Consider the following 144179-nt stretch of genomic DNA (forward strand, 5'->3'; position numbering starts at 1 on the left):
GGATAAGGTCATGTAAGCCTGGAGATAAGGTGTTGGTTCCTTTCCCAGTGCAAACGAACCCATTACAAGCTAAATTTCATGGTCCTTATGAGATTAAATCTAAGGCAAATGATGTAGATTACATGCTAAAAACCCGAGATCGGAGAAAGACAACACAGTTGTGTCATATAAATATGATAAAACCGTATTATGAGAGAGAAGCTGCTACTATGACTGTTGTGATCAATAATGAGTCTGATCTTGATAAAAACTTAATGGAGGATTCATCTGAAACTCATTTTAAACCCACCATTATTTCAGCCAGGTTACCAAATTTAAAAATTCTGGAAAATATTGATGAAAAATTAGCTCATTTACAGGCAGAGCAGAGAGAGCAGATGAAACAGTTAATTTTTAAATATAGAGATTTATTTCCAGAAGTCCCTAGAAGAACCACCGTAGCTACACATGATGTAGATGTTGCAGATGCAAAACCCATAAAACAGCATCCGTATCGAATGAACAGGGAATAATGTGAACTTGCTGAACAAGAAATTAAGTGTATGTTAGAGAATGATATTATTAGACATTCTAATTCGAATTGGAGTTCACTGTGTGTTATGGTGCCTAAGCCAGACCATAGTATTAGGTTTTGTACGGAATTCAGAAAGGTGAATGCTGTGACAAAAACTGATGCATATCCAATCCCTAGGGTAGATGATTGTGTGGATAAAGTTGGACAGGCCAAATTCCTTACAAAAATTAATTTGTTAAAAAGTTATTGGTGTGTTCCATTGACGGATAGAGGTAGAGAGATTTCAGCATTTGTACCCCCATCTGGGTTATATGAATATAATGTTCTTCCATTTGGGATGAAGAATGCACCAGGTACTTTTCAGGGGATGATTAATAGCGTGATTCAGGGATTAAAAGATACAGATGCCTATACTGATGATTTAGTTACAGGAAATAATACGTGGAAAGCACATATTACTGCGGTGGAGAAATTATTTGAGAAATTTTCAAAAGCTAACTTAACTATTAACTTAGCTAACGGTGAATTTGGTCATGCCACTGTGACCGTTAAGGAAAAGGGTTAAGGAAATTAAACTCCTATTTAATAACACAGTTTAATGTTACAGGAGTACAATATTTTGATCGCTCATATTAAGGGTAAAGATAATGTGATTGCTGATTAACGCAGCAGGCCAGGCAGCATCTCTAGGAAGAGGTGCAGTCGACGTTTCAGGCCGAGACGTCGACTGCACCTCTTCCTAGAGATGCTGCCTGGCCTGCTGCGTTCACCAGCAACTTTTATGTGTGTTGCTTGAATTTCCAGCATCTGCAGAATTCCTGTTGTTTGTGATTGCTGATTGTTTATCTAGATGTTAAGTGTACAATGAAAATTTGTTTTTTTTATGGAGTGGTATTTTAACATTTGTAACACTCCTACTGTATATTAGTTTGTAAAGTGCTGAAAGATAAGACTGTATATATTGTATATGTTGTAAATTTTATACCTTTGTATTTTTTTTGTATAACTTGTTAATTGTTAAAATTTTGTTCTTTAAGAGAGCAAAATTTTTTTGGAGGGAGGTGTTACATGCCACAAGGAGATCTGTGATTTTTTTTTGTGAGAATGATGTAATGGTCTTTTGTAGGTCACCTGATGTAATTTTCCCACCGATGTGAGGTCACGTGATGACATGTGCACCATGGGTATATAAAGGAAGACTCCAGATGACGCAGTTAGTTTTTAGTTTTTAGATTTCCAGCTAGAATGTACTGTGTCTCCATTTCTGTTGCGTATTTGTTTTTATGATGCAGTTTCATTTTTAAAACGGTTGTTACGTTCTGTCGCAAGGTACAATATTACTGGACTGGAAATTTTTGGCTAGATGTGCTGATGTACCTTATTCCAGCAGTAGAAGGGAGAGTGAAGACTTTATCGAAGTACAGGACCCGAAGGATTGAGAGTAGTTGGTATCGTTCGGCAGTTTAACAAAGGATCAACCTTATTGAGTCTTGGTTGGAGGAATAGTGACCTGCATCGTAGATAACTCTTGCCAAAAGAGCAAAGGGTTCATGCAAGGTTTGCTCTCTAAAAGAAATTAAGGTCAGTTGTTTTAAACTGTTTATTTACTGCATCGTGAATCCTTTGGACAGAACCAGCAGGAAAGTCGTGTCTATGAAGAAATCCTTCTCCAAAGAAGTCTCTCCGAATTGAACATATAAATCTGTTGGACTTTCGAATTTACCATTTTAAGAACTATATCTGACTTGACCACTTTAATAACTGTTTTCGCATTTAACGCTTTAAGAGCCAGTGCCGAGTTGAGTTGTTGAACGGCTGCATAGCGGTTAACTTCCGGTTAAGGTTCTCGTTTTTTTATCGTTTATCCGTGTTTAATAAATGTTTGGTTGTTTTTATATAACCTGTCTTGATTGATATTCATTGTTGCCGGTTACGTAACACTACAAATTTGCTGATAATACAACCATTTTTGGTAGAGTCTCAGGTGGTGACGGGAGGGTGTACAGGAGTGGGATATGCCAACTAGTGGAATGGTGCCGCACCAACAACCTGGCACTCAACGTCAGTAAGATGAAAGAGCTGATTGTGGACTTCAGGAAGAGCAAGATGAAGGAATACATACCAATCCTCATGGGGGGATCAGAAATGGAGAGAGTGAGCAGTTTCAAACTCTGAAGTAAGTTTCAGAGTTTTACCCTTAATATGAGCGATCAGAGTTTCTGCTGAACTTTACCCTTAATATGAGCGATCAGAGTTTCTGCTGAACTTTCTTCATAATTGCACTAATGTGCTGGGCCCAGGTCAGTTCCTCCAAAATGAAAACACCGAGGAACTGAACGTTGTTGACCGTCTCCGCCTCTGATGCTCTGATGAGGAATGGCTCATGGGCCTCTGGCTTCCTCCTTCTGAAGTCAATAATCATCTCCTTGGTCTTGCTGATATTGAGTAAAAGGTTTTTGTTATGGCACCACTCAGTCAGATTTGCAGTCTCCCTCCTATATGCTGATTCATCACCACCTTTGATTCAGTCTATGATAGTGGTGATGTCAGCAAACTTGAATATGGTATTGGAGCTGTGCTTAGCCACACAGTCATAAGTGTAAAGCAATTAGAACAGGGTCTAAGCACACAGCCTTGTGGTGCACCTGTGCTAATGGAGATGTAGTTGCCAATCCGAACTAATGTAGTTCATAGGCTTAGTAATAGAAACAGGAAGTTTGGTGGAGTTTAATGGACTTTTAAATAGACACATAATTATGAAGATAATGGGGGGATATGGAAGATACACAAGAAGAGGATATTTAGTATAAGCTGGAATCAAGGTCAGCACAACACACACACATGTTCCCGCGCAGGTCCAGCAAAGAACTTTAAGAACCCAGTCTCTATAAAAGAGAGGCGCCTGGCGGAGCAGTCATCATCAGAGTAGTGTGAGGCAGAGTAGTAAGGCTTTGGCTCAACAGGGCTTCGGCGAGAACAGGTGGAGGCAAGGTAGGTAGGTAGGTAGGTTCATTCCTGATTTCTTATTCTGAATTAACTCTGGAGAGAATCAGGGGCTATGTCTACAGAGCCAGTGTTCTGTTCTGGGTGTCAGATGTGGGATTTCTGGGGGGGGGGGGTAGGGTTGCCAACGGACAAGAGTAGCAGTCAAATACGTTATGTTTACCCCAGGAAAGACTACAACGACCATGAAGCCTTGCGCACGCATGCGTGACTTGCGCATGCATGTACGTGCCGATTTTTTCTACAAACCGTTTTTGGCGATTCTGTTCCGGGGAGGCGGGGAGCCGGGGAGGCGTTAATCACTACCGGAATACGGGTATCGGTGATAAGTGGCTAATACACTCAATTTCGTTTCTAAAAGGGTTTATCTAATGAACTTAATATTAAACACACAGTGCATAATTTCCTCGTACCAATACAGTGATAAGTCAATTATCAGGGGAGGACAGGGGAGCTTGAAGTAAGTATTGAATGAACTTCCAGTAGAAGTGGTAGAGGCAGGTTCGATATTATCATTTAAAGAAAAATTGGATAGGTATATGGGCAGGAAAGGAATGGAGGGTTATGGGCTGAGTGCAGGTCGGTGGGACTAGGTGAGAGCAGCGTCCGGCAAGGACTAGAAGGGCAGAGATCGCCTGTTTCCATGCTGTAATTGTTATATGGCTATATAAGTCACTTATAAGTCAATAGCATCAAACATTTTAAGTAACTTTTGGATATTAAACGCACAGCACATATTTTCCCCGTATGAACATATAAAATCATTGCAACGCACCAATATCGCTGAATCAGTGGGAGCCCTGGGCTTGTTTTCCTACAACAAGATGGTCCTATCGAGGGGTGATTGGAGACAGCAATACTCAAAGGGAGTTTTTTATGTCCAGTCTATTCCGCAATTTAGTTTTCATTGCATTCATTGCAGAGATATGTTGGAAATGGAAGCAACGTTTTCAGTGCTTTCGTGGCTATCTCAGGATATATTAGCCTTGACTTTGATCCAGAATGCCAGCAGAGATGTTACATCAAACATACTTTTCAGCCCGTCGTCATTTGCAAGCTCCAGGAGTTGATCTCCTTCCCGCGCTGACATGGATGACGCTCGGGTAATGACCTCGCATGCGTTCAAGCTCAACTGTGCGCATGACAGGGAATGAGGAAAGGTGCAGCTGACTCATATCGCCAAATCATATCGTTTCATCGCGGCCCGGTGGTTGGGGACCGCTGCCTCAGAGACTGTGTTAGGGAACTGGAGCTGCAGCTCGATGACCTTTGGCTTGTTAGGGAAAGTGAGGAGGTGATAGACAGGAGCTACAGGAAGGTAATCACCCCAAGGCTACAGGAGACAGATAAATGGGTGACTGTCAGGAGAAAGAAGGGAGAACGTCAGATAGTGGAGAGCACCCCTGTGGCCATCCCTCTCAACAATAAGTACTCCATTTTGAGTGTCGTTGGGGGAGGGGTTACCTACCGGGGGAAGCAATAGCGTCTGTGCCTCTGGCATTGAGTCTGGCCTTGTAGCTGGAAAATGAAGAGGATGGCAGCAGTCATAGAGGACTCTATAGTTAGGGGGACAGATAGGTGATAGACTCAACACGGAAACATGGATGGTAGTTTGCCTCCCAGGTGCCAGGGTCTGTGATGTTTCTGAACGCATCCACAACATCCTGAAAAGGGAAAGTGAGCATCCAGAAGTTGTAGTACATATTGGTACCAACAACATTGGTAGAAAGAGGAAGGAGGTCCTGAAAAAAGAATACAGGGGCTTAGGAAGGAAGCTGAGAAGCAGGACCTCAAGGGTAGTAATCATGGGATTCAGATTCTAGGTAATTGGGACCTCTTCTGGGGCAGGTGGGACCAGTACAAATGGGACGGGTTGCACTTGAATCCGAGGGGGTCCAATATTCTTGTGGGCAGGTTTACTAGAGCGATTGGGCATGGTTTAACCTAATATGGTAGGAGGATGGGAACCAGTATGATAGAGCTAAGGGTGAGTCAGCAGGTTTACAAGTAGATGATGGGTGTAATATGAATGTAATAAGACAAGCCAATGATTGGATACAAATGTAGACAGAGCAGAGAGTTGAATTGTACCCCAGAGGCAAAATTCAAAAGGGCAAAGAATGCAGGACCAAATATGCCGTATTTAAATATGCATAGCATTCAGAATAAGATGGATGAACTCATGGCGCAGTTAAAAATTGGTCGATATGACATTGTGGGCTTCATTGAGTCGTGGCTGAAAGAAGGTCATAGGTGGGAAAGGATATACAGTGGCATGCAAAAGTTTGGGCACCCCTGGTCAAAATTTCTGTTACTGTGAATAGCTAAGCGAGTAAAAGATGAACTGATTTCCAAAAGGCATAAAGTTAAAGATGACACATTCCTTTAATATTTTAAGCAAGATTACTTTTTTATTTCCATCTTTTACAGTTTCAAAATAACAAAAAAGGAAAAGGGCCCGAAGCAAAAGTTTGGCACCCTGCATGGTCGGTACTTAGTAACACCCCCTTTGGCAAGTATCACAGCTTGTAAACACTTTCTGTAGCCAGCTAAGAGTCTTTCAATTCTTGTTTGTGGGATTTTCACCCATTCTTCCTTGCAAAAGGCTTCTAGTTCTGTGAGATTCTTGGGTCGTCTTTCATGCACTGCTCTTTTGAGGTCTATCCACAGATTTTCGATGATGTTTCGGTTGGGGGACTGTGAGGGCCACGGCAAAACCTTCAGTTTGCGCCTCTTGAGGTAGTCCATTGTGGATTTTGAGGTGTGTTTAGGATCATTATCCTGTTGTAGAAGCCATCCTCTTTTCATCTTTGGCTTTTTTACAGTCGGTGTGATGTTTGCTTCCAGAATTCGTTAGTATTTAATTGAATTCATTCTTCCCTGTACCAGTGAAATGTTCCCCGTGCCACAGGCTGCAACACAAGCCCCAAAGCATGATCGATCCACCCCCATGCTTAATAGTTGGAGAGGTGTTCTTTTCATGAAATTCTGCATCCTTTTTTTCTCTAAACATACCTTTGCTCATTGCGGACAATAAGTTCTATTTTAACTTCATCAGTCCACAGGACTTGTTTCCAAAATGCATCAGGCTTGTTTAGATGTTCCTTTGCAAACTTCTGATGCTGAATTCTGTGGTAAGGATGCAGGAAAGGTTTTCTTCTGATGACTCTTCCATGAAGGTCATATTTGTGCAGGTGTCGCTGCACAGTAGAACAGTGCACCACCACTCCAGAGTCTGCTAAATCTTCCTGAAGGTCTTTTGCAGTCAAACGAGGTTTTGATTTGCCTTTCTAGCAATCCTATGAGCAGTTCTCTCAGAACGTTTTCTTGGTCTTCCAGACCTCAACTTGACCTCCAACGCTCCTGTTAACTGCCATATCTTAATGACATTACGAACTGAGGAAACGGCTACCTGAAAACGCTTTACTATCTCCTTACAGCCTCTCCTGCTTTGTGGGCATCATTTATTTTAATTTTCAGAGTGCTATACAGCTGCTTAGAGGAGCCCATGGCTGCTGATTGTTGGGACAAGGTTTGAGAAGTCAGGGTATTCATAAGGCTTTGAAATTTGCATCACCTGGGCTTTCCTAACGATGATTGTGAACATGCCATAGCCCTAGCAAGCTAATTAAAATCTGAGATCTTGGTAAAAGTTATCTGAGAGCTCAAATTTCTTGGGGTGTCCAAACTTTTGTATGGTACTCCTTTCTTTTTTTCACTCTAAAATTGTACAGAACAAAAATAATACACTAATCTTGCTTGAAATGTTGAAAAGAATGTTTCATCTTTAACTTTATGACTTTTGGAGATCAGTTCATCTTCTACTCACTTAACTATTCACAGTAACAAAAATTTTTACCAGGGTGCCCAAATTTTTGCTTGCCACTGTACTTTGGCTCAAAAGGACAGGCAGGAAGGCATAGGTAATGGTGTGGTTCTGTTGGTAAGAGATGGAATTAGATCTTTAGAAAGAGGTAACATAGAGTCAGAGAATGTTAAATCTTAAAAAACTGCAAGAGTAAAAAAACATCATGGGTATCATACATAGGTCTCCAATTAATGGTCAAGATGATGGGGTTGAGATTGCAAAGGGAGCTGGAAAAGGCGTGTAATGAGGGTAATGACAGAATTGTAATGAAGAACTTCAATAAGCAAGTGGATTGGGAAAATCAGGTTGGTTTTGGATCGCAAGAGAGGGAATTCATTGAATGCCTATGAGATGGCTTTTCAGAGCAACTTGTGCTTGAGCCTACGCAGGGAAAGGCTATCCTAGATTGGGTGTTGCGTAATAACTCAAATCTTATTAGGGAGCTTAATACAAAGGAACCCTCAGGAGGCAGTGATCATAATATAATTGAATTCATACTGCAATTTGAGAGGGAGAAGCATAAGTCACATGCATCAGTATCATAATGGAATAAAAGGACTTACAGAGGCATGAGGGAGGAGCTTGCCCATCTGGGATTGGAGGAGGATACTGGCAGGGAGACAGCAGAGCAGAGATGGTTGAAGTTTCAGGGAATAGTTCACAAAGTGTAGGAGGGATTTTTCCCGCAGAGGAAGATGTTCTCAAATGGCAGTGGTGGGCAACTGTGGCTGACAAGGGAAGTTAAAGACTGCATAAAAGCCAAGGAAAGGGCATATAAGGTAGCAAAAGTGAGTGGGAAGTTGGATAATTGGGAAGCTTTTAAAATCCAAAAGGCAACCAAAAAGCCATAAGAAGGGAAAAGATGAAATATGAGGGCAAACTAGCCGATAATATAAAGCAGGATACTAAATGTTTTTTTTTCAGTTATATAAAGAGTAAAAGAGAGTTGATATTGGACCACTGGAAAATAAAACTGATGAAGTAGTAATGGGGGACAAAGAAATGGCAGATGAACTTAATGTGTACTTTGCGTCTTTCTTCACTGTGGAAGACACTAGCAGTGTGCAAGAGGTCCATGAGCATCAGGGAGCAGGAGTGAGTGTCATTGCTATTTCAAAGGGAAAAGTGCCAGGCAAACTGAAAGGTCTTAGGGTGGATAAGTCACCTGGACCAGATGGACTACATCCCAGAGTCCTGAGAGAGGTTGCTGAAGAGATAACAGATGCATTAGTCACGATCTTTCAAGAATCACTGGATTCTGGCATGGTCCCAGAGGACTGGAAGATTAGAAATTTCATTCCACTCTTTAAGAAGGGAGGAAGGCAAAAGAAAGGAAATTATAGGCCAGTTAGCCTAATTTCAGTGGTTGGGAAAGTGTTGGAGTCTATTACTAAGGATGAGGTTTCAGGGTACTTGGAGACTAATGATAAAATAAGTCAAAATCAGCATGGTTTCTGTAGAGGGGAATCTTGCCTGACAAATCTGTTAGAATTTTTTGAGAAAATAACAAGCAGAGTGGACAAAGGAGAGGCAGTGGATGTCATTTACTTGGATTTTCAGAAGGCATTTGATAAGGTGCCACACATAAGGCTGTTTAACAAGATAAAATCCCATGGCATTACAGGAAAGATACTGGCGTGAATAGAGGAATGGCTCACAGGCAGGAGACAGTGAGTGGGAATAAAGGGGTCCTTTTCTAGTTGGCTGCCAGCAACCTGTAGTGTTCCTTGGGGGGGGGTCAGTATTGGGGCTGCTACTTTTCACATTGTTTGTCAATGATTTGGATAATGGAATTGATGGCTTTGTGGCAAAGTTTTCAGATGATACAAAGATAGGTGGAGGGGTAGATAGTGCTGAGGAAGCAATGCGATTGCAGCAGGACCTAGGCAAGTTGGACGAATGGGCAAAAAGTGGCCGTTGGAATACAGTGTTGGGAAATGTATGATAATGTATTTTGGTAAAAGGAACAATAGTGCAGACTATTATCTAACTGGAGAGAAGGTTCAAACGTCAGAGGTACAGAGGGACTTGGGAGTCCCTGTGCAAGATCCCAGAAGGTTAATTTACAGGTTGAGTCTGTGGTAAAGAAGGCAATTGCAATGCTGGCATTTATTTCAAGGGGAATAAAATATAAAAGCAAGGAGATAATGCTGAGCCTTTATAAGACACTAATCAGGCTGCACTTGGAGTATTGTCGGCAGATGTTTCAGAAAGGATGTGTTGTAATTGGAAAGAGACACGAGGAGGTTCATGAGGATGATTCCAGGAATGAAGGAGTTAACATATGAGGAGCATTTGGCAGCTTTGGGCCTGTACCCACTGAACTGTAGAAGAATGCATGGGGATCGCATTGAAACCCACTGAATGTTGAAAGAACTAGATAAGGTGGATATGAAAGGATATTTCCTATGGTATCCAGAACTAGAGGGCACAACCCCAACATTGAGGGGAGACCTTTTAGAACAGAGTTAAGGAGGAATTTTTATAGATAGAGAGTCGTGAATCTGTGGAATGCTCTGCCACAGACTGCGGTGGAGGCCAAGTCTGTGGGCATATTTTAGGCGGAAATTGATAGTTTCTGAACTGGTCAGGGCATCAAAGGATATGGTGAAAGGGCAGGTGTATGGGGTTGAGTGGGATCCGGGACCAGCCATGATGGAATGGTGGAGCAGACTTGATGGGCTGAATGGTCTAATTCTGCTCCTAACTCTTATGGTCTAAAATGCTGGAGCAACTCAACAAGTCGGGCAGCTTCTTTGGGGAGGAATAAATAGTCGACTGCATCAGGACTGCAAAGGAAGGGGGAAGAAGGCAGAATGCTGATCTGCGGAGATCTTCCAGCAGATTGGTTGTTGGTTTGGGTTCCAGCGTCTGCTGTCCTGGGTGTCTCTTTCTCCAATTTCCCCCTGTGATAGACTTTCTGAGACCTACATTGGCCTCATTGACCACCTTAAGATCTCACAGAACTGGAATGGAAGCAAGAAGGAAGCAGGTGCTGTATAAAGAACAATAACGAAGACTGTAGGGCTGGGTGGAAACTTCTTGCCCCAGGCCGTGAGACTTCTGATCACCCTGTTACTACCCAGTACACAGTATTTATGACAGCGCCAGCCGCATTATACAGTTGTATATGTCATATAGGCAATTTATGTCAACTTCTACATATACAAAATGTTTTAATTATCTCTTAATATTATTGTATTAATATTATTTTCTGTGCTGTTTGTGACATATGTACTGTGTTTTGCACCTTAGTCCCAGCGGCATGTTGTTTCATTTAGCTGTGTACATGTGTGCAGGTGAGTGACAATACATGGCTGGTGGTGTAGTGGCATCAGCACTGGACTTCAAGGCCGACGGTCCTGAGTTCAAACCCAGCCGGGTCCCAGCCTGGGCAGCAGCAGTATCTCTGCGGAATAAAGGCATGAAAACCCTATGGACCCTATGGTCCCTGAGGACACGAAGAGTCGGACTCGACTGAACGACTGAACAACAACAACGAACTTGAAAGTAGTTTGAAGGGAAACTGAGGGGGAGAACTGATAGTTGATTGAAAAACGATGAGAAATGTGGGTGTGGTGTGCCAAAATATTTTCTCCCTGGGTAGATATGCTTACGTGAGATTAAAGCCTCACTACGTATCTACGAATCATATGCTATGCACCTAGTTAGAAGAGACATGATGAACTTGGGCGCTACACTGTGTGCCCGGACCTGCCCAAGGCCTCCGCCTCCGCCTAGGGAAGGGCTGAGCTCAAAGAAGCGGCCGTGGCTGGAGGCCGACACAGCCTCGGGCTCGAGTTCGGTGGTGGGCAATGCCAAGGCGGCCAGTGAGAACAAACTGGAGGAGAGGCTGTACTCGGTGCTGCCGCAAGATCGAAGAAGATGGAGGTGCATAGCCGCCAACCCTGGATTCGGGACGGCACCCACGAGAAGAAGAAGAGATGTGCTTAATACTAAAGGGGCATGTATTTAAGGTGAGAGGGGAGTACTGTGTGCACCTCCACACCTGGAGTACTGTGTGCAGTTTTGGTCTCCAAATTTGAGGACGGACATTCTTGCTATTGAGGGAGTGCAGTGTAGGTTCACAAGGTTAATTCCCGGGATGGCGGGACTGTCATATGTCGAAAGATTGGAGCGACTAGGCTTGTATACTCTGGAATTTAGAAGGCTGAGAGGGGATCTTATTGAAACATATAAGATTATTAAGGGATTGGACATGCTGCAGGCGGAAGCATGTTCCCGCTGATGGGTGAGTCCAGAACCAGAGGCCACAGTTTAAGAATTAAGGGTAGGCCATTTAGAACGGAGTTGAGGAAAAGCTTTTTCACCCAGAGAGTGGTGGATATACGGAATGCTCTGCCCCAGAAGGCTGTGGAGGCCAAGTCTCTGGATGCTTTCAAAAAAGAGATGATTAGAGCTCTTAAAGATAGCGGAAACAAAGGTTATGGGGATAAGGCAGGAACTGGATACTGATTGTGGATGATCAGCCATGATCACAGTGAATGGTGGTGCTGGCTCAAAGGGCCGAATGGCCTACTCCTGCACCTATTGTCTATTGTTTACAGGGCATGTAATTTTCCACACAAAAAATGGTAGGAGCTTGGAACAGGCTGCCAGGGGTAGTGGTGGGAGCACATATGATGTTCTAGAGGCTGCTGGGTGGGTAGACACGTGAACATGCGGGGAATGGAGAGATGGGGATCACGTGCAGGCGGAAGAGATTTAGTTTACTGCGGCATCTTGTTCAGCACAGTCATCGTGGGCTGAAGGGCCTGTTCGTGTGCTCTACTATTCTATGTCAGAGAGTGGCAGAGTCGTACAGCAGGACACCTGCCCTTCAGCCCTTCAGGTTCATGCTGATCAAGATTCCTATCTGAGCCGGTCTGTGAATAGTCAGTATCTCTCCAGAACTTTCTTATACATATACCTGTCCAACAATCTTCTACAACTTGTTCATAAAACTCTTTTATACAGAGAGGTGGGTGCCTGGGGTGGTGGAGGAGGCACATAACACAGCCATGTATAAGAGGCCCTTAGGCACATGAATGTAAGACCATAAACTATCGGAGCCCAGTTAGGTCATTTTGCCCATTGGGTCTGCCCTGCCTTTCAATCATAGCTGACCCCATTTGCCTGCCTTCTCCCAGAACCCTGCGCCCCCTTACCAATCACGAGCCTCTGCTTTAAATGTACTCAATGACCCGGCCTCCACAACCATCTGCAGCAATGAATTCCACAGATTTCACTACCCTCTGGGTGAGGAAATTCTTTCTTATCTCTCTTTTAAAGGGGTGTTTCTTTATTCTGAGCCAGTGCCCTTGCATCCTAAACTCTCCTAGCAACTCTCTACCCTGGTCTATCAGTTTTTGGTAGGTTTCAATAAGCAGAGAATGCAGGATTACTTGCAGAACAGCCAGGATTAGGTGTCATTAGATTAATTAATTCTGCAAAAACATTGTGGGCCAAAAGGCTCCCATCTGTTTTCTACGTTCTAGGTACAAAGCGAGCAGCTATTGTTGGTTGGATTTAGCACATGAACACCACCTCGCTATTTCTTCCTCCTCCCCTCCAGTCTTAATGAAGGGTCTCGGCTCTTTATTCCATTCCATAGATGTTGCCCGATCTGCTGAATTCCTCAAGCATTTTCTGTGTTACCAGCATCTGTGTTCATGAGTCGCTGTTCCACATTAGCAAAATTTATTTGTAACTTATTTTAATGTTTACTCCTTGCGCAGTACTGCTGCCACAAAGCAACACATTTCACGGAAGAGTCTCGGCCCGAAACCTCGACTGTACTCTTTTCCCTAGACGCTGCCTGGCCTGCTGAGTTCCTCCGAGCATTTTCTGCGTGTTGCATGGAGTTCCAGCGTCTGCAGATTTTCCCTTGTTTGAAATTTCACGACATGTATCGTGATAATAAAACTGGGCAAATGTGGATCAAATCTGTAACATTTAAGAACGTTGAAAGTGCTTAGCATCTGTGTATATGCAACTGACTTCATCTGTACACACGTTTGCATTTCTTATTTATTACAGAGCTTCGCAAATGAAGATAGTTGCGGTTTTTTTGGGTCCTGTAATAATTGCAGGAGTCCGGGCGCTCACGCCTGGCTCTGGGAGAAGTGGGCGTGTCGGTGCCCGCGGCGGAGCAGGAAGAGGAGACGCCCCGCGCATGCTCAGTGCGGGCGCAGCGGCCGGGCGCTTCCTGCTCTCCGCTGTGAGGGCGTCTCTGTGCCAGAGGGCACCGCCAAGTCACTCGCAGGGCAGGAGGGGGAGGAGAGAGAGGGAGGGGGCAAACAACAGCCCGGAGTCCGGCCGTGTGAGGCGCAGCAAGTGAGAACCGACCGGACTTGCCGTCGGGCACCGCCTGCCCTTTAAGCGACTCAGTGTCCCCCCCCCCTTTTATGTACAGCAGTGGCATTTCTGCAGATCGGGCAGCGGGAACATGTCGAGTGGCCCCGAGGCTTCGGAGCAAAAGTAAACGAGGGCAGTTGTTCTCCTGGGTGTCGTTGCCACGCCCGCGGGGTTCAGGCAAGTTTTCCGCGCGTACGTGCCGTGACTGTGTGTATGTGGGTGCACTGATCCCGTTGAGTGTGTCGGGGGCCGGTGGAACCGTTCTGAAAAGCCTGTCTGCGTGTTGTACTGTTCTATTGTGGAGTCACTCGGGACCCAAAGGCTTTCCTCCAAAGATAACCATGGAGAGCAAGCGCTACAGAAAGAAACATAGAAAACCTACAGCCCAATACAGGCCCTTCAGCCCTCAAAGCTGTGCCGAACATGTACTTACTTTAAAATTACCTAGGGATACCCATAGCCCTCTATTTTTCTGAGCTCCATGTACCTGTCCAGGAGTCTCTTAAAAAACCCTATCGTATCCGCCTCCACCACTGTCACCAGCAGCCCATTCCACACACTCACCACTCTCTGCGTAAAAAAACTTACCCCTGACATCTCCTCTGTGCCTACTTCCAAACACCTTAAAACTGTGCCCTCTCGTGATAGCCATTTCAGCCCTAGGAAAAAGTCTCTGACTATCCACACGATCAATGCCTCTCATCATCTTATACACCTCTAGCAGGTCACCTCTCATCCTCCGTCGCTCCAAGGAGAAAAGGCTGAGTTCACGCGACCTATTCTCATAAGGCATGCTCCCCAATCCAGGCAACATCCTCTGCACCCTTTCTATAGTTTGCACGTGTTTCCTGTAATGAGGTGACCAGAACTGAGCACAGTACTCCAAGTGGGGTCTGACCAGGGTCCTGTATAGATGAGCTGGGTTCCTGTGCCCCATTGCTGGCCTGAGACCTATGTTTGGTAAGTGGGCATGGGTGGACGGGTAGAGAGAAGGTGACTCTGAATTTCTTGCATGCAACTGCGAACAATGTAGACAAATCACCGGGGAATCTGGTCTCTGGGGAGTAGATAACACGAGAAATTCTGCTGATGCTGGAAATCCAGAGCAGCGCACAGGAAATGCTGGAGGAACTCGGAAGGCCGGGCAGCGTCAGGAGAAAGGAATAAACAAACAGTCGAAGTTTCGGGCCGAGACACTTCATCAGAACTGCTTAGGGAAACCGAGCTGGCTTAGCAGGTGACTGAGCTCTATTTGGCAGCGCAGTTCTCCCCAGGTGCTGAGCAGCAGAACGCTTTCATCAGTTCTTCATCGCTGTGCATGGTCATCCTATTGAGTGGCAGAGTGACATTATTTAGGTGGTGACTCGAGCGTGGTAGATCAACATAATCGAGGAAAATGTTGCTTCACAGCTGTGAAAACATTATGTTTGGCATTCGATGTTGTTGGCTCTTCTCATTGATGACCTGAAGGAGTGAGTAGAGAGTAAAGTATCCAAGTTTGGCACTGACACTGCAACAGGTGCAAGAGCCCAGTTTTTGACAAGAATGTGGGGCTCTGCAACGGAGTGGGCAAACGCCTCTGTGTTTCAGAATTAAATTTATTATTGTTGACTTGTATGACATGAAATTTATTGTTTTGCAGAAGCAGTACTGTAAAAAAAATCATAAAATTAATACAAATTACTATAACAGTGCAACAAAAAAAGGAACAGTGAGGTAGTGTTCATGAACCATTCACAAATTTGATGGCAGAGGTTAGGGTGTGGCATGGGGAAAAACTTGTTTCTTGATGTGAGTGTGGGTCTTCGGGCTCCTGTTTCTAGGAGTAACAGATGAAGTAGTTTTGTCAAAAACCATTGAGTTGGCTGGTGATGTAGATTTTTGAAGTTGAAATATGGACAAAATATTTACTTATTGAAAGGCATCATAATGAATCTTTTGTAACAGTGTACAAATTGCCAAATGCTATTTGGTTAACTTTTCCCAAGCAGTAAGGCTGATCAACACCTCCAGCCACTAACCCACCCCTCCATGCGCCCAACCAGCAGTACTTTATCATTTCCTGTAAGAGATCCCTTATGTACAGACACAACTGTACTTAGCATCACTTTATGGACATACAATAAACCTATGTATAAAACCATATGTATTAATATATATTGTTTGCGGGGTTTTTTTTCATGCTTCATCAGATCCAGAGTAACAATTATTTTGTTCTCTTTTACACTGGTGTACTGGAAATGACATTAAGTAATGTTGAACCTTTAAGCAAATCTTAAATTGGATTTTGATTCATTGCTGAACTTAAGTAAGAATGAAAGCAAATGATTTTTATAAAGGCTGGTGGTGTACTGTGTAGTCCAGCCGATCCATTGAAGATATCGGTACATTTACCTTCCAGCCTAGGGAAACTTGTCAAGGCCAGTTGAGTTACAGTGCTCATGAAATAGGACATCTGCTTTAGCCCTTGATATTTCCATATGTTTAATTCCCTGTATGTTGTACAGAGTTTTGAAATGCTTGGCATTTTCAAAAGTGCAACAAATGAGTCTAACATCCTCTTAATACTTCCTCCAGTACATTCTGTGATTTTTGATAACTTTCTTGCAGAAGATAAAATCTTAGTAACTTATTGTTTTGTCATTACTGGGAGTTCCAGACTTCTGAGTTGATCCCATTTTGATCTGAATCTTAACCCAGAATCATCATCATCTTCATGTGCATTGCGTGTTACACGCTTGGGTGATCATGGCTGTCCACATTGAACGATCCCTCGCAGTGTCAATGATATTTCGCACACTTAGATCTGTTAGTTCTTTCACAGTGTCCATATATTTTCTTCTTTGCCTTCCTCTTCCGTGTTTCCCAGGCATACGGCCTTGTAAGGCATTCTATTTCTCCCTTTCTGATGACATGGCCCAGGAATTTAAGTTTCCTTTCATTTAATATTATCATTTAAAGATCTTTTTGTATGGGTTGGAGTACTGTCTCATTAGTTACCTTATCTCGATATGATACTTTCAGCATTCTTCAAAGAAACCACATTTCTGTTGCTTCTAAGTTTCTTTGGAGTTCTGGTGTTATAGTCCATGTTTCGGAAGCATACAACAAGACTGACAAGATGTAACATTTTACTGTAGTAGCCTAAGAGAAACCTCAACGAAAATGAAACAACACCTATTTGGGACAGACAACCCAGAATATCTCTAAAATATACATGTTACGTTGTGCATTTTGTTTTTATATGATTCAGAAGAGCATAAAACATTACAATCCTTCGGCCCACAATGTTGTGCTGACCCTTAACCTACTCTGAGATCAGTCTAACCTTTCCTTCCCACATAGCCGTTCATTTTTCTTCAATCCATGTGTCCATCTACAAAATGCTCCAAATGTATTTGCCTGTACACCACCCCTGGCAGGTCATTCCCTGCACCAGCCTCATTCTGCATAGTAAAAAGAAACTACCTCTGAAATCCCCCCTGTACTTGCCTCCAATAACCTTAACATTATGCCCCTGGTATTAGCCATTTCTGCTCTGGAGTGAAAGGTTGGTTACAATGTACAGATTTTGGGATAATCTAGGGATAGGGATGTGGGGGAATTTAGAATTCAGTCTAAGTCTCTGCTCCGTGTTCAGAGACGAGCTATTTGGACGTGAGGCACCTGTGGCCAGATGTCAGACAGGCAAGGCCGCCCCTCCCAGGCCAGTGAGATGTTGGTGGGTGCCAGAGCCGGTGATATGCGTGGGCAGGAGGAGCGAGTCCCAGTGACCTCCTGGGCTCGCAAAATGGTGGAGGCCTGGTGTTTGGTGATTGATTACAGGACACACCAATGTTGAGGGTCAAACTGGAGGTCTGGAAGTCGAGGCCTGTGGGTTGGAGCCGAGTCTGCAAATTTTTGCGAGTCCCCGGGGGAGGAAGAAGCTCGTTGTCTGCGGGCCCAAGTCTGTTGGAGGCTTAGCCTATGCTTGGGTTAAAGGACTGCGTAGTATTTGGGTGGGAGGAAGAAAGGGGATTGTTTTTGTTGCTTGGGTTCTGTGTTGTTCTACGGAACATTTTAGGCATGCTATGTTGGCGTGGAATGCATGATGCCACTTGCGAGCTGCCCCCAGCGCATCCTCCAGATGTATTTCACTGTTTGTTTTGAAGAACAAATGACAAATAAACTTGATTATAATGCATCTGTTGAATTCACTGAATTCACTATCTGCTGATAGGCCTTGGACTTTAGAAAATTAGCTGAAGTTTTACTACTGAATAGTTTTCCTTGGACAGAGAACCTGGACTCAAAAGGATATGTGTTTTGCATTGAGCTGTACAGTACTGTGTAAAAGTCTTGGGCATATACATTTAGCTTGGCTGCCTAAGACTTTTGCACAGGACTGCATTTGCCAACGTGGAGTGAAGAGCAAGTTTGTAAATCTGGCGGGAGCAATGTTGGGAATGGCGAGGTTGGAACACCGTGGGAGGGGTGCGGGACAGTTGGCAGAGGAGTGTTGGGTTGGGAGTGGAGTGGATGCAGCCATACCTAGTCCTGAGACACCAGGTAAGGTCACTTGAGTCCAATCAATTGGTTTATTGATCATTACAGAATGTCTCTCTGGTGTTTACTGTTCCCTTCCCTTTTTCCGAACCATGATTCCCCCTCCTATTCCACTCTCAGTCCACAATAGAGAACTATATCAGAATCAGGTTTATCATCACTCGCATGTCATAAAATTTGTTTATTCCTTTGTGGTAGCAGTACAGTGCCAAACGTTAAATTACTACAGCATGGTGCATGGGTCTCGGGCATATATATATATATAATATGTGTGTGTGTGTGTGTGTGTGTGTGTGTGTGTGTGTGTGTGTGTATGTGTTGTTACGTACCCCGTAACTGGGTTGCCAAACCAGCAGAAGAAAGTTTTATTAAAGAAACAAGCAACACAGTACTCTAATCAAAAGGATAATGAATGCAACAGTTCAGCAATGATAAACATACATGTACACAGAATTAAGATAACAGGATCAATCAAGCTCTATCGTTGTCTAGGGGTAAATGACCAGTTTCAAAGTGACGCAAAGTTCAGTTCAATTTAGTTCAGTTCAGTTCGCAGTAATCGCTGCCGTGGCGATGGACAATGTGGGGGAAGGAGAGAGCAAAACGAATGAATATTCAAAACGGCTTCCACACAGACCTTCGCAGTCAGCTTTCGGGCAAGTCCTTTGTGATGTCATCTGAGGTCACCGACCGTGACCCCTCCGTTTCCCGATACGATCATTTCTCTGCGGTGAACCTGGCACCCAGGCAAGGGTGGACACACACCAGGTTCCCGCTGATCGTGCCTTTCCACCCTGTGCGTCTATGGCTTGATCCCATGACCAGCCGTCCAAAACTTCCCACCGACTTGTGAGAGACGCACCGCTTCCAGGGTCTCGTTACCTCCGGGTGTCGTGTGTGTCCTGCCTTAGCGAACCTGTCCCTTTTTATCCCCCTGCTGGGGTATCACCTGTCCATCACTTCAAACAGTTCAGGGTTCAAAGGGTGTATATGTATATATGTGTGTGTGTGTATATATATATATATATATATATATATATATGTGTGTGTGTATACACACACACACACCTACCTAAAACTCCACCTGAATTTGCACAGTACCGTACTTGAAATTAAATGTAAAATGTTCAACACATGGTAATACTTTATTCAAGATAAGCATTTGGGATGGATGAGGGAAAGGGACAGTGTGAAGAAGGCAGAACAATGTGATAATGTGTACAGTTTGGCTGCCCTGTTGTAGGGAAAACATTGTCAAGCTGGAGAAGGTGCAGAAAACCAGAGGACCTGATTTAGGGAGAGGTTGGCCACACGGGGTCTTTATTCCTTCGAGCGTAAGAGAATGAGAGGTGACCTCAGGTGTTAATAAAATCATGAGGGGTGTGGATAAGGTGGGCAGTTATAGTCTTTTCTCCAGAGTTGGGGAGTCCAAATCTAGAGGGCACCGATACAAGGAAATAGGAGAGGGATCTGAACGAGAGATGAGAGGTAACTTTACCTGGAATGAGTTGTCAGAGGAAGAGGTCAAGGCGGATACAATTGCCACATTTTAGAGGCATTTGGACAGATACATGAAGGGGAAGTGTTTGGAGGGTTTATGGGCCCGACGTGGACAGTTGGGACTAGCAGGGAGGATGCTGTGGTCAGCATGGACTGGTTGGGCCAAATAGCCTGTTTCTGTGCTCTATTATTCAATATGACTCTATGATTAGGTTTTGATTACTGTATCAGTGAACCATCAAGGACAAAGTCCAAAGTAGAGAGAATCTAGAATTTCAGGAGAACTGGAAATGTGAGTAGGCAGTTAGCACAGAGCACCCCATGGCCTTTCGCTCAATAATAAGTAGACTGTTTTGGATATTGTTGTGGGGGCTGACCTCCTAGGAAAATGCCATGGAGACCAGGTTCTGGGCACTGAGCATGGGTCCATGGTGCAGAAGGGAAAGAAGGTAGTGATATGGGACTCAGTAGTCAGAGGAACAGACGAGATTCTGTAGACGTGAACGGGACACCCGGATGGCATGATGCCTCCCAGGTGCCAGGGTCAGGGACATCTTGGATTGCATCCAGAGCATTTTGGAGAGGGAGGGAGAGCAGCCAGATGTCTTGGTACATATTAGTACCATGGCATAGGAAGGAAAAGCAAAGAGGTCCTAAAGACAGAATTCAGAGAGCTAGGCAGAAATCTGAAAAGCAGGACCTCTAGAGGAGTAATTTCTGGATTGCTACTGTGCCGCGTGCCAGTGAGGGTAGAAACAGGAAGGTTTCGCGGATAAATGCATGGCTGAGGTGCAGGGGCAGGGCTCAGGTTCTTGGATCATTGGGATCTCTTCTGGGGGAGGTATGACCTGTTCAAAAATGACGGTTACCCCTGAACCCGAGAGGGACCAATATTCTCCCGGGCAGGTGTGTTACAGATGTTGGGGAGGGTTTAAACTAATTTGGCATCGGGTGGGACCGGAATGAAGGGACTCAGGATAGGACAGATGGTGAAAAAGCAAAGATAGCATGCAGTCAGACTGTCAGGAATGGCAGGCAGATGATAGGACAAAATTGCAGCCAGCAGGGTGGGTATCAGTGCATTAGGGATGCAGAATCAAAAAGGATAGCAAATACCGTACTTAAGGTGTTACATCACAATGCACAGAGTATAAGAAATAAGGTGGATGATCTTGTTGCACTTTTACAGGTTGTTGGGTATGATGTTGTGGCCATCACTGAATTATGGCTGAAGGATGGTTGTAGTTGGGAGCTGAATGTCCAAGGTTACGTGTGCTTTTGAAGGAAAACAAAGGTAGGCAGAGGGGTTGGCATGGCTCTGCTGGTAAAGGTTGGCATCGAATCATTAGAAAGATATGACATAGGATTGGAAGATGTTGAATCCTCGTGGGTTGAGTTAAGAAACTGCAAGGGTAAAAGGACCCTGATGGCAGTTATATACAGGCTCCCAACAATAGCTGGGATGTGAACCACAGATTACAATAGGAAATAGAAACGGTGTGTCAAAAGGGCAATGTTATGACAGCCATGGTACATTTTAACATGAAGTTTGATCGGGAAAATCAGGTTGGTAATAGATCCAAAGAGAGTGGGTTTGTTGAATGCCTACGACAGGGGTCCCCAACCTTTTTTGCACCGCGGACCGGTTTAATATTGACAATATTCTTGCGGACAGGTCGACCAGTGGGGGGGGGGGTGTCCAGGTGGGGTTAAACTCACCTCAACATGTCTTTTACAGTTAGGGTTGCCAACTTTCTCACTCCCAAATAAGGGACAAAAGTAGCAGTCAAAACGGGACACTTGTGTTTATCCTGAGAAAGACTACCATGACCATGAAGCCTTGCACGGGCACCTGTGTGTGCATGTGCGTACGTGCCGATTTTCTCGACAAGTCGGTTTTGGCTTAATCTTCCCGACTACACTGTACATACATTATTTTTACTTTATATAGGCTGTGTATTTATCATATCATTCCTGCTTTTACTATATGTTAGTGTTATTTTAGGTTTTATGTGTTATTTGGTATGATTTGGTAGGTTATTTTTTTGGGTCTGGGAACGCTCAAAAATTTTTCCCATATAAATTAATGGTAATTGCTTCTTCTCTTTACGCCATTTCGGCACGAAAGGTTTCATAGGAACGCTGTACCTTAGCGGGGGAAATGCGGGACAAGTGCAGTCCTGTATGGGACAAACCAATTTAGCCCAATATACGGGACAGTTGGCAACCCTATGTTCAAGTTCAACAGTGCGTGACAGGGAATGAGGAAAGGTGCAGTTGACTCATATCGTTTTCTCGCGGCCCCGTAGCACATGCTTTGTAGCCCATTACTGGTCCACGGTCTGGTGGTTGGGGACCACTGGCCTACGAGATGGCTTTTTAGAACAGTTTGGCTTTGAGCCTACTAGGGGATCAGTTATACTGGATTGGTTGTTGTGTAATGAACATGAGACCATTAGGGAGCTTAAGGTAAAAGAACCCATATTGATTGCAATATGATTGAGTTCAACCTGAAATTTGATGGGGGAGAAAGTAAAGTCTGACGTAGTAGTATTTCAGTGGAGTAAAGGAAATTAGTGGTATGAGAGAGGAGTTGGCCAAAGTAAATTGGAAGGAGATGTTGACAGGCATGAAAGCAGAGAGGCAATGTGTGAGTTTCTGGGAGAAGTGAGGAAGGTGCAGGATAGACACATTCCCCAAAAAACAAAGAGATACTCAGTGGTAAAATAGTACAAACAATGGCTGACAAGGGAAGTCAAGCTAATGTGAAAGCAAAAGAGAGGGCCTACAATAAAACAAAAATTAGTGGGAAGATAGAGGATTAAGAACCTTTTAAAAACCTACAGAGAGCAACTAAAAGAATCATTAGGAGGAAAAATATGAAATATGAAAGCAAGCTAGCAAACAATATCAAAATAGATAGTAAAAGCTTTTTCAAGTATGTAAAAAAAGAGCTGTGAGTGGATATAGGACCACTAGGAAATGAGGCAGGAGAAATAATAACAGGGAACAAGGAGATGGCAGATGAATTAAATGAGTATTTTGCATCAGTCTTCACTGTGGAAGACTCTAGCAGTGTGCCAGATGTTGAAGGGTGAGAGAGAAGTGAGTGTGGTTAGTATTACAAGGGAGAAGATGCTCAAAAAGCTGAAAGACCTAAGGGTACATAAGTTACCTGGCCCAGATGAACTGCACCCTAGGGTTCTGAAAGAGGTAGTGTTAGATATTGTGGAGGCACTAGAAATGATTTTTCAAAAATCATTGGAACTGGCATGTTGCTGGAGGACTGGAACATTGCAAATGTCACTTTAAGAAAGGAGGAAGGCAGCAGAAAAGAACTTGTAGACCAGTTAGCCTGACCTCAATGGTTGGGAAGATGTTGGAGTCAGTTGTTAAGGATGAGGTTATGGAGTACTTGGTGACACAGGACAAGATAAGACAAAGTCAGCATGGTTTCCTTAAGGGAAAATTTTGCCTGACGAACCTGTTGGAATTCTTTGAGGAGATTACAAGTAGGATAGATGAGGGGGATGCAGTAGATGTTGTATATTTGGACTTCCAGAAGGTCTTTGACAAGGTGCCACACATGAGGCTACTTACCAAACTGAGAGCCCATGGTATTACAGGAAAGTTACTGGCATGGTTATAGCATTGGCTGATTGGTAGGAGGCAGTGAGTGGGAATAAAAGGATCCTTTTCTTGTTGGCTGTCAGTGACTAGTGGTGTTCTGCAGATGTCGGTGTTGGGACAGCTTTTTATGCTGTATATCAATGATTTAGATGGAATAGATAACTTTGTTTCCAGGTTTACAGATGATATGAAGATAGGTGGAGAGGCAGGTAGTGCTGAGGAAACAGGTAGGATGCAGAAGGACTTAGATTACGAGAATGGGCAAGAAAGTGGCAAATGAAATACAATGTTGGAAAATGTATGGTCATGTTGTTTGATAGAAGAAATAAATGTGCAGACTATTTTCTAAACAGGGAGAAAATCCAAAAGTCTGAGATGCAGAACACCATAAAGATTAACTTGCAGGTTGAGTCAGTGATGAGGAAGGCAAATGCAATGTTAGCATTAATTTCAAGAGGACTTGAATACAAGAGCAGGGATGTGATGCTGTGTCCAATCAAGAACCTACTGATCTCTGCCTTAAATGGTGAGGCCTCACTAGGGTTGCCAAATTTCTCACTCCCAAATAAGGGACAAAAGTAGCAGTCAAATACCGGATACTTGTGTTTACCCCAAGAAGGACTACCATGATCATGAAGCCTTGCGCAGACATCTGTGTGCACGTGCGTGATGTGCGCATGTGCGATGTGCACGCGTGTACGTGCCGATTCTTTTTCTACAAATCGGTTTTGGCTTAATCTTCCCGATTCTGTTAAGTGAAACTACACTGTACATACATTATTTCTACTTTATATGGGCTGTGTATTTATCATATCATTCCTGCTTTTGCTATATGTTAGGGTTATTTTCGGTTTTATGTGCTATTTGGTATGATTTGGTAGGTTATTTTTTGGGTCTGGGAATGCTCAAAAATTTTTCCCATGTAAATTAATGGTAATTGCTTCTTCGCTTTACACTATTTCGGCACGAAAGGTTTCATAGGAACGCTCTACCTTAGCGGGGGAAATACGGGACAAGGGCGGTCCCGTATGGGACAAACTAGTTTAGCCCAATATACGGGATGTCCCGGCAAATACGGGACAGTTGGCAACCCTAGGCCTCACCTTGAGTATTGTGAATAGTTTTGGGCTCCTCATCTAAGAAAAGGTGTGCTGGCATTGGAGAGCGTTCAGAGGAGGTTCACGAGGATGATTGCGGGAATAGAAGGGTTGTCACATGAGGAATGTTCGATGGCTCTGGGTTCGTACTCACTGGAATTTAGAAGAGTGAGGGGGAATCTCACTGAAACCTTAAGAATGTTGAAAGGCCTAGAAAGAGTGGATGTTTCCCACGGCGGGTGTACCTAGGAGAAGAGGTCATAGCCTCAGGATAGAGGGGCATCCATTTAAAACAGAGATGCAGAGAAATTTCTTTATCCAAAGAGTGGTAGATTTGTGGAATTTTTTGCTATAGGCAGTTGTGGAGGCCAGGTCGTTGGGTGTATTTAAGGCAGAGATCAGTAGGTTCTTGATTGGACACAGCATCAAAAGTTACGGGGAGAAGGTCAGGGAGTGGGGCTGAGGAGGGGAGAAAAGGATCAGCCATGATTGAATGGAGCAGACTCGATGGGCCAAATGGTCTAATTTTGCTCCTATGTCTTATGGGCTAATAACCTATCCCTGTGCTGTGTTGCCCACAAATCTGTTTTTGTTAGAATAATTTGTGAGGGGACAATCATCAAACCAGATTCAAGAAGGAAGGGATAACTGGGATCAAGAGCAAGAGGGTAACTAGGCAGAGGGTGGGACCACTCCAGGATAAAAGGGGAAAACATTTGCTTGGATGTGGAGAATGCAAGTGAGGTACTTAATTAGTACTTTGCCCCAGGTTATTGAAGGAGGCAAGAGACAAGGCTGCTGGGGCTTTGACCAGGCTACTTCTGCTTTGATGGATGCTGTGATACTATTTTGGGAGTTCTACCAATCCAGAAGCTTGTCCCTCGTCACTGCAGATGCACTCAGTGTTTTACCATTGGAACTGAAACTAATTTCCAGGTTGGGCATTTTTCAAGCAAGAAAAAATGCAAAATGCATAAAGGTAACAAGTATCAAGGAGGGTTTATGAAAATGGTTCGGGGATTGAAAGGCTTGTCATGTGAGGAGCAATTGATGTTGGGCTTCTATTCACTGGAATTTGGAGAAATGAGGGGTGACCTCATTGAAACCTATTGAATGTTGGAAGGCCTCAACAGAGTGGATGTGGAGAGGATGTTTCCTATGGTGAAGGAGTCTAAAACCAGAGGACAAAGCCTCAGATTAGAGGGACGTCCTTTTAGAATGGAGATGAGGAATTTCTTTAGCCAGAGAGTTGTGAATCTGTGTAATTCGTTGCCACAGGCGACTGTGGAGGCCCAGTCTTTGGGTATATTTAAGACAGAGATTGATAGAATCTTGATTAGTCAGGGAATGAAGGGGTCTTATGGTCTAATATGAGGAGAAGGTGGGAGATTGGGGCTGAGGGGGAAAATGAATCTGCCGTGATGAAATGCGGAGCAGGTTTGAAGGGCCAAATGGCCAAATTCTGTTCTTGTATCTCATGAACAAGGTCTTGTGGGCTAAGGGAACTATGAACATGCCCAAGTTTGAGGTGTTGCACTTTGGCACAACAGACCAGGGTAGGACTTGCACAGTGAGTGGTAAGACACTGAGCAGTGCAGTAGAACAGAGGGATCTGGGAATACTATCCATAATTCATTGAGAAATGGCATCACAAGTAGATGTGGTTGTAAAGAGAGCTTTTGGGATATTGGCCTTCAAAAATGAAAGTATTGAGTACAGAGGTTGGGGTTCAATGTTGAAGTTGTATGACATGTTGGAGAGGTCTAATTTGGAGTAATGTATGCAGTTCTGGGCACCTACCTCCAGGAAAGATATCAAGAAGTTTGAAAAAATGCAGAGAAATTTTAATGGATATCACTGGGAATTGAGGACCTGAGTGATCGGGAAAAGTTGAATTTTTCCCTGGATTATAAGAAAATGAGAGATTTGATAAAGATGTGCAAAATTATGAGGGTTATAGATAGGGTAAATGCAAGCTGTTTTTTTTTGTCCACAACTGCAAGAGATTCTGCAGATGCTGGAAATCCGGAGGAACAGACGCGCAATGCTGGAGGAATTCAAGCAGGTCAGGCAGCATCTATGGAAATGAATAAATGGTCGACGTTTTGGGCCAAGACCCTTCCTTAGGATTGGAAAGGAAGTGGGAAGAAGCCAGAATAAGAAGGTAGAGGGAGGGGAAAGAGAATAGCTAAAAGGTGATGGGTGAAGCCAGGTGGGTGGGAAAGATTAAGTGCTGGAGAAGAAGGAATCTGATAGAAGAGAAGAATGGACCATAGGAGAAAGGGAAGGAGGAGGTGCACCAGGACAGACGAGGAGAAGAGTTAAGAGGCCAGAATGGGGAATAGAAAGGGCGGGGGGGGGGTGGAATTACCAGAAGGAGTAATTGATATTCATGCCATCAGGTTGGAGGTCGCCCAGATGGAACATAATTCCATCATCCAAATCGTTGACATACAAGGTAAAAAGAAGCAGTCCCAATATTGACCCCTGCAGATCACCACTGGTGACCAGCAGCCACCCAGAATAAGCCCCCCTTTACTCTGATCATTTGCCTCCTGCCAATCACCATTTAACCATGCTATTATCTTTCCTGTAATATTATGGGCTTTTACCTTGTTAGGACTCTGATCATTTGCCTCCTGCCAATCACCATTTAACCATGCTATTATCTTTCCTGTAATATTATGGGCTTTTACCTTGTTAGGCAGCACCTTGTCAAAGGCCTACTGAGAATCCAGCAAACAACATCCACTCACTCTCCTTTGTCCATCCTGCTTGTCATATCCTCAAAGAATTCTAACCGATTTATCAGGCGAGATTTCCCCTTCAGGAAACCATGCCGACTTTGGCCTACTTTATCACGTGCCTCCAAGTACCCTCAAACCTCATCCTTAATAATGGACGCCAGCATCTTCCCAATCACTGAAGTCAGGCTAACTGGCCTATAGCTTCCTTTCTTCTGCCTTCCTCCCTTCTTGAACAGTGAAATGACATTTGCAATTTTCCAGTTCTTTGGAACCATTCCAGAACCTAGTGATTTTTGATAGATTGTTAGTAATGCCTGCACTATCTCTTCAGCTAACTGTTTCAGAACTCTGGGGTGTAGTCCGTCTAGTCCAGGTGACTTATCTACCTTCAGACTTTTCAGCTTCCCAAGCACCTTCTCCTCAGCAATAGCAGCTACACTCACTTCTGCCTCCTGACACTGTCAAATTTCTGACATATTGCTAGTCTCTTCCACAGTGAAGACTGACACAAAATACTTAAGTTTGTCTGCCATTTCTTTGTCCCCATTATTTCCTCTCCAGTCATTTTCCAGTGGTTCAATATATCCACTATATATAGATATATATATGTGTGTGTGTGTGTGTGTATATGTGTGTGTGTGTATGTATATATATATATATTATAGACACACACACACCCACACACACCCACCCATATATATATATATATATATATATATATTATAAATTTTTGGTATCCTGTTTGATATTTTTGGCTAGCTTACCTTCATATTTAATGTTTTCTCTCCTTTATGGTTCTTTTTTAGTTGCTTCTGTTGGCTTTTAAAAGCAACCCTGTCACCAGGGCTCATACACCAACTTAGCTTGTTAGCTGTCTCTGTTAACAGCCATGTGACTCATTGGTGAGGAGGCCACCTTTCATAAACAATATTCGTCTAGGGTCAGTATGATTTGGAGTTCAACCAAACAGAAATGTCGTGATGATTCAATTAAAAGAAACCTCAATTTTGGGCAAATGCTGTGTAAATACTGCCCATACACAGTTACCGGTAGCCCAGAAATGACATCGTACAACAGCATAAAATAATAAAGTAGGTTTACCAATTTTCAACTTTATCAAACAGTTAAGAGAAAGAAGAAGAAAGATAACAGGAGCTAATTTCTGTAGCAGCTGTGAGTAGCTTTACTTAATTTACTTAATTTTCCCCAGCAGCCACAAGTAGAACTTTCCTTCTTGGGATCCTCCAGGCATCTTCCCCGGTGCTCTTCATTCTGCACCTCCTGCCGAAAAACTCCAAACCAGACTACTGTCCTTCAGAAGGCTCTTTCCGCCCAGCTCTCGAGAATGTTCCATGTCATCCCATTCCCGACTGGCTGACACAACATTCCTAAGTTGGACAATGTGGCTCCTCATCTTTAGCCGAGGCCAAAACACTCTTAGCCGGGGGACACCCTACTTTACAGAAAACTGCTAAAATAAAATACCTCCCAGCGTGGCAGTAGAAATCTTAACCAGGGCATTCCATAAAAGCTTCCCAATCCTCTATCTTGCTATATTCTATGCCCTCTCTTTACTGAAATCCGACATCTCACCGGATGGGAGAGTCACCAGCGCCAGCGTAGCCTGCCCACAACTTACTAACCTTAACTCGTATGTCTTTGTACGTGGGAGAAAACTGGAGTATGTGGAGGAAATGCATGTGGCCACAGGGAGAATGTACAAACTCCTTACAGACAGTGGAGGGGACTGAACCTGGGTCGCTGCCACTGTAATAGAGTTACTCTAACCGCTGGGCTGCCTTTTCATTCCTTCACTGCTTTGAACATGGGGAAAAGTACCGTTCTGGGCAAATTTCCAATTCCAAAGTTCAAACTAAATTTATTGTCAAAGTGCATACCGTACTGTGCCACAGTCTTAGGCATGCATACAGTAGCTAGGGTGCCTAAAACTTTTTCACAGTACTGTAGTAACTTTATGTATTACACTGTACTGCTGCCGCAAAAAGACAAATTTCATGACATGAGTGATGATAAACCTGATTCTGATATGGGTCTCTATTGTGGACTGAGAGTGGGAAGGGGACAGGGAGAGGGGAATCATGGTTGGGGAGAGGGGAGGGAGTGGGAAGCACCAGAGAGACATTCTGTAATGAGCAATAAACCAATTGTTTGGGATCAAATGACCTGGCCTGGTGTCTCAGGGCTGGATATGTCTGCATCCGTGCCACCCTCCCCCCGCCTCTGTCACTCCTCTGCCACCTGTCCTACACCCCTCCTGTGGTGGCCCACCATTGCTATTCCCAACATTCTTTGCTCTCACCAAACTTACAAACTCACTCTCAGCTCCACATTGACAAATACAGTACTGTGCTAAAGTCCAAGGCACCCTGGTTATATATACGTAGATAGAAACATAGAAAACCTACAGCACAATACAGGCCCTTCGGCCCACAAAGTAGTGCTGAACATGTCCTTACCTGAGAAATTACCTAGGCTTACCCATAGCCCTCTATTTTTCTGAGCTCCATGTACCTGTCCAGGAGTCTCTTGAAAGACCCTATTGTATCCACCTCCACCACCGTCGCCGGCAGCCCATTCCACACACTCACCACTCTCTGAGTAAAAAACTTACCCCTGACATCTCCCCTGTACCTACTTCCAAGCACCTTAAAACTGTGGATGTCCAAGACTTTTGCACGGTACTGTATATGTCACCATGTTCTACCCTGAGATTCACATTTTTGCAGGCATTCACTGTAGAATAAATAAATGCAAAAGAAACCAAGAAATACAATAGAAATGTGTCCCTGAGAGTTAAGATTTTATTTCTAACACTTTTCTTCCCACCCAGAGCTCGGGTTGCCATGGCTGTCATGAGGCTCTTTGACACATCTGATGCGGTGGAGCTGTTTGCTCCGCAGAGTCTCTACCTGAAGCCGATCGCGAGGCTGACCATCAGTGTGATGCTGCCCAAGTCCAAGGTCTCCCCCAGGCTCATTTCAAGCTGGGAGCTCATGGAGACTCTGAAGAAGATGGTATACCCGGAGCAGCTCACGTCGCTCAGAGTCTCGCGCAGCACAATGGAATTTATTCGCTTTGAGGCAGAGCTTGAGAACAAGAAGCTCGTGCAGACCGTGTGGGAGAAGGTTAACAACAAAAGCATCAGGGTGAATGGAATCAATGAGACGGTGCGGGTTATGGCAGTTGTGAGCCAAGTCAACTTTCCCAGCCCATCTGACTGGGAGTCCTTTTTCAAGACGGCCAAGACCATGAACGAGGCTGTACCTGGGGAGAGGCCAGACACCATTCACATGGAAGGGCTGCCTTGCAAGTGGCTGTCTTCAAAGCAGCTGAACAAGGAGAAGCCCGTGGAGGAGATCCTCCAGAGGGTGTTTGGAAGATTCGGAGAGATTCGAAACATAGACATTCCCATGTTGGATCCCTATAGGGAGGAGATGACAGGGAAGAAGTTCAATACCTTTAGCACTGGTGGCCTCCCTACCTTCGAGGCTTATATCCAGTACCAGGAGTGTGCCGGCTTTGAGCGGGCGATGGCGTCGCTGCGGGGAATGAAGCTGGTGTACAAAGGCGAAGACGGAAAAGCTCTGGCGTGCAACATAAAGGTATGTTAACACGCTCGCGTCTGCTGCGTAGGGATAGGCTGCCTGCTCCATCAGGCATTCTTTTCCTCACCTGCCTATCAGCTGCCCCTGTTTCCCCTTCTCCTGTGGTCCACTCTGCTATCACCTCCCAGCTTCTCACTTCATCTCCTCCTTCCCCATCCACATACCTCCCCCTCCCCTCCCACCTGGCTTCACTTATCACCTCCCAGCCGGTACCCCTTCCTCATCCTCCCCTCACCTTCTTATTCTGACCACTTTCCCCTTTCCTTTCCAGTCCAGATGAAGAGCCTTGCTCCAAAACTCCAAATGGTTGCATTCCTTTCCACAGATGCTGCCTGAATTGCTAAGTTCCTGCAGCATTTTGTGTGTGGTACTGAGGTCCTGCCCCCGGTCTCATCAGGATGCGAAGCATCCCATAACACTGCTTTGAAGAAGAATAAGGGAACTGTGTCAGTCTCCTGGCCTGTCACCCAACAGTTTGCAAATAGATTACTTGAACATAGAACACACAACAGTACAATACCGAACAGGCTCTTCGACCCGCAACGTTGTGCTAGCCTTTTACCCTACTCTTAAGATCAATCCCTCCTGTGTAGCCCTCCAATTTTCTATTATCCATGTGCCTATATAAGAATTTCTCAAATGTCCCTAATGTATCTGCCTCTACCACCAACCCTGGCAGGGCGTTCCATGTGCCCACCACTCTTATTTATATATTTTTTTAAAAACCCACCTCTGATATCCCCTCCCCCACCCCCATACCTTCCTCCAACCACTTTAAGACTGTGACCCCTGAGATTAGCCATTTCCACCCTGGGAAAAGGTCTGTGGCTATCCACTCTATCTACAGTGGTGTTAGAAAATTTGTGAACCCTGTAGAATTTTCTCTATTTCTACATCAATATGACCTTAAATGTGATCAGATCTTCATGTAAATCTTTAAACTAGTTAGAGAACCTAGTTCATTAAATAACACAAAAACCATTGTATTTGTGCATTTATTTATTGAGAAAAATGATCCAATATTATATGTATTTGTTGGAAAGAAGTATGTGAACCTCTGGGGTAACGCTTTCTAAAAAAGCTATTTGGAGTCAGGTCTTCCAGTCAATGAGATCAGATTGGAGGTGTGGGTTGGAGAGGATATATATGCAGAAATAGAGAAAATTCTACAGGGTTCACAAACTTTCTAACACCACTGTATGCCTCTTATCAACTTGTTCACCTCTATCAAGTCACCTCTCATCCTCCGCTCCAAAGAGAAAAGCCTCAGCTCACACAACCTATTCACATTAATTTGCTTATTAACATTAATGCTTGTGGAGCTCACTCTGTGTAAATTGGCTGCCATTTCCCTATGTTGCACACTGACCAAACTTTGAAATGCCTCAGTAAATTCAATAATCTTAACAGCCCGTATTTTTGAAACCCCAAAGCCTTGAGATCTGGGCTACCAGTTTCTCTTTTCCTCCTCACTTCCTTTAAAACTCAAGGGAGCTCTGTTTCCTGCACTCCCTATAAATTCCCCAGGAGCCTCTCCCTCACTGCTGTGGAGTTTGCCATGGCCTCATTTCTGTGAGAAGCCTCGACCTCTGTCTGTTTCTTTGCTGCAGTGCTCTGTGACTCTGGGTCAATGGGACCAGGCAGAATAATGGTTCGGCATGGACCACAGTAGATGGGCTGAAGGGTCTGTTCCTGTGCTGTAGTAATCTGACTCTATTGGTTGAAGGAATAGGCAGAAAAATAGTTTGGCATGGGTTACAGTAGATGGGCTGAAGGGCCTTTTTCTGTGCCGTAACGCTCTGTGACTCAAGCCTGCACCCCTTTTAAACTTCTGGGGTTCTCAATCCAAACTCCCCTCACACTCAGAGCAGATCGCTTTGAACTCACTGAGACCTCGTTTCCTGCATCTCATCTAGGTTCACCAAAGTCCTGTCTCACTCTCTTTGAATCCTCACCAGATCTCTGCCTCCCATGCAGAGGAAAAAAAAATCCTCGATCCTTTCCTTCAGCTGTAAGATTGGGGTTCAGCTCTTGCTGTCTGTGAGGGGTTTGTACAGTCTCCCCATGAACATGTGGGTTTCCTCCAGGTGTGCGGTTTCCTCCCACGTTCCAAAGATGGATATTTAGGGTTAGTGATTTGTGGACAAGCTAGGTTGTCGCCAAAACCTTTGCTGACTTGATTTGATTTGACACAAATGAAACATTTCACTGTAAGTTTCCATGTACATGTGATAAATGAAGCTCATGTTTTTTCTTTCTCCAGGCACCTTTTAAACTGCCTGGGTTATGTTTCCCGAGCTCCCTTTTTAAACTTGCCTGGTTTACTGGAAAGTCTATTGTGCTGCCGTGTAACGACCCTGGGAAAAACATGTTGTGATCGTAACGTCCAAAACATCAGAGAATCTGCCAGTCCAGCACCAGCAAGGGTGTCAGATTATTGGAGGTGCACTGTGTCTCACTGACTGCAGAGTACTTTGGGGTAAATCAGCGTATTATTCGCACCTGTACCGAGGTACAGTACCAAAACTTGTCGTGTACATCAGCAATACGGAGCAATCATTACAATGGTACATTGAGTGAAACAATAGAGAGCAGGACCAAGTGCAGCGCAGGTAGGCAGTGATGTAAAAGTAAAGTATTCTGGATTTCCAGCATCTGCAGAATCTCTTGTGTTCACAATAAAGTACAAGGTTACAATGATGTAGACTGTGCAGTCACGAGTCTAACTTCTCGTACTAGGGAACTATTCAATTGTCTGAGAACAATGGGCCAGAAGCTGTCTTTGAGCCTGGTGGTACATGCTTTCAGGCTTCTGTACCTTCTGCCCGATGGGAGAGGGGAGAAGAGAGAATGTCTGGGGTGGGTGGGGTCCCTGACAATGCTGGCTGCTTTACAGAGGCAGTGAGAAGTATAGACAGAGTCCAAGGACAGGAGGCTGGTCTCTGTGTGCTGAACCGTATCTCCAACTCACTGCAGTTTCTTGCGGTCACATGTAGAGCAGGGTCCAGGGTCCGTAACAAGCAGTACGCAGGAAGGCTCGTGAAAGGCTCTACAGCAAGGCAAGTAGATAATAAACTGTTGCAGATAGTCAATGTCTTTCCTCCTCCTGTGTCACAAACTTTTTCTTGAGTAAATAGCCAGCGTCAGTACACAACAACCCTCCCAAGCATAAGACTGTAGATGTGGGAACCTACAAGAACGACAAAATGATGAAAGAACTCAGCAGGTTGAGCAGCGCAGTGTGCCGCCAGCCCTCTCTTCCCGTCCATGGCGCACCACCGGTCCTCCCCTTCCCCCCTCCTGTCTCCACCCCGTCACCGGTCCTCCCCTTCCCTCCTCCTGTCTCCACTCCGTCACCGGTCCTCCCCTTCCCTCCTGTCTTTCTTTATGACCCTATATACCTGTGACACCACTTTCAATGAATGATGGACATGTATTCCCAGGTCCCTTTGTTCTACCACACTCCTCAGTGCCCTACTGCTCACCTTGCAAGACCTACCCTGGTTGGTCCTACCAAAACACCGTGCACTTGCCTGTATTAAATTCCGTCTGCCATTTTTCAGCCCATTTTTCCTGCCTGTCCAGATCCTGCTGCAAGCTCTGATAGTCTTCCTCGCTGTCCACTGCACCCTCAATCTTGGTTTCATCCGCAAAAATGATCCAGTTAACCACATTTGAGGAAGGACATTCTTGCTATTGAGGGAGTGCAGTGTAGGTTCACAAGGTTAATTCCTGGGATGGTGGAACTATCATATGTCGAAAGATTGGAGCGACTGGGCTTGTATACTCTGGAATTTGGAAGGCTGAGAGGCGATCTTATTGAAACATATAAGATTATTTAGGGATTGGACATGCTGCAGGCAGGAAGCGTGTTCCCGCTGATGGGTGAGTCCAGAACCAGAGGCCACAGTTTAAAAATAAGGGGTAGGCCATTTGGAATGGAGTTGAGGAAAAACTTTTTCACCGAGAGAATGGTGGATATATGGAATGCTCTGCCCCAGAAGGCTGTGGAGGCCAAGTCTCTGGATGCTTTCAAAAAAGAGATGCATAGAGCTCTTAAAGGTAGCGGAATCAAAGGTTATGAGGATAAGGCAGGAACTGGATACTGATAGTGGATCAGCCATGATCACGGTGAATGGCGGTGCTGGCTCGAAGGGCTGAATGGCCTACTCCTATTGTCTATTTTCTATTATCATCCAGGTTGTTGATGTAGATGACAAATCAATGGACCCAGCACTGATCCCTGTGGCACTCCACTAGTCACAGGCCTCCAGTCAGAGAAGCAACCATCTACTCCCGCTCTCCGGTTTCTCCCACAAAGCCAATGTCTAATCCAATTTACTACCTCATCTTGAATGTCCAGCAACTGAACCTTGACCAACCTCCCATGTGGGACTTTATCAATTGCTTTGCTAAAGTCCATGTAGGCAACATCCATTGCCTTGCCTTCATCGACTTTCCTGGTAACATCCTCGGAAAAACGTTATAAGATTGCTTAGATGTGATCTATCACGCACAAAGCCATGCTGTCTATCCCTAATCAGTCCATGTCTGTCCAAATACTCATATATATGGTCCCTTAGAATACCTTCCGTTAACTGTCCCACCACTGGTGTTATGTTCGCTGGCCTGTAATTTCCTGGTTTATTTTTAGAGCCTTTCTTAAACGGTGGAAAAGCATTAGCTATCCTCCAATCCTTTGGTACCTCAGTTGTCGCCAAGGATGAGTTAAATTTCTCTGCTAGGACCCCGGCTTTTTTCTGCACTTGCCTCCCACGGGGCCCGAGGGAACACCTTGTCAGGCAGTGGGGATTTATCCACCTCAAATTGGATGCTGCTTGACCTGCTGAGTTCTTCCAGCAATTGTGTTTTTTTTCCCCTAAAATTCTCACATTGGCAGGGTGCAAGCTGATTAATATTTTGCTAAAGGAAAGGATCGTAAGCTTCACACTGCCCACAAAGGGCTACAGATTTCCTTTACTCACAGTACTGTGCAAAGGTCTTAGGCACTCTAGCAGTGTATATGTGCCTAAGACTTTTGCACAGTACAATAATTTGCCCAATTATTTTATGTATTGCATAGTACTGCTGCCAAACAAAAAAACCCACGAATTTCATAACACGTGAGTGATGATAGATCTGATTCTGATATGGGTCTCTTAGACGGAGTGGGAAGGGGGCAGGGAGAGGGGAATCCTGATTGGGAAAAGTGGGAAGGAGCGGGAAGCACCAGAGACACATTTTGTAATGATCAATAAGCCAATTGTTTGGAATCAAACGACCTTGCCTGGTGTCTCAGGGCTGGGTATGTCTGTATCCGTGCCATTCCCCACCCCTGGCACTCCTCTGCCACCTGTCCCACACCCCTCCCGCGGTGTTCCACCCTCACCATTCCCAACATCCTTTGCTCCCATTGAATTTACAAACTCGCTGTCCGCTCCACATTGACAACTGTGTGGAAAACGTTAGCACAGTCGTGTACGTGGACCTGTTTCTCTCCGTGCACCGGATATGAAGGGACACTGTCAAGTTGAGTCCATGTTAATTGACAGATATATTTTTTGAAATTTGTTTAGAGATACAGCACAGTAAGCCTGTGTCGCCCAATAACACCCATTATCAGTTATCCTGTGAGTCTGTGCATCTTTGGAATGTGAGAGGGAACTGCAGGAACCCCTCGCGGTCACACAGGGAGATCGGACAAACTCCTTACAGACAGTGGTGGAATTGAACCCAGGTCACTGGCACTGTAATAACATTACTCGTGCTGCCAGTCTGGGGCGCAGGCAGGAGAGCTAATATTAACAAGGGCATTTTCGTGCTAGCTAATGAGGGGAAGGAAATGCAGCTGAGTGTGGAGACACAGCAGAGATTTCAGAGTGTTTTCCGGTGAAGCTGCCCATTCCCTGAAAACAAACCGGACTCTAATGTGGTGTTTCTGCTGAGCCTCTGCCGCAGCTCTTGCATGTAGTCTTCCTTTCTGTCCTTGACTTCCAGGTGACTTTCGACACAACCAAGCACCTGAGCGACTCCGCGATTGAAAAGCGGCACCTGGAACGGCTGAAGCTGCAGGAGCTGGAGAGGCAGCGAGAGGAGCAGAAACGGAGGGACAAAGAGGAGGAGGCCGAACGGTAATACTGAGCCTGGCGGTGATTCCGGCCGTCGTCCACTCTGGTGAAGGTACCCCCACGGTGCTGCCGGGGATACCAGTTAAACACAAAATGCTCGAGGGTCTCTGCAGGTCGGGAGAGGAATGAACTGTTGATGTTTGGACTGGAAAGGAAGGGGGCAGAAGTCAGAATAAAAAGGTGAGGGGAAGGGATGCAGTACAAGATGGCAGGTGATAGGTGCCCCTCCTCCTTCCCTTTCTCCCATGGTCCACTCTCCTGTCCTGTCAGATTCTTTCTTCTTCTTCAGCCCTTATCACCTCCCAGCTTCTCACTTCATCCCTCCCACCCACCCACCTTTCTTACCTGGCTTCACCTCTCGCCTTCCAGCTTGTACTCCCTTCCCTCCCCCACCTTCTTATTTTGGCCTCATCCCCCCCGCTTCCAGTCTTGATGAAGGGTGTCAGCCCGAAACGTTGACTGTTTATTCATTTCCTTAGATGCTGCCTGATCTGCTGTGTTCCTCCAGCATTTTGTGTGTGTTGCTCTGGATTTCCAGCATCTGCAGAATCTCTTGTTTATGATCTGTAGATCCAGTAATGAAGGACTGCTTGATTTCTCCAAGCCTGTAAGGCCATTAGACAAAGGAGCAGATGGGCCATTCAGCCCATCAAGTCTGCTCTGCCTCTCTTTCATGGCTGATTTATTTTCCCCTTAATCCCAGTCTCCTGCCTTCTCCTCGCTATCTTTGCCACCTTCAATCAACCTCCGCTTTAAATACACCCAATTTGCTGGTGGAGTTCAGGCAGCCAATGGAGATTCACAATGAATCCCTCTTAGTTTCATATGTCAGAGATAAAAAAAAGAAGAATTTTAAAAGATAACATGAAAAGTAAGTGACAAAGAACCATAGTGTCTGTGTGATTCAAAGTAGAAGATTAAAATCAATTTCTATTTCCTCAACTGCAGGAATCTAACTCAACAGTAATAGATTCTAGTGCAGAGTGATCTTGCTTGCTGTATGGTGCTTAGAGTTTAAGTCCTGTCGCATTTGAACTTCAGGGAAATATGAGGTGCTGTACAATGTCAGACTTGACCCCTAGTGTTGTCCATCTCTGGTGCGCTGATGTATAGCTTCCTAATTACAGTTCAAAGGGTATCTATTATCAATCTTTGTATGTTACCATACCTTGATATTTATTTTCTTGAAGGCATTAATAGGAGGGAGTCAAGGGAAATACAATAGAATTTATGAAAAACTACAAAGACTGACAAACCACCAATTTGCAAAAGGAGACAAACTCTGCAAATTAAAATAAAATACTGAGAACCAGAGTTTTTAGACCGTCCTTGAAAGTGAGTCTGTTGGTCAAAGAACCAGTTCAGAGTTGTGAATGAAGTTATTCGCACCTTATCAGGAGTCTGATGGTCGTAGGGTAATAACTGTTCCTGAGCAACATGCACAAAATGATGGAGGAACTCAGCAGGTCTATGAAAAAGAGTGAATAGTCCGAAGAAGGATCTTGGCCAGAAATGTTGACTGTTTACTCATTTCCACCGATGCTTCCTGACCTGCTGAGTTCCTTCAGCGTTTTGTGTGTGTTGGTCTGGATTTCCAGCGACTGCTGATTTTCTCGTGTTTGTGAATAACTGTTGCTGAACCTGGTGGTGTGGGAACTAAGATTTCTGTACTAGTTGTAGCAGTGAAGAGAGGGCATGGCCTGAGTACTGGCCTTTGATGCTGGATGCTGCTCTTTGTGGTAACACTCCATGTAAACGTGCCCAGTAGTTGGCAGGACTTTGCCTGTGAGGGACTGGGTCATGTCCACCACTCCCTGTAGTTTCTGAGTTGGTGTTTCTATGCTGTGATGCATCCAGTTAGGATACTCAGAGGAGGTTCAATGCACTTGCTTGCCTTTAAAAGGGCAGGAGCAGATTGGTTGGGGTACATCACTTGGAGTGAACTCATTTGGTTGAAGATTGGCTCCTGTAACGGTGGGGCTGTCATGGGGAAGCTGAGGTAGAACAGCTGCTGAAAACTGCGGGTGAAGGTGGTTCTACCTGGTGCTTGGCACTTGCTTTAGTGTTTGTTATCGTTAAGGATGTGCGTGTTTGTCACCAGTTCATTGATTGATTATCAATCTTGTTCTAGGATTCCAGAGTGCTTTACCAAACTTGTGGTTGGAGTAAGGGGGAGGGGGGGGTGTCATTGAAAGCATACTGTCTAAAGCATACTGGTCACTTGTGTAGACCCAGGACCCAAAAACTTCTCTGCTTACTTGAACGTAGAGGAGCCGCGCAAGGAGAGGAGAGGCCACGGGGACAAATTAAATTAATTAAGCTGCTAAATATTTTTAAATTGTTTAAAAGTATTCTGAAGTGTTTTAAAAACTTTTAAAGATTTATTTTAATGTACTGTGTGGAAATCTCAGGCACATGTATACAGCTAGGCTGCCTCTGACTTCTCTGCAGTAATTTATGTATTGCCACAAAAAAATTTCATGACGTACGTGAGTGATGATAAACCTGATTCTGATATGGGTCTCTATTGTGGAGTGAGATTGGGAGGGGGACAGCGGGAGGGGAGTCATGGTTGGGAAAAGCGGAAGGGAGAGGGGAGGGAGCAGGAAGCTCCAGGGAGACATTCTGTAATGATCAATAAACCAATTGTTTGGAATCAAATGACATTGCCTGTTGTCTCAGGGCTGGGTGTGTCTACATTTGTGCCATCCCCCTTCCCCCCCCACCACTCCTTCTCTGTCACCTGTCCCACACTCCTCCCGCAGCACTCCATCCTTGCCACTTCCAACATCCTTTGCTTCTGTCAGATTTACAAACTTGCTTTCCGCTCCATGTCGACAGATACAGTAGTTTTTGCATGTTATCGAGTCTATCCAGAAACATTGAATGTTTTTTGCAATGGACATGAGTTAGCTGTCAAAACGCTGGTCCTGATGTGCTCATCTCTCCATGTTAGTGGGATCACTGGGGACTGTGCTGTCTTGAGAATGCAGGTTAATAAAGGTGATCCAGCAAAGGGCGGTGAACCTATGGCACGGGTGCCCAAGATGGCACATGCAAAGAATTTTTCTGGCACACAGCATGTAGTGCCACCCCTCAATTCAGTAAACTCGATCCATAGTGTATAAAATATAATGATTATCTTTACTGCCAAGTGAAACAGTAATTTTATTTTGAAGGTTAGAGCAGTGAGATGTTTTCATAGGAATCGCCTCAGCTTGGCACCAGCTAGACCAGGGGTGGCCAACATTTTACATTCCATGTGTCAATTTTTTCACGCATGAGTTCAGATGTGATTTTTTTTCATGCACAAGTTCTATATTAACATTTTTACAAGAATTGTGGGGTACAAGAGTTATATGGCACATCTGAACTCGTGCGTGAAAAAATTGACGCATGGAATGTAAAAAGTTGGCCAACCCTGAGCTAGATGGTTGCGAAAACATGTGAGATTGGATGATACCTTTTGAAATCCTCACAGACCTGGTTGCACATCAGTATTTGGATTGTAAATGATTACAGTTACAAACACAAAACTGTATTGAAGTAATGTCACTTTTCAGTTGCCTTTGTAAAAGATTGATTTTTGAACAAATAGTCTATGAACATTCTCAGTCATCCAGATCATTGTATCTCAAGCAGTAGTAAATCAAGGCAACTGGACTTAACTTATGTTGTCTAGAAGTTGTTTCGCCATTCATCCAAGAGGCTTTATCAGTTCTAATCCATTTGGGTGGTTTTCAAGTTTATAAACTCTGAGTTGTTTAAGGTATTGCAATCACATGAGGGTTGTTTAGAATTGTAGAGGTAATGAGAGGGTTATTAGTCTTATCTTTGCATGTATGGAGGTGTGAAATGTTGTGGAGATGCTGTGGTAGAGTTGGTAGGACTGTATTGTAAGTAGGTGATGCCTAAAATGGAAACTACCCACTGTGGATTAGAATTGAAGAAGCCTTTTGGATGAGTGGTGAAACGTCTTCTACACAACACAGCAAGTCCAGTAGTAGGGTGAGATCTTTGGACAAGTTTTCGAAAGTGATTCATTTATTTCTATTAAATTTTTATTAACAGTGAAACAATGAATAGATGTAGGTAAGCAGCATGAATTATCCTTTTTTCTTAAAGTCCATAATTATCGTTACTAATTCGTGATAATCATGACCCAAAATTATCATGGCACATGAGAACATTTTATTGCCAGCTTGAGCACGCCGTCTGAAAAAGATTCACCACCCTCTGTCCTCAAATATGCAAGTTCAGCAAGCAGGAAGATAAACAGTTTGTTGTCTTTTATTGCAAAGGGATTGAAGTACATGATTAGATCATTGTTGCTGTAATTATGTAGAGTCCTGGGGAATTTTCATTTGGAACATTGCGTACCGATCTCACTTCCCTACCTAATGAGGGATGTACTGTACACACAACAGAGGGAATGCTGCGAAGGTGTATCAGATTGATTCCGTGTGAGAAGTATTTAAGTAGACTAATGAGACATATCTCAGTGAAGTGGATGCGGCTTGATGTGGGGTTGATGCCTCTTCCAGCTGGGTTAGATATTCAGGACAGAAAGGATAAGAGATTTCTACACTCTTAGGGTTTGGAGGTTTTGAAATTCATTACTGTAAAGGAGCCTCAGTCATATTCAGGAGAAAAATTTTACCTGTAAGGGAACCAAAGGATGTGGGATTATGATTGGTGAAATATTTAAGTGGAACATGAGGGGTCGATCTTCACTCAGGGTGGTGAGAGTGTGGAATGAACTGCCAGTGGAAGTGGTGGATGCAGGTTCAATTGCAACCTTTAAAGAGAAGTTTGGATAAGTACATGGGTGGGAAGGATATGGGGGGCTATGGTCCAGGTGCAGTTTGATGGGATGAGGCAGAATAACAGTTTGGCATGGACTAGATGGGCTGAAGGGCCTGTTTCTGGACTGTGGTGCTGTAAAATGAACATTTCCATGTGTCCTTGTGCAAGTTTTCCCTTGCTAGGTAGAACAGGCAGTTGTTTCCAACAGGAAATTCTGAGCTTTGTTAGAGCGATTTATTTATTTATTTATTCGGGGGGGAGGCTGCGGTTAGCACAGGTAGCAAAAGGTAACTGAACCGATTTTAGCCACTAGCCATCAGATTCAAATATGCATTGAAGATTAAATTTAAAATGCAAACCAGACAGACCAGGAAACAGGCACTTTATTGATTGTCTACATATGCATGAATCCAGTCGACATCCCATTGCATGGATACGACAGGAAGTAACACTTGTTTTGGGTCTGCTGCTGGGAAGATTCAGGCATTTGAAACTGTTGCATATAATTCAAAGGAAGCATTGTAAATATGGATTTGTTTGAACAGTCCTGAATTTTTTGATCTTTAGCACATAAAATGTATGTAGTACTGGGCCCAGGCAGATGTTTCCACTGAGAAAGTCTCAGTATGATGCCTGCTGTATCTTGTTTTGTCAAATAACGAGGCTGCCTCGTTTTTACCAGTACTTTTCTCCATTGCGTGACTTCATTCACGCAACTATAGCCATTAAAATTCTGAATCAAGATTAGTACCTTAGAAATTATTAAAAAGGGAATTCCATGTGCAACCTTTTCTGCCAAGTTTTGACAGAAGAATATCTGTTAACTGAAAATGGCATATCATTTGAGTGCTTGACTAGAGGTCATAATATTCATTCACCTTCTCATCTCATCTGCTGTCTGTGGAATCCTTGTGGTTTTTGTGTTCCCTGACATAATGAGATGTTCTCTTCACAGTGAGATGTGAAGAATGCCACAGAAATTCTCTGTACAGAAACGGTTCCCACCGCATCCAGTGGAGGAGTGCAGCAATACGTAGAACGAGTCTCACGTCGCAAGTGTTTAGGATAACTCATTGTTTTCATAACCCCGTCCAAAAGTAATAAACAGAACAGCCTCAGCATCTCTGATAGTAGAAAGCCTCATCTCCATGGCATATTGTGTTCCAGTATTGCTGAGGTGCCTGGGATGGAGTGGGGTGGATAACTTAAATCTGATTTAGCCAGTTATGCTGACTCGCCCAATATCTTTCCCAGTTAAAATGTCACAGACAGAAGCAGCATTATTGCTAACTCCATCATTTTCCCAACCGATGTGCTAGTTTTAAATTCCTTTTGACCAGGAACTTAATTGTGAGTTATACATATCGACATGAAACAGTCTCTACGGCCCAACTCACCCATGCCAACCAAGGTGCCCTCTTTGCCTGTGTTTGCCCCATATCCCTCTAACCTTCCCTATCGGTGAACCTATCTGACTGTCTTTTAAATGCCATTAGTGTACCTGTGGCTGGGGTCACCCGTCTTGTAAAGACACTGCCCAGAAGAAGGTAACGGCAAACCACTTCTATAGACAAACTGGCCAAGAACAATCATAGTCACGGGCCCACGATCCCCCACGCTGTACAACACGGCACATAATGGTGATGGTGACGTACCTGCCTCAACCAGTAGGGGGAGCCTCTTCCGTGAAGGTGGTGAGTGTGTGGAGCGAGCTGCCAGCAGAAGTGGTGGATGTGCGTGCAAGTTCAAAATTTAAGAGAAATTTGGACATGTACATGGATGAGAGGGGTATGGGGGCTATGGTCCGGGTGCAGGTCAATGAGAGTAGGGTAATTAATAGTTCAGCACAGGCTGAACAGGCTGAAAGGCCTATTTCTGAGCTGTACTGTTCTGTGACTCTGAGTTCCTCTGGCAGATGTTCCGTGAACACATAACTATCTATCTGAAGTGGTTCCTCAGGCCCCTCTTTAAATCTTTCTCCTCTCGCCTGAAACCTGTGCCCTCTACTTAGCTTCCCTTTCCTCTGGGGAGAAGTTTCTGGACACCGTCATGCACATTGACAAAATGTACTCGATGCTGTTTGCACAAACATGTGTTTGAGATTTCACAAAATCAGACAAAATGTTGTCCGAGTTAAAAGAGGTACAGAGAGGGGTTACTGATAACTAGTTCAAAGCAATGTGTTATAAGGAGGATCATGGTCAAGAAAGGGCAACGTAACTTTTCCTGAATCTGAAATTTCTTCTCTAGTTTATGAGGAAGAGGCTTTTTCATTGGAAAGAGACAGCAAATCAAGTATCTCACGTGATTACTGTATTGACCTTGTAAACTCACTCTCAAGGACTCTAACTCATGATCTCAATATTATATATTCATTAATTATTTTTTACTTGCACAGCTTGTCTTTTTACCTTGATTATTTCTCCGTCTTTGTAGTTTTCAATTGACTGTTCTATTTCTTTGTACCTTCTGTGAATGCCTGAAAGAAAATGTATCTCAGGGTAGTCCAAGTCCTGAAGAAGGGCCTCGGCCCGAAACGTCGACTGTTTATTCATTTCCACAGATGCTGCCTGACCTGCTGAGTTCCTCCAGCATTTTGTGTGTTTTTCCCAGGGTAGTAGGTGGTGACGTGTACTTTACCTTGGTAGTACACTCACTTTGAACTTTTCTCTAAATTTACTGAGTACTCCAGCAAAGATTTCCTGAGCTTGCCATGTTCTTAGAGTCAGCGCTGCTAATTAAATCACAAATGTAATTGCTGTGTTATCTCGTATGCGTTTGGCAGCAAATTAAAAGAGCTGTGTATAATTGTGATTCCACTTTCACTGAGAGGGAGCCATATGAACTTCAGCTCGGTAATTGAATGTGCTTTAGATAAAATCAGAACGGCCAGAAGCATTGCAATTTCATGTCCATCTCCCCGAACTGTTGTCTTTAGAAAACGCAGGGAAGAAGAGCGGGTCAGGGAGAGGAGGCGGAAGGAGAAGCTGAGGAGGAGGGAGCATAGGCAGAAAGAGAGTGAAGAGAGACGTCGCCAGCGTGAGCTGTGGAAGACAGAGACGGAGAGCGAGGCCAGTGCTTGGGAGGAGAGGAAACTGGTGCTGGCCCAGAGGAAGCTGGATTCCTACAGGCTCCTCACCGCCCTTTTAAATGGTGTAAGAGTAAGTATTCCTTCCTCCCGCATTAATTTTCCTTCCCTTTCGTTCTCCTGTAGGTACAGACCCAAGGCGGCCTGCTGCTGCCTTCTCCTACCACTCCCCGCCCTGAGGTGCCTATGATGGATCCTGTCACGTGACTGGTTTAAGGCTGAGGGCAACTTGGTAACAGTAGGGTGAACTTCCCAGAGTCACAACTTCTCCTCAGGCATTCTGGTGTCCAGGGTGACTCTCTTCCTTCCTGGTTCTGTGGGCTCAGAGGTGGTCAGTGTGGGAATGAGAGCCGCATTCATGGTCAGGGCAGGATGAGGGTAACGGGACAGATTTTTGGAGTGTTCATGAGGTGCTCTACACCTGCCACTGCTTCCTAACAGCTTCCATGTGCTCCTGATACAAGGACATGTGGTCCCCAATATCATCCCAATTTGTTTCTTCCCGACTTTTAGTGGTCGTGAGCCGGACGTTCCCAACTGACGGCTGGGAAGCTCCGATTTGGAATCGGATTCGTTCATTTTCCTCTGACCACCTGGTTATCTCCTTCCATGAGAGAGCTCTTGCAGTAAAATCCTCTCCCACCTATCGCCTCCCAGATTCCCACCTCCCCCCGCCTTCCCAGCACCAACCTACCTACTCACTTGAATTCACCTATCACCCCCTCCCCTTGCCCTTTTCATTCTGGCTTCTGCCCTCTTTCCAGTCCCGCTGAAACCTTTCCCTCCGTGGATGCTGCCTGATCAGCGGGGGCCCTCCAGCGCGTTGTGTGTGTTCAGAATACGGTGTGAGCTTCAGGAGCCTGGTGTGGGGCACGTAATGAATGCAACCTGTCCAACGTAGCTCTCAGTGTGAAGTAACGGAGAGCAGATTTGTCAATTGTCATGTATACCAGGGTGTAAAAATCAAACGAGGCTCACAGTGAACAACATACACCATAATAATACATCAGTGTGCATAAAAACAGAACGATTGTAGTGCAATATAGATTGAACCTCGCGGCATTACCATTAATTTCTCTAACGTCCAGTAATGACCCCCCCCCCCCTTTGCCTCCTCTTCTATTCTCCATTCTGGCTCCCCTCTTAACTCTTCTCTTCTCCTCACCTGCCCATCACCTCCTCATGATGCTCCTCCTCTTCCTCCGCTCTCTCCCATGTTCCACTGCCCCCTCCTATCAGATTACTTCTTCTTCAGCCCTTTACCTTCCCCACCTATCACCTCCCAGCTTCTTACTTCATCCCTGCCCCTCCGCCCACCTATCACCTCCCAGCTTGTACTCCCCACCTGCCCCCAACCACCTCCTGGCTTCTTCCCCTTTCCGTTCCGCTCCTGATGAACGGTCTCGGCCCCAATCGTCGCCTGTCTACGTCCCTCCGTAGATGCTGCCTGACCTGCTGAGTTCTTCCAGCACTTTGTGCGAGTTCTCCTGGATTTCCAGCATCGGCAGAATCTGTTGTGTTCCACGTGCACGGGCGGGAGCGACAGTGGAGTAACGTGCTGAAACGTTTTTACTGAGTCACGTTAGTAAGGTGCGTGCTGGGCAGCTCGCAGTTCAGCCCGCCGAGACAAACAACGCGCACACGTGGCAGCTGGCGCCCGAAAGGGAGTGCAGGGGATGCACAGGCGGCCGTTCAGTCGCGAGTAGATGTGCCCCGTGCGGCTCGCCGCATTCTCACAGTCGATCTGACCCGGTGCCATAAGGTAGTGCCAAAGGGAACGCCTGAGGCAAAGTCTGAGATCGTGGGCCGGGTGCGAGGAGGTGCCTGGTTCAGAAGACTAATCGCACTGGAGGAAGAACCTTCCCGTAAGTCTGCACGTCTGGGTTTCTGAGTTCGTGCACCTCCTCCCAGAAGGCAGAAGAGAGAATGGGCAGGGTGGCAGGTATCCATGATGGTTCTGGTAACCTCCTGGAGGGAATGCATCTGTCACTGCTCCAGTGGAGTGAGCGGGAGAGGGCCAGAGTAGCAGAATCAAGTATTCTGTGGCCTTGCCTCTGGTGGGACAGTCAGATTCACTCTCACTTCCCAATGGGTGTGGTGGGTTCGACGCTGAGATGCATCCTAGGATGCGCTGGGATACATCATCAGTGATGTAGCCTGGGCTCATCTGGTGTTTCAGGTCTTTCAGCGTCAGACACTCTCACACTCTCACACACTGCTCTACCAGCTCCTGGTACTTGGTTTTCCTATGCTCAAACGTCTTCTCAATCCAAAATTCCCTAGGCGCTGCCAGTTCAACCACGGCCACCTGCTTCAGGGTCCTGGAGCACAAAAATCCAAGCTGCAGGCCCAGAGGCCTGTCCTGGGGTGTGTGAGAGAGAGGAAAGGTGTTGTCTGGCCGAGCACTGTGGACAAGCTATGTTGCGCCAGAGTGTGTGGTGCCACTTACGGGCTAACCTGAGCATATCCTTGGTTTGTGTTGGTTGTTGACGCAGGTGACACATTCCACATCGATGTACGTGTGGTAAACAAATGAATCTGAAACCGAATAATTGAAATATTAGGACCATAAGACATTGGGATCATGGCCGATTTATTTTCTCTCTCAACTCTGTTCTCCTGCCTTCTCCCAATAACTTTTGACACCCTTACTAATCAAGAACCTCGGTTTTAAATACATCCAATGACTTGGTCTTCTCAGCCGTCTGTGGCAATGAATTCCTCATATTTACCATCCTCTGGCTAAAGAAATTCACTTGAACTTCTCTGTTCTAAAGGAACCTCCTTGTATTCTGAGGCTGTGCCCTCTGGTCTGAGACTCCCCCACTACAGGAAGCATCCTCTCCATGTCGATTCTATCTAGGCCTTTCAATGTTCAATAGGTTTCAGTGAGATCCCCCCTCATTCTTCTATTGACGGCGTGTTGTAATATTTTAAAAATGAAACATTAAGCACCCTTGGTCAGAGCTATAATAAAAGATAACAGTGAAGTCATGACTAATATTCCCTGCCATTATTTACCCTGTAATTATCATTAATGACGTTAACTGGTCGCTATCACATTTTGCTGTTTGCAACAGCTTCCTATGTTCAAATCAGGTGATTGTTTCTTGCATTACAACACCTTCAGAAATAATGCCTTTTTGACTCCAAAGTGGCCTGTTTAGTCCTGAAAAGGTAGGGAAAGGTGCTACATAAATGCAAGTCTGCCCTTTACCCCTCTAAACTTGAAAACTTGTTGCTGCAGTTCTCTGCTAGGCCAGATGGGGGAGCAATTCAGCCGCAGTTGATAACCTTTGGTGCTCAGAATCAAAATCAGGTTTATCACCAGCCTGTGTCATGAAATATGTTAACTTAGCAGCAGCAGTTCAATGCAATACATAATATAGAAGGACAAAATAAAATAAGATAATAGTTTTGGGCTCCACATCTAACAGTGGATGTTCTGGCATTGGAGAGGACCCAGCGGAGATTCACGAGAATGATCCCAGGAATGAAAGGGTTAATATATGAGGAGAATTTGATGGCTCGGGGGCTGTACTCACTAGAGTTTAGAAGAGTGGGGGGGGAGGAGGAGTAGAGTTTCATTGCATCCCTACTAACCTTTGAAAGGCTGGATGGAGTGGATGTAGAGAGGATGTTTCCTACGGGGGGGTGTGGGGGGAGTCAAGGACCAGAGGGCACAGCCTCAGAATACAAGGACATCCCTTTAGAACAGAGATGAAGAAGAATTCCTTTAGCCAGAGGCTGGTGAATCTGTGGAATTCATTGCCACACAGGGCTGTGGAGGTCAAGTCATTGGGTATATTTAAAGAAGGAGTTTCATATATAAAGACACCCAGACCCCCTGTAGCATTCTGTAGTCTCCACTATTTCCTAAGTTAGATCAAGATTGTTTAATGTCATTTCCAGTACCCAAGCATAAAGGAGAACAAAATAATTGTTATTCCAGATCTGATGTAGCACAAAAAACACAATTAGATAAAGAACATAATAATAAAAAGCAACAAATATAAATATATAGATTAGGTTGAATAGGTACATAAATTAGATACAGGAGTGTCTGTAAATAAAGTAGCTGACAGGAAATGATAAAGCAGTGGTGGACAGGTGTGATAGTGAGTGGAGGTGTTGATCAGCCTTGCTGCTTTGGAAAAAGTAACTGCTTTCGAGTCTGGTGGTCCTGGTGTGGATGCTGTGTCGCCTCCTCCCCGATGGGAGTGGGACAAACAGTCCGTGAGCAGGTGGGTGGGATCCTTCAGGATATTGCTGAACTTTATCTGGCACCTTTCTGTATGTATGCCCGTGATGGTGGGTAGGCTGCTGCCAGTGATGATTTGGACAACTTTGACTTACTGAACACTTGGCACGTACCTACAATATATTCCAAGTTCTTGCCCATTCGCTTCAGAATCGGAATCACTTTATTGCCAGTATGTGAAATGTGCCAGAATTGATTGTAATTCAGTGCCAAGCATAAAACACGGGATAATACCATAACAGGCAACACAACAGCAACCAACAATTTACAGAACAATAGTGCAAACAGCCATGGACAATCAAATTTAAATAAATAAGATCATATGAACATATGAAAGTAGGCCCTTCAGCCCGCGGAGTGTGTGTTTGCTCACCATTAGGGAACTCTAAGAGAATCATCCATCTTTCACTGGGTGGGTGACTCCCTCAGATCATGCTTAGACCAATGCTGGAGAACCACTGATCTAGCCAGGCAAGATCAGTAGCCCCAGCTTTCCTGTGTTAGGAGCTTGGTGACGAGAGATGTTGGACGGCAGTGCTAAAGGGACATGAGAGGCGAAGTGTGCCCCTACACTGGTGGTAGGCAGATCCAGTTGTTGCAAGAGGTTCTTGATGCTGACTTCAGCAAATGCCCAGTGAGTGCAGTGAGCCGAGTGTTGTGAACGTGGTGGTGCTGAAGTTGTTTAAGATGTTGTTAAGGCTAACTTTGGAGTGTTGTGTGCAGTTACGGTCACCAATCTACAGGAAAGATATCAGTAAGCATGAATGAGTGCAGGGAAAATTTACAAGGATGTTGCCAGGGCTTGAGGACCTGAGTTGTAGGGAGAGGTTGCAGAGAGACTTGGATAGATTGGAAGAATGGGCAGAGAAGTGGCAAATGAAGTACAATGTTGGAAAGTGTATGGTTATGCACTTTGGCAGAAGTAATAAACAGACAGACTATTATTTAAATGGGGAAAGAATTCAAAGTTCTGAGATGCAACGGGACTTGAGAGTCCTCGTACAGGATTCCCTTAAGGTTGACCTCCAGGTTGAGTCACTGGTGAAGAAGGCGAATGCAATGTTGGCATTCATTTCTAGAGAAATAGAGTATAGGAGCAGGGATGTGATGTTGAGACTCTATAAGGCGCTGGTGAGACCTCACTTGGAGTACTGTGGGTAGTTTTGGTCTCCTTATTTAAGAAAGGATGTGCTGACATTGGAGAAGCTACAGAGAAGATTCACTAGAATGATTCCAGGAATGAGAGGGTTAACATATGAGGAACGTTTGTCTGCTCTTGGACTGTATTCCTTGGAGTTTCGAAGAATGAGGGGAGACCTTATAGAAACATTTCAAATGTTGAAAGGCATGGACAGAGTGGATGTGGCAAAGTTGTTTCCCATGATGGGGGAGTCTAGTACGAGAGGGCATGACTTAAGGATTGAAGGGCACCCATTCAGAACAGAAATGCGAAGAAATTTTTTTAGCCAGAGGGTGGTGAATCTATGGAACTTGTTGCCACGGGCAGCAGTGGAGGCCAAGTCATTGGGGGTACTTAAGGCAGAGATTGATAGGTATCTGAGTAGCCAGGGCATCAAAGGTTATGGTGAGAAGGCGGGGGAGTAGGACTAAATGGGAGAATGGATCAGCTCATGATAAAATGGCAGAGCAGACTGGATGGGCTGAATGGCCGACTTCTGCTCCTTTGTCTTATGTAAGAACTTTATTTCCTGGAGCGCAGGAGAATGAGGGGAGGTATATAAAATTATGAGGGGTATTGATAGAGTGAATTTTCCACTCTGGTTGGGTGAGGCTGGAACTAGAGGTCACAGATTTAGGGCGAAAGGTGAAATATTTAAGTGGAACCTGAGGGGGACTTCTTCGCTCGGGGTGCTGAGAATGTGGGTCCACGTCCATAGATTCTTGAAAGTTGTCATGGCGGTAAAGAAGGTGTATGGTGTTTTGGCCTTCATTAGTCAGGGGATTGAGTTGAAGAGCCATGAGGTAATGTTGCAGCTCTATAAAATCCCGAAAATTGCGTTCAGTTCTGGTTGCCTTGTTATTGAATGTGGAAGCTTTAGAGAATGCAGAGGAGATTTCCTAGGATTTTCATTGAATTCTTCAACTTCCAGTAATTCCCTCCCCCTCCCTTCCCCCATCCCAGTTTCACTCTGCCCCCCTCCTCCAGCTGCCTATCACCTCCCTCATGGTTCCGCCTCCTTCTACTACCCATTGTGTTTTCCCCTATTCCTTCTTCACCTTTCCTGCCTATCCCCTCCCTGCCTCCCCTCCCCCACCCCTTTATCTTTCCCCTTACTGGTTTTTCACCTGGAACCTACCAGCCTTCTCCTTCCCACCCTCCCCCCACCTTCTTTATAGGGCCTCTGCCCCTTCCCCCTACAGTCCTGACGAAGGGTTCCGGCCCGAAATGTCGACTGATCGTTCCCACGGATGCTGCCCGACCTGCTGAGTTCCTCCAGCGTGTTGTGAGTGTTGCTTTGACCCCAGCATCTGCAGAGTATTTTGTGTCCAGGTTTCCTAAGATGCTGTCTGGCCAAAAGGGCATATTTTATGAAGATAGGTTGACGAAGCTAGGGGTTTCTCTTTGGATTGACGAGAGGAGAGGTGATAGAGGCACTGATAGAATGGACAGTCAGACATTTTTGCCCAGGGAGAAGTGGCTAATAGGAGGGAGCTTACTTTTTTAGGTGATGTATAGGTGGATGATGTGAGAGGTTTATATGAAGAGTGGTGGATGTGTGGAATGCACTGCCGGGGTGGTGGTAAATGCAGGTTCATAACGGACGTTTAAGAGACTTTTAGATAGGCATGTTGGTGAAAGAAAAATGGAGGGCTGTGTGGGAGGGGAGGGTTAGACTGATCCTGGAGTAGGTTAAAAGGCTGGCACAACACTGTGGGCCTCTATTGTTCTACGTTCTGAAGAGAGAAATTCAAAACTATAGTACAACTGGGGGAGAGGGAAACCTTCTGGGCTTTTCCCCAGAAAAGGTGAAATGTTCCTACTAAAGCAGGGAAGCCTCGGGTAGAGAGCGAGTGTCGTGTGAGTACAAGGCACCCTGGGGTGCTGTGTAATGGAACATCAGCACTCTGCAACTTGGCCCGTAATCATGGCGCCTCCCTCTCTGTCCACCCCTCCCCCACGACCAGTTTCAACTCTCCCTCACTGGTACTGACTAGTGTTGTGCAAGTTTGGGGAGGAGCGTATGACCAGGAATGTGCCCTTTCACCTGCCCTGAGCCAGGTTTCTCTAGTTGGGAATTAATTTGAAGTTGACAGGGCAGCATACCTCGTTCACGCATTGCCCTTGGGCTCTGGAATTAGCATCAAAGATTCTTCCCGTCGGTCACGTTCGAGAAATAACCTTGCAATATTTTAACTCGGAGTCGCAGCTAATATTTAACCATGTTAACATGATTTGCGTGTTTGACACTACTGTTTGACTGGTCTCGTGTTATCGCCAGAAATTGCAAACAACAGACTGCCGGAGAAAGTCAGAGAGCCAAGCAGCATCTGTGAAGGCAGAGGGATGGTCGATGTCTCAGGTTGTGACTTTGGACCAGATTCAGGGTCTCGATCTGAAACACTGTGCATAAACACACGAGGTGCTGCTGACGCTGGAAATGTGTGTGTTGCTCTGAAGCGCTGACTGCTTCGTTTTCTTCCGCAGATGCTGCCTGACTCCCGGAGTTCCTCTGGCAGTTTGTTGTTGCAGCATCTGCGGTCTCTTGTGTCTCTGACTGTCTGATTGGCCTTGCAAATATGGTCGCTGATAGCTTGAAGTTTGTTAAAATTCTCGGTGAACCTTGTTAAGTAAGCATAAATGGAATAAAACAAGTTAGATAGCCATCCAGTATCACGGAAGAATCTGTGATGAGTATTTTTGCTTTATTCAGAGTTCAAAGAGAACTCTAGTTTCTCTCTTACCATCTTCTCCTCACATGTCTGTCATCTCCTTCTGGCGCCCCTCCTCCTTTTCTTTCTCCCATGGCCCACTCTCCTCTCCTATCAGGTTCCTCCTCCTTCAGCCCTTTACCTTTTCCACCTATCACCTCCCAGCTTCCCACTTCACCCCCTGTTCCCCAGATCACCCACCTGGCTTCACCTGTACACCTTCCCTTCCCCCTCACATTCTCATTCTGGCATCTTCCCCCTCTCTCTCTCCAGTCCTGATAGAGGGTCTCAGCTCAAAACATTGACTGTTCATTCTCCTCCATAAAAGCTGCCTGACTGGCAGAGTTCCTGCAGCATTTTGTGTGTGTGTTGCTCTGGATTTCCAGCACCTGCAGAATCTCTTGTGTTTCTGATCTGCTGCTCCCCCGCGGAATGTCTTTGAGGTACAGTCTGTCTGCCATGAAGAAGTTCTAATCTCTCTGGTGGAAGTTCAGTGAGAGCCTCTCTCTCTCGCTGTTCCCCCTCTGCGATCTCTGCTGCTGTCTACCTCACCTTCCAGCTTTGTCCTCCTTCCCCTCCCCTCACCTTCTTCGCCCTTCCTTTCTTATTCCTGATGACGGGTCTCGGCCCAAATGTGGACCATTTCTCCATCTCCATGGATGCTGCCAGACCTGAGTTCCTTCAGCGTTTAGGGTATTGTGTGTAAATGTATTAATCTGCAGAATCTCTTGTGTTTTTCAATTATTACTAGAGTCTCCCTTTCCTTTATTCAGTTCTCGTGCAGATCCACTTTGAGAGAGGGAAATGTTTGTCCTGTTACCATGAGAGCACATATCATATGATTCATCTATAGGGAATGTTGAATTGTACCCATGTACAACTAGACACACAAAGGCCTTCCAGTCCAGAGCTTTGCCTCATACATTACATTCCGTTTCAGACAATGCCACTAAGAATATTCTGGCTCCTCATACTGCCAGCCTGACCTGCTAAAGTACATTGTTTTTTTTATATAAATCATTGTTCTTAATAAAAAACTCTCAACAATATTCAGTTCTGTTTGCAACTCCTCTGTAAAGGGTGCAGATAAAAGAGTGTCTAGTCACCTATCATCTGTCACCCTGTACTTCCTTTTCTCCCATGGTCGCCATTCGGGTGCCGCACTCAGGTAGCGTTAGGGGAACGCCTTTATAGCTCGGTGTCAGAGTTCACGTTCAGTGTACTCTGGGTGGGAAAAAATGTACATCCTTTCTGCGAACACATGGGTTTCCTCCGGGTGCTCCTGTTTCCTCCCACAGTCCAAAGGCACTCTGGTAGGTTATTTGGCCATTTTAAATTGTCCTATGATTAGGCTCGGCTTAAAGAGGTGGGTTGGTAGGTGGTGCAGCTCGTTGGGCTGGAAGGGCCTGTTTCGTGCTGTGTATCTAAATTTAAAAAAAATTAAATGATCCACTCTCCTCTCCTATCAGATTCCTCCTCCTTCAACTCTTTACTCCTTCCACCTATCACCTCCCATCTCCTCACCTCACCCACCCCACCATGGTCCACTCTCCTATCAGATTCCTCCTTCTTCAACTCTTTACTCCTTCCACCTATCACCTCCCATCTCCTCACCTCACCCACCCCACCATGGTCCACTCTCCTATCAGATTCCTCCTTCTTCAACTCTTTACTCCTTCCACCTATCACCTCCCATCTCCTCACCTCACCCACCCCACCATGGTCCACTCTCCTATCAGATTCCTCCTTCTTCAACTCTTTACTCCTTCCACCTATCACCTCCCATCTCCTTGCCTCACCCACCCTACCACTCTCCTATCAGATTCCTCCTTCTTCAACTCTTTACTCCTTCCACTTATCACCTCCCAGCTTCTCACTTTATCTCCCCATCCCCACCCACCCTACCATGATGTTCTGTGGCACTACCATTGCTGATTCCTGCACCAATAATGTCCTGGGATGTCACCATGGCAACTTGAACAAGAAAACAAAGCTACTTAAATCTAAAAGCAGAATGTCACAGATTCTGGAAGTCTGAAATGAAAATAGAAAATGCTGGAGGAACTTGGCACGTTAGGCTGCATCTGTGGGGAGAGAGTGGTTCACTCTGATGGCCTCTGTGGTTCTAAAGGTCACCTGATGTACGAAGTATTTCTAGCATTTTGATAGGAAGATATATAGAAAGTAGGAGTAAGTCAAAAACAGGAGTTATAAACACAATATTTCTGGTAGTTTTCCCCCTTCTCTCTTCTTCAGTTCTTCATTCTGGCTTCCCTCTCACCTCACTCTGGTGTTCCTCCTCTCTTCCTTTCTCTCATGGGCCACTCTCCTATCAGATTCCCTCCTCCTTTTCCACCTTCCCCCTCATCTGGATTCACCAATCACCTGTCAGCTTGTGCTCTTCCCCTCCCCCTCACCAACTTGTTCTGGCTTCTTTCCCCTTCCTTTCCAGTCCTGAATAGGGTCTCTCTCTGAAACGTCAGCTATTTGGTCCCCTCGATAGATGCTGCCTGGTCTGCTGAGTTCCTCCAGCATGTTGTGTTTCTGCTGTCTGGTTAAGCTATTTCACCCCTCGAGATTGCCCTGCCTTTCAGTATGTCCGTGCTGAATCCCCTGTCTCTGTTCCCATTCCACTTGATGCCTTTCAGGCCTGCTGCCTCCCGAAACACACTCAGGAGTTTGGCCTTCAAGGTTGAAGGTGATTTGTTGTCATTCGTCACTAAAGGAGAACAGAATGATTGTTACCCTGGACCCAAAAAAGCACAAAAAACATAATAAGCATGAAGAACACAGTTTAAAAAAAAACATAAATATAAAAACATAAGATTAGCTTCTGATTGTATGTACATGTCACTCTAGGTACGGGAGTGTCAGTACATAAGGAGACTGATGGAAATGATAAAACAACACACACAAAATGCTGGAGGAGCCCAGCAGCTCACACAACAGCTATGGAAGGGATTAAAGATCTGTGGCTTCAGCTGAGATCCGTCGTTAGGACTCAGTGATAAAGTAGTGGTGATGGGGAGGGTTAATGGATTCAGTAAATACTGGCCTTCAAAATCCAGATCCCCCCAAAATAACTTGAAACGGTTTATTTTGCACAGCATAAACACTAAGGAGTATGCAGATATTGGAAAGTCCTGAGCACCACACACAAAATCCTAGAAGTACTCAGCAAGTCAGGCAGCAATAATGGAGAAGAATAAACGTTTTGGGTTGAGATCCTACATCAGGAGTAGGTCTCATCCTGAAATGCTGACCGTTTCCTCCTCTTCAGAGATGCTGCCTGACTTGCTGAGTTCCACCAGTACTTTGTATGTGTTGTGTTCACCACTGCCAACTCACCTAGCTATCAACTTCCGAAAAGTGACTGGACAAGCCCAAGCATGTAATGGCATGACTGCCGAAGCAGGTTGTTCACTGTTAAGGTGGTTTATTTAATAATAACAACAACAATAACTTCATTGTCATAGTATCTTTCATTCACCAAGATGTAGGCTCAAAGTGCTTTACATGGATTGTAAAGATAAATCAATGTAATCACAAATATACAAGACAAAATTAAAAATCATATGTAAAGACAATCGTGGAATAAAATATAGAAACATAGAAAGCCTACAGCACAATACAGGCCCTTCGGCCCACAAAGCTGTGCTAAACATGTCCTTATCTTAGAAATTACCTAGGGTTACCCATAGCCCTTTATTTTTCTGAGATCCATGTACCTGTCCAAGAGCCTCTTAAAAGACCCTATCGTATCCACCTCCACCACCGTTGCCGGCAGCCCATTCCATGCACTCACCACTCTCTGCGTAAAAAAAACTTACCCCTGACATCCCCTCTGTACCTACTTCTAAGTACCTTAAAACTGTGCCCTTGTGCTAGCTATTTCAGCCTTGGGGGAAAAAGCCTCTGACTATCCACACGATCAATGCCTCTCATTATCTTGTACACCTCTATCAGGTCACCTCTCATCCTCTGTCGCTCCAAGGAGAAAAGGCATGTTCACTCAACCTATTCTCATAAGGCATGCTCCCCAATCCAGACAACATCCTTGTAAATCTCCTCTGCACCCTTTCTATGGTTTCCACATCCTTAATATAGTGAGGCGGCCAGAACTGAGCACAGTACTCCAAGTGGGGTCTGACCAGGGTCCTATACAGCTACAACATTACCTCTCAGCTTCTAAACTCAATCCCACGATTGATGAAGGCCAATGCACCGTATGCTTTCTTAACCACAGAGTCAACCTGCTCAGCAGCTTTGAGTGTCCTATGGACTTGGACCCCAAGATCCTTCTGATCCTCCACACTGCCAAGAGTCTTACTGTTAATACTATATTCTGCCATCATATTTGACCTACCAAAATGAACCACCTCACACTTACCTGGGTTGAACTCCATCTGCCACTTCTCAGCCCAGTTTTGCATCCTGTCAGTGTCCCACTGTAACATCTAACAGCCCTCCACACTATCCACAACACCTTCAACCTTTGTGTCATCAGCAAATTTACTAACCCATCCCTCCACTTCCTCATCCAGGTCATTTATAAAAATCACGAAGAGAAGGGGTCCCAGAACAGATCCCTGAGGCACACCACTGGTCACCGGCCTCCATGCAGAATGTGACCCATCTACAACCACTCTTTGCCTTCTGTGGGCAAGCCAGTTCTGGATCCACAAAGCAGTGGCCCCTTGGATCCTATGCCTCCTTACTTTCTCAGTAAGCCTTGCATGGGGTACCTTGTCAAATGCCTTGCTGAAATCCATACACACTACATCTACTGCTCTACCTTCATCAATGTGTTTAGTCACATCCTCAAAAAATTCAATCAGGCTTGTAAGGCATGACCTGCCTTTGACAAAACCATGCTGACTATTCCTAATCATATTATGCCTCTCCAAATGTTCATAAATCCTGCCTCTCAGGATCTTCTTCATCAACTTACCAATGACTGAAGTAATACTCATTGGTCTATAAATTCCTGGGCTATCTCTACCCGCTTCTTGAATAATGGAACAACATCCACAACCCTCCAATCCTCCGGAACCTCTCCTGTCTCCATTGATGATGCAAAGATCATTGCCAGAGGCTCAGCAGTCTCCTCCCTCGCCTCCCACAGTAGCTTGGGGTATGTCTCGTCCAGTCCCGGTGACTTATCCAACTTGATACTTTCCAAAAGCTCTAGCACATCCTCTTTCTTAATATCTACATGCTCAAGCTTTTCAGTCTGCTGTAAGTCATCCCTACAATTGCCAAGATCCTTTTCCGTAGTGAATACTGAAGCAAAGTACCCATTAAGTGCCTCTGCTATCTCCTCCAGTTCCATACACACTTTTCCACGGTCACACTTGATTGGTCCGATTCTGTCACGTCTTATCCTCTTGCTCTTCACATATTTGTAGAATGCCTTGGGGCTTTGCTCAATCCTGTCCACCAAGGCCTTCTCATGGCCCCCTCTGGCTCTCCTAATTTCTTTCTTAAGCTCCTTCCTGCGAGCCTTATAATCTTCTAGATCTCTGTCATTACCTAGTTTTTTTGAACCTTTCATAAGCTCTTGTTTTCTCCTAACCTAGATTTTCAATAGCCCTTGTACACCACGGTTCCTGTACCCTACCATTCTTTCCCTGTCTCATTGGAACGTACCTATGCAGAACTCCAAGCAAATATCCCCTGAACATTTTCCACATTTCTTCCATACATTTCCCTGAGAACATCTGTTCCCAATTTATGCCTCCAAGTTCTTGCCTGATAGCCTCATATTTCCCCTTACTCCATTTAATAGGTTTCCTAACTTATCTGTTCCTATCCCTCTCCAATGCTACGGTAAAGGAAATAGAATTGTGATCACTATCTCCAAAATGCTCTCCCAGTGTGAGAGACACCTGACCAGGTTCATTTCCCAATACCAGATCAAGTACAGCCTCTCCTCTTGTAGGCTTATCTACATATTGTGTCAAGAAACCTTCCTGAACACACCTAACAAACTCCACCCCATCTAAACCCCTTGCTCTAGAGACATGCAAATCGATATTTGGGAAATTAAAATCTCCAACCACGACAACCCTGTTATTATTACACCTTTGCAGAATCTGTCTCCCTATCTGCTCTTTGATGTCCCTGTTACTAATGGGTGGTCTATATAAAAAAAAAACACCCAGTAGTATTATTGACCCCTTCCTGTTCCTAACTTCCACCCACAGAGACTCCGTAGACAATCCCTCCATGTCTTCCCTTTTCTGCACCCTGTCTCTGATCAACAGTGCCGCGCCCCCACCTCTTTTACCTCCCCCCCTGTCCTTTCTAAAACATCTAAAGCCTGGCACTTGTGTAATGGCCACAACATCATAGATCCAAGTACTGATCCACGCTCGAAGCTCATCCGCTTTGTTCATAATACTCCTGGCATTAAATTAGGCACATCTCAAACCATCAGTTTGAGCATATCCCTTCTCTATCACCTGCCTATCCTCCCTCTCGCACTGTCTCCAAGCTTTCTCTATTTGTGAGCCAACCGCCTCTTCCTCCGTCTCTTCAGTTCGCTTCCCACCCACCAGCAATCCTAGTTTAAACTCTCCCCAATAGCCTTAGCAAACCTCCCAGCCAGGATATTGGTCCCCCTGGGATTCAAGTGCAACCTGTCCTTTTTGTACAGGTCACTCCTGCCCCAAAAGGGATCCTAATGATCCAGAAATTTGAATCCCTGCCCCCTGTTCCTATCCCTCAGCCACACATTTATCCTTCACCTCACTCTATTCCTATACTCACTGTCGCGTGGCACAGGCAGTAATCCCGAGATGACTACCTTTGAGGTCCTGCTTCTCAACTTCTTTCCTAACTCCCTGTAGTCTGCTTTCAGGACCTCCTCCCTTTTCCTGTCTATGTCGTTGGTACCACAACCTCTGGCTGTTCTCCTTCCCACTTCAGGATATCATGGACGCAATCAGAAACATCCCGGACCCTGGCACCTGGGAGGCAAACTACCATCTGAGTTTCTTTCCCTCGTCCACAGAGTCGCCTCTCTTGACTCCCTAACTATAGAGTCCCCTATCACTGCTGCCATCCTCTTCCTTTCCATACCCTTCTGAGCCACAGGGCCAGACTCTGTGCCAGAGGTACGGCCACTGTTGCTTCTCCCAGGTAGGCTGTCCCCCTCAACAGTACTCAAGCCAGAGTAGTTATTGTCAAGGGGTACAGCCACAGGGGTGCTCTCTAGCCTCTGACTCTTCCCCTTCCCTCTCCTGATTGTTACCCACTTAACTGTCTCCTGAGGCCCTGGTGTGAGTATCTGCCTATAGCTCCTCTCTATCACCTCCTCACTTTCCCTGACCAGATGAAGGTCATCGAGCTGCGTCTCCAGTTCCCTAACACGGTCCCTAAGGAGCTGCAGCTTGACGCACCTGGTGCAGATATGGTTGTCCGGGAGGCCGGGAGTCTCCTGGACTTCCCACATCTAACACCGACCACAGAACACCAGCCTCACACACATACCTCCAGTCTGTATTCTACACAGACAGTCTACCTCACCTCGACCCGTTATCGCCTAAGCCCCATTGAGCCAAAGCCTTCCTACTCTGTCTCCCTCTACTGTGTCGCCCACTCTATAAAGCTGTCTCCTTTTAAACTCTTCTCGCTGTTCTCACTGGCTGACGTCCACGCGCTTGCGCAGTCGTGCCCCGATCAAACCGCTGAAGAAATAAGGTCATTGGCTGAAGAAATAGTTGAATATACCAAATTATACAAATATAAATGTAACAATAATAAAGTAATCCTAGAATTTGGCCAAATTTAAAAAAGTGGGTTTTTAGAAGTTTTTGAAACATTCCACAGCACGAGCCTGGTGTATCTCAGTTGGTAGAGTATTCCAGATTTTTCATGCGTAAGAGCCAAAAGGCTATATCACCAGTTCTTATATGCTTGGCTCTAGGAACACCAAGCAAACCAGTATTCGCAGATCTAAGATTACAATTAGGAATGTAAGGGGATAACCCCTCCAAAATATACAGAGGAGCTAGATTATTCAGAGCCTCAAATACAATTTAGAGTCTTTTCAAATTGATCCTAAAGGACAGAGGCAGACAGTGTAATGATACCAAATCTGGTGAAATGTGCTCAGATTGTTTTTTTGGTTGAGATTCTTGCTGCTGCATTTTGAACAAGCTGCAGTTAATTTGTGATGTTGTAAGTCCTGGAATATGAATGGATTCTGACACTTGCTGTGTTGGGTCCAACTCCAAGAACATTGAAGAAAGCTGCACCCAGCTGTAACCAGTTCTGGATGGATGTCACCAGAGAGGGTGCAGAGGCATTTCAAATGGAAGTTACCAGAATTATGAGGTAAACATGAAATTCTGCCGATGTTGGAAATCTTGAGCAACACACACAAATATTGGAGGAACTCAGCAGGTCAGGCAGCATCTGTGGAGGGGAATAAACAGTTGACATTTCAGGCCAGGGCCCTTTGTCAGAACTGAAACGGAAGGGGACAGAGGCCAGAAGAAGGTCATTGTTGGAAGAGGTAAAGTGCTGAAGAAGAAGGAATTTAATAGGAAGGGACAGAGGAGGGAAACTGGGGGGAGGTGATCGTCAGGTCATGAGGGCAAAGGAGGAAAAGAAAAGAGGTGAGGTGACCATGAGAGTGGGGAAAAACAAAAGGGGTGGTTGGGTTTTCATTGGAACATAGAAGATTTAATTGAGATGTACAAATTTATAATAGGTTCAAAGTAAACAGATAAGATCGGTTTCCCTTAGCCAAGAGTCATTAACTTGATGGAACTGATCCATCACTTGCAGACCCCAATCAGTTCAGATTGGCAACAACATCTCCTCCCCGAACTCCATCAGCCCAGGTGTACCACTTGTGTGCATATCCCCTGCTCCAGTCACTTTACTTCTCTGCCCAGTGGAGCAGTGTAAATATATTTAAGACAAGGCTGGATAGATTTTTGCATAGTAGGGGAATTAAGGGTTATGGGGAAAAGGCAGGTTGGTGGAGATGAGTCCATGGCCAGGTCAGCCATGATCTTATTGAATGGTGGAGCAGGCTCAACGGGCCAGATGGCCGACTCCTGCTCCTATTTCTTATGTTCTTGTGACTGTGTGGCTAAGCATAGCTCCAACACCATTTATAAGTTTGCTGATGACACTAATGTTGTGGACCAAATCAGAGGTGGTGATCAGGAGGGAGATTGAAAACGTGGCTGAGTGGTGTTACAGCAACAACATCTTACACAATGTCAGCAAGACCAAGGAACTGATTATTGAGATAAACCAGAGGTTTCAGTGATTCTCACCCTGCAAAAGGAGTGTTGCGGGAGTGCTGGGAAAATGGGAGGTTTCAGAGGGATAACTTTAGTCGGGTAGGGAATGATATTGTTAAAGAATGTGGAGTGTTTGATCTAAGGCTAAGTCCTTCAGTAGTTTATCCGGTTGTAGCTCCATGGAAGCTTGTATGACCTGACATAGACTAGCATTTGTTAAAGGTAAAAAGGAAAGGAAAATATAAAACTGATTTGGTAAGTGCATTTAACTGTTATGTGATGGAAAAATATAGTGATTATACTCAGATTTATACGGATGGTGCTAAGGAACCTGAAACAGGAGTGACAGGGTTTGGGGTGGCTATACCAGCAAAAGAAATTGGAATCAGCGGAAGAACATCTAATAAGTTAGGGGTGTATACAGTGGAGATGCTGGCAGTGTTGGTTGCATTGCGATGGGTGGAGAAAGCTAGACAAGGCAAAGTGTTGACATGCTCAGATTCATCCTCAGTTCTAGCAAGTTTAAGGTCTTTTCACTCAAACAGTCAGCAAGATGTACTTTATGAAGTCCTTCAGTCAGTCACAAGAATTGCAAATCAGGGAGGTCAGGTAAAATTTTTATGGGTTCCAGCACATGTAGGGGTGAAAGAGAATGAGAGGGTGGATGAGTTGGCAAAGAGGGTGTTAAAGAAAAAAAATATAGAAATGCATACAGTATTAATATCAGTAAAGCAGAGATTAAGTGTGTAATCTGGGAAAAAATCAACCAAATGTGGCAAGAAAGATGGGACAGGGAGGGGGAAAGGGAGGCACTTATATCAAATACAAAAGAGTGTTGCAGGTACTAGGGTAGGTAGTGGATACAGAAGAGAGGAAATTGTGTGGACTAGGTTAAGGCTGGGGCACTGTGCATTAAACAAAACATTGAAAATGATAGGGAAACACCAGACAGGATTGTGTGAGGAATGTCAGGAAGAGGGGTCAGTAGAACATATAGTTCTGAGTTGCAGGAAGTATGGGATACAGAGAGAGATGATGAGAATTAATCTAAGGGAATTGGGGATGCAGGAATTCACATTAAAAGGGTTGCTGGGTATGGGTGAGAGAGCACAAGTCCGGGTATTTTTAGCTTTCTTAAGGGGTACAGGGTTTTTTTTTATGGGATATGATGGATAAGCAGGAATAGGGTACTAGGATGGCTAAAGATGGGAGAATAAAGTGTAGGTTAGGTTATGTGTGTGTGTGTGATTGGGTGAAGGGATTTAGAATGTACGTCTATTGCACGCTCCCGAGCAGGAGGTGGCGGTAATGCACTATTATACTGGGTGCCAACGGCCGTAAAACAAGACAGAGAAGGAGAAGAACCAGAGGTCAGTGAGCCAGTCCTCATCGGAGTTTCAGAGGTGGAGAGGGTTGGCAACTTTAAATTCCTCAGTGATACTATTTCAGAGGATCTTTCCTGGACCCAGCACATAAGTGCAATTGCAAAGAAAGCCCAGCTGCATCTCTACTTCCTAGGAGTTTGTGAAAATTTGGCACGACATTTAAACTTTGACAAGCTTCTATAGATGTGTAGTGGAGAGTCTGTTAACTGACTGGTATGGAAACACCAATACCTTTGAATGGAAGATCCTACAAAAGTAGTGGATTCGGCCCAGAACATCACAGGTAAAGCCCTCCTGACCACTGAGCACATCTACATGAAATGCTGTTGTAGGAAAGCAGCATTCATCATCTGAGATCCTCACCACCCAGGCCATGCTCTTTCCACACTGCTGCCATCAGAAGGTACAAGAGCCTCAGAACTCACACCGCCAGGTTCAAAAACAGCTAGTAACCACAAACAACAGGCTCTTGAACAAAAGGGGATAACTACACTCACATTCCCATCCGTTGAGATGTTCCCACAACCAACAATCTCACTTTAAGGACCTTTTATCTTGTTATCTCATTATTTATTGCTATTTATTTATATTTACATTTGCACGGGTTGTTGTCTTCTGCACTTTGGTTGATCTTTCGTTGATCCTGTTATAGATACTATTCTATACATTTGAGGAGTATGCCCGCAGGAAAGTGCATCTCAGGATTGTATAGGGTGACATATATGTATTTTGATAATAAACTTTACTTTGAACATATCTTGTAGAACAGTTGGAGGTGTTTTGTAGAAATTTGTCGATCCAAAAAGAAATGATTATCTGGAATTGACTCACTGAGCAAGTATTTAAGGCAGAAACACTTGCTGTGTTTAAAAAGCTATTGGATATTGTTAGATTTGACCTTGTGTGACATTCAATGAATGATCCCAAAGGCAGAGTAATTAATTTTATTTGTCCACGTCATTGTTAACGGCACAGTTATGATCATTGGCGGTTTCTTAAACTCTGGAGATGTCAAGATGTCGACTGTTTATTCATTTCCATAGATGCTGCCCGACCTCCCGAGTTCCTCCAGTATTTTGTGTGTGTTGATCTGGAGATGTTGTTCTCCAGAAGGTTTTCTGGATGTTAAAAATTAAGCCCGAATCTACTGTTTACACACATTTAATTAGATATTGATCATAATACAGATCAGACAGGATCAGCCTGTGCCAGCATTCAAGGCAGAGAAGGAACAGTAATTAGAGCTGAGTGTAACCAAGGAACCTTTCCTAAAGAAAGGGCATGGCCAAAAACATTGAAAGCTTATTCCTCTCCATAGATGCTGCCTGATCTGCTGAGTTCCTCCAGCATTTTGAGTATGTTAGTATGGATTTCCAGCATCTGCAGAATCTCCTGTGTTTATAATGTGACCATGTGCTTTTCTTTTATTCTGCAAATGAATCTGGACAGACTTAGATAAGGAACCTGTTTAGCATACAAAACTTCAGCTTTACAGACAAAGAAATTGCAGATGTATAGAACCACATACAGTACAAATTACTAAAAATTTAAAAACGGGTGACTAGAAACATAAGCAAGTATAAAGAAAGCTAAAACTACAAGGAAAAAACAATAAAAACAACAATCTGGACCCTAATCCAACACACTCTATCTGATAACAAGCAAGAGTCCGACTGAAGGGTCTCGACCAGAAACGTCGACTGTACTGTTTTTCCATAGACCTGGCCTGCTGAGTTCCTCCAGCATTTTGTGTGTGACACTCTCTGATGACAGTATTTATCAGAATTGAGTTTCCTGTGTGACTGGCTCAACTTTTTTTCCTGTCTACCTGTAGTGGCATTGTTATAGCACCAGTCACTCGGGCTCCATTCTGCCGCGGTCTGTAAGGAGTTTGTACATTTCCCCCGTGGCTGCGTGACATTTCTCCAGTGAAGTCAGGGTTAGGGTTAATAAGTTTCGGGCATGCGTGTGGTTGTAAATACGAGGAATTCTGCAGATGCTGGAAGTTCAAACAACACACATCAAAGTTGCTGGTGAACGCAGCAGGCCAGGCAGCATCTCTAGGAAGAGGTACAGTTGACGTTTCGGGCCGAGACCCTTCGTCAGGACTAACTGAAGGAAGAGCTAGTTAGAGATTTGAAAGTGGGAGGGGGAGGGGGAGATCCAAAATGATAGGAGAAGACAGGAGGGGGAGGGATGGAGCCAAGAGCTGGACAGGTGATTGGCAAAAGGGATATGAGAGGATCATGGGACAGGAGGCCCAGGGAGAAAGAAAAGTGGGGGAGGGAGAAAACCCAGAGGATGGGCAAGGGGTATAGTCAGAGGGAGAAAAAGGAGAGAGAGAGAGAAAGAATGTCTCTCCTTTTTCTCCCTCTGACTATACCCCTTGCCCATCCTCTGGTTCCCCCCCCTTTTCACGGGTGTGTGAAAAGGGCCTGTAGGATCATTGGGGACCCAAGCCATCCCAACCACAAACTGTTCCAGCTGTTACCATCTGGGAAACGGTACCACAGCATAAAAGCCAGGACCAACAGGCTCCAGGACAGCTTCTTCCACCAGGCCATCAGACTGACTAACTCATGCTGATTTGAGTGTACTCTATATTACATTGACTGTTCTATTTATTATAAATTATTACTAGCTACTATGATTGCACGTTTAGATGGAGACGTAATGTAAATATTTTAACTCATGTATGTGAAGGATGTAACAAATAATGTCAATTCAATTCAATATCTGCTTTCGTGCTTTTGTATCCCCTGCTGTGGGGAGAACAGAGAATGTCCGGGGTGGATGGGGTCCTTGTTGATGCTGGCAGCCTCACGGAGGCAGCGAGAGGTGTGGACCGAGTCTGCAGAGGAGAGACTGGCTCCTGTGATGTGCTGAGCTGTGTCCACAACTCTCTGTAGATTCTTGTGTTCGTGTGTAGAGTAGTTGCCAAGCCAAGCTGTGATGTATTCAGACGGAATACTTCCTGTGGTGCCTCAGTGAAAGTAGGTAGGCGTTGACAGGGAGACCTCGAATTTCCTTGGCCTCCTGAGGAAGTTGAGGCATTGGTGAGCTTTCTTGGATTCATTCATTATCTATTTACCTTTTAATTATTTATCTATCTGTTTGCTTGTTTATTTATTTAGCTCTACAGTGTGGAATAGACCCTTCAGGCCCTTTGAGCAGCGCTGTCCCCAGCAACCCTGATTTAATCACAGGTCAATTTACAATGACCAGTTAACCTACCCGGTACGTCTGTGGAGTGTGAGAGGAAACCGGAGCACCCAGGGAAAACCCACACATTCCACGGGGAGGTCGGACAGATTCCTTACAGAGGATGCTGGGATTGAACTACGACCTCTGACACCCCAAGCTGTAATAGTGTCACTACGCTACTGTGGTTGGACCAGGACAGGCCATTGGTGATAGTGACACCGGGGAGCCTCAACACTGTTGATGTAGACAGGAGAATGTGTACCGCCCACCTTTCAGAGGTCAATGGCCAGCCCTTTTGTTGACATTGAGGGAGAGGTTGTTGCCATGACACCATGTCACTAAGCTCTCTGTCTTCATCCTCTTCTCTGACCCATCGTTCTTTGAGATACAGCCCACTGCGGTGGTATCATCTGCAAACTTGAACGTGGAATTCGAGCAGAATCTGGCCGTGTAGTTTTGAGTGTACAGGGAGTAGAGTAGGGGGCTGAGGAAGCAACTTTGTGGAGCACCAGTGTTTGGAATAATCATGCTGGAGTTATTGATGCATACTTTTACTGATTGCAGTCTGATAGTTAGGAAGTCACGGGCGCCACGGTGGTGTAGCGGCTAGCGGAATGCTCTTACAGCTGGGAACATTCTGGAGTTCAATTCCGATGCCGTTCTGTAAGAAGTCTCTGTACGTCCTTCCTGCGAAACGCGTGGGCTCTCTCCGGGTGCTCCGGTTTCCCCCCACAGGGTAATGCACTGGCTCGGTTAATTGGTCATTGTGAATTGTGCTGTAATTAGGTTAGGGTTAAATTGGCGGTGTGTGGTTGCAGGGGCAGCGTGGCTCGAAGGACCGCGCGGTATTGCTAAATTTAAAAAAAAACAAATTAAGGATCTTGTTGCAGAGGGAGGCATCAACTGCCAGGGTCTGGAGTTTGCAGATGAGTTTCCTTGGTAATAGTATTGAAGGTGGAACTGTAATCAATAAGCATTAGCCTGACTGACATGGGAACCTGCTTTAAGGGATGAACCTTACTTGGTTCCACGCTCCACCTTCCTGTCCTATCAGATTCCACCATCTTCAGCCCTTTGTTGCTTCTACCTATCACCTCCCAGTTTCTGGCACTATTTTCCCTCTCTGTGTTATTGGAGAGAGTCCAGAGGAGGTTCACCAGGATGATTCCGGGAATGAAAGGGTTAACATATGAGTGGTGTTTGGCAGCTTTGGGCCTGTACTCAGTGGAATTTAGAAAAATGCATGGGGATCTCATTGAAACCTACCGAATGTTGAAAGAACTAGATAGGGTGGATGTGGTGAGGATGTTTCCTATGGTGGAGGTATCCAGAACTAGAAGGCACAGCTTCAAAACTGGGGGGGCGACCTTATAAAACGGAGGTAAGGAATAATTTTTTTTAGCTAGAGAGTAGTAAATCTGTGGTATGGTCTGCCACAGACTGCTTTGAACGCCAAGTCTGTAGGTTTATTAAAGGCGGAATTTGTCGTTTGGTCAGGGCATCAAAGGATATGGCGAGAAGGCAGGTGTATGGGGTTGAGTGGGGTCCAGGATCAGCCATGATGGAATGGCGGAGCACTTGATGGGCTGAATGGTCTAATTCTGCTTCTGTGTCTTATGGTCTCCCCTCCCCCTGGATCTGCCTCCCCTCTGCCAGCTCCGGCCCCACCCCTTCCCTCCACATTTCATAGTGGCCACTTCCCTCTACCTGTCAGTCCTGATGAAGGGTTTTGTCTCAACACATCAACTGTCCATTTCCCTTCATTGATGCTGCCTGACCCATTGAGTTCCTCCAGCATTTTGTGCGTTGGTCTAGGTTCCAGCATCTTCAGCCTCTTGTGTCTACAAACCATTCTGATTTTGACACACGGTCCTGTGCACACGTCTTGGGCAGCAACATAGCAGGTCCAAAACTCACTGACCCTCTCCGTACATGTTTGGAATGTGAGTGTAAATCAGAGCACTGGTAGAAACATAGAATGGTACAGCACAGTACAGGCCCTTCGGCCCACAATGTTGTGCTGACCCTCAAACCCACACCGTGACGGGGAGAAGTACTATCTCCTTATAGACAGCAGTGGGAATCGAATGACGATCAGTAATCACTGCCGCTGTAAAGTGACTGCACTAACCCACTATGCTACTGTGCCAACCCAAAATTCAAAGGGGATGTGTGGGGCAAGTTTTTACACTGAGATCTGTGGGTTCCTGGAATGCACCAACAGTAATAGTGCTGGAGGCTCTTAATAAATAGATACAGGACTGTGCAAAAGTCTTGGCACACATACAGTATGTACAGTAGCTAGAGTGCCTAAGACTTTTGCACAGTACTGTAGTAATTTTATGTATTGCACTGGAATGCTGCCAAAAAAAATACAAATTTCATGACATATGTGAGTGATGATAAACCTGATTCTGATATGGGTCTCGATTGTGGACTGAGAGTGGGAAGGGGACAGGGAGAGGGGAATCATGGTTGGGAAAAGGGGGAGGGAGCAGGAAGCACCAGAGAGAATTCTGTAATGGTGGATAGACCAATTGTTTGGAATCAAATGACCTGGCCTGGTGTCTCAGGGATGGGTGTGTCTGCACCCATGCCACCCCCCACCCTGCCTTCTCCACCTGTCCCACACCTCTCCCTCTCCCTCTGTGCTCCACGTTCCACATTCCCAACACCCTTTGCTCCCGCCAGATCTACAAACTCACTCTTTGCACCTTGTTGACAAATACTGTACTGTGCAAAAGTCTTAGGCTCTCTATCTATATACTGTGTATGTGCCCAAGGCTTTTGCACAGTACCGTTTGATGGGCTTCCTTTCTAGTCACAGTCAAAAACATTTCTATTGCTGGAAATACTTTCATCACGTAGACAGGAGCCTGAAGGCACACACTCAGCGATTCAGGAACAGCTTCTTCTCCTCTGCCATCTGATTCCTAAATGGATATTGAACACTACCTCACTTTTTCAGTATTTCTGTTTTTTTGCACTACTATTTCTAATAGCACATAAATACTAACTGTAAATCACTTATTTATCTTTTTTTCTGTATTTATCATGTATTGCATTGTACAGCTGCCGCTAAGTTAACAAACTTCATGACGTATGCTGGTGATATTAAACCTGACTCTGTAGTGGGTTTGGGGGCCACTCCTCAAGGAAAACCAGGAGCCCTTTAGTTGGCTTTGCCAGGGTTGCCAACGTTCTGAGGTTGGGAATTTGACAGAATCAGGTTTAATATCACTGGGATATGTTATGAAATATGTTGTTTTATGGCAGCAGTACATTGCAATACATTATAAATAAACTATAAATTACCATAAGAAATATATACATTTAAAAATTAAATACTGTAAGCAGTGCAAAAAGAGAGCAAAAAAGAAAAAAAACTGATGTGGTATTCATGGGTTCGTTGTCTGTTCAGAAATCTGATGATGGATGGGAAGAAGCTGTTTCTGAAATGCTGAGTGTGTGTCTTCAGGCTCCTGTACGTCCTCGATGGCAGCAATGAGAAGAGGGCATGTCCTGGGCAGTGGGGGTCCTTAATGTCAGATGCCGCCTTTTTCAGGCATCCCCTTTTGAAAATGTCCACGGTACTGGGGAGGCCATCGCCCATGATGAAGGTGACTGAGTTTGCAACTTCCTGCAGCTTTTTCTGATCCTGAGCAATGGCCCCAGTACACCTGTAGGAATCTGCAAGAGTCTTTGGTGACATACTAAGTCCCCACAAACTCCTAATGAAATATAGCTGCTATCGTGCCTTTGTAATTGCGTCAGTACAATGGGTCTAGGGTAGACCTTAAGGGATGTTGACACAGTGGGTGGACAACTCACCATGATCTTACTGTTTCTGTTTGTTTGCAAAAGGAAATGATTATCCAGAGGAGCCAGCTACCTGAGCGAGACACTGTGAGACTTGACCAGAAGAGCGAGGGGTGTGAGCATACAGGAGACAGTGAACAGAAGACATCTGATGGAGATACAACGGGGAATATGGGCTCTCAAAGGGTGACGTCAGAAGCACAGATGGAGGTTAAGGCGCCTGTGGAAGATTTTGATGGAAGGGTGCGGATATCACTGAGCAGAAAAAAAGAGCCTTTGTCTTCTCAAGGCCCCAACTTTCCAGCCAGCTTCCCACTGCTGGAAGAGCACGGTTTTTCCAGTCGGAACACAGCCAGGGAAGAAATATCAATGCCATATGAATCCGCATCACTGCAAATTACTGTGACACAAGACCGCAGCGCACACCCGCAAGGCTCACGCACACCTGGCCACGAAAACTGCTTGTGCAAAGGATATTCTCGAAAGGTTACTACTGTCGACCACCAGATCCACCGTCGCCTTTACGAGCATGGGGGTTTTCTCAGCTGCTTGCAGAATTACCACCAGCACGTTAGCCCGTTGGATCCCAACCTGGCAAATATCTGCCCTGGTGCCGGCAAGGCCGGGGACTGCTCAGACTGGTGTAGGACGGTCTCCGAGAATGGGGAAAGCTTTCGCGTACATCTGAGGAATACGTCGAGTCCTCTTTGTATTGAGACCAGCAGCAAAAGGCAAAACAGGTGGCCGGATAATGATTGTGACTGGAACTACAGATGGACAATCTCAGTGAATGAGGCTGGGGTGCAACAGAGAGCCTTCAGTGGTAGCACCAGCCCTCAACAGAAGGAATGCACGATGCAGTTCCAGGTACACTGGAAGGATTCCAGGAATCAAATAGATTTTGAGGAAGATTTTGCTAGTGCCTACCGAGTTCTTTTAAAAGATAGCATTGTCTTGGGTTGCAAAGGGGGGAGGTCTATCAGCCATCCCGAACATCCAAGAATAGAAGTAGAGAACTCAAGGAGAGGTTCCAAGGAACCATGGAGAAACCCCAATAACAACTGGAAAGTTTCAATTACAAACTCTCAGAATAACCTGGTTCAACAAAGGCGAAAGGAGAGTGATCAATGCAAGGATATAAGTAACCAGTACAACAGCCTATTGAACTCCCAGTTCCAAGCTGAACCATGCTGTACTAAGAAAGAAAACACGACTGAGCAGAGTAGGGCAAAAAGAAAAATGGAACGGTTACATGAAGAAAATATTTGTGAGTATGGTGCTGGCATTGATTGGTTAAATTGCAAGTCAGGTTTTCATCACGATTCCTCAAACCAAGAGCCTAATGAAGCGTCTGAAGAAAACAGTGACTTTCCATTTAGGCACGAGAATGATCTCAAATACTCTTGGAAAGAAAGTAAAAGCAAGTTCATCGAAGAACCTAACAATTCCAACAAGCTTTGCTTTGGGCACCAGAGAAAAGACCTACAGAAAGGGAAGAATTCAGGAGAGATTCCTGGAAAAGAGCTGGTCTTGACTAATCAACTGTGTAAGGTCTTCAGCGAGGAAGTGAAACATAAAAAGCCGAGAACGGACTCAAAGACGGGAGTTATTTCTGAAGCCAGGAACAATAAAAATATACACAATCCTCTGGATTCTAACAGGGATTTGAAAACTCATTGGAAACATGTGAAAAGTGAATGTTTAGATAAAGACTGCAGTTCTGTGAGAAGTTTTGCTAATCACCCTGCTTTGCCCGGAGATCGCGCGTCTTGTGAGACAGACTGTGGGCTTGATTTGGGAGTCAATGGAACCCAGACATACTTCCACACACATTTTGCTAATGACCACAGGCTTTTCGATGTTAATGTACACGAGCAAAGGGTGAAAAAGTATGAAGCTGATGTGGGGAAATTTGATCACTGCAAGTGGCCAAAGGGGGGTGAGTGCAAATCAAAGTAATTTGGTGTCTGAGCACAACAAACATCAGTCAGCATTTATATCCTCCTTTGTTTAACAACACAATCAGCTTCCTTTACCTAAATACTTTGTAAACATTTCCATCTGATCTTGTAAGAAAATGCAGTTAAATACTATGGTGTCTTTCTAAGCCAAATATATTTGATTTGAAAATTAAATGTACCTTTAGGTATGAATATTAGCTGAGTAAATTCTAAAATGTCAGCTGTCCAGTGGATTAACAATGCTCCTTTCTTGCTGACCTGATTTAAATGACCTAATCTATAATTTAGAGTCAACACACAAGAGTGAAAAGTCCTTCCTAGATATTTTGCAACTGAAGAAAAAGGAAATACTTTATGTACTGTCAGTGGCCATTTCACTAGATACCTCCTATATCAAATGAAAGTGGCCATTGAGTGTATGTTTGTGGTCTTCTGCTGCTGTAGCCCATCTGTCAAGGTTCAGAGATGCTCTTCTGCACACCGCTGTTGTAACGTGTGATTATTTGAGTTATTGTCACCTTGAACCAGTCTGGCAATTCTCCTCTGACCTCTCACGTTAACAAGGCTCAGAACAGCTGCTCACTGGATGTTTCCCTTTGCTTTTCGCACCATTCTCTGCAAACTCTAGAGACTGTTATGCATGAAAGTCTCAGGCGATCAGTTGCTGAGATACTCAAATCACCCTGTCTGGCACCAACAATCATTCCATGGTCAAAGTCACTTAGATCACACTTCTTCCCCATTCCGATGTTTGGTCTGAACAACAGCTGAACCTCTTGACCATGTCTGCATGTTTTTATGCTCTGAGTTGCTTCCACATGATTGGCTGATTAGATACTTGCATTAATGAGCAGGTGTACCTAATAAAGTGGCCACTGAGTGTATGTTTCCACAAAGTAAATGGTAAACTGCCTTCTGCTGCCACATCCCCCAGTCTGTGTGACTGGAGGAAACGAGGCTTACCTCACTGTCTCACTGCAGGTTGAGGGATCGAGCTGTGCACGGATTGCTGCTGTATTTGTGCGAATTACATTAGTGACAAGGTAGTTCATTGTCTCATGCAGTGCGAGGACATGAGAAGAGCTACAAACACTTGGTTCCATTCCTTCTGCAGCCAAGTCAATGATGCTGTAAGCTGTAACAGAACTGAGAACAGAAATTACAATTATGTTCTTGTCTCCCACGCAATCTCTGAGGAGTCAGTGACCTATCTTTAATTCTGACTCCTGGCAACACTCTTTCCCAGTCTTGTGTTTTACTTTGCAGGTGAATTTTTCCACTCAGTTAATATAATGGGGTGGCATGACAGCACAGCGGTTAGCCTAACGCATTACAGCACCAGCGACACAGGTTCAATTCTGGCCGCTGCCCGTAAGAAGCTTGTATGTTCTCCCTGTGTTCGCGTGGGTTTCCTCCGGGTGTTCTGGTCTCCTCCCATATGCTAAAGACATACCATTTAGTAGGTTAGTTGGTCACATGGGTGTAGTTGAGGGGTGTTGGCACCTTGGGCCAGAGGGGCCTGTTACTGTGCTGTATCTCTAAATAACTAAGTAAAATATATCTTGTTAATTTATCTTGACAATCTAGTTTGTCATAGGGAACTGCAGCATGAAGACAGGCCTTTCAGCCCATCAAGTCCATGCCGAACAATTCTGCCTGATCCCACCAACCTGCAGCTGAATCATAGACCTCCATACCCCTCCCATCCATGTATTTATCCAAACTTCTCTTAAATATTGAAATTGAACCTGCATCTGCCACTTCTGCTGGCTGCATGTTCCATATTTGCATCATCCACTGAGTGAAGAAGTTCTGCCTCATGTCTTCCTTAAACATTTCACCTTCACCTTTCACCTTTAAGAACATAAGAAATCGGAGCAGGAGTCGGCCATCTGGCCCGGCGAGCCTGCTCCGCCATTCAATAAGATCATGGCTGATTTGGCCATGGACTCATCGCCACCTCCCTGCCTTTTCCCCACAACCCTTAATTCCCCTACTATGCAAAAATCTATCCAACTTTGTCTTAAATATATTTACTGAGGTCACCTTCACTGCTTCATTGAGCAGAGAATTCCACAGATTCACCACTTTCTGGGAAAAGCAGTTCCTCCTCATCTATCTTTACCCCTCGTGATTCTGTATACCTCTATTATTGTTCTGTGCTCTAGGGAATAAAGCACTAACCTTTTCAACCTTTCTCTATAACTTATGCTCCCAAGTTCCCAAACATTCTGTAAATTTTCTGGTACGCCTTCAACCTCACCGATGTTTTTCCTGTAGTTAGTTCAAGTTTAGCATATTGTCACCCTACATGTGTATGCCACCAAATGAAACAACGTTCCTCCAGACCAAGGTGCACAACACAATACATATAAATAATAAGGTGCAGTTAAGACGCAAGTTTAAAAAGTAAGCAATGTAATGCTACTGGTGCTTTGTATGTGATGAGACCTGGGTGGTGACAGGGAGTTCTGTAGTCGCACAGCCTGGGGGAAGGAGCTGTTTCCCATCATTACAGTTCTTGTCCTAATGCTATGGTACCTCCTGCCTGATGGTAGGCAGTCAAAGAGTTTGTTGGGTGGATAAGAGGGATCATTGACGATGCTAAGGGCTCTGTGTATTCAGCACTCTGGATAAATGTCTCTGATGGGTGAGTGGGATCCTTCATGATATTGCTGCCTTTTTCTCGCACCTTCTGTACATACCATATGTCCTGGATGGTGGTAGACTGTTGCCGGTCATGCTGAAGGTTCTTCTTTTTAAATCTGCCAAAGAACATCAGATCAAGTGTGCAAATAGGTTTTACACTGAATATTGACACCCCCCCCCCCCCGCAAATCACCCAGCAATTGAAAGTAGCACTGAATTCAATCCAGTTGCTGTGGTATAACGAGGATATATAATAATGTTAATAATTATATAGATTGTATACCACAATCCAAAGAGGAAATCTGTCTTGGAGTATTGCAATTCATTTTCAAACTCTGATTCATTTGGGAGGTTAAAATTCAAATTCAAAATATTTTCCCAAAATAGATTTCATTCACTGTGATTATATGCAGATAAATACTTAAATTGTGTTGTTATCAGCAAAGGCTAATCATGATTCAGGCCTGCAAAGTCCAGGTGGAATTATGCTTAATACTTGAAGGCCTAGTTGCTGGTTGGTAACAATTTTTTACTAAAGTGTAAAAACGTAATATTTGGGAATATTTAAAAAATTGTTCTACCACAAATAATGTAAGATAAAAGTACCTTGAAATTTATCTGATTTTGACCATTACATTTCAGCTAAACTATCTCTGACGGACTCATAGGTATATTGCAAATGTTTTGCTATGATTTGCAGTATCTTCTGTTTTCTTCCATAAGTGTAAAAAGAAAGGGGTATTGTGTTTTTTTTCCTGTAAAATCTTTTATCCATTCATTCTGTATGTAACATTGTACTGCTGATAATGATCTTGGTGACAAAACTCCAAGGATTGATTCTGTGAAAGTAGTTCCAACTGAATTCTAATTAAAGACAGCATATTGTTAAATTACTATTTAAGTCTGGCCATTCTCTTGTGGAATTCCTTCCACTGGATCAACCTCCCTAAATAGATTTTCTAGCCATTACATTATTACTTTTGGAAGCTTGTTATGAATATTCCTAGATTACTTTACTTAACAGGTTGAGAAGGAAAATGATCAGCTGTGATGGAACAGCAGGGCAGATTTGATGGGGTGAATGGCCTAATTCTACTCCGATGTTTTATTGTAGGGGTTCCAACCTTTTTTATGCCATGGACCCCTACCATTAACAGAGGGTTGGACCCCTGTCTTATGGTCTAACAGTCTTATGGTTTCAGAGTCCTATGAGGCATTCAGGAGTTGGCTGAAAGGCCCTGTGGAAATGCAGGTCCACGCGAACGTGGTTTTTAATCACTACTTCATCTGGAAGGACAGTTTGGGTGACCAATACTTCCTCCAGTCTAGTGGAGTCTATTTATTGCTCACAAATAACCCCTCTACACTGGAGAAATCAAACACTGATTGGGCATCTTGTTCAATCTGCAAGGGTGACTCTGAGCTTTCTGTTGTCTTGTCACTTTCACTGACCCTCCCTCTTCCACTCTGACCCCCCGGCTTCAGCCTCCCCAGCGAAGCTCAATTGTATGCTCATCACCTTTGGTTCCAGTGTTGTCCATATCTGAAATAAAACTGGCCTATGGAGAGCTGTATTTTTGAATTTTCTCTGTCACAATTCTCCAATCTTGGTATAGTCTTTTATAGTCAATAGCTGCAGTAATTTGGCACTGGCATGTCACGGGTTCAATGCAAAAATTGATCCCTAATCTTTGCAAGTGTGCCTCATGTTTATAAGCAGCCTTGACATAAATATCTTAAACAGAAATACTGAGAGTCATTCAAGAGTGTTTTCTGTCCCTAAATTGCATCGGATATTTTGACAATATATACATTCGATAATTGTAGTTTGAATGGTAATTGGCCAATAAGCCCTTGACGTAACAGCACGACACTATTACAGTTCAGGGCATCAGGATTTGTTCAAGTACAAGAGCTTCTGCAGATGCTGGAAATCCAGAGTAACACACTAAAGCTGGAGGAACTCAGCAGGACAGGAAGCATCTGTGAAGAGGAATAAAGAGTCCACTTTTCAGGCCGAGACCTTTCATCAGGATCTCAGCTTGAAACATCAGTTCTTTATTCCCCTCTACAGATACTGCCTGACCTGCTGAGTTCATCCAGCTTTTTGTGTGTTACTCAGGATATTTTTTAAAGAACTGTTTCCCTCCAAAGTGGTTTATTGATTTATTATTAACTTGAAAAATGTACCTGCTTTTTCAAATTGAATTTGGGAAGAGTTTCTACTCCTGTGTCTAAATCAAAGTACATTTAGTATCAAAGTATGTATGCATTTTGCAGACTTCCCAGGGTTGTATACTGCAATTTGTAATGTAATTTTCCATCAATTTTTTAGAAAAGCAATGTTGTACTTGCCTTGTTCTGCATCTCAGAGAGCAGTAGATTCACTCATCCAACTTCACACTATTCAGCCAAGTTTGGGAGTTCATTGAGCATTTGAGGCACAAATCAGAAATGTATATCACTGTGTACAAAACTATTAACACTATTTAGTGTTCTGATGAACAGTCCTTCACCTGAAACATTATCTGTTTCTCTCTTCATTGATGCCGCTAATGTTTCTAGCATCTGCTATTATTTCAAGGATCAAAGATCCACTTTATTTGCTATATACATTTACATGTATGAGGAAATTGCTGTGGTGTGTTGGTGTAACATGCAACAAAAAGTAACATTCAACAATTATAAGAATAAAGAATTATATAAAAATAAAATTGAGGTTGAAGTACAGATATGAAATAAAATGTGTATAAATACATATGTACTATCAACTATTCACAATGTAAACAGCATTAAGGGTCTCGGCCCGAAACATCGACTGTACCTCTTCCCAGAGATGCCGTCTGGCCTGCTGCGTTCACCAGCAACTTTGTGTGTTGCTTGAAATTCCAGCATCTGCAGATTTCCTCGTGTTATTATTAAAAGTGGTTTAAAGTGCAGTACAGTAACTGGATTAATAGAGAGGGGAGGGGCTAACTAGATGGTTGATCAGATTAATTGCCTGTGGAAAGAAACTTTTAAAATGGTATGAAGTTTTTTTGTTTGTTTTAATAGCCCTACAGTGCTTTCCAGAAGAGAGCTTTTGGAAAAGGTAGTTTGCTGGGTGGGTCGTGTCCATCTGATTAATTTTGTTTATTAATGTGAAATCATAAATTCTCCAACATAATTGATTGTAGCTGTCTAGTTCAATGAGATGGTTTCAGTATTATTTATTCAAATTTTAAAAAATGTAAAGACTCAATCAGGCAGTTATTAATGAACAGAGAAAAGTTTACATTATCGGGACAATAAAGGTAATCCAGTTTTAAAATGCAGAGAAGGGGTTGGGGGAGGGAGAGAAAACAAATAGATGTAATGCAGAAGCTACACAAAAAAAGCAGTGGGTGATAGGGACAAGAAATAAAATAAGGGATGAAGGGAGTAAACGGGAACAGTGAATCATTGAAAATTGTTGAACTCAGCGCTGAGTTGGCAAAATCAGGTGTAATTTTTCGAGTTCATGTTCATTGGAATAGGAGATTAAGAATTCAGAGTGATTTTAGGACAAAAAACTAAGAATGAATAGGTGTAAGATAGTCACTCAATCTGCATTTGCTCAGTCCATTGTTCTATTAGCAGGCTGGGACGTTAAACTAAAAATACGACAAATGATAGTTTTACTTAAGTGTGGGGCTCTGGTTCAGAAAGGTGAAGAGATGATATTACCAAAATGTAACAAGATATAGCTTCTCCTCACATTCTCAAGCTTAAAATTTCCCTCTAATACCAATCCTTCCTTATCGTGAGGATCAAGTCAGCTTTTATACTTGTACTGCTGACAGCTTTATCTCATTAGACATTGCATTTTCAAATTGTTTAACAAACATCACGTCTTGACTGAATATCTCTGCTTGGGAAATCCCAATATAAATTTTTTTTTCAGGGTTGAACCAGTTTTTGTAATGTAGATTCCTGTTTTAATGTAGATTCTTTGATATCAAAATCCACATAGTGCTTCTGGCACATTTTCTACCTCCACTCCTTTACTTCTACCCCATCTCATGCTAAAACCTTTGCATTTTAAACCCTTCATTGTGAAAGCCATTACAGTAACTTGAAACTCTCAAATATTTTGACACCGATATTCTCCTTGCTCAACTTTCACACTCCAAACTGTACAAAATTTCAGAAACTTGCCACTACCCTACACTTGTCCTTTAAGGCTGTCTGGAAGCTACAGGCAAAATGCATCAGCTCTTCATAATACTCAGTGATTTACTAAATCATTGTGGCCTTAATTTCCAAATAAATTTGTGGACTGTCAAAATAATGAGGTTAAAATTGGAGAGAAACAATTTTTACCCCATTCTGATCTTCAAGCAATGTTCTCCGTGGTCTAAGTGGATCCAAAGTGCGTTCTTTGCTGACAATAACACACTAATCTTCTGCATAATTCAGTAACATTGCAGAACACCATTCAGGCGACGCTCTTTAAGCACAACTTCGAGGTTAAGGGCTGTTGTAAGCTTTTCCTATCTGACCTGTGTTGACAAAAGAAAAATGGAATGGTATTCAGAGTCAATGCACCATTGAGTTTGCACACTTGACAGAATACTGATTACGGGGCACCGATCACCATAACTCCGCCATGGATGGTTCCAAGCCTGGCTGCGAAAGGAGGAGGGTTGGGCATAGGGCTAGCAACCCCATCCCATAAAAACCCAGAGCTACAGAATTTCCAATAGAAGCTCCAAAGACCTCATTGCTGGGAGAGGAAGCATCTTCGAAGATGAGTTACACCTGGGGATAACTTGAAAGACTGGCCCAGGAGAAAGGACTCTGACTTGCTGCAGTTGGTGGATTATAAACCAGCAGGGGTGATGGTTAAGTATGTAAACATCACAACAGATCAGTGTCCACATAAACAACATAAGGGTACTTAAGGCTTATGGCAGTGATGAATAAAATTGTGAAGAGGTTTCAGTTTCAACTTGCATTTAACATGAAAAGTCTCAATAATTAAAGCTGTTAACAAAATGAATACATTGATTTCAACAATCCTAATGTAATTTTAACAGTATATTCCAAAATGAAATGACTTCTGCAATTCTGAGTGATGTTAAAAATATTGCAAATGAAATGCACCAGTTTAGATTGGTAGTCAACACATATCCAATCAACACTGTTAAAGTAGACAACAATTAATGGTCTGGTAATATTTTGCAACTGCATTGTAAGAATTTTCCAACAGTGTGTTAAGGACAGGCAATATTAAAAATAAATTTCCCAGAATAAAATTTACTGATTTAAGCAATTAATTTCAATAAAAATAACTAAAACACATTAAGAAAAAGCTTTGCAATCAATAATAAGGTCCGTTTGAACATCCTTAACCACTGCTTGCAAGGTCATGTAGATGGGGAGATGTGAGTGGTGAGAAGGGGTCTTTCCCTGTGAGATATTAATTACATATCGTCATAAGTTATAGCTGATGCACAGAATTCAATTTCTTCAGTTGCCTTAGTGGAATATGAACTCTCTACCACTGGGTTCCTGGTTAGGTAGTGTAGCTTCTACATTATTAACTTTACTGACTAACTGTGCCAAGGGAGAATCCATAAAGATCAGCCTTTATGTAGAAAACTGTAAATTTTACATAATTAAATCTACTATTGAATTCCAAGTACTGACATCATTTATTTCACAAAAAAAAAGGCTTCCAGTACCTGTATATTTTTAAACAGATTCAATGGTATGTTGTTAGTAGATACATGGGTGTTTAAAAGATCGACTTTTTAAAAAATATTCAAGAAATTACATTTAACAAATCATGACTATAATGTATGAGTTGAGACAAAAATACAAATTAAAAACGTTATTCTATCAGTTAGAAAAAAAGATAAAATATACTGTATCTAAACATGCATATTAAAATGATTTCGTTCATAAGATCGATATTTTAAAGGGGAATATGGTTTAAACCAATGGACTCTATGTGACTGCTCTTGCAAAATCAACCCTTAAAAATTATTTGCCTTGTGTTGTTGTTACAAACTGCCACCGAGGCATTATACCCTAATTAGAAGGGCCATGTTACGTGAAAAGGAAGATTACACCTCGGAACAAAATTAACAGCCGATTTTACAGTAACTCTACACAACGTAAATTGGCTTTATGCTGCTCACTTCTCTGGCAACACAGGCAGAGGCTCAACTTCAGACAGATAAAAATTAGCTCTGCAGGAATGTGATTAATACAAAAAGCTCTTGTGAAAGGTAATCGCTGTTATCAAATGGATTGACTAAGTGGTCCATTTCCATGTAGTGACTTCTATGAAGTTAATTACCAAAATGTAGCAAAAGCTTTGAATCCTGTAATGTTAAAGAAATTAGGCAAATATTTCAGAGACAATTCAGATAAACCTGAATGAACTGAGAGTTTGATTATCAAACCTGACTGCCCTATTTTGATCAGGATGAATAGTGTCTTTATAGTTTTACAATATTTCTAGTTCAATGTTATTTTGAAAGACAAACGTCCTACACACAACCTAACTGTCACTTGATGCTCCTAACAATACACATCTGTTGATCTAAGAAGTTCTGAAGTGTTGTGAAAATCATGCCCCCCCGGCCCAAAGAAATTTACTCTAAAAATTCGATGTTCTTGTTGTGTGATTGATTCTACAAAAATAGATCTCTCCAAACTGCAGAACTTCACTCCTTCTTCAGTTCTTTAGCTTCTTTTGTATCTTCTTCATCTGTGTATTCCGTGGGCTCTTCTCCTGGCTTCAGGAGTTTTCCAACATAGTTGTACCTCTCTGAAAAGAAAACAACATTAATAAATATATGACTGCGAAGAAGCCTTTGGTGGAATTAACTAACAATCCCATTGCTAGTGGCGAATGAGATGCAATCTAAATACAAGGACAGTCTTTAATCCATTCTTCGTCTGGATTCTCACTCTCACTGTGGAAGGGGTGACACCTCGTTAGTGAGAGAGATAGCCTATGGCATGTTGAACGGTTGGATCAATGATGGGTTTTGTTGGACTGCAGATCATTGGAGATTTGCTCCTGCTTGCTTGGTGGGTGGTGGGCACTGATGCTTCCTGCTGGAACAAGTGGGAGGGAGGGTTGATGCTGTGCTGCTGCTAGTTGTGCGAGGGGTGAAGGGGGGTTTGGGGTTCTAACTTTTTTCTGTCATTCATTCTTTGGGGTTTTCTTCTGTTTCATGGATGTCTGCGAAGTATAAGGATTTCAGGTTGTGTACTGTATACATTCTCATATTACATGGAACCACTGAAAGAGGGGTGAATCCAATTCCCCCTCTCCCTGTCTATGAATTATCTGCTAAATTACTATGTATATGCATCAACATATTGTTGGTAAACCAACATGAGGTCCCAAAGAAAAATCACAAAGTGGCACATGATTAGTTTTATTTTTCTGATCTTCACGCTCTCCTTGGGAAACATCTTCACTCTGAGGGTGGTGAGAGTGTGGAACAAACTGCCAGAGGAAGTGGAGGATGCAGGTTTGATTCTAACATTTCAACACTGGAAAGTCAGAACCCCATCAATCCACAAGACTTACGACTGAACTGCATTTCCCACTCCTGAAGACTTTCCAACTGCATAGCATCGAGATCAGACAAGTCATCATATTCTTCGCTCAGTGCCTCTTTATCCAAACAAAATGTAGCCAGGCCCCTTGATGCATCTCTTCCAGCAAACACGCCATAAGGACCACCTAAATAAAAACAATTGTTACTCATTAGTGCAATCTTTCCCTTCAACGTTCTATAAAACTAAAGCAGCAAATAAAATAACAATGTAATAGCAATAAATTAGTGCAATACGCTGAATGGAAACAACAAAACGCCAGAGGAACTCGGCAGGTCAGGCAGCGTCTATGGAAATGAATAAACTGTCAACATTTTGGGCTGAGACCCTTCTTCAGGACTGGAAAGGAAGGGGATAGATGCCAGAATAAAAAGATGGGGGGGGGTGGAGGGAGAGGGAGAGAAGCTGACAGGTGAAACCAGGTGGATGGAAAAGGCAAAGGGCTGGAGAAGAAGGAATCTCATAAGAAAGGAGTGTGGACCATGGGAGAAAGGGAAGGAGGGTCAAGTTCTTCTGCTAGTTTAAGAGGTTTTTTTTGTGAAATCAACTAAGATGTGGAACTGAGAACCAAGCAGAATATATCTGCCACTTCAAAGGATCGTTATTCTTCAGTATTTCTGGATCTGCAGAGTAAGAAATAATTTATCTGCAGATGCTGCATCATAATGTATTTTATTTGCTTTTGGAGATCTGGAGTTGTTATAAAGAGGATGAGGAGGAAAGGTAGATGAAGAAAGTGATGTTTTAAGAGCATAAAAAAACAGAAACTGGAGAAGACATTCATTCCCCTAAGACCATGACTGATCTTTCATCTCAATGGCACTTACATTCTTAGTAACATCTGATTCCGTTCAAATCCAAAATGCATAAGAATAATTGGAAGTGGAATTGGTTTAGTATTATCACATGTAGAGGCACAGCGAAAAACTTGTCAGTATACTGCTCATACAGATCAAATCATTACACAGTGCATTGAGGTAGAACAAGGTGAAACAATAACAGAATACAGAGTAATGTGTAACAGCAACAGAGAAAGTACAGAGCAGGTAAATAATAAGGTACACAGTCATACCGGGGTAGATTGTGAGGCCAAGAGTCCATCTTATTGTACAAGGGATAAGAATTTTGCATTCTCATTCTTCTAAACACGCAGGCCCAATATATTTAATCCTTCCTCTTCAGAAAATTCCAACCCCCCCACCCCAGCATTTACCAATCCCGATTCAACAAACTGCTCTGGTTGCAAATAAGACATAATAGAACAATGGAGCAAGTTAACAGGTTTGAGCAGTTTATTCCTATCATTACATTTGCAATAAAAATTATCTTTTATATTCAAGGTCTCTACTTGAGATAAACCACCTTATGAATGGTCACTGACCCAAAATATGAGCTGTTTCCCTTTCCAAAAACAACTTGCTGAATACTCCAGCCATTTCTGTCTTTATTCAGTTTTGTTTTGCTTTGAGAATGAGACTATTAGATCTAAAGTGATAGCTATTCCATTTATCAGCATGTGTCAATTCATGTTTAAAGATATCAAAGGAATGAGGACCAGTTGGGAAACCACTATCCAAAGTGATGAGACTTTTGTGCTTTACATACAAACAAAATGTACAAATTACGCTCAACACAAATACCATTGCAGAAACACTGCAAAGAGCTCCACATCAACATTTACAATTAATCTTTTAGATTTAGCTATGTGAAATTGATGATCGATTTTTATGTAATAAGTTCTGAAATTCCCATTATTTTTCTGCAAAAAGTTTTATTTACTATATGTATTTTTGCTTTCGGATAGGTTCATATACCTCAACCCATCTTTTGCTGTCCGAGGATAATTCATTATCATTATATGCTGTGTCGTATGACATGTGCGATCATAAAGTGCAGTTTTTATTATTCCACTATAACAGTTATAATTGTTCTATTCTGAGACCTTATCAAGTTAGTACAATGGATGTCTCGCATGATTGTTCACCTAGCCTAATGACAAACAGAATACTGATCTCAATAGATTGGACAAATTTTGGCATATTAGTCAACCATATTTCGAGCAGGAAGATTCTAGTATGAAGTTATTTTAGATAATGATAGTCCAAAATATTTCATTACCATAAAATACCAAAAAATTCCACAACAGAAGACTCTAATCTACAACCAATTATTCTTTTTTTTAGTATTGTGCAATGTTCAAGGCAGAATTCATTTTTATCTCTCTAGTTATTTAGCAAACAGGAGATCATGAAAGCAGCATTTGGAACTGGTCAAAAAAGATAAAACTATAAAAACTTCCAAGGCCACCGGGGAGTATGTAATAGGTCAAAACAAACTGAAATGCAGCAGCATTACCTTGGAGCACTACCACTTGTATTTTAAATACAGTCGACCCACACTACCCTTAAAAGTGAACGAGCAGAAGTCGAATAGAGTCAGTGGAGCAAAGGAGAGGGTTTATGGGGGAGGTAAGGAAAGGCCATATTAGTGGCAGCAAAGCTAGAGGGTAGATAACAAGCAAAGCATTGGAATTGGGGGTGCAGGATGAGAATCAGACAGGAAGGAAAGGAGGGGAATCGGATGTGAGGAAAGGAGGGGATTGGATAGCAAAGAAAGGAGGGAATCAGATGGGAAGGAAAGGTGGGGATAGGGGGAAGGAGAGGATCAGGGAAAGAAAGGAGAGGATCGGGGAGGAAGAAAGGAGGGGATCGGGGGAAGGAAAGGAGGGGATCGGGGGAAGGAAAGGAGGGGATCGGGGGAGGGAAAGAGGGGATCGGGGGAAGGAAGGAGGGGATTGGAGAGGAAGGAAGGAGGGGATCGGAGAGAAAGGAAGGAGGGGATTGGAGAGGAAGGAAGGAGGGGATTGGAGAGGAAGGAAGGAGGGGATCAGGGAGAAAGAAAGGAGGGGATCAGAGAGGAAGGAATGAGGGGATTGGAGAGGAAGGAAGGAGGGGATTGGAGAGGAAGGAAGGAGGGGATCAGGGAGGAAGGAAGGAGGGGATCAGGGGGACTAGAATGGATCGGGGAGAAGTGGGGAAGGAGGGGATCAAAGGGACAGGAGGGATTAGGGGAAGGAGGGGATCGGGGAAGGAATCGGGGGAAGGAGGGGATCGAGGGGACAAGAGGGAATTGGGGAAAGGAGGGTATCTGTGGGGGAAGGAGTGGATCAGGGAGGAAGGAAAGGAGGGGGTCGGGGGACAGGAGAGAATGGGTAGAAAGGAGGGAATGAGGAGGAAGAAAAGGAATGGATCAGGGGAAGCAGTGGTTTGGAGGGAAAAGGGGATTAGGGAAAGGAGCGGATGGGGAAAGGAGGGAAGGAGGGGATTAGGGCGGTATCGGGAAAGAGGGGATCAGAGGGACAGGAGGGAACCGGGGGACAGGAAGGGATCAGGGGACAGGAGGGGATTAGGGAAAGGAGGGAATTAGAGGAAGGAGGGAATTAGAGGAAGGAGGAGATAGGAGGGTATTGGGGAAGGAGGGAATCAGGGGAAGGATGGGCTTGGTGGACAGGAGAAGATCGGAGGGGACAGGAGGAGATCAGGAATACAGGAGGGGATCAGGGAGATGGGAGGGGATTGGGGACAGGAGATCTGGTGTAGGAGGGGATCGGAAGAAAGGAGGGATCAGGGAAGAGAGGGGATCAGGGAGGAAGGAAAGGAGGGGATGGGGAACAGGAGGTAATCCGTGGAAAGGAGGGAATAGGGAGGAAGAAAAGGTGGGGATGGGGGGGCAGGAGGGGATCGGAGAATAGGGAGGGATCAAGGGAACAGCAGGGGATCGAGGGAAGGAGGGGTTTCTGGACAAGGGGGAATCAGGGGAAGGAGGAGATTAGGAGAGTATAGGGGAAGGAGGGTATTGGGGGAAGGATGGGCTTGGTGGACAGGAGAAGATCAGGGGGACAGGAGGATTGGGGCGACAAAAGGAGATCGGGGAGAAAGAAAGGAGGGGATCGGGAAGAAAGAAAGGAGGGGATCGGAGAGAAAGGAAGGAGGGGATCGGGGAGGAAGAAAGGAGGGGATCAGGTGGAAGGAAAGGAGGGAATGGGGAAGAAAGATAGGGATCAGTCGGGGGAGCGGATCAGGGAGGAAGGAAAGGAGGGAATGGGGGACAGGAGGTAATCGGTGGGAAGGAGGGAATGGGGAGGAAGAAAAGGTGGGGATCGGGGGAACAGGAAGGGTTCGAGGGAAGGAGGGGATCGGGAGAAGGGTTCGGTGGGACAGGAGGGGATCGGGGAGAAGGGGACGGGGATCGGAGGAAGGGAAGGGAATCGGGGGCATGTTGAAAGGGATCACGGGAGCCAAGAGCCCTGTGTCCGTACCTTCTCCGTAGAACTTCTTGCCACTGGTCACATCGAAGACCTTGCCCTTGACGGCGATGAGGATCCGCGGGTCCTGCTTGCCGTCGAATTGCCGCAGCTCGGCCGGAGTGAAGTCCCTCCGTAGCCGGGGCAGCTTCTCGCTTTCGTCCTCCTGCTCGACCTGCGGGGGCCGATCGCCCCGCACGATCTTGTACAGGAGGAAGAGGCACAGGAACAGTAGGCTGATGTTGAGGGGGCTGGTGAAGATCTCCTGCAACACTCCGGACCCCAGTACGCTGGCCACCGCCTCCTCCGCCATCTTAGCACTGAGCTCCTGTCAGATATGCGTGAGCGCGCGTCTCCCGCGGGAACGTGTCCGGCTCTCGGGCACAGCCCGCGCCCGCGGACAGCGCCCCCACTCCCGGAGGACCAGCAACTGCTCACCGCTTTGCCGCCTGGACTTCCCGGTCAACGCACGCAAAACACTGGTGGAGGCAGAATCAGGATTAACATCACCGATACATCTCGTGAAAGTTGTTGTTTTGTGACAACAGTACAGTGCAATACAAAAAAAACTATTAATTAAATAAGTAGTCCATAAATAGTGAGGGTTAGGGTTCATGGGTTGGTTCATTTTCTGTTCAGAAATCTGAAGGCGGAGGGAAAGAGGCTGTCCCTAAAATGTTGAATGTGGGTCTTCAAACTTCTATACCTACCCCGCATGGTAGTAATGAGAAGAGAACAAGTACTGGGTGATGGGGTCCTTAATGATGGATGCCATCTTTTTGATGTACTGGGGGCAGCCCATCAGTATCAGCCTATATTCTAGCGCCAACATGGCATGCCCACCATGCACAACACAACTCAAGAAGCAAGAACAACAAAACAGCAGAATGAAACAAGACAACAGCAGCAAAACAAGCCCCCTTCCCGCCCTTCCCACTTCCTGGCACACAAAGGTGTCCAGCCTCAGGACAGGCCGCCTCCAGGTTTCCAGTCCTTGGCCTGGATTCTCAAAAAGATACATCATCAGGGCTCCAACCTCCAATCTCCAATCTCTGGCCCCATCTCATTCTTAACCTCCAGGCTCACCGACTTCAGGCGGATGAATGATCCTGGCCCAATAGTTTATTCCCCTTCATAGATTCTGCCCCACTTGATAAGTTCCTATAGCACTCAGCGTCTTGCTGATGATTTCCAGTATCTGCAGAACCTCTTGTGATTCTGGATCTCCTGGTCTCCCTCATCCCAACCGGCCCTGGGAGAGAAGCTAAGAGTCTCCAATAGCTTCTCCCTGCTGTTATAAGGCTATTCGAAGGATGAACTCATTACTAACATGAGGGAGGAGCCTGAAGACATATAATCAATGTTTTAGAAAGAGCTTCTTCCCCTCCACCGTCAGGTTTACAAATGGGCCATGAACCCATGAGCATTACCACGCTATTTTGATTTTATTTTCGCACTGCTTACTATTTTATATTTCTTTATTTTATAGTTTTTTTATGTATTGCAGTGTATGACTGCCACAAAACAACAGATTTCTCAACAGCTATCAGTGATAATAAACCCAGTTCTGATACTGAGGCGGTCTCTTGATCTCAGAAACTGCTTCACTGTGACCTTATCCCTTATTGTTGATCCATACTCCACTCTCTCTGTCACTGTTTCACCTCATTCTGCATTCTATTGATCCACCTTGTACTACCTTAATGCACTGTGCAATGAAATCTGTATGAACAGTATGCAAGCAGGCTTCTCACTGTGCGGACTGATTTATTTATCACACGTGCACCGAAACATACATTGAGATGTGTCGTTTTGTGCTAAAACCCAACACAACCTAAGGATGCACTGGTGGCAGCCCCAAGTGTTGCCGCGCATTCGACACCAACATTGCATGCCAAGAGTATTCAGCAGAACAACATAAGCAAGCAGCATCACCACCAAAGCAAACACACAGATTTAAACATGGCCCTCTCCCACCCACTCACACACTCAGACAGGCTTCCAGGACAGGCCATCTCCTGTACCGCTATATCAATACCAATCCTTCTGCATTCTGGAAATCGATCCAGTGAACATCTGTTATACTTCCCCTCTCTGTGGATCGAACTGTTCTTCCTTATGTAAAGGACACAATTTTCCATGTCAACACGCATAAATTGCTGGAGGGACTCAGCACCTAACGGGGGGAAATGATCGGTCGACCTTACTGGCCAAGACCCTTCGTCGGGACTGGAGTTCCTCCAGCACCTTGTGTGTGTTGCTCCAGATTTCCAGCATTTGCAGAATCTCTTTTGTCACCATTTTCCTGACACAGTATCACCAGGGTCCATAAGACCAAAAGACAGAGGAGCAGAATTAGGCCATTTGGCCCATCAAGTCCGCTCTGCCATTCCATCATGGCTGACTTATTATTCCTCTCAACCCAATTCTCCTGCCTTCTCCCCATAATCTTTGTCACCTTTACTAATCAAAAAGCTATCAACTTCCGCTCTAAATATCCCCAATGACTTGGCCTCCACAGCTGTCCTGTCTGTTGGCAATGAATTCCTCAGGTTCTCCACCCTCTGGCTAAAGAAATTCCTCCTCATCTCTGTTCTAAAGGGATGCCCTTTTATTCTGAGGCTGTGCCCTCTGGCCCTAGACTCCCCCACCCCACTATAGGGCCTTGTATCATTGCTGTAGAAAATATTAAGTTGTGTACTTGTATCCTGTCACAATAAATGCAACAAAGTGTTGTTGCCTTCCAAATTGTTTGTTAACTTTAAGTGATTTGTATGCAGAGAAATCCAGTTTGCTTTGTCCACCAATCCCTCTCAATCTAAAAGTGGATGACTTCATATTTTTCCAAATTAAATTTCATCTGCTAGGTCCCCTAGTTCTAGTCTCACCTGCCTCTATTTTATCTACCCTTTTCATAATTTTATATGTTGCTATACGATCTCCTCTCATTCTTCTGAATTCCAGTGAGTACAGTCCCAGGTGACTCAATCTCTCCTCATAGTCTAAACCCCTCATCCCTGGAATCAACCTGGTGAACCTCCTCTGCACTACCTCCAAAGCCAGTATATTCTTCCTCAAGTACAGAGACCAGAAACAATCGCAATACTCCAGGTGCGGCGCACCAGAACCCTGTACAGTTGCAGCATAACTTTCCTGCTCTTACATTCAATCCCTCTAGCAATGAAGGCCAACATTCCATTTGCCTTCTTGAAAGCCTGCTGCACCCGCAAACCAACCTTCTGTGATTTATGCACAAGCACTCCCAAGTCCCTCTGCACAGCAGCATGCTGCAAATTTTTACCATTTAAATAATAATCTACTCTTGCAGTTTTCTTTCCAAAGTGGATGACCTTACATTCACCTTAAAGGTATGTTTTCTCAAACTTGCGACTGCCACCCTGGGAAAAAGACACTGGTTTTTCAGTCCATCACAGGCAATTGGTGGGAGCACCACCAGAAGAAGACTGCATCTGTATCAAAGACTCCCACTACCCAGGCCATAATCTCTTCTTGCTACTACCGCTGGGCAGGAGGCACAGGAGCTACCAGGTCCAATATCACCAGACTCAGGAACCGTTATTGCCATACAAGCATCAGGATCCTGAACTGGCGTGGATAACTTCATTCACCACTACCCTGAACTGATTTTACGATATACAAACTTGCTTTCAAAGATTCTTTGCAACTCATATTCTCAGCACTATTATTATTGGTACAATTGAACCCCCATCAGCGAAAGCTGGCAATCTAAAGTGATTCCACTAACTGCTGCATTACAGCGACTCCATAGTCATTGACCTTAGTCCTACCCTCCTTCAGTCGCCTCCCTGCAGAGCCATCTCATTTACAGCGATGGAGCTGATCCTCAAATTGCACCTCGACTGATGGTGAAATCCACTTTTCTCCTGAAATCAATGTTTTTAATCAAATCCACTTTTATATTTCATTCACTAATTGGAAATTGATGAAAGGCAGACAGAAAGCTGATATTTCACCAAAAAAAATCTCTTTATTAAATGGACTGATGATTTGATGCAGGCTGTCAGGTATAGTAGGTAACTTTCTTCAATCATTTATTCTTCTGCCTTCCCACTGGTCTAGACAGATTGTCAGAAGTTGTAATTAATCATCCAGTCATGGAGAATTCAATTCCTGACTTCCCAGTGACCCGAACAGTTCATTAGATTTGACTGACAAGAGATGGCAAGGCCATCTGCAGATCACTATCTTCTTTCAGAAATACTGCTGAATCTGAACATGTTCTCACTCCCACATTCAACAACAGCTCTGGTGCATGAATGGAGAACTGAGATAGTTCTGTCTTCTCAATACTTTAAGAAAAATGTATAGAGATTACAGGTAAGTTTTCTACGTCACATGTATGTAACACTCGCTTTGCCTAGTGGCATGATCTCGGGGTAATGACCCCCTGCCTGGCCAAACCTTAGAACTCTTGTTTGGGTGAATGCTGTGCGATGTGTCCCCTGTTTCAAATCAGTACCCCGTAATGACAAGCCGTACACAGGATGCGGTTAAATAATTAAGATTTTATAATTCTTACTTGAACTATGGGGTTAGTAGAGAACCAAAATGCAGAATAAAAAAAGATGCCATGATATCCTTATTCAGTCTGCGCACAAATAATTCGTTGGAGCTCACGCAATATCCACTTTCCACCATTCGATCTCCTCCGAACTCCGCTGGGTCCCGAGCCCCTGCTCACTGGGTCACAGCATCTCTTCGGGTGCGTCTTCTCTCTTCTTCCCCATGGCGCGTCCTCCCCAAATCCCACGCAAACAACAGCTTACGGACGCACAAGAAAGAATAACATCTATCCCAATTGGTTAGCAAATGAATACAAATCCCATTATCGTAATTATAACCCAAACATGCTGCTACAGAGAACCTCTTACCTCTGCAGTTAACATTACAAAGAAGCCATTTTATTATAACACCACAGAGAAGCCATTTTATTAGCCTTAGCAAGTAACATGAAAGAAGAAATCCCTTACACTCTCCCCCCAACAAATTTAGTCATGTCCCCATGACGTCCATTTAACTCGTCAACCCTTCCTGCAAACCCACTAACCCAATCCAGGTACAAAGACAGTGACATTGCTCCCCAAACAGTAGACCTTAGAGATTACAGATAAGTTTTCTATGTCACATGTACTTCGAAATATAGAGTGAAATGTGCTGTTTGCATCAAAACCTATAGACACCGAGATGTTCTGGGGTCAGCAGCAGGAATCGAACCCCTATCTTACAGCTAGCATTGTAAAGCATTGTGCTGACCACTTTGCTACTGTGTCATCACATTAACACAAACAAAATAAGAATTTGAAACTGATAGTTCTTTCAGCTATATTTGCTCAGATTCCTGATCTTATTTCTAATGAAAAAAACTACAAGAGGTTTATTAACACAAGTGATTCTACAGATGCTGGAAATCCACAGTAAGTCACACAAAACGCACGAGGAAGTCAGCAGGTCAAGCAGCATTTATTTATCTCCAGAGATGCTGCCTGACCTGCTGAGTTCCTCCAGCATTCTGTGGGTGTTGCTGGAGAAGATAACAAATGGATAACAAATGAGTTTTGAAAATCACACAGAAATGCAAATTGGGTGACTAAGGAGATGGGAGATTGCACAAGGAATTTTGGTTAAGACTTTTTAAGGATAAGTGGAGTCAGAGGAGCACATAGAATCTGACCAGGGTAGTGGTGAGAGAAGTTAGGAATGCAACCAGGAATGGTTTAATACAGGGAATCTGTTGGCCCTCTCTATCCTTTGAATCTTTGCAGTCTTTCATGGAAACCTCCAGGGACCAAAGAAAAGGTTTTCAAAAATCCTTGCCAAGACAAGGAAACTTAAGAGCAGCAGACTAACAAGTCCTGAGGTGTCATTGCAGTAACTAACCAGTTTTGTTTTCATGCTCATACAGAACATATAATAACAGCCTGTGCCATTCCCCTCAATAATAAGTATACAACTTTAGATACTGCTGAGAGAGACAACCTACCAGTCTCTGGCATTGAATCTGCTGCTGTGGCTTAGGAGAGCAGAGAGGTGAGGAGGACTGCAGTGTTGACAGGAGCTTCCTTAGTACGAGGAACAGAGACGAGGTTCTGTGTGCATAACAGAGACACCCGGATGGTATGTTGCCTCCCTGATGCCAGGATCAGGGATGTCTCGGATTGCATACCTGGGATTCGCAAGGGCAATGGTGAGCAGCCTGAAGTCTTGGTACATATTGGCACCAATGACGTAGGTAGACAAGGTGAGGAAGTCCTGAAGAGAGATTTTAGGGAGCTACTGTGCCTATAAAAGTATTCACACCCCCCCCCACCCATGAAAGTTTTCATGTTTTATTCCTTTACAACATTGAATCACAATGGATTTAATTTGACTTTTTTTTGACATTGATCAACAGAAAAAGACTCTTTCATGTCAAAGTGAAAACAGATCACTACAAAGAGATCTAAATTAATTACAAATATGAAACACAAAATAATTGATTACATAATTACTCACCCCTTTCAAGTCAGTATTTAGTAGATACACCTTTGGCTGCAATTACAGCCTTAAGTCTGTGTGGATAGGTCTATATTGGCTTTGCACATCTGGACACTGCAATCTTTCCCCATTCTTCTTTACAAAACTGCTCAACCTCTGTCAGTTTGCATGGGGATCATAAGTGAACAGCCCTTTTCAAGTCTAGCCACAAATTCTCAATTGGATTGAAGCCTGGAGTCTGACTTGGCAACTGCAGGACATTAACTTTGTTATTTTTAAGCCATTTCTGTGTAGCTTTGGCTTTATGCGTGGAGTCATTGTCTTGTTGGAAAACAAATCCTCTCCCAAGTTGCAGTTCTCTTGTAGACTGTATCAGGTTTTCCTTCAGGATTTCCCTGTATTTTGCTGCATTCATTTTACCCTCTACCTCCACAAGTCTTCCAGGGCCTGCTGCAGTGAAGCATCCCCACAGCATGATGCAGCCACCACCATGCTTCATGTAGGGATGGTGTGATTTTGATGATGTGCGGTGTTTGCTTACGCCAAACATATTGTTTAATCTGATGGCCAAAAATCTCAATTTTGGTTTAATCAGACCATAGAACCTTCTTCCAGCTGACTTCAGATTCTCCCACATGTATTCTGGCAAACTCCAGCTGAGATTTCATGTGAGTTTTTTCGACAGTGGCCTTCTCTTTGCCACTCTCCCATAAAGCTGCAACTGGTGAAGCAACTGGGCAACAGTTGTTGTATGTGCAGTCTCTCCCATCTCAGCCACTGAAGCTTGTAACTCCTCCAGAGTTGTCATAGGTCTCTTAGTGGCCTCCCACACTCGTCCCCTTCTTGCACAGTCACTCAGTTTTTGAGCACAGTCTGCTTTAGGCAGATTTACAGCTGTGCCATATTCTTTCCATTTCTTGATGACTGACCTAACTGTACTCCAAGAGATATTCAGTGACTTGGAAATTTTCTCATATCCATCTCCTGACTTGTGCTTTTCAATAACCTATTTGTGGAGCTGCTTAGAGTGATCTTTTGTCTTCATGATGTAGTTTTTGCCAGGATACTGACTCATCAGCAGTTGGACCTTCAAAATACAGGTGTATTTTTACTACAATCAATTGAAACACCTTGACTACACACAGGTCTCCAAGAACAGATCACTGTTTAACTGATTATGTGACTTCTAAAATCAATTGGCTGCATCAGTAATGATTTGGTGTGTCATAAAAGGGGATAAATACTTATGCAATCAATTATTTTGTGTTTTATATTTGTAATTAACTTAGATCACTTTTTAAGAGATCTGTTTTCACTTTGACATGAAAGAATCTTTTCTGTTGATCAGTGTCAAAAAAAGTCAGAAGGAGGAGGAGAAGATGGTGGCACGACACAGCGCGCAGTGGCCACTCCGGTGAATGATATCTGTAATCTGTCAAGTAGGGTGCCATGCACAATCCTGATTTGATGGAGACAGATGTGAGAGAACGGAGGAACATCTGGAGAAACTTCTGAAATGCCTTTTTCGCTGCCGCTGCTACTGTGTGATCCAGAATCTCCAGAGGAGAAGGCCCCGAGTCCTTGGCTTTGCTTGTTGCTCGGCGGTTGGGGCGGGGTCGAAGCGCTTGGCAGAGATGGTGCTCAGTGCTCGATGTCGGAGGGTTGGTTGGAGGCTCGAAGTTTTCGGATGAACTCAAAGTCGGCTGTGGTTGGGTGCTTCCAACAGATCGGCAGTTGTCGGTGCCTGGAGGTTTATGGCAAAGAGAGTTTCTCCCTTTTGCCACCTGCTATTCGGACTATCGGGAGTCGATTGGAACTTTGTGACTTTTTTTTAACCGTGCCCATGGTCCGCTCTTTATCAAATTATGGTATTGCTTTGCACTGCTGTAACTATATGTTATAATTATGTGGTCTTGTCAGTGTTAGTCTTTGGTGTGTCCTTTTTTTTGTGATATCACTTTGGAGGAACATTGTATCATTTCTTAATGCATGCATTTCTCAATGACAATAAACAAGGACTGAGTGTCCTCATAATCTAAAAAAAAAATCCACTGTGGTTCAATGGTGTAAAACAATAAAACATGAAAACTTCTGGGGGTGGGGGTGAATACTTTTTACAGGCACTGTAGGTAGAAAGCTGAGAAACAGGATCTCCAGGGTAGTAATCTCCGGATTATTGCCTGTGCCACGTGCCAGTGAGGGTAAAAATAGGATGATTTGGCAGGTGAATGCATGGCTGAGGAATTGGTGCAGGGGGCAGGGGTTAAGATTTATGGATCATTGGGATCTCTTCTGGGGAAGAAATGAGCTGTACAAAAAGCATGGGTTACACCTGAACCTTGTAGGCAGGTTGGCTAGAGTTGTTCGGGTGGGTTTAAGCTAATTTGGCAAGGGGATGGGAACTGGAGTGATAGTGCTGACGATGAGGTAGTTAGTTTACAAACAGAGACAATGTGTAGTGAGACTTCTAGCAAGGAGAGGCTGATGATAGGCCAAAATTGCAGTCAACAGGATGAATTGCAACGTAAGAGGAGGAAAAAATTGAAAAGGGTAAATATGGAACTGAAGGTGATGAGTAGGTGCTGCATATGGAATAAGGTTGATGAACTTGTGACACATTTACAGAGTGGAATGTATGATGCTGTGGGCATCACTGAACCATAGTTGAAAGAAGATTATACTGTATCTAGGAGCTTAATATCCAAGGATACACTTTGTATCAAAAGGACAAGCGGGAAGGCAGAGGGGATTGCATTGCTCTGATGGTAAAAATTTAAATCAAATCATTAGAAAGAGGTGACAGAGGGTCGGGAGATGTTGAATCATTGTGGATAGTGCTAAGGAACTGCAAGGGAAAAAAGACCCTGATGGGAGCTATATACAGACCCCCTAACAGTAGTAAGGATATGGTCTACAAATTACAACAGGAGATGGAAAATACATGCCAAAAGGGCAATGTTACAATAATCAAGGGGATTTCAGTATTTTTTTAGATTATGAACACTCACAGTCCTCTTTTATTGTAATTTAGTAATGCATGCATCAAGAAATGATACAATCTATGCAGATAGATTGGGAAAATTGCATTGGTGTCGGATTACAGGAGGGTGAATTTCTAGAATGCCTACAAAATGGCTTTTTAGAGCAGCTCGTGGTTGAGACCACTGGGGAATCAGCTATTCTGGATTGGGTGTTCTGCAGTGAACAATTGATTAGAGAGCTTAAGGTAAAAGAACGCAGAGGGGAGTGTGATCATAATATGATCAATTCCACCCTGAAATTTGAGAAGAAGAAAATAAAGTCAGATGTATCAGTATTACAGTGGAGTAAAGGGAATTACAGAGGCATGAAGGAGGACATGGTCAAAACTGATTGGAAAACAACACAGGCAGAAATGACAGCAGAGTAGCAATGGCTGGAATTTCTGGAAGCAATTCAGAAGTCACAGGATGTATACATCCCAAAGAGGAAGAAGTATTCGAAAGGCAAGATAACACAATTGTGGCTATCAAGAGAAGCCAAAGCCAACATAAAAGCCAAAGAGAGTACATAAATAGAGCAAAAAGTAGTGGGAAATTAGAGGATTGGGAAGCTTCTCCATACCACCAGAAGGCAACTTTTAAATACCAACAGAAGTCATTAAGAAGGTAAAGATGGAATATGAAAGTAGACTAGCCTATAATATTAAAGAGGATACCAAAAGGTTCTTCAGAAATATAAGATATAAAGGAGAGGGGACAGTGGATATCAGGTCGCTGGACAATGATGCTGGAGAGGTAGTAATGGGGGACAGGGAAATGGTGGATACACTAAGTATTTTGCATAAACCTTCAATGTGGAAGTCATTAGCAGTATGCTGGAAGTTCCAGGTGTCAGGAGTCATGAAGTATATGAAGTTATCATTACCAGGGACACGGGTCTTGGGAAAATGAAACGTCTTAAGTTAGATAAGTCACCTGGACCAGATGGTGTCCACCCCAGGGTCAAAAAGAGGTAACTAAAGAGATTGTGGAGGCACAAGTAACGATCTTTTAGGAATCACTAGATTCTGCAATGGTTCCAGAAGACTGGAAAATTGCAAATGTCACTCCACTCTTCAAGAAGGGAGAGAGGCAGAAAAAAGGAAATTATAGGCCAGTTAGTCTGACCTCAGTGGTTGGGAAGATGTTGGAGTCAATTATTAAGGATGTGGTTTTGGGGTACCTGCAGGCACATGATAAAATAGGCCTTAGCCAGCATGGTTTCCTCAAGGGAAAATCTTGCTGAACAAATCTGTTGGAATTCTTTGAAGAAATAACGAGCAGGATAGACAAAGGAGAATCTGTTTGAAATTGTGTACTTGGATTTTCAAAGACCTTTGACAAGGTGCCATCATGAGGCTGCTTAACAAGCTACGAGCCAATGGTATTACAGGGAAGATTCTAGCATGGATGAAGCAGTGACTGATTGGCAGGAGACAAAGAGTGGGAAAAAGAGAGACTTCTCTTCTTGACTGACGGTGACTAGTGGTGTTCCACAGGGGTCTGTGTTGGGACTGATTCTCTTTATGTTATATGACAATAATTTGGATGAAGGAATTGATGGTTTGTTGCAAAGTTTGCAGACAATTTGAAGAATGGTGGAGGGGCAGGTAGTTTTGAGGAAGTAGGGAGGCTACAGATGGACTTAGATGAGGAGACTGGGCAAAGAAGTGGTAGATGGAATACAGTATCGGGAAGTGAATCATGTACCTTTGTTTAAGAAATGAAAGGGTTAACTATTTTCTAAATGAAGAGAAAATACAAATACTGTATCTGAGGTGCAAAAGGACTTGGGAGTCCTTGTGCAGGATACCCTAAAGGTTAATTTGCAGGTTGAGCCTGTGGTGAGGAAGGCAAATGCAATGTTAACATTCATTTCAAGAGGACTAGAATATAAAAGCAAAGATGTAATGTTGAGACTTAAATGGTGAGACCTCACTTGGAGTATTGTGAGCAGTTTTGGGCCCCTTGTCTCAGAAAGGATGTGCTGAAACTAGAGAGGATACAAAGGAGGTTCACGAAAATGATTCCAGAATTGAACAGCTTGTCATATGAAGAGCATTTGATGGCCCTGGGCCTGTATTCACTGGAATTCAGAAGAATGAGGGGTGACCTCATTGAAACCTAACAAATGGTGAAAGGCCTTGATAGAGTGGACGTGGAGAGGATGTTTCCTATGGTGAGAGAGTCTAAGATCAGAGGACAGCCTCAGAATAGAGGGGTGTCCTTTTAGAACAGAGATGAGGAGGAATTTCTTTAGCCAGAGGGTGGAGAATCTGTGGAATTCATTGCTACAGGCAGCTGTGGAAGCCAAGTCTTTATGTATATTTAGGGCAGAGGTTGATAGATTCTTGATCGGTCAGGGCTTGAAGGGATACGGGGCGCAAAGCAGGAGATTCGGACTGAGAAGAAAAATGGATCAGCCATGCTGAAATGGTGGAGCAGACTCGATGAGCTAAATGGCCTAATTCTGTTCCTATACATAGAACATAGAACATAGAACATAGAAATCTACAGCACATTACAGGTCCTTCGGCCCACAATGTTGTGCCAACCATGTAACCTACTCGAGACACTGCGTAGAATTTCCCTAGCGCACAGCCCTCTATTTTTCTAAGCTCCATGTACCTATCTAAGAGTCTCTTAAAAGACCCTATTGTATCCGCTTTCACCACCACCGCCGCCAGCAGTGCATTACACACACTCACCACTCTCTGTGTGAAAATCTTATCCCTGACTTCCCCTCCGTACCTATTTCCAAGCACCTTAAAACTATGCCCCCTCTTGTAAGCCATTTCAGCCCTTGGAAAAAGCCACTGGCTATCCACATAATCAAAAACTGTCGTCATCTTATACACCTCTTTCAGGTCACCTCTCATTCTCCGCCATGCCAAGGAGAAATGGCCAAGTTCACTCAACCTACTCTCATAAGGTACGCCCTCCAATCCAGGCAACATCCTTGTAAATCTCCTCTGCACTCTCTCTATAATATCCACATCCTTCTTGTAGTGAGTTGACCAGAACTGAACGCAGTATTCCAAGTGGGGTCTAAGTAAGGTCTTATATAGCTGTAACATTACCTCACGGCTCTTGAACTCAGTCCCACGGTTGATGAAGGCCAATGCACCGTATGCCTTCTTAACCACAGCGTCAACCTGCGCAGCAGCTTTAAGTGTCCTATGGACTTGGACCCCCAGATCCCTCCGATCCTCCACACTGCCAAGAGTCTTACCATTAATACTATATTTTGCCATCATATTTGACCTACCAAAATGAACCACCTCACACATCTGAGTTGAACTCCATCTGCCACTTCTCAGCCCAGTTTTGCATCCTATCGATGTCCCGTTGTAATCTCTGACAGCTCTCCACACTATCCACAACACCCCCAACCTTTGTGTCATCAGCAAACTTACTAACCCATCCCTCCACTTCCTCAACCAGGTCATTTATAAAAATCACGAAGAGAAGGGGTGCAAAAACAGATCCCTGAGGCACACCACTGGTCACCGGCTTCCATGCAGAATATGACCTGTCTACAACCACTCTTTGCATTCCGTGGGAAAGCCAGTTCTGGATCCACAAAGCAAGGTCCCCTTAGATCCCATGCCTCCTTACTTTCTCAATAAGCCTTGCATGGGGTACCTTATCAAATGCCTTGCTGAAATCCATATACACTACATCTACTGCTCTACCTTCATCAACGTGTTTAGTCACATCCTCAAAAAATTCAATCAGGCTCGTAAGGCATGACCTGCCCTTGACAAAGCTATGCTGACTATTCCAAATCATATTATGCCTCTCCAAATATTCATAAATCCTGCCTCTCATAATCTTTTCCATCAACTTACCAACCACTGAAGTAAGACTCATTAGTCTATAATTTCCTGGGCTATCTCTACTCCCTTTCTTGAATAAGGGAACAATATCTGCAAACCTCCAATCCTCTGGAACCTCTCCTGTCCTCATTGATGATGCAAAGATCATTGCCAGAGGCTGAGCAATCTCCTCCTTCATCTCCCATAGTAGCCTGGGGTACATCTCGTCCGATCCTGGTGACTTATCCAACTTGATGCTTTCCAGCACATCCTCTTTCTTAATGTCTGTATGCTCAAGCTTTTCAATCCGCTATAAGTCATCCCTACAATTGCCAAGATCCTTTTCCGTAGTCAATACTGAAGCAAAGTACAGTATTCATTAAGTACCTCTTCTATCTCTTCTGGTTCCATACACACTTCTCCACTGTCACACTTGACTGGTCCTATTCTCTCACGTCTTATCCTCTTGCTCTTCACATACTTGTGGAATGCTTTGGGGTTTTCTTTAATCCTGCTTGCCAAGGCCTTCTCATGGCCCCTTCTGGGTCTCCTAATTTCATTCTTAAGCTGCTTCCTGCTAGCCTTATAATCTTCTAGATCTCTATCATTACCTAGTTTTTTGAACCTTTCGTAAGCTTTTCTTTTCTTCTTGAGATTTTCAACAGCCTTTGTACACTGTTTCTGTACCCTACCATCCTTTCCCTGTCTCATTGGAAGGTCCCTATGCAGAACATTTGCCACATTTCTGCCAGACATTTCCCTGAGAACATCTGTTCCCAATTTATGCTTACAAGTTCCTGCCTGATAGCTTCACAGTTCCCCTTACTCCAATTAAACGCTTTCCTAACTTGTCTCTTCCTATCCCTCTCCAATGCTATGGTAAAGGAGATAAAATTGTGATTACTATCTCCAAAATTCTCTCCCACTGAGAAACATGACACCTGACCAGGTTCATTTCCCAATACCAGATCAAGTACAGCCTCTCCTCTTGAAGGCTTATCTACAATTTGTGTCAGGAAACCTTCCTGAATACACCTAACAAACTCCACCCTATCCAAACCCCTTGCTCTAGGGAGATGCCAATCAATATTTGGGAAATTAAATTCTCCCACCACAACAATCCAGTTATTCTTACACCTTTCCAGAATCTGTCTCCCTATCTGCTCCTCAACATCCCTATTACTATTGGGTGGTCTATATAAAAACACCAAGTAGAGTTATTGACCCCTTCCTCTTTCTAACTTCCACCCACAGAGTCTCAGTAGACAATCCCTTTATGACCTCCTTCTTTTCTGCAGCCGTGACACTATCTCTGATCAGCAGTGCCACACCCCCAGCTCTTTGGTCTCCATCCCTGTCCTTTCTGAAACATCTAAAGCCTGGCACACTAAGTAACCATTCCTGCCCCTGAGCCATCCAAGTCTCTGTGATGGCCACAACATCATAGCTCCAAGTACTGATCCACACTCTAAGCTAATCTGCTTTGCTCATTATGCTTCTTGGATTAAAATAGACACATCTCAAACCATCAGTCTGAGCGTATCCATTCTCTATCAACACACATCAAAGTTGCTGGTGCAGTTGCGTTCACCAGCAACTTTGATGTGTGTTGCTTGAATTTCCAGCATCTGCAGAATTCCTGTTGTTTCCCTTCTCTATCACCTGCCTATCCTCCCTCTTACATTGTCTACAAGCTTTCTCTATTTGTGAGCCAACCACCCCTTCCTCCATCTCTTCAGTTTGGTTCCCAACCCCTAGCAATTCTAGTTTAAACTCTTCCCAATAGCCTTAGCAAACCTCCCTGCCAGGATATTGGTCCCCCTGGGATTCAATTGCAACCCGTCCTTTATGGAGGAATCGATGAGAATGTGGTGTGAAAATACTAGAGGGAAAATTAGCAGGGGAATGGATTGAAGGGATTAAATAGGCATGGACTCAACGTAATCTAAAAACTTTGCTTCAGTAAGACATTTAAAATATATCTGCAGTTCAGGCAAGTGATATCTAAGGAAACATAAGATTGCAGATGCTGTAAATCTGGAGCACCACACAAAAACTGGAGGGAATTCAGCAGCTCAGGCAGCATCTATGGAGGGAAATGGACAGCTAACATTTTCTGTTGAGATTCTTCATCAGGACTGGGGACAAAGAGGGGAGATGGTCAGTGGGAGGGGTGTGAGGGGAGGGGTGAAGGGGTGGAAGATAATAGGTAGGTCCAGGTAAGGGATGGGGAGAATGGGAATGATGTCAGGTGACAGGTGGAAGTTTCAAGGGGCTGAGGAAAACTATTTAATGATGATTGGCAGTGTCATGTTTCAGAACAAACAAAAGCAGATTTAATAGACCTGGTGAATAACTACAGCAGTCTTATCATTAGTGTGATTGATGGAGATGTTTGCCTGGCTGTTTCTGTGATTGGCTGTTACTAATTTGTGTGAGACACCATAAAATGAATGACTGCAGGCAAGCAAAAAATCAATTTTAAACTTCGTTTGTCAGTATCTTCTATTAATGTAAAGTCATGTGATTTTAATTAATGAAATTCCTGTGAAATTGTCTCTATTTCAATAGAGCCATTAATGGATTTAAGATAAATTTATTAATGTGTTTTCAATAAATACAGATAAGGCAAACCATGTAATTATTTTTGTGATAAACTAATCATTCTTCCTCTAATTTCATTTTTTCTCCATTCTTAAATAATTTGACAGCATTAATATAATGAGAAGGGAGCTCCTCCTGGGAAATTCCAAACATTCAACTGAAAATAATCACACCGTGATAATTGCTTCAAAATAGTTACCTGATTGCTTTCCTTCTTTTTTCAATATTTTTATTAAATGTCATATACACAAATACAGAATCATAAGGATACTTACTATAAATCAAAATAAGATAGCACAAAATGCTCTATATATAAATCACACTGATACAATCACGGTATCCCATATCCGTGATCAATCAAATAAAATAAATTGAATTACGAAATACAATAATATGGTTAATTATATTATATTATTAAAAAAATCTACACCCACTACTAAGACAAAGCTGGTTGGTAAAAAAAAAACCAAGAGAAAAAAAAAAGAGTACCAGATAGTATTTTATAATAATGGCCCAGATCTATATTTTAATAACAATAACAATTCAAAAATTTTTAAAATAGTTCAGAAAGGGTCCCCATAGCGTTTGAAAATCTTGGTTAGAATCAGAAATCGAACAACGAATCTTCTCTAAATGTAAACATGATATAACATCGCATAACCATTGAGCATGTGTGTGTGTGGGGGGGGCAACCTCCTTCCATTTAAGCAAGATCGCCCTCCTAGCCAATAAGAGAAATAAAAGCCAGTACTGTACCCACAAATGAGAAGGCTCCAAAATTATAGCTCTTTCCTCAACAATACCAAATAAGGCAGTCAAAGGATTGGTCTTAAAATTAACTTTAAAAAGTACAGAAAAAGTTTGGAATTCATCTTTCCAATATTTTTCAAGGCTTGAACATAACCAAAACATATGAATTAATGAAGCCTCTCCATTATTACATCCGTAACAATAAGGAGATATATCTGCAAAAAAACAAGAGAGCTTGTCTTTAGACATATCAGCCCTATGTACCACTTTAAATTGTAGGAGGGAATGACAAGCACATAATAGAACATAGAACATAGAATAGTACAGCACAGTACAGGCCCTTCGGCCCACAATGTTATGCCAACCCTTGAACCCTACCTCCCATATAACCCCCCACCTTAAATTCGTCCATATACCTGTCTAGTAGTCTCTTAAATTTCACTAGTGTATCTGCCTCCACCACTGACTCAGGCAGCGCATTCCATGCACCAACCACTCTCTGAGCAAAAAATCTTCCTCTAATATCCCCCTCGAACTTCCCACCCCTTACTTTAAAGCCATGTCCTCTTGTATTGAGCAGTGGTGCCCTGGGGAAGAGGCGCTGGCTGTCCACTCTATCTATTCCTCCTATTATCTTGTACACCTCTATCATGTCTCCTCTCATCCTCCTTCTCTCCAAAGAGTAAAGCCCGAGCTCCCTTAATCTCTGATCATAATGCATACTCTCTAAACCAGGCAGCATCTTGGTAAATCTCCTCTGTACCTTTTCCAATGCTTCTACATCCTTCCTATAGTGAGGCAACCAGAACTGGACACAGTACTCCAAGTGTGGCCTAACCAGAGTTTTATAGAGCTGCATCATTACCCCGCGACTCTTATACTCTATCCCTCGGCTTTGAAAGCTAGCACCCCATAATCTACCTGTAAGGCAACTTTCAAGGATCTATGGACATGTACCCTCAGATCCCTCTGCTCCTCCACACTACCAAGTATCCTGCCCTTTACTTTGTAGTCTGCCTTGGAGTTTGTCCTTCCAAAGTTTACCACCTCACACTTCCCTGGGTTGAACTCCATCTGCCACTTCTGCATCCTATCAATGTCTCTCTGCAACCTTCGACTATCCACAACACCACCAACCTTTGTGTCATCTGCAAACTTGCCAACCCACCCTTCTACCCCCACGTCCAGGTCATAAATAAAAATCATGAAAAAGTAGAGGTCCCAGAACCGATCCTTGTGGGACACCACTAGTCACAACCTTCCAATCTGAATGTACTCCCACCACCATGACCCTCTGCTTTCTGCAGGCGAGCCAATTCTGAATCCACCTGGCCAAACTTCCCTGGATCCCATGCCTTCTGACTTTCTGAATAAGCCTACCGTATGGAACCTTGTCAAATGCCTTACTAAAATCCATGTAGATCACATCCACTGCACTACCATCATCTATATGCCTGGTCACCTCAGAGTCCTTTGAGGAGGTGACCAGGCATATAGATGATGGTAGTGGGTTAGACATGATCTGCCCTTCACAAAGCCATGCTGACTGTCCCTGATCAGACCATGATCCTCTAAATGCCTATAGATCCTATCTCTAAGAATTTTTTTCAACAGCTTTCCCACTACAGATGTAAGGCTCACTGGTCTATAATTACCCGGACTATCCCTGCTACCTTCTTTGAACAAGGGGACAACATTTGCCTCCCTCCAATCCTCCGGTACCATTCCCGTGGACAACAAGGACATGAAGATCCTAGCCAGAAGCTCATCAATCTCTTCTCTCGCCTCGTGGAGCAGCCTGGGGAATATTCCATCAGGCCCTGGGGTGTATTTTAACAACTCCAACACCTCCTCTCCCTTAATATCAACATGCCCCAGAACATCAACCTCACTCATGTTGTCCTCACCTTCATCAAGTTCCCTCTCATTGGTGAATACCGAAGAGAAGTATTCATTGAGGACCTCGCTCACTTCCACAGCCTCCAGGCACATCTTCCCACCTTTATCTCTAATTGGTCCTACCTTCACTCCTGTCATCCTTTTGTTCTTCACATAATTGATAATGAAGTCTGTAAATCCTTTTCCCAATCTTCTTCAATTTTGTCTAAAGGAGCCATTCTCAGTCCCAACAACAGACCATAAATCTAAGATATTGAGCCATTATCAAAAGGTTTCAACTTAAAAATTGCATCTATCCAGGCTGGTAGGAAATATATGTAGTTTAGATCTTAAAAAATCTCTAATCTGTAAATATCAAAAAAGTGCGTATTTGATAGGTTATATTTCACTGAGAGCTGCTCAAAAGAAGAAAGAATCCCTCCAACAAACAGATCCTGAAATCATTCAATGCCTAATCTATCCCATTCTCTAAAAAACAGATCAGTCATAGATATTACTTGATTTCAAAGCAATTCTTTATATGGGAAGATCTTTGAGATATTTCCAAATGATATGAAGAGGTACCATGTAAATACACACAGTGGCCACTTAATGAAGTACACCCTGTACCCAATAAAGTAGCCACTGAGTGTATGTTTGTGGTCTTCTGCTGCTGTAGCCCGTAAACTACAAGGTTCGATGTACACTCCAAGGTTCGACATGTTGTATACAGTATTCAGAGATGCTTTTCTGCACACCACTGCTGAAGTGTGTGATTATTTGAGTTACTGTCGCCTTCCTGTCAGCTTGAACCAGCCCGGCCATTCTCCTCTGACCTTTCATTAACAAGGCATTTTCACCCACATAACTGCTGCTCACTGGATATTTTTTTTTTGTTTTTTCACACTGTTCTCTATAAACTCTAGCGACTATTGTGCATGAAAATCCCAGGAGATCAGTGGTTTCTGAGATATTCAAACCACCCCGTCTGGCACCAACAATCATTTCACAGTCAAATTCATTTAGATCACATTTCTCCCCCCTTCTGATGTTTGGCCTGAACAAGAACTGAACCTCTTGACCATGTCTGCATGCTTTTATGCATTGAGTTGCTGCCACACGATTGACTAATTAAATATTTGCATTAACGAGCAGGTGTACAGGTGTACCTAATAAAGTAGTCAGTGAATGTATACTACATACTGTACAGTAAGTGTTTGATTTGGACCCTCTGCAAAGGGTGTGCACCAGAAAGAGACATTAACAATATGACTTAATATAATTTACTACATTCAGACTGTTATTGGGCTATACAAATTATAGTTGGCTTGACTGCTTTGATGTGGCAGATGTACCATCAGCTGTCTGATATTATTTGATTTATGCATAATAGTATTTGCATTTCTCTTAATGAGTTACAGAATGATACTCCTCTACAGAGCAATAACAAGTTTTCATTAAACATCAAATATTCCACATCACCTTTGTGAAAAATAAAAAGAAACAATATTACTATTTTTTTTGTAAATTGCTCAAAATATGTTGTTTCTGATTGGTGCTTAAAACTTAAATTCATGAGATTGAAGATTCAAATAGCCTTTGAAAACAACATCTAACATGCTAAAGCCAACAGATTCTGCAGGTCATGCCCTTGTGATAATGGAATGATAAAGAGCCTCATTTCAAAACTGGGCTGAAGGTGACCTATTACTCATATTGCTGTATCGCTGGTATATCAGTCAGTAATTTTCAGCATGTACTGTCCTTTGTTATCTCCAGGTATTCCCACATTCTCCTGGTGACCTCACACATTCCGACTTCTGTAATCTTGAACTTGCCCAAAATTAGGGTCATAGAGTCGCAGAGTTCTACAACACAGAAACAGGAGGTGCCTAATAAAGTGGCCACTGAGTGTATGAGAAGGCTTGAAAGCCAGCAGCTTACTAACATTCTAAGGACGTTCCCAAAGAAGAGGAAGAAAGGCAGTTTAGCAAGTGAACTCCAGCAGTTAGAAAAAAAAATGAACAGGGAACTAAAAAAGAACAGGAGATGATGAGGGGATCTTCAACAGGGTTGCAGCCTCATCAGGCAAAGTAGATTTGTCACACAAAATAGGGCCACCTCATTCTGACACTGGATAAAATTAACCTCATTAATGACTGCAGTTCAGCAGAATGTTCAAAGTAACATTCCCAGCAGAACCTTTTTCTTTCCCTTGTTGTAGGTAAAACAAAAGTTGGCTTTCAGCAGGTGAATGTGATCAAGCACCCTGCAAATTAGTTATTGTTCATTAGGGGGTTTGAAAAAATCTGAATTGGCTGCAGACTGCTATTTCATATGCAAGATGGCAACAATGTTAATTACATTACCCTTTATACAGAAAGCTAAACGTCACACAATTAGCTGTTATTGAATAGCCCACCACCAGTTGAAAATAATTTGTTTGAGGCTTATTTATTGTGGTTTAAATTAGAAAATACAGTCCTGTACAAATATACTATATATCTAGGGTGGCTAAGACCTTTGCACAATACTGTAGTAATTTTATGTATTGTACTGTACTGCTGCAAAAAAAACAAATTTCATGACATACATGAGTGATGATAAACTTGATTCTGATATAGATCTCATGTTTGAGAAATGGAGAAGGGAGAGGGCAGAGAATGGGAACCACCAGAGAGACATTCTGTAATGATCAATAAATTAATTATTTGGAACCGAATGGTCTTGTCTGGTGTCTCAGAGTTAAGTGTATCTGCATCCCACCATTCCCCACCCCTGCCCCTGGCACTCCTTCTCTGCTACTTATCCCACAACCCTCCCTCCTCGCAACATCATTCACTCCCACTAGACTTACAAACTCGCAGGGTACTGGTGAGGCTGCACCTGGAGTACTGTGTGCAGTTCTGGTCTCCATACTTGAGGAAGGATATACTGGCTTTGGAGGCAGTGCAGAGGAGGTTCACCAGGTTGATTCCAGGGATGAAGGGGTTAACCTATGAGGAGAGATTGAGTCGCCTGGGACTATACTCTCTGGAGTTCAGAAGAATGAGATGGGATCTTATAGAAACAGACAAAATTTTGAAAGGGATAGATAAGGTAGAAGTAGGAAAGTTGTTTCCATTGGTAGGGGAGACTAGAACTAGGGGACATTACCTCAAGTTTCGGGGGAGAAGATTTAGGACAGAGATGAGGAGAAACTTTTTCCCGGAGAGTGGCGAATCTGTGGAAACAGGAAGTCCTGATGGAATGTCTTGGCCCAAAATGTCGGCCCAAACAGGTTGACTCTGTGGTTAAGAAAGCATACGGTGCATTGGCCTTCATCAATTGTGGGATTGAGTTTAGGAGCCGAGAAGTAATGTTGCAGCTATATAGGACCCTGGTCAGACCCCACTTGGAGTACTGTACTCAATTCTGGTCACCTCACTACAGGAAGGATGTGGAAACCATAGAAGGGGTGCAAAGGAGATTTACAAGGATGTTGCCTGGATTGGGGAGCATGCCTTATGAGAATAGGTTGAGTAAACTCGGCCTTTTCTCCTTGGAGCAACGGAGTATGAGCGGTGACCTGATTGAGGTGTATAAGATGATGACAGGCATTGATTGTGTGGACAATCAGAGGCTTTTCTCCAGGGCTGAAGTGGCTAGCACAAGACGGCATAGTTTTAAGGTGCTTGGAAGTAGGTACAGAGGAGATGTCAGGGGTAAGTTTTTTATGCAGAGAGTGGTGAGTGCGTGGAATGGGCTGACAGCAGCAGTGGTGGAGGTGGAAACGATAGGGTCTTTTAAGAGACTCCTGGATGGCTACATGGAGCTTAGAAAAATAGAGGGCTATGGGTCTAAGGTAGGGACATGTTCGGCACAGCTTTGTGGACTGAAGGGCCTGTATTGTGCTGTAGGTTTTCTATGTTTCTATGACTGTTTGCTTCTCTCCATAGATGCTGCCTGACCTGCTGAGTTCCTCCAGTATTTTCTCTGTGTTGCTTATTAAAGGCTAATTTGTTTTCCTTTTACATTGAAAACTAGTTCAAAGACATTAAGTTTTTAGGAGTCTTTAGCATTTAAAATTAGGCTTAGGTAAGAGCAACATAATGTCCAGATGTCTGTGAGTTTGAAAGTCCAGGGCCAAGGACTGGAAGCCCTAAGGTGGTCTGTCCTGGGTTTGGAGGCCAGGACGGGGGGCTGGAGAGGTGGGAAACGGGCTTGCTTTATTCTGTTGTGTTTGTTGTTGCTGCTTTTGTTCGGTGTTGTGCGTTGTGCTGTGTTGTGTTGAACATGCTGTATTGGTGCCGGAATGTGTGACGCCACCTCCAGACTGCCCCCAGTACATCCTTAGGTGGGTTGATTGTTAATGCAAACAACATAAAATGATTTCAGCATTTAAGAGAAGATTGGATAAGTTTAGGAGGGGTACAGAGGGCTATGATCCAGGGAATAGGCAGAATAATAGTTTGACATGAACTAGATGGGCCAAAGGACCTGTTTCTCTGCTGTAGTGCTCTATGAGTCTATGATTCATTTCGATGTAGATATAATAAATAAATCAGAATCAGAATCTGAATCTGAATCTTTGAGTATCATTTAGATTCAATGAAACAATCAATGTTGCTTATTCACTTTTTTACTTCAAATGCAATCGTAATTTCCATCATCTGGTTTTAGGAGATGTGCCTGCCTATATTTACTACTGACATAAGAGCTTCTGCTAATGCTGGAAATTTTGAGTACTGCACACAAAAAGCTGGAGGAACTTAGCAAGTCAGACAGCATTTATGGAGAGAAATAAACATTCTATGTCTTGGGCTGAGACCCTTCATCAAGACTGGAAAGGAAGGGGGAAGAAGCCATCATAAGAAGGTTTGAGAAACAGTCATTGTCAAATCTGCTACCGTACAATGACTGTGCATGTTTTTGGTGATCTTCTGTCACATTTGAAGGTCCGTATGGTGATTATTTACTTTGTAATCAATAGCTCACAGTCTTGTTTGTAATTCTTCGGTAGCATTCCGACCTTGTTTGTGGTCACAGAAGAGGGCACACTAGCAAGACAGGGCCAACAGTGATTAAATACGAACAGCATACGTTCAGTAGCCACTTTATTCGGTTCACCTGCTCATTAACGCAAATATCAAATCAGCCAATCATGTGGCAGCAATGCATGCAGGCATGGTCAAGAGGTTCAGTTGTTATACAGACCAAACATCAGAGAAGGGGAGAAATATGATCTAAATGACTTTGACCGTGGAATGATTGTTGGTGCCTGGCGGGTGATTTGAGTAACTCAAAAAACTGCTGATCTCCTGGGGTTTTCACAAACAATAATGTTCACAGTTTCTAGATCTTACAGAAAATGGTGTCAAAAACAAAAGTTCTGTGTGGTTCTGTGAGCGAAAATGCTTTGTGAATGAGGGAGGTCAGAGGAAAATAGTCAGAGTGGTTCAAGCTGACAGGAAGGCATCAGTACCTCAAGTAACCATGCGTTACAACAGTGGTGTGTCGAAGAGCATCTCTGAATGCACAACACATCGAACCTTGAAGTGGCAAACACGAGGAAATCTGCAGATGCTGGAATTTCAAGCAACACACATAAAAGTTGCTGGTGAATGCAGCAGGCCGGGCAGCATCTCTAGGAAAAGGTACAGTCAACGTTTCAGGCCGAGACCCTTCATCAGGACTAACTGAAATCCTCTCATATCCCTTTTGCCAATCATCTGTCCAGCTCTTGGTTCCATCCCTCCCCCTCCTGTCTTCTCCCATCATTTCGGATCTCCCCTTCCCCCTCCCACTTTCAAATCTCTTACTAGCTCTTCTTTCAGTTAGTCCTGACGAAGGGTCTCGGCCCGAAATGTCCACTGTACCTCTTCCTAGAGATGCTGCCTGGCCTGATGCGTTCACCAGCAACTTTTATGTGTGAACCTCGAAGTGGATGGGCTAAGCAGCAGAAGAGCAGGAACATACACTCAGTGGCCTTTAGCAGGACATACCTAATAAAGACACCTCTGAGTACATATCAGAAATATTGGAAGACAAGTTTGGATACACTCCTACACACAAGAGATGCTGGAAATCCAGAGTAACACACACTAAGTGCTCGAAGAACTCAGCAGGTCAGGCAGCTTCTACATACACTTAAACAGCTGATGTTTCTGGCTAAGCCCCATCTTCAGGATTGGATTGGATTGGATAGGAAGGTGGAAGAAGCCAGAATAAGAAAGTGGGAGGAGGGGAAGGAGTACAAGCTAGAATGTGATAGGTGAAGCCGGGCGGGTGGGGGGGGGGGGAGAATGAAGCTGGGAGGTGATAGATGGAAGAGGTAAAGGTGTGAAGAAGAAGGAATCTGATAGAGGGGAGAGTGGACTATGGGAGAAAGGGAAGGAAAATGGGCAGCAGGAGGAGGTTATAGGCAGGATACTCTCCTCTCTTTTTTAAGGTCAACGAATAGAGGCAATAGGCTCCATTTTCATAAAGATGTGCCCTGCATACAAACAACACTGGAAGTTTGTCCATTGTCAAGTCAATCTGGGTTACTTGGAGTATATTCAGACATTCCTGACAAGTACACTGCTTGTCAAAATGATTCGGCATGGAGCGCTAGAACATACCTTTGGAATTCTTTTGACTGTACTCCATGCAAACCAATGCTCTCATGGTTTTCAGGTATCTGACTTCTGCTTGTAAATTGTAATTATTGTATATTGTGAGCATCCTCAGGACAGCAGAAAAGGTCATTGGCTGCAGTCTACATCACTGCAGGACCTTTAGGTGTGAAGGACAAAGAAGCGGGCAAGGACAATCATTGCAGGCACTACCCCTCCAGCAAAGTGCCTCTTCCAAAAGCAACCTTTAGGAAAAAATAGAAGGCTATTAAAATGAAAACTTCACACCATCTTAAAAGCTCCCCCCCCCCCCGCATTTAATCTGATTAACCATTCTAGTTAGTCCTCCACCCATCCACTCCATCTACTAACCTACCACTGCACAGCAAACACTTTAAACCATCTTTTATAATGCTGACTACATTGTAAATACATGCTGGTAGTTATGTATTTATGCGCATTTTATTCCATACCTGTACTTTAACCTCTAACTTTATTTTTATATCTAATTCTTCCTTCTTTATAATGGTGAATGTTGTTACTTTTTGTTGCATGTCACATCCTGACCAATACACCACAGCAAATTCCTAATTCATATACAGTAAATGTGCATATGGCATATAAAACTGATTCTTGATCCTTGTAGCATTGTCCTCTTTGGTTTTACTTAGTCCTGATGAAGGTTCTCAACCTAAGATTTTGACTCTTTATTCCTTTCCATTGATGCTGCCTGAGCTGCAGAGTTCCTCCAGAATCTTGTGTGTGTTACCCTGGATTTCCAGCATCTGCAGAAATTCTTGTGTCTTATTTAGTACCGCTGCTTCTACAGTGACTCTCAAGCCAGAACACACAGGGACAGACTGTAATAGATTCCATTACCACAAGATTTTTCAATAAGATCACCATTTGGATCTTCAGAAGGTTCCTGCATTTCTTGCCCTCAGAGAGTTTGATTACAATACCCCCACTTCTACTCTGTTGAGACACAACAAACGCTGAACACCCACCCTGAAATGGAAGTAACCCCAACAGAATTTCTGATCAACCCATTAGCCAATATTAGTAAACTGTGGAAATTACATCTTGTAGTCTCTGTGTAGGTGGTTGCTTCTCTTGTTGGGTCTCACTCTTTGCTCTTATATTTAAGCAAAAGTGATGAAGAAACCATCTTCTGAGGACATGTTCAAGGAGCACTGCTTCAAAAAGGCATCATCCACCGTTAAGCATCCCCATCATCCAGGACTTGCCCTCTTGTCATTGCTACCATCAGGAAGGAAGTACAGGAATCTGAAGGCACGCACCCAATGTTTCAGGAACAGCTGCTTCCCCTCCATCGTCAGAGTGGACAATGAACCTATGAACACTACCTCACTCTTTTGTTTTCTCTTTTTCCACTACTTAGTTTATACATATAATATTTTTAAATTACATATTGCAACGTACAGCTGCTGTAAAACAAAAAAAATTACCACATACGGGGTGATATTATACCTGATTGTGAACTCTCTGCAATGACATACAGAGGAGCTGAAGAAGAACTCTGTGGGCTATGTTGCATTTATGGAGGGAAACAGACAGTCAACATTTCAGGTCGAGACCCTTCATCGGGGCTGGAAAGAAAAAAAGTGGAAGGGTAGCCTTCAACCTGATGGCATGAATATCAATTTCTCAGACTTCCAGTAATGAACCCCCATCTCTCTCCTTCACCATTCCGTATTCCTATTTCCCTCTCCCACCTTATCCCCTTCCTGCCCATCACCTCCCTCTGATGCTCCTCCCCTCCTTTCTTTTTGTTGGTAATTCAAATTTTTATTATTATTTATTCTCATTTTACAAAGCAGCACAGCATCTCTCAGAGCAGATAGAGTACAGCATATTTACACAGCCATCCCATGACAGGAAAACAAGTAAAACTTAGAAACAGAAAGAAGTTCTAATTTAAATTTAAATTAACATACAACCAAAATTGATCCCACGCGTCTTGCACTTTTCCCTCACTGTTAATTCTTCCCAACATGTGTTCATATGATGAAATCTTAATCATTTCCTCAGTCCATTCCTTCACAGTGGGACATCTGGGTTTTTTCCAGTTTTGCAATATAATTCTTGCAGCTGTGATGAGACCCACCTTTAAAACAGTGAACTTGTCATTGTTTCCATTAGGTATCATTGTCCTATCACCCAGGAGACAAAGCCGTGGGCACATGGGCAGTGTGGAACCTGACCAACTCTCCAACAAATCAAAAACTTTACACCAAAATGGACGAACCACGGAACACTCCCAAATCATGTGAAAATATGTGCCCACCTCATTTTTACATTTCCAGCATAAATTATTATCAACAATCCTCATTTTGTACTCCCCTCTTTTCTTTCTTCTGTCCTCTCGTATCAGATTCCACTTTCTCCAGCCCTTTATCTCTTTCACCAATCAACTTCCCAGCTCTTTAACCATAAAACATAAGATATAGGAGCAGAATTAGGCCATTTGGCCTATTGAGTCTGTTCCACTGTTTCATCATGGCTGATCCATTTTTCATCTTTGCCCCAATCTTCTGCCTTCTCACTGTCTTCCTAATAAGATCAAGCTTTTACATTCATAAACCTGAACTATAACCTGAATAGTACCATATGGATATCAACAGAAGCGCCCTTTGTGATCGCGGTAGTGGTGGCAGTATTCCTAGGCTATCAGAATTGTTGGGGAGAAACCACTTTAAAGACTACTAGGAAGCCTAATGTAAGGGCTTCATGTTAATATGCAATCAGATGTGCAATGTCAAAACTAACCATAAGGTACAGTTATGCTACTTCAGGTCTGTGAGTTTTCATAAACTGTGATTTGTCAGGAATTTTTTTCAGATTTCCAGCATCTGCTGTTTTCGCTTTATAATGCTTGATTTACTGCCTGGTGCGCCACTAGCGTTTAGGACTGTAATGAAGGTCCTCCATCTCTGGCGGTGTTCAGGGCTTCCTTCGTCGTGTCAGTCATGCAAGTCCCGGGTGGAGGCTCAGAAATACTGACACACTCAGCTGCAGAAGAATTGTTCATTGTTGTTTCAGCATCTTGAAATGCTTGAACGAAAGAGAAGTTATTTGAGATTATGTCCAGAAATTGTTCTCTCAATTTTACACTAAAGGAAGGATGGAGGAGAGCAACATCTTCTCAGTAGCTGGAGCAAAATAGATGTAGCTTTGCTCTGTCTCTGTTCATGAAGTGTCCATGCCCAGTAAGACCCAAATTGCCAGTAATATTCTTTATTCTCCAGTAAGAACATCCCCGTATAATGATGAACGCAAAACGTAACAAAAATAAAACAATGAACATTTCATTTCTTTAATAATAATGTTGGGAAAGTAGACAAATAATTTATCCACTATCACCAAATTTATTCTCCATCAAGGCCATCTTTATTACCCTATTTCTTATTAAAATTACGTATTTTTAGAAGTTTGTAATTTGGGACTTGGGCATTCCTGGCAAGGCCAGCACCTCTAACTATTATTGAGGAGGTGTTGAGAATCCTTCCTGAGCTGCTGGTGTCCTGGTAACTGTGCTATCACAGTATTGTTTGACGAGGAGTTCCAATACTTTCACTTTGTGATAATGATTGGCAACACACGTCTAAGTCAGGCTGGTGCACGACTTGGAAATGAACCTGCAGATGGCAAACACGCTCTTGCTCGGTGATGGCATTGCTATTGTGTGGTCACAGCCGATTTTGTGCTGTGAATGTTATTTGCAGTTATCAGTCCATGGCTGAATGCTGTACAGATTTTTCAGCATGCATCATGCAGGGCCTCATTTCTAAAAGAACTGCAATGTTTACTTTACTCCATTCTCCCTTTCCTGATTTCACCTGTCACCTACCACCTTGTATTTCTTCCTCCCTTCCCCCCAACCTTCTTACACTGACTTCTCGTCTTTTTTTTTCTCCAGTCCTGATGAAGGGTCTCGGCCCGAAATGATGACTACTTACTCTTTTCCATAGATGCCGCCTGGCCTGCTGAGATCCTCCAGCATTTTGTGAGTGTTGCTTGGATTCCCAGCACCTGCAGGTTTTCTCTTGTTTGTGAAGAGATCCACCTATCAGCTGCCAGTTCTTGCTCCACCCCTTCGCCCCATCCTCCTTTTACACTAGCTAGCTCTCCTCTTCCCAGTCCTGATAAAGGCTCTTTGGCTCCATGGTGGTGTAGCGGTTAGGATAATGCTGTTCGTAAACACAAAATACTCTGCAGATGCTGGGGTCAAAGCAACACTCACAACACGCTGGAGGAACTCAGCAGGTCGGACAGCATCTGTGGAAACAAACAGTCAACATTTCGGGCCGAGACCCTTCGTCAACACTGAAGAGGGAGGAGGCAGGGACCCTGTAAAGAAGGTGGGGGAGGGTGGGAAGGAGAAGGCTGGTAGGTGCCGGGTGAAAAACCAGTAAGGGGAAAGATCAAGGGGTGGGGGAGGGGATAGGCAGGAAAGGTGAAGAAGGAATAGGGGAAAGCACAATGGGTAGTAGAAGGAGGTGGAACCATGAGGGAGGTGATAGACAGCTGGAGGAGGGGGCAGAGTGAAACTGGGATGGGGGAAGGGAGGGGGAGGGAATTACCAGAAGTTGGAGAATTCAATGTTCATGTGATTATGCTGTTATAGCTCAGGGCATCAGAGTTCAGAGTTCAATTCCGATCTCCTCTACAAGAAAGTTTGTACATTCTTCCTGTGCTGCGTGCGCGTGGGGTTCCTGCGTGTGCTTCAGTTTCCTCGCACAGTCCGCAGACATACTTGTCAGCAGGTTAACTGAGATTGTAAATTGTCCAGTGACTACGCTAATGTTAAATAGGTGGGTTCTTGGGCCGGAAGGGCCTGTTCCACGCACTGTCTCGCTAAATTAATTAATTAATTAATATCAGCTGCATAGATGCTGCCTGATCTGCTGACTTCGTCCAGCATTTTGTACGTTGCTGCAGGTTTCCAGCATTTGCAGTCTCACTTTTCTCAGAGATGTTGATAGAGAACAAATAACAGCCAAAACACGGGGGTCAATTTTTTCATGTCTTTAAAGTAGCGTCAAGGGATCTTCTAAATCAGGGTCTCCAACCCGGGGTCCACAGACCTCTCAGTTAATGGCAGGGCTCCATGACATAACAACATTGGGAACGCCTGGTTTAAATCAGCTTCTATGAATTAAACAGGACTTCAGTTTAAATATTCTAAAAACTGCAGTATTGACAATATAGTGTTTACTTAGTGTACAAAGCAGTGGTAATCCCAAGGCTCCTGTATGCATCAGAAACCTGGACAACATACCGACGACATCTGAAGGCACTTGAAAAGTTCCATCAACGCTGTCTTCGAAACATCTTAAATATCAGCTGGGAAGATAGAAGAACCAACGTCAGCGTGCTAAATGAAGCAAAAACAACAAGCATTGAAACCTACGTCATCAGGAACCAACTAAGATGGAGCGGTCATGTTGTTTGGATGAAAGACGAACGTCTGCCGAAACAAATCTTCTACTCCCAGCTTAAAGGTGGCAAACGTAAAAGAGGCAGACAACAGAAGAGATTCAAAGTTGTCTTAAAAGCCAACATGAAGAAATGTAACATCAACATCAACAACTGGGAAACCAATGCCAAGGACAGGAAACTCTGGCAAGTCATCATCCGAGAAGGAACAGCAACTTTCGAGCCAACAGGTGTGCAGAATTAGAAGAAAAGAGAAGAAAATGTAAAGAGAGGCAGCAACAACCAAAGCCCGATCTGCCATCTGGAACTACCTGTCCTGAATGCGGAAGAACTTTCAAAGCCAAGATTGGACTCACAAGCCACTTGAGAGCCCATAAGTAGATCAACAGAACGAAGACCATCATCCTCGACCTCGAGGGATAGCCACGACGACGAGGCCGTAGCCAGAACTTCAGCAAGGATGCATGTAATTAGAAAAAAATCAACATAAAATGTCATATTGTAAAGGCAGTTTAGTGGCTTTCAAACAAAAAAATGACTAAGCTGTATAGCCCAGGATGCTGAGAGGCAACATGGCATTCTTAAATAACTTTTGAAAACCAGCTGTGAGCCGTAGGCAATGGGAAGGGGGTTAGTCATGTAAACAAAAACAGGAAGCATTCACCCTGACTCAAGGGAATGTCTAAAGGTTGAATCACAGAATGTTCTTAAATGCAAACGATGCATTTCACTGCATGTTTCGATATGCACGTGCCAAATAAACTTGAATCTTGAATGTTGTCACTAGTTCATTGGGATTTAACTTTCTCTTTCCTTCTCTGGACCCCAGCGTGTAAAAGACCACATGGATTCTTCAGCCAGAAGGTGATGAATCTGTGGAATTCATTGCCACCAATGGCTGTGGGGGCCAAGTAGTTGGGTATATTTAAAGTGGTGGATGATAGCTTCTTAATTAGTGAAGATGTCAAGAGTTATGGGGAGAAAGCTGGAGAAGGGGGCCGAGAGGGATAATAAGTCAACCATGACGGAATGGTGGAGCAGACTCGATGGGCTGAATGGCCCAATTCTATTCCTTCTTTGTCTTATGGTCTAAGAATAACAAATTAACAGAAGGCAGTAACTGTGATGTCATGAAATCTGAATTAATTCTCCAAAGCTCTTTACAGCCTTGTGAAATCTGTTCATCAGCCTTTCCAAATGCTGATAAATTCAGAATTTATGGGTGTTAATTCAATATAGAATGAAAAGAAGTTCTTCAGACCAAGTCAATATGACTATCAAACTCATATTTACACTAATCCCCCTCTAATCTGATATAAGGGATATCTTGTTGATATCCCTCATAGTTTTATAGGTCTCTTTAAAGGTCTACCCTGGGCCCCCTGGGTAGCAGTGAGAGTAAACCCAGCCCACCCAATCTCTCCTTATAACTACAGTCCTCTCTTCCAGACTTGCTTTGCTACTTTGTTTACGCTGGTATACCGATTTTGTTCCCAGGGGTGTTGTCGTCACGTTGGAAGTGATTGAAGGGAAGCACGTTTGGTAAAAGCGAAAAAAAAAACAATTTTCTCAAACTCTACTTTTTCATTGTTCAAAATCCAAAACAGTTTTGCTCCTGAGTGGATTTTGAACAATTAAACATGTATTTCGAAATATTCTATTGTAAGTCACAATCTACAAATCAAACATTATAAAATAAAGGCATTGGCTTTTTTAAAAAATGACTTTTCGGGAATGATAAGACCCAGACTGAATCCAAGCAGCAAAATTAAGTGGGTAAAACAGTAGTTTTGGTATCTAAATATAGTTCCAAGTAGGTAGATAAGAACCTTCCTTTTCAGTTTTTAAAACATAGAACAGTAGAGCACAGTATGGGCTCTTCAGCCCTCGACGTTGTGCTTATCTCTGTAAGCATACTCCACGATCAATCTAATCCTCCCTTCCTACACAGCCCACAACCCTGCAATGTTCTTATGTCCATCTGCCTATCCAACAATCTCTGAAAAGTCCCTATTGTATCGACCTCCATTGCTACCTGCAGTAGTGTATTCCGGGCACTCTGAGTGAAAAAAAACGCTTCTGGCATCTTCCCTAAACCTAAACTTTACTTCACTCACCTTAAATGGACATACTCTGGTAAATTTGTGAATTCTGATTAATATCAGTTTAATTTGCTTGACTTTTAAAATTGAATGCTAAATTTATCCACCATGTGTACGCTCTATCTTTAATGCTTAAACATATTATTACAAGTGGCAGAAAGCCCTCTAAATTATTGTATCAAGAATGCAAAAGGAAATTCACTCAACGCTGCCAAAATAATAGCTATCTTGTGACCCTGGTTACACAGTGTGCTCACTGCATCCTTCCTGGGCCAAAGACCTTGCTTAGTTTAGAGATCAGTCACTGCTCAGTTCCGTTCGTTCTTCACCAAGTCTGCAGAATGGCTACTCAGATGACATAACTGAGATGAGAAATGCAGCACTTGAAAAGATGGAACCAGAGATTTTTGTGGACCTGGGCGACTTCTTCCAGTTCATCCACGAAACAGCTTATTCTTCTTTCTCGCGTCTTTCCTTTCTTTTCAAGGTGGCTGGGATCCTATTGAGTCCATGATCTACAGCTGCAGCTCAAACTATGGTTATCTGCGAGCGGTGGGTTTTTGCACTGGCCTTGTGGCCTGACGTTTCGATGTTTCCTGGAGCGGCCTGGAAGACGTGTTCCTTCATGGTGTGACCCAGTGGATGACCCGATTCTTTCATCGATTTCACTGACAGAAGCGTCGTGGGAGACTGAAACATTGAGACAGCGGGCGGTGTGCGCTGCTGTCGGAAGAAGGCCCCTGTACCCTGTATTCTCTCTCCTCTGATGGTTAGTGAGAGCCTGCCAGTTCTCGGGTCAGGGAGCAGAGTCTGAGAGAAACACGCAGAAGACTGTAACATCGGAACAGTGAGTTGCTGGTCTCTGCCCTCGTTGTTGCAGGAGTGGCCCCTCTCCCCCTCACTGGTGAGAAAGAGCCTATCTGAAATACCAAAGTGCTGGGCTATGGACTGTAGTTTTTGATGGACTCTAGGCCAAGGTCTCCTTGGGGGCTTTTGTCATTGCTTGTATGGTGGGGAGGGGGTGGTATTAGCAGGGGAATTGGTGCTATTGCTGTTCAAGTGTGGGGACGGTTGATGCTTTCGCTGTTGCTTCTACGTGGGATGGGGAGTGGGGCTTTGGGGTTCTGATGTTTCCGTTATTCATTCTTTGGGGTCTTCTGTTTTATGGATGTCTGTGAAGAGTAAGAATTTCAGGTTGTATACTGTATACATTCTCTGATATAAAATTGAGCCACTGAACCATTTTAACTGTGGGTCATATCACAGCACATGTACCCGAGGTTCACACAGAGGATCTGTAGGATGGGTGAAAAGGAACAGTCTCACGAAAGTGGCCTTTTGTGACAGGAGACACAAAAGTGAGTACATGGCATGGGATGCAGAACCCAAGTGACAAGGAGCTGGAGAGCGAGGACCGACCATATCCCAGCTACTGGCAGGACACTGAGGCGTGATCCTGAACAAGCACGCAAGTGGTAGGTGGTTGTGTGAAGTCACCAGCCAACCCAGTTGCTCACCCCCCACTCACCCACTACCCCTGCATTCTCCCATCCTCCTGGCCGCTGACTGGAACCCTCAGGTTTCCTTATCTCTGGAGAGAGCCGCATTTGTAATACTGCATTCAGTTGTAGTTGCCCCATTGTAGGAAGGACGTGGATGTTTTGGAGAGGGTGTAGAAGAGATTTAATAGGATGTTGCCTGGATTAGATGGCATGTTAGATTAGAGAGGTTGGAAAAAATTACGTTGTTTTCTCTGGAGCGGAGGAAGCCAAGGGAGATCCAATTGTGAGAGGCACAGATGGACAGGCAATATCTTATCCCCACAGGTGAAATATCTAATATGAGAGGGCATACATTTAAGGTGAAAGGGGGGTAAGTTCAAAGGAGATGAGTGGGCAAGATTTTTAACACAGAGAGTGGTGGGCACATAGAATGTCCTGCCAGGGCTGATTGTGGAGGCAAATACAATAGACAAGTTCAAAAATCTCTTGGATAGGCACATAAATGTGCAGAGAATGGATGGATATGGACTTTGAGTACACAGAAGGGATTAGTTTAGTTAGCCATTTGATTACTCATTTAATTAGTTTGGCGTAACGTTGTGGGTCAAAGCACAGACAGAGTACAAAGTTTATCTGGTCTGAAATTCACTACATACCTTCATCTCCGAGGATGGTCACCTTGTTGTGGTGGAGAGGCTTGAGAGTTCCTGGGGGTCTCAAGTGCAATACCATCTGGACCGTAGCTCCCAGCAGGGTCACTCATGACGGGAAGGTTCCAGTCAAAGAGAGATTCAACCAAGACCTCAAAAATGGAGCACACCATAACAGCAGTGAAGGCGGAGGAAAGTTGCAGCAGTGAAGGGCCCCTAGTTGTCTTGCATTCCATGATCCCGGGCCGTGTAGTGGCTGCCCGTGCATCATCCTCCTCACGTTAAACAAAGTCACACACAGGCATTCTCCTTTAAGGGAATAAAGGAGAACATCATAATCAACTTGAGTGTTTGCATTACATACCAGGATTTTAAATAATTTTCAACAAAAGAGATAATTTTCAAGGGTATTACACTTGTATTCCATCTAACTACATATATAGAAAATCTAATTATAATTACTGGGTGACAGGGTGGAGATTTGTCTCTACCAAAGGAGGTGTAAGGTGCTCCTTCTCTCCGTTAGCCTGCAGGTCACCCTTGGGCAAGGTGTAGCACCTGCTTAGCCCCCCAGTCAGGGTCACGTGAAGCCATGGGAGCAAGTGGTGGATGGTCGTATGAACAGCTGGTGCATATCACAAGTCCTGGCTATGCAACCACTGACAACAGGCAATCTCTGAAGAGTAGGCTGGGGTCACCCATCTTGTAAAGACACTGCCCAGAAGATGGCAAACCAATTCTGTGAAAAATTAGGCAAGAGCAATCATGGTCAAAGACCATTATTGCCTATGTCATACAACATGGCATATAATGACAACGATGATGTACCATAGTAATCGAACATTTCGAGACATAAATCCACTGCAATTTTCTACTTGAAAAAGCTAGAATAACTCATATTCTCTCTATATGAAATTAAAGTACATACACCTTGCCAGCTTTGAATCATTTTAAACTCTTGTGATTTGATTTGAAATTAATTTCGAATTAACTCACATCAGTTTTGATTTGCAGCAGATGTCTGGCTTAAACACAAGGAGAAAACAACAGGGATGCAACTAATTTCAGTTGGTCTAATTGACTCGTTCTAACTTAATGATTACATCCTTTTTAACGGGGATTACAAGGGAATGATGAGTATTGTATCATGTGCATGCATGTGCACATCAGCGTAGTTATTACACTCAGAAAAAAATGACTGTTTCATTAAAATAAACATAACATACTAGAATTAATACTTTAGGTGTCATGTATCCTTATCAGCTAACTGTGTTAACACTATTCTTACCTCTAAAACAGAAGTTTATATGTTTAAACCCAGTGTTTAAACACCTGTAGTTTTGCAGTCCTGTTCAGCATGACTTGCTGGCTGCTGGAAGAATAATATCACCTTGGTAATTCATGTAGAAGTAAAATAACTGGCAAAAGTGGTTTTCTATCATTCTGTGCCATTATATATTATAAAATAAATAAAATACAGTAAATTGCAGAAAATCACAGCTGAAAGTATTATCCTTTGGCTAAATAATTTTTTGTTTGCTAGTTCAGCTGATGTTAACAAAATACACCACAATTTCTGTTGCTATTTTAACTGGTGTGGATAACCACAATCGCCACATCTCTGAACTGATTCTACCAAACTACAGACTCACTTTCAATGATTCTTTACAATTTATATGGTCAGTATTATTACTGCAAACACGAGGAAATCTGCAGATGCTGGAATTTCAAGCAACACACATAAAAGTTGCTGGTGAACGCAACAGGCCAGGCAGCATCTCTAGGAAGAGGTACAGTCGACGTTTCGGGCCGAGATCCTTTATCAGGACTAACTGAAAGAAGAGCTAGTAAGAGATTTGAAAGTGGGAGGGGGAGGGGGAGGGGGAGATCTGAAATGATGGAAGACAGGAGGGGGAGGGATGGAGCCAAGAGCTGGACAGTTGTTATTGTTTTTATTTGCACAATTTATCTTCTTTTACACATTGATTATTTGTCAACCTTTGTTTATGTACAGTTTTTCTTCATTTTCCTGTAAATCCAAGAAAATGAATTTCAAGGCAGTATATGGTAACATACAGTATATGTAACTTTGATAATAAATTTTTCTTTGACTTTGCTAGGAGCATCACCAGAAGACAAAACTTGGTGATTACTAGAACATGTAACGTAGCATAGTGTGGCATAGTATGTCTGTGCCGATTACAATGCTAATCTGTATTAATCTCATCCATCTCCACATGGTCCAAGTTTCTCTTTATTTTCCTGCCTGTCTAAATGCCTGTTAAACATTACTGTCGTATCTGCTTGTACCACTAGGTTCTGGGCATCCACCACTCACTCTAACTTATTTCCTCTCACTGTCAAGCTATGCCCTCTAGTGTTTGACATCTCCACTCTGGGAAAAGACTATCTATCCACCAACACACACGAACTGCTGGAGAAACTCAACGAGTCAGGTAGCATCTATGGAAATGAATAAACAGTCAACGTTTCAGGCTGAGACCCGTCTTCATGACTGAGAAGGAAGGGGGAAGATGCCAGAATGAAAAGGTGGGGTGGGGAAGAAAGCTAGCTGGAAGGTGATATGCTATCAATGCCTCTCACAATTTAATATAATTCTCTCAGGTCACCCCTCAACCTCTGTCCACCATGGAGAAGAAGATCTACTTGCCCTTATGGATGGGTCTATTACCAGGTCAATAGAGGAGGATAAACGTGCAATCTGTAGAGACTGGGTGGGGAGGGGGGTTGGGTTGGAGGCTCAGTGAGAGAGAGAGAGAGAGGGGTAGGGTAACTGCATCAAGGGCTCAGAATAAAGAGTGAGAGGAGGGGGAGCAGGGGGCATGAGAATGTGGAGAGAATAAGGGTTCAGAGAGTGTGAAGAGAAATATGTGTGTGTTGGGGTAGAGGGTGAGGAAAGAGGGACTGGGGAGAGAGATTGAGAGGGGAAATGGGAGAATGAGATAGAATGGAGGATAGAGAGGGAAGGGGAGGGGAGAGTGATAATGGGAATGGGAGGGAAGGCGTGGGGGGGAATAATGAGAAGGGGTTAGGAGGGAAGAGGGAGATGGGTGGAGGAAGTGAAAGGTGCAGTGGAAGAGGTGATTGAGGGTGAGGGAAGTAAGCGGAAGGGAGAGGGGAGAGGGAGGGAGAGAAGAAAATAAGGGAAAGGGGAGTGAGCAGATGAGTCCCATGGGGACAGGGAGTGAGGGGTGGGGGTCTGGCAGAGGAGGGGAGGAAGGGAACTGATCTATATCCTGCTGGATCTTTTGTCAAACTACTTCACTACAACTCTTCCAGTTTTTGTGTCATCTACTAACTTACTATTGGAATTGGGATTGGTTTGTTATTGTTACATCTCTCTCCCTCTTTCCCTCTCCCAGTGTAGAGTGCCCTCCTGCTTCAAAACATCCAAGATTGTTCCTGTACCCAAAAAGACCAAGGCAACATGTCTGAATGACTGGTGTCCTATTGCACTCACCTCAATAACAAGCAAACGCTTTGAGAGGCTGGTCAAGGACGACATCTGCAGCTTGATACCACCCACACTGGACCCCCTACCAACATAACTGATCGAGAGATGAAGCAATAGCCATAGCTCTAGAGAAGGATGCTTATGTGAGAATGCTCAACAAGAAACTCAGAGATCTCAGCCTTCACCCTGTCTTGTGTAGCTGGATCCTGGACTTCCTTACAGATTGCTGGCAGGTGGTAAGAGTGGGCTCCCTCACCTCTGCCCCTCTGACCCGCAGCACAGGTGCCCTTCAGGGCTGTGTCTAAAGCCCCCTCCTTTACTCTCTGTATACCCATGACTGTGTTGCCACCCACAGCTCCAATCTGCTAATTAAATTTGCTGATGACACTACACTGATTGGCCTAATCTCAAATAATAATGAGGTAGCCTGCAGAGAGGAAGTCATCACCCTGACAGTGGTGTCAAGAAAACAACCTTTCCCTCAACGTCACAAGAACAAAGGAGCTGGTTGTGGACTACAGGAGGAATGGAGACAGGCTAAACCCTATAGACATCAATGGATCTGGGATTGAGAGGATGAACGGCTTTAAGTTTCTTGGCATACACATCACCGAGGATCTCACGTAGTCTGTACATACCGGCTGTGTGGTGAAATAAGCACAACTGCGCCTCTTTCACCTCAGATGGTTGAAGAAGTTTGGTATGGCCCCCAAATCCTAAGAACTTTCTACAGGAGCACAACTAAGAGCATCCTGACTGGCTGCATCACTGCCTGGTATGGGAACTGTACTTTCCTCAATTGCAGGACTCTGCAGAGAGTGGTGTGGACAGCCCAGTGCATCTGTAGATGTGAACTTCCCACTATTCAGGACATTTACAAAGACAGGTGTGCAAAAAGGGCCCAAAGGATTATTGGGGACCCGAGTTACCCCAATCACAAACTGTTCCAGCTGCCACCATCCGGGAAACAATACCGCATCATAAAAGCCAGGACCAACAGGCTCCGGGACAGCTTCTTCCACCAGGCCATCAAACTGATTAATTCATGCTGATGCAACTGTATTTCTATGTTATATTGACTATCCTGTTGTACATACTATTTATTATAAATTACTATAAATTGTATATTGCACATTTAGACGGAGACGTAACATAAAGATTTTTACTCCTTGTGTATATGAAGGATGTAAGTAATAAAGTCAATTCAATTCAATTCAACAGTGGAGTAAAAACTGTCTTTGGGCCTAGTGGTATATACAGCTAGGCTTTTGTACCTTCTGCCAAATGGGAGAGGGGAGAAGAGAGAACGTCCAGGATAGGTGGGGTCTTTATGCTGGCTGCTTTGCCGAGGCAGCGAGAAGTATAGTTAGAATCCATGGAGGAGAGGCTTCCATAATGTTTCCATAATGTGCTGAGTTATGCCCACAACTCCCTACAGTTGCTTGTGATCACGGACAGAGCAGCTGCCATACCAAGCTGTTATGCATGCAGATAGCTGCTTTGATAAAAGTTGGTAGGAGTCGACGGGGACATGCCAAATTTCTTTAGCCTCCTGAAGAAGCAGAAGCATTGGTGAGCTTTCTTGGCCGTGCGTGGTGTCTACGTGGTTACACAAGGAGAAGTTACTGATAATGTTTACTCCTGGTAACTGGAAACTCTCAACACTCTCAACCTCAACACCACTGACGAAGACAGGAGCATGTGCACTCCCCCCGCCCTTCCTGAAATCAATGACCAGCTCTTTTGTTTTGCTGACATCGAAGGAATGGTTGTTGCCATGACCCCACGTTACTAAGCTCTCTTTCTCCTTCCTGACCCACCAAAATTTTTGTTAAAGTCATACACACACACACATATATATATATCTTAATACCAGAAACAATAACTCTGATTTATCCCACCACTAAGCACATCTTTTCCTCCCCCCCTCTCTCTGCATTCCACAGGGATCGCTCCCTACGCGACTCCCTTGTCCATTCGTCCCCCCCATCCCTCCCCACTGATCTCCCTCCTGGCACTTATCCGTGTAAGCGGAACAAGTGCTACACATGCCCTTACACTTCCTCCCTTACCACCATTCAGGGCCCCAAACAGTCCTTCCAGGTGAGGCATCACTTCACCTGTGAGTCGACTGGGGTGATATACTGCGTCCGGTGCTCCCGATGTGGCCTTTTATATATTGGTGAGACCCGACGCAGACTGGGAGACCGCTTTGCTGAACATCTACGCTCTGTCCGCCAGAGAAAGCAGGATCTCCCAGTGGCCACACATTTTAATTCCACATCCCATTCCCATTCTGACATGTCTATCCACGGCCTCCTCTACTGTAAAGATGAAGCCACACTCAGGTTGGAGGAACAACACCTTATATTCCGTCTGGGTAGCCTCCAACCTGATGGCATGAACATCGACTTCTCTAACTTCCGCTAATGCCCCACCTCCCCCTCGTACCCCATCTGTTACTCATTTTTATGCACACATTCTTTCTCTCACTCTCCTTTTTCTCCCTCTGTCCCTCTGAATATACCCCTTGCCCATCCTCTGGGTCACCCCCCCCTTGTCTTTCTTCCCGGACCTCCTGTCCCATGATCCTCTCGTATCCCCTTTTGCCTATCACCTGTCCAGCTCTCGGCTCTATCCCTCCCCCTCCTGTCTTCTCCTATCATTTTGGATCTCCCCCTCCCCCTCCCACTTTCAAATCCCTTACTCACTCTTCCTTCAGTTAGTCCTGATGAAGGGTCTCGGCCTGAAACGTCGACTGCACCTCTTCCTACAGATGCTGCCTGGCCTGCTGCGTTCACCAGCAACTTTGATGTATGTTGCTTGAATTTCCAGCATCTGCAGAATTCCTGTTGTTTGCGCTTAAACTCTGATTCTCTGATTCTTTGACCATTGGTCAAAGTAACACCCTTTCACTACTGCTGTCTTCTGGAGCCAAGCCAATTTTGAATCCAACCTACCAAGTCTCCATAGATCCCTTGTGCCTTATTCTTCTGGATCAGGCTTGTCAATGAGCTACCTTGTCAAATGCTTTACCAAAGACCATGTATACGACATTGACCACCCCACCCTCATCATTCATCTTTGCCACTTTCTTGAAAAGCCCAGTCTATGGTAAGACATGACCTTACCCACACAAAATAATACTGACTATCCTCAAAAGTCTATGTTTTTCCAAATACAAATAAGTCCTACCCTGCAAAACCTCCAATAACTTATTGGCAATGGAATAGGAGGATGGGAAGGAAAATGTGTTTATGCAATGAATTGCTTAGATCTAGAATGCACAAGCTGCTGGTGAAATGAGATTCAGAAATGAAATACACTTAATTAAACAAAAAGAAACAGGACAACAAGACAAGACCAATTGGATCACTCTGTATGGAAACACCAATGCCCAAAAATTTAACAGCCCACAAAAAGTGCTGGATACAGCCTAGTTCATCACAGCAAAATCTGTCCCAACAACTGAGCACATCAACAATGAGCAGTGCCACAAGAAACAATATCCAGCATCAAGGACCTCGACCATCCAGGCTATGCTCTCTTCTTGCTGCTGCCATTGGAAAGAAGTTACAGGAGCCTTAGATCCCACACCACCAGGTTCAGGTACAGTTATTACCCTTCAACCATCAGGCTCCTGAATCAGCACGGATAACCTCACTCACCTCAACACTGGACTGATTCCACGACCTATGGACTCACTTTCAAAGACTCTACCACTCATGTTCTCAATATTATTTATTTATTTATATTTGCACAGATAGACTTTTTTTCCACATTGGTTGTTTATCAGCCTTTGTTTATGTGTGGTTTTTCATTGATTCTTCTGTATTTCTTAGTTCTACTGTGAAGCCCGCAAGAAACTGAATCTCCGGTTTGTATATGATGACACGTATATACTTTGATCATAAACTTACTTTGAACATTGAAGACACGACCTTACCCACACAAAGTCATGCTGATTATCCCTCATGAGTCTATGTTTTTCCAGATGCAAGCTGATCCTAACCCTAAGCACTTTCTCCAATAATTTATTTGCAAAAGAACTAAAGGAAGGGAATGAAAACATTTTCATCTAGTGAATTGTTTTGATTTACAATGCACAAGAACGATGCTGAAAGGAGATTCAAAAATAACTTTCAAAATAGAAATATACACAGTGAAACAAAAATTACAAGGCAATGAGGCAAAACCCTTGACACAAACTAACTGGAGCACTCTGTCAAGGAGAAGCTGCAGAAACTATTGGTTGAATGGCTTATTTCTGTGTTGTGAGTGCCTATGCATGGAGATACAAAAAACTACAGATGCTGGAATCTGGAACAAAAAAAACAACTGCTGGGGGAAGTCAGGGAATGAGGAATAACTGTTGTTGGGGGGTGGTTTACCCGAAGTTGGAAAATTTCAATGTTCATTTCATTAGATTATAGGCTACCCAGGCAGAATCTATTTTTCCAGTTTACATTTGACCTCATCTTGCCAGGGGAGAAGGGCAAGGAAGAACAGGTTGGTCAGGAATGGGAAGGGGAACTGAAATGTCATGCAACAGGAAAGTCAGGACAGTCATGTGGATAGAGTGTAAAATGGTTGCCCAGTGCATGTTTGGTCTTGCTGACGTAGAGGAGGCCATTTGAGAGCACCTAGTTCAGAAGATGAGATTGGAGAAGGTACATGCGACTTTTTGTCTGACCTGCATTGGCTGTTTGGGTCCATAGAAGGTGGAGAGGGAGGAAGTACAGGGACAAGCATTGCATCTTCTAGGGTTTCAGGAGAGAGTGCCAGGAGATGGGAAGGGGTGGGTGGGTGAAGATGAGCAAACACTTTTGCCTGGGTGGGCTACAACCGATTGGTATGAACACTGAAGTTTTCTACTTCAGGCAGCCCACACCTCCTGTGCTCTTTTCTCATCTTCACCCATTTCCCCCATCTCCCTCCTCACTTAGTTACATCTATCACCTTGGCTCCCCTTTTCACCTCTTTACACTGTAAAATGCACCTGTTTAAATCTCTTAGCTTGACCTTAATCCTGGCATGATGCATTTTGGGAAGTCAAATATGGGTAGGAGAATACATAGTAAATTGAAAGGCTCTAAGAAATGTTGGCGAACAGAGGGATCTTGGGTTTCAAGTCTATAGATCCCCAAGAGTGGCAACAAAGATATATGTAATAGTGAAGAAATGCATTCAGAGGCCAGGTCATAGAATATAATAGCTGACAAATTACATTGAAACTTTACAAAACCGGCTATTCACTTGGAGTATTGTGTGTAGTTTTGGTTGCTATATTATAGTAAGGTTGTATTTGCACTGAAGAGAGTGTAGACGAGATTCAAGATAGTGCCTGGATTGGAGGACTTCAGTTGTGCAGAGAAATTAGATAAGCTGGGGTATCCCTGGAGGAAAGGAGGTTGAAGTGACCTGATAGTAATGATGGCTTTGTGCCTTTCATAAGACTTCAGTTCTGAATGCTATTTGCTTACTTTTGTTGATTGCACTATCACTTTTTTTTCTCCCTCTGTGCATTAGGTGTTTGACCAGCTTTTTTAATGGGTTCTTTTGGTGTCTCTTCGTTTTGTGGCTGTCTGTAAGGAAACAAATCTCAATATTCTAATGTATACATACATACTTTGATAATAAATGTACATTGAACTTTGATAGAAATATATAAAATTGTAAAACATAGATAGTCAGAATAATTTTACCTTGGATAGGGCTGTCAAAAAACAAGAGGTGTAGGGTCAAGGTGTGAAGGATTTTTAGAGGGGAGCTAAAGGTTATGCTTTATGTGCAAGATACAATCACTGTTAAGAGATATTTAAACAAGTACTTCGATAGACAAGGCATCAGAGGATGAAAAAAAAACAAAGCAAATACTATTTTTGTGTGTTTTGAGTATACTTTGGATAGGAAGGAAACAAGAAGGAGCAGCCCACCAATTATTATGAAATAATAAATTGCTAGAAACTCTTAAAAGGTCAGGCAGTGTTTGTGTGAGAGAAAACCACAATTTCAGACAGATGTTTCATTAATTTCCAACAATAGTCACCTACTAGGTAGTTCACGAGTTTTGGTTCTTGCTCTCGCCTTAGTTGGTTGCCACGGGTGATGTACTGAGCCTGCGCATTGTGGGTGGTGTACTGAGCTTGCGCGTTGCGGGTAGCGGCTCACGGAGGGCGATAATGTCGTACGTTTTCATCAACGATTCGAGCCAGACCGGAGTGCCGCTGCTTCAGGCCTGCATCGACGGCGATGTCGCCTACGCCAAGCGACTGCTGGAGAGTGGCTTCGACCCCAACATTCGCGACGCCCGAGGTCGCAGCGGCTTGCATGTGGCCGCCGCCCGGGGCAACGTCGACATCTGCCGCCTGCTGCACAAATTCGGCGCCGATCTGCTCGCCACCGACTACCAGGGCAACACGGCCCTGCACCTGTGTGGCCACGTCGACTCCATCCAGTTCCTGGTGTCCAACGGCCTCAAGATCGATATCTGGTGGGTGCCTGTGGGCTGGCCCGGCATCTGGGCAGCTCACTGTGAGACCACTCATCCCCTTCCCACCCTTCTGTGCCTCCACCGACCACCGCCATCACCCTACCCGACACCTCACTTCCCTCTGTTGTGTTACTCTTTGTGGAGGCTTGCTGTGCTGAAATTGGCTGCTTGGTTTCCTGATATATAATTAAGACTGCATTACTGGTTGCAAAGTGCTTTGGGCCATTCTGAAAGGATGTAAAATGTAACTGATGTTGCATTAATACAATTGACCTTCAGCCTAAACAGCTTTTTGCGAATAAGAATTTCACTATGTACAAAAATTAAGAAATAGAAATAGGGTAGGTTTAGCCCCTTATTCATGTTGTCAACTGATCTTTTATCACCTGGCCTTTTAGCTCACTGTTACTCTGCTGTACTGACTCTAGTTCCCTCGACTCTCCTTCACTCCAAATGTTAAAATTCTTAATGCTTCCTGCATGTAATTCTCTCAGGTTTCTCTATTGATTTGAAATTAATCACAGAAAATGCTAGAAATATTCTACAAATACTGCCTGATTTTCTGAGCGGAAAAAGAATAACATTTCAGGTTGATTGTATTGCTGCTGGCCCCGTCTTAATTTCCAATAAGAACTTGGACAATCCAGTGCCGTATGTCCACTTTTTTGTCCAATATTGCTGAGTGCTTGTGATAGTTTATATAATACACACATTTTAGCCAGGGGTTGGTGAATCTGTAGAATTCGTTGCCACAGGTGGGCGTGTAGGCCGGTCATTGGGTGTATTTAAGGCGGAGATTGATAGAATCTTGATTTGTCAGGTCATGAAGGGATTTAGTGAGAAGGCAGGACATTGGGGCTGAGAGTGAAATGATGAAATGGCAGCGCAGACTCGATGGGCCCAGTGGCTAAATTCTGCTCCTGTATCTTATGGTCTAAATCTCATGTCTTGAATGTATCCTGGAACTTGGCATCTAAGTAGAATGTGACAAAGGTTTTCAAATTTATCAGTAAAACTATGTATTAAGTATTGTATAAGATTTCATTCTAATGCAACCTTTTTAAAGTGAAGTGTTGCAAATATCCCAGCAGACTGCAATAAACCAGAGCAACACACACAAAATGCTGGAGAAACTCAGCAGGTCAGGCAGCATCCATGGAAATGAATTAAACAGTTGCATTTTGGACCAAGACCCTCAGGACTGGAAAGGAAGGGGGAAGATGACAGAATAAAAAGGTAGGGGAAGGGAAAGAGGCGAGCTGGAAGGTGATTGGTGAAGCCAGGTGGTAGGAAAGATAACGGTCTGGAGAGGAAGGAATCTGATAGGAGAGGAGTGGACCAGAAGAAAAAGGGAAGGAAGAGGGGACCCGGGGGAGATGATAGGCAGGTGAGAAGAGGTAAAAGACCAGAGTGGAGAATAGAAGAAAAAGCTATAAGCCAGTGTTGTAACAGTACAAATTGATAGCAGCTATGAATTTGCCTTTCAGTATAGTGTGTTTTTTTTATATACTTGAATATACAGGTTATTTTATATTGATGTGCTTGCTAGTTTGTAGCAATGCCTTCCCCACACAGTTTATTTACAAATTTGTCATTCAGAAATGTGTGAGAAGGAGCAGGTTGGTTATTTTTTCTCGAGGATTGAGATGGTGGTTACTGACCATCATTAAAGATCTATCAGTGGAGATGTGGACAAGTGGCTAATACCCTCAGTTTTGTCGATTAAGTTGTTGATGTACTGACAAAATATCATTTGAAATTATTTGACCATAAACTATCCATAACCAAATACAAGGAGTGCATTATGCTATAATTTTAGTGACTTGCAGTGATGTACATGGCTCTGCGTAGCCTCATAAACACAAGAGATTTTGCAGATGCTGGAAATCCAGAGCAACACACACAAGATGCTGGAGGAATCCTGCAAGTCAAGCAACATCTGTAGAGAAGAATAACCCATTGACATTTCAGACCAAGACCCTGCTTGATGAATGGTCTCGGCCCGACTGTTTATTCCCCTTCATAGATGCTACCTGACTTGCTGAGTTCTTCCAGCATTTCTTGCATGTTGCTCTTTATGGCTTCAACTGAAAATGTTGGCTTGGTTAGTATAGCACAGCTATTAGATTTTTTTAGGTGCATACCTTTTAGTGCAGCAGCTTTTGTGGCTGTGCTAGATATTCGGGCCACAGTTCAGGCACCACTCCAGTTTTCATTTACCAAGAGGGGAAAGGGAAATAGTTAATGTTCTCCTTCCATAAATACTTCCTGACCTGATGAATGTTTTCAGCACACTAATTTTATTTTAAACATAAATATAAATTAAACACTGGCTTATAGTCCTGATGAAGGTTCTCAACCTAAACGTTGACTCTTCACTTTCCACTGTAGACACGACCTGACTTGCTGATTTCCTCCAATATCTTGTGTGATGCAGATAACATGCTAGGGTACTCTGAGCAGTTCACTTCATAATGAATGTTGTAGAATTAAGCTTTGTACAGTATTTAACATTTCATTGTGAAGGGTGTAAATCTGGTACTTTCATGTGCAGAGGGTTGTGAGTTCCAAATTCCAAATTAATGACAAGCGATACAGAGTTGGCAAGTGTGGAAGTGCATTCTGATTTCAGTCTCTTTATTTTTTTTATTTGTGTTTTCCAAGTGGGAGTCTTTTTTAACATTTGTACTGGAAAAATATCAGGCCTGTATGACTCCATGACTGCCTTAAAACAAGGTAGAAAAGAACTTGGATGCTGAACCCATTGTTTTTTTTTCAAGTTTGTTACTCTTTACAGTTGCCGGTAGGCCTGTTGGGATTAAAACTGACAATGAATCTGATTTATAAATGATCCTGTGACTGAAAGGGTTAACATATGAGGAGCATTTGATGGCTCTGGGCCTGTATTCGCTGGAGTTTAGAAGAATGAGTGGGGAATCTCATTGAAACCTATGGAATATTGAAAGGCCTTGATGGCGTGGACATGGAGAAGATGTTTCCTGTAGTGAGGAGAGTCTAGGGCCAGAGGGCACAGCCTCAGAATAGAACAGTAAAGAAGCATTTCTGCAGCCAGAGAGTGGTGAATTTGTGGAATATATTGCCAGACAGCTGTGGAGGCTATATCTAAAGCAGAGGTTGATAGGTTCTTGGTTAGTTAGGGTGTCATAGGTTACGGGGGAAAAGCAAGAGAAAGGGGTTGGGGGGGATAATAAATCAGTCATGATGGAACAGTGAATCAGACTTGATGGACCAAAAGGTCTAATTCTGCTCCTATGTTTTATGAAAATTTTTAAAAAACCTGCAGATTCTGGATATCTATTTTAAAAGCAAAATGCTGGAAACATTCAGCAGGCAAGGCAACAACTGTGGAATGGGAAAGAGTTAATATTTCTGGTCAAAGTCTCTTCACAATCCAGTTGACACTGCAGGATTGGTGTAATGTTTAAGAATTGATACGTTATATGGTTGTATTTAAGCACACAAGCCCATCAATTGAATTGAAAATAATCTATTAACCTAGGATAAAAATAATCTTGCAGACTGTATCTCCTCTAATTGAACTTGAAGAAGGAACAGGTTTTGTCTATAAAATGCATAAACTTCTCTGATATGAAGACTTTCAAGATTCTTTTGACTTATGGTTGCTAATCTTCCTTGTGGAAATTCAGGTAAATTCTTGGTGTGAATTAAAGGTCGGTAAATTACTCTTTAATTATTGGTTCTGACCTTTGAATGTATTTTATGAAAACAGACTCGTTGAGACTGATTTGGTTTTTTTGCTTTAGTTTTTTTCCTTCAGATTCTTGCATCTGCAGTTTCTTGGGTCCCTATTTGTTTTCTTTCATATTTTATGTCCAATAGCCTGGATTCCATTTGCGTGTATGAATTTACCATGATATCCCATTCTCTTACTCAACCCCAGTATCATTTCTGTAGTTTGATTCACAGAGAAACAAATGATCTGTGCAGTTAAAATTCTCATACGTTCTGCTACTCTAACTTTAACACTTCAGTTAAAGATGCATATTAGCAAACTGTGCTGCAGCCTCTTATTATTTTGATTTCCATAGAGAATGTAACATGGCACCTCTGATCTGACAGCACTATATGGTTCTGAACTTAGTTGTTATTTTGTTGTCGAGGAACAGTTTTTAATATTAGAGTGAGTGACAAGACCAAGAATCCAGCCTCTCAGTTCATGGTAAGTTAACTCAACATCTGTAAATTTTACACCAAAAATGGTTGGAAATACACAGACTCAGTCAGCATCATTCTAAGAATAAGTGTATGTTCATTTTCTAGGTAGGCAAATGGAAGTTGTTTTTTATTCAAATCCCCAACTTAAAAATCCAGTGGCAATAAAATAATTCCAAATTGGTTTGTATCATACCGTAATTTTTATGAAACACCCTTGGTTAATGGTAAAGGTGCTTGACATAAAAAATGTTGAGAACCCACCCTTGGTATAGGTTAACAACTGTTAGTGCATTTCTTATTTTAATGAGAGAAATTGTGAAAAAAACATTTTTTAAGAAAAATAAGGCAATACAATTCGAGCAGCACACACAAAATGCTGGTTAGTCCTGACGAAGGGTCTCGGCCCGAAACGTCGACTGTACTTTTTCCTATAGATGCTGCCTGGCCTGCTGCATTCACCAGCATTTTGTGTGTGTTGCTTGAATTTCCAGCATCTGCAGATTTCCTCGTGTTTGTGCAATACAATTTGATTTGAGTCCCCTTGCTTTAACTGTTTCCTGCCTCACTGTTCTGTTTGCAACACATTAATTCAGACAAGTTAAATTCAAACCTCAGAAACAATATTTCTGCCTCCCTTGACCGACTATTGTTCTTTACCTTCACACATTGATTCAGTAACTTTTCCCTAATGGCAGTTGGTAGCTGGGTGCAGTGGAAAAGCTGACATTTTGTGATGTGCTGTGTTTTGATTGGAACAGCTGTCTTTCCATACTTGGCTTGTGGAACTGCAATGTATTATCATCAGTTTTAGATTGAATTTGGTTCCTAGTTGTTAGTTTCGGTTCTTGAATTTATTTAGTGCCTCTGTTCTTTTGGGTAAATGCTCCTCATTTTTTTAATGTATCTTTTATTTCTCTTCTGTTACTGGTCTGTGGTTAGAAGAAGACCTGTAGGCCACCCCAAAGTGTTGCACATCCAAATGACACACTTTCAAAATACAGTTGCCATTTTTGAAAATACAGCAGCCAATTTGTGTGAGCAAGCTTTCACAAACTCCAAAGAGGTAATGACTGAGTTTGCTTTAGTTGATTGAAGAGAGAAATATTGACCATGATATCATTGTTCAGAACAGTGCTATGGGATCTGTGCATCGGGGTGGGTAAACAATTCCTTGTTGCAACATCTTTTAACCTTTTCAGGCACAAGGTTGAAAGAAAAGTGGAGGGTTATGTGAAAGGGAAGGGTTAGATTGATCTTGGAATAAGTTAAAAGGTTGGCACAACATTGTGGGCTGAAGAGCCTGTACTATGCTGTACCTTTCTATGTTGCCTTACCACATCATGGAAGGAGATTGAGGCTGTGCTGGCTCACAGAGCTATCCATCCTCCCACCAATTGTCCCTGCAATCTATTCTACTTTCCTTTCCCAGTTTTACCAATCACCTACAATGGCGGCCAAACAGCCTTTATGTCCCAGGTGCAAAATCCAGAGGAAGCCCCTGTGGTTACAGGGACAACATGGAAACTTCGAAAATACAGCACCTACAGTCGGGATTGAACTTGGGTCGCTGGAGCCATGAGACTATGCCACGGCACCACTCCCTTGGTACTCTGTACCCTGTTACTGCGTGGGAATGTCTGCCTTAGTTTTGTGCTCCAATCCTTGGCAAGGAATCTAAACCTCCTCCCACTTGATTCATCATGGGGATTGACAGAGCTGACAGTATTCTGCTGAGTGTGTTAGTTTACGTGATTCTATCGTTTGTACTGTAGATGTGGCTGCAGGTATGCATAATCAATTTTTTAAAATAAAGCATCTCTATTTTGATATGAAGAACACTATAATGATGAGAACATAGAACGAACAATAAAAAGAGGCCCATACTTCAATTGGTATCTTGTCTTGAATACTGTTCCTGTTCTCAGTGGCACTGTCAGTTCCATAATTGAAGATCAAATTCAAAAGTTTATTGTTACACATGTATATAGCTAAGTGAAACAATATTCCTCTGGGACCAGGGTGCAAAACACTGTGTGTGTGTGTGTGTGTGTGTGTGTGTGTGTGTGTGTGTGTGTGTATATAAAATATGTACAACACATAAAATAAAATAATATTAACTCAATAATATTAATAGCATTAATAGATAATATCAAAAGATACTTATGGTTATAGTATAATATAACCCGAAGTTCTTCATTTCCTCTTAATTATTTTATAATGAAGTGAAGCACATTTTGTAATCATTTGGTGACTTAAACTATTTTTTTTACAAGTATGATTTAGGAATGTGTTTCTTCATAAGAAATATGAATTGATGGTAACCGCCTTTAAAATAATGCTCTAAGTATTTATTTGTCCATATTTGGCTTGTTCTAAGGTCGTGAGAGGTAAAATGTCAATGCAATCTTTCTTTAATGGATACTCCTGGGAAAACTTTTAATATCTGCCTTTTGACTTAGGACTGAAAACCCTATCTTTGCTTTTCGTTAAAATTTTATACCTCTGGCTGAATAGCAGCAACTTCAGATTATTTTTGAACTGAGAGATTTTGCCTGTGTACTTGAGGTTCTAATATTCTAATGGAGGGGAACTAAAATTTAATTGGCCCTTTTGTTCATTGTAAGTCTGTTTCGTTGTCATATTTGATGCCTAAGATTAAGCCAATATTTTTATGTGTCTTGATTAAAAATGTATAAGTAACAAGTGATGGGAGCAGTTACTGGAAACAATCTAGAATGCTGTTTTGCATGAATACAAATCATTTTTTTCATTTTGTGGTAACTCAGCAACCATCATGGTGCTACACCACTTGTATTGGCAAAACGTAGAGGAGTAAACAAAGATGCAATCAAGTTACTGGAGTCACTGGAAGAGCAGGAGGTGAAAGGATTCAATCGTGGAACTCACTCTAAACTAGAGATCATGCAGACTGCAGAAAATGAGAGGTAAAGATGGAATTGTCAGAAAAACCTGGGTTGCATGGATAATTTTATGGTGTGTATTAAATATCTTTGCATTAATATTGAGAATACAAACTTCCGCAAAATTAGCCTTTGCCAATATTGTTTTAAGGACGCTTTTCTGTTCATTGTTTCACTAGCTTTAATTAAATGGTGTGCAAATGTTTAGATTTAGGTTGCAAACACCACCATTGAATTTTAGGTTTTTAGTTCTAGTATAAGCGATTCTTGGCCTTCCTACAAGTTTTGGCCAAAGCAGCTTTTTAGTTGGTACTAGCAAAAGGCATCACGTTCACCCTGCTCCTCCCTTATATTTCAGTCCCTAATTGCTGCTTCTCCATCAAGTAAGGCAGCTCCTTGACTCTGGCTCAGCTGAGATCATGAATCTGTTTTGTGGTACATGCATTGGTTATGTCATTTTGTAAAGGTACGCTTCAATACCCTGTTTCTTTTATCCATATTATGATTTGAAAATCAAAGGTTCAAGGTTGAAAGAAAATTTATTATTGAAGTTCAATGTACATTTATTATCAAACTATGTATACTATATTCAACTTGAGATTCGTCTCCTTACAAAACAAAGAAACTCAGTAAATCTAGTGAAAGGAAGATTGTCAAACACCCAATGTGCAGAAAAAATAACAAATTGTGCAAAAGATAAAGGTAAGCAAATAACATTCAGAACTGAAGTTCACAAAAGGGAGTGCACTGCTGTGAAGTCAGTCATCACTGCGTCCGATCCAGGAACCAGTAGTTGCAGGCCACAGCCTCAGTTTGGCGCAGGGACTAGTGAACGCTACAGAGCAGCGAGCTAAGTGAGTGGGCAAGGGTCTGGCAGATGGAGTACAATGTTGGTAAATGTGAGATCATTCACTTTGGATGGAAAGATGAAAGAGCAGATTATTATCTAAATGGTAAAAAATTGCAGCATGCTGCTGTGCAAAGGGACTTGGGGGTGCTTGTGCAAAAAGATTGGTTTGCAGGTGCAGCAAGCTATCAAGAAGGCAAACAGAATGTTGGCCTTCATTGCTAGAGGGATTGAATTCAAGAGCAGGGAGGTCATGATGCAACTATACAGGGTACTGGTAAAGCCGCAGCTGGAGTACTGTGTGCAGTTCTGGTCTCCATACTTGAGGAAGGTCTGCTTTAGAGGCAGTGCAGAGGAGGTTCACCAGGTTGATTCCAGAGATGAAGGGGTTAAATTATGAGGAGAGATTGAGTCGCCTGGGACTATACTCTCTGGAATTCAGAAGAATGAGAGGGGATCTTATAGAAACATACAAAATTTTGAAAGGGATTGTTTCCACTAGTAGGTAAGACTAGAACTAGGGGACTTAGCCTCAAGATTTAGAGTAGTAGATTTAGGATGGAGATGAGGAAGAACTGCTTTTCCAGAGTGGTGAATCTGTGGAATTCTCTGCCCAATGAAGCAGTAGAAGTTATCTCAGTAAATATACCTAAGACAAGGTTGGATAGATTTTTGCATAGTAGGGGAATTAAGGGTTATGGGGAAAGGCAGGTAGGTGGATATGAATCCATGGCCAGATCAACCATGATCTTATTGAATGGTGGAGCAGGCTTGACGGGCCAGATAGCCTACTCCTGCTCCTATTTCTTAAGTTCTTAAGAGCTGAACTGGCTTATACCTTGCCTCTAGCCCTGACACCATGACCTTTTCAATCAGGCCGGGCACTTAAATTGTCCAAACCTCAGGTTGTTCGTCACTTTCAGACCCGGGCCCTGGCATTTCGATAATGCTCTCAGGCCTGTGCCTCGCTATTTCAGTTCGGCCTGTATCCAACCTTTCCAATTTGGCCCGGCATTTAAATCGATCAAACCTTGGATCTCTCCTTGCTCTCGGGTCCAGAACATATGGTACGTATAAGTCCCCATATACTACCATGAGATTTATTTTCTTGAGGCATTCACTGTAGAACAAAGAAATACAACAAAATCAGCGAAAATCAATGACAAACAGCCAATGTGCAAAAGACAAACTATGCAAATACAAAACAAATAATAAAAAAACAGAAAATAACATGTATATCATTAAAAATGCAGGAGAGACTGCCCTTTTTCAGTTAACATTTGTAAATTAATCCTCAGTGGCTGGTTTAGTTGATTAAAAGGGTGGTTTGCTCTTAGGGATGCCTAATTGGAAAAGCCCAAGTGTATTGTTTCGATTAAGCAGATGTATAATACATTGTGTAGTGGGTTAAAGGAATGTAAAAGAGAATAAAGGAAGTTCAAGGAGGAATTTTTTTGTGTGTGATTTAGGAAGTTGAGAGGATCAATAGAGAAGGAATACTCACTGCTGGTAAGAACAAGGGACTAATCTTTGAATCGGAGCCAGTTCATATGGGGGAAAAGTTTAGCAAAATGTGGTAAATGTGTTTATCTTTTCCAGCCAAGGATGATGAGGGATATGCCACTAGCTTATGCAGTTTTGACTTCAACTTATTCTTCCTTTATGGGCAAGGAGATTTCATTAACTAGGTTTCTGAAATCATTCAGGTTCATTTATTTATCATATCTACATCAAAACATACAGTGAAATGTTAACAGCCAAAACAACCTAAGAATGTGCTCGGGACAGCCCTTAAGGGTCACCACACATTCTGGCACTAACATACACATAAAGTTATCTTTATGAATTGAATGAATCATTTAAGGAAATTGAGCTTAATTATGGTTAAGTAGGTGGTTAATTTGGAGGTTCTTTCTCCTGTAGGACTATTAGTTTTTGTGGTAGTTGTATAGAGTAAAAGCAATGGATTAATACTGGTAATGATCTAACATTATTCCCCTGATCACTGCTCACAAATAAAGCACACATCCTTTAAAATACCCCACTCAGCTTCCCCCAACCCCGTTAGATTGCCTTTATATGCCAATGCTTGATATCACAACATCTGGTATGCAGATTCTCTATCCTCCATACTAAGATGACCCTGATCTCAGTTGTACATTGTAGGAATATACTGAGTTAAGGATTGATGCTTCCCCAGCAGTAGGGGGGAGTTGTTCCCTAATTACTCTCTTGCCTCTTCTAGTGAGCAGGAGACTCAGAACATCATCCTCAGAGGTTGGGAAACAGAACATCAGCCCCTCAGGTAAAGTTGGTGTGTGGTTTGCCAAAAAAATAATTTGAACGTATGTACAAAATAAAACCTCTTTTATTACTCAGTTGATTTAAAAATTAATCTCTTGATTTCTACATGTACAAGTGACTCTGCATTTCAGCCATTAGGGTAATGGAAATTTGCCAGAGATTCAAAATTTGAGAATTAAATTCCCTCGTACAGTATTGTGTGAGGAAGACAAAAGTAGGTAAATACCCAAATCAATTTTTTCTCATATTTTCTAGTCAATGTGCAGATGATGTGGCTTTGCGCTACGGAAAATCATGTTACAGGTTTTACCCCCTGTAATGCAGAGATCACCTGCATTTGCTTCATGACAGCTCAACTGATGGTTTAAATTTAACTTGTAATTAACCATATTTTGATATATTGTATGCAAACTTCTATTTTTTAAGTGCAATGGAGAGCCACTCACTGCTGAATCCAAATCTGCAGAATACAGAAGGCGTTCTTTCCAGCTTCCGATCCACCTGGCAGGAGTTTGTCGATGATTTGGGCTTCTGGCGGGTTCTACTACTCATTATTGTCATTGCACTGCTGTCTCTTGGCATTGCCTACTACGTCAGTGGTGTTCTGCCCTTTGTGGAAAACCAGCCTGAACTGGTACATTAAAATATAAACGGCGTCCAGCGTAATCAATTTGATATTCGTGCTGTCTGAGGTAGCATGTCAGAATGCTAGCAGACTGGCCAGCATCTGATACTGCCATTCCAGTTACTAAAACATTTTACTACCGAAGGTCAGCACTTAACAGTCTTGGCATCAGTTATAAATCTAGTTGTTTTCACTTTTTCCAGCTTTTAAAACAAACACCGTTTTTGAAAATTGCGTCACTAATGAAGCTTATAAAGTCTTTATCCGTTAGAGTTGATCTAAAATGCAGTCTGAAGGCAGTACTTCGAACTGATTTACTCAAATTTCAAAATACGTTTTTTCACCTTTTGAACTTGTTTATATAATAGAGGTGAAAATTTCTGTTAAAACATTTTTGTTTCCTAGGTTTTCTCTTAAGGAATTATAGTAAAACATGTACAGACTGAAAAACTTAGCAATGGTGGCTTCATGCTTAAAGATTAACATAGTTATGGAATCATGGGCCCAATAGAATGCTCACTTTAATAATCACTGAACTATTTTAAAGTATTTAGTCCATAGAATGAAATACCTGATGTAGCAATATATCTTGTTTTGCCAGAGTAGCCATCTTCAGTATTGGGTTGACGAAGCCTAAGGATAGAGCAAAAAATGTGCACTTTTAACTGTAGTATTGTAAATTTTAATTGTATTAATGAAAACTGTTATTTGATGTACTGCAATAAATTTAAGTACCTGAACAATGTGTTGTAATTTATTTGAAGCAGTAAGTAAACTATGCAGCATCCATGTTTGTGAAATAGCAAATTAAAATAGTAAATAAATATATACATTTATAAGCTGTGTGAGAATTCTATGTCTCAGTAACCTGCTGCAGAGATTTGCTGACTATAATTATTACCTGAAGGCAGCCTGCAGGTGCAATATTACTATCCTCTATAACCTCTTCACATCTTGTCATGCTTTCTAGGCCTGCTGCAGATAGATAAACCAAAACATTTCATGAAAGTTTTTTGATGACAGAGCTTGTACTGTAAGTAGTGTAGGTGGACACATTAGTTACAAATGTCTTTAGATTAGACATAGTGGAATGGATTACAGTGTAAGCAACTATGAGATCATTCAACTTGATCCTAAAAAAAGATGGAACTACTGAATGTACTTTCTAAATGAG

At 43.5% G+C, this 144179-nt stretch overlaps 3 protein-coding genes across 4 annotated transcripts; 2 read left to right on the forward strand and 1 right to left on the reverse strand.

Annotated features, from left to right (window-relative positions):
• Positions 1-13588: 13588 nt before the first annotated feature.
• LOC134353144 (A-kinase anchor protein 17B-like) lies at positions 13589-76235 on the forward strand. Its single transcript, XM_063061100.1, has 5 exons — positions 13589-13919; positions 30113-30884; positions 36885-37018; positions 44760-44982; positions 70778-76235. Exons 2-5 carry the CDS (start codon positions 30126-30128, stop codon positions 72689-72691), a joined length of 3030 nt encoding a protein of 1009 aa, XP_062917170.1. The 5' UTR covers positions 13589-13919; positions 30113-30125; the 3' UTR covers positions 72692-76235.
• Positions 76236-80998: 4763 nt separating this feature from the next.
• Positions 80999-87601, reverse strand: LOC134353145 (membrane-associated progesterone receptor component 1-like). Its single transcript, XM_063061101.1, has 3 exons — positions 87263-87601; positions 82916-83071; positions 80999-82141 (listed from the first exon to the last, which is right to left on the reverse strand). Exons 1-3 carry the CDS (start codon positions 87558-87560, stop codon positions 82038-82040), a joined length of 558 nt encoding a protein of 185 aa, XP_062917171.1. The 5' UTR covers positions 87561-87601; the 3' UTR covers positions 80999-82037.
• A 44152-nt stretch (positions 87602-131753) lies between these two features.
• LOC134353422 (ankyrin repeat domain-containing protein 46) lies at positions 131754-143811 on the forward strand. 2 transcript variants are annotated; one of them, XM_063061456.1, is made up of 4 exons: positions 131754-132111; positions 139095-139253; positions 142322-142381; positions 142807-143811. In XM_063061456.1, exons 1-4 carry the CDS (start codon positions 131801-131803, stop codon positions 143021-143023), a joined length of 747 nt encoding a protein of 248 aa, XP_062917526.1. In that variant the 5' UTR covers positions 131754-131800; the 3' UTR covers positions 143024-143811. The 2 variants fall into 2 exon arrangements, with proteins under 2 accessions (XP_062917526.1, XP_062917527.1); XM_063061457.1 differs by lacking the exon at positions 142322-142381.
• The last annotated feature ends 368 nt before the right edge of the window (positions 143812-144179 follow it).

Source organism: Mobula hypostoma, chromosome 10 (assembly GCF_963921235.1).
Source record: "Mobula hypostoma chromosome 10, sMobHyp1.1, whole genome shotgun sequence".
Lineage (NCBI taxonomy): Eukaryota > Metazoa > Chordata > Chondrichthyes > Myliobatiformes > Myliobatidae > Mobula > Mobula hypostoma.

Coding starts and splice junctions, on each gene's coding strand:
- LOC134353144 (XM_063061100.1), top strand. CDS start 30,126: ATGGCTGTCATGAGGCTCTTTGACACATCTGATGCGGTGGAGCTGTTT. Junction 37,019..44,759: donor AAAGAGGAGGAGGCCGAACG/GTAATACTGAGC, acceptor TGTTGTCTTTAG/AAAACGCAGGGAAGAAGAGC. Junction 44,983..70,777: donor CCCTTTTAAATGGTGTAAGA/GTAAGTATTCCT, acceptor TGTTTGCAAAAG/GAAATGATTATCCAGAGGAG.
- LOC134353145 (XM_063061101.1), bottom strand. CDS start 87,560: ATGGCGGAGGAGGCGGTGGCCAGCGTACTGGGGTCCGGAGTGTTGCAG. Junction 83,072..87,262: donor CAAGAAGTTCTACGGAGAAG/GTACGGACACAG, acceptor GTTTTTATTTAG/GTGGTCCTTATGGCGTGTTT. Junction 82,142..82,915: donor GTGGGAAATGCAGTTCAGTC/GTAAGTCTTGTG, acceptor TTTTCTTTTCAG/AGAGGTACAACTATGTTGGA.
- LOC134353422 (XM_063061456.1), top strand. CDS start 131,801: ATGTCGTACGTTTTCATCAACGATTCGAGCCAGACCGGAGTGCCGCTG. Junction 139,254..142,321: donor CAGACTGCAGAAAATGAGAG/GTAAAGATGGAA, acceptor TGCCTCTTCTAG/TGAGCAGGAGACTCAGAACA. Junction 142,382..142,806: donor ACAGAACATCAGCCCCTCAG/GTAAAGTTGGTG, acceptor CTATTTTTTAAG/TGCAATGGAGAGCCACTCAC.